General features: G+C 53.8%; 3 protein-coding genes and 2 non-coding genes across 8 annotated transcripts; 1 reads left to right on the top strand and 4 right to left on the bottom strand.

The window, feature by feature from the left end:
- Positions 1-3,520: 3,520 nt before the first annotated feature.
- On the bottom strand, positions 3,521-22,717 carry ATP13A2 (ATPase cation transporting 13A2). Of its 3 annotated transcripts, none has more exons than XM_047082798.1 (29): positions 22,506-22,717; positions 15,930-16,024; positions 15,647-15,829; positions 15,256-15,314; positions 14,973-15,087; positions 14,632-14,711; positions 13,379-13,456; positions 13,129-13,198; positions 12,228-12,362; positions 12,072-12,138; positions 11,859-11,990; positions 10,858-11,013; positions 10,273-10,383; positions 10,140-10,186; positions 9,867-10,055; positions 8,769-8,975; positions 8,221-8,316; positions 7,978-8,134; positions 7,748-7,868; positions 7,479-7,603; positions 6,649-6,809; positions 6,408-6,524; positions 6,203-6,282; positions 5,734-5,886; positions 5,549-5,645; positions 4,511-4,734; positions 4,277-4,428; positions 4,025-4,194; positions 3,521-3,932 (listed from the first exon to the last, which is right to left on the bottom strand). In XM_047082798.1, exons 1-29 carry the CDS (start codon positions 22,513-22,515, stop codon positions 3,798-3,800), a joined length of 3,522 nt encoding a protein of 1,173 aa, XP_046938754.1. In that variant the 5' UTR covers positions 22,516-22,717; the 3' UTR covers positions 3,521-3,797. The 3 variants fall into 3 exon arrangements, with proteins under 3 accessions (XP_046938754.1, XP_046938755.1, XP_046938756.1); XM_047082799.1 differs by having other exon boundaries at positions 5,755-5,886; XM_047082800.1 differs by lacking the exons at positions 14,632-14,711; positions 14,973-15,087; positions 15,256-15,314; ... (1 more) ...; positions 15,930-16,024; positions 22,506-22,717 and adding an exon at positions 13,873-14,562.
- LOC124516817 (small nucleolar RNA SNORA16B/SNORA16A family) lies at positions 16,117-16,250 on the top strand. The gene has a single exon (XR_006963206.1). It is a non-coding gene; the product is annotated as a small nucleolar RNA SNORA16B/SNORA16A family (small nucleolar RNA).
- Positions 22,718-28,680: 5,963 nt separating the features above from the next.
- SDHB (succinate dehydrogenase complex iron sulfur subunit B) lies at positions 28,681-59,281 on the bottom strand. The gene is made up of 8 exons (XM_047082813.1): positions 59,157-59,281; positions 48,667-48,794; positions 38,349-38,434; positions 35,735-35,871; positions 35,000-35,116; positions 33,792-33,893; positions 32,433-32,555; positions 28,681-28,902 (listed from the first exon to the last, which is right to left on the bottom strand). The coding sequence occupies exons 1-8, from the start codon at positions 59,229-59,231 to the stop codon at positions 28,825-28,827; spliced, it is 846 nt and encodes a 281-aa protein (XP_046938769.1). The 5' UTR covers positions 59,232-59,281; the 3' UTR covers positions 28,681-28,824.
- Positions 59,282-69,846: 10,565 nt separating this feature from the next.
- On the bottom strand, positions 69,847-113,627 carry PADI2 (peptidyl arginine deiminase 2). 2 transcript variants are annotated; one of them, XM_047082804.1, is made up of 16 exons: positions 113,456-113,627; positions 100,200-100,383; positions 99,192-99,264; positions 93,693-93,754; positions 91,449-91,566; positions 90,862-90,987; positions 85,139-85,317; positions 83,466-83,569; positions 82,644-82,755; positions 82,038-82,145; positions 79,161-79,312; positions 77,119-77,263; positions 76,331-76,424; positions 74,332-74,417; positions 73,517-73,645; positions 69,847-72,870 (listed from the first exon to the last, which is right to left on the bottom strand). In XM_047082804.1, exons 1-16 carry the CDS (start codon positions 113,545-113,547, stop codon positions 72,637-72,639), a joined length of 1,998 nt encoding a protein of 665 aa, XP_046938760.1. In that variant the 5' UTR covers positions 113,548-113,627; the 3' UTR covers positions 69,847-72,636. The 2 variants fall into 2 exon arrangements, with proteins under 2 accessions (XP_046938760.1, XP_046938761.1); XM_047082805.1 differs by lacking the exon at positions 113,456-113,627 and adding an exon at positions 100,541-100,616.
- Positions 105,539-105,672, bottom strand: LOC124516806 (small nucleolar RNA SNORA72). Its single transcript, XR_006963195.1, has one exon. It is a non-coding gene; the product is annotated as a small nucleolar RNA SNORA72 (small nucleolar RNA).
- Positions 113,628-120,626: the final 6,999 nt, after the last annotated feature.

The raw sequence follows: 120,626 nt of genomic DNA, 5'->3' as shown, positions 1-120,626 counted from the left end.
GCCTGCCTCTCTGGCTCTGCCTTCTGGGTATTCTTAGCCAGTTCCAGGCTGGGGGCTGGCTTCCATAACCTGCATTGCAGACCGCGGGCCACAGGCTACCAGGCCTGGCCCCATGCATGTCTCCGAGGATCCAAGTCCAAATTCATGACCCCTGACCCTCCCCCAGACCTGGCTGGCCTAGAGGTTCCCGTCTAGGGAGCAGTCCCAGCACGCTTCCATTACTCAGGCTGCCTCTCTTGCTCTCAGCCCCTGCGTCCAATCCAGCACCCGGCCTCTAATCCTGCTTCACAAGTATTTTTCACATGGGGCCGCTCTCTCCGCTGTGCTGTAAGCCACCATTAGCTCTTGCCTGGACTCTGCAATAAGCTCTAATCTAGGCTTTCCCAAGTGGGGCCTGCCCTTCCAGACCCACCTCTGACACTGGCCCCCTTGTACTTAAAGCTTCTGCTGGTTTCCATGGTACCTGGGATCAAGGCTGAATTCCCCTGTGGCCCCCAAGGACCCTACCCTTCCCCTCCGTCTGGCTCTGCCTCCTGGTTCCGTGCAGCCACAATGGCCTTTTGGTAATCTCTCACTAACCCCCTTCCTCTGTCTGCTCCAGGACCTTTGCTCAAGCTGTTTCTTCCTCTTGGAACCCTGGTGAGGTCTGCCTCCTCCCGGTTATAGAGCAAACCCTCCCTTCTTCAGGGGAGCCTTCCCTTTCTCCCCGTTCCGCCCCTGAGCACTTTCTGCTCTACTGCTCACAGCTGTCGTGCTGCCCTATGTCTGTGACCATGTGAATCCTGCTCCTCTCCCGGATGAGCTCATGAGCTTGTGCGCCACACGAAGACAGCAAGACGGCGACAAAGTCTGTTTTCGCTCATCCCTGTTGATGCTCATTAGGCACAGCGCCAGGCTCAGAGCAGCTGTTCGGTAAACATTAACGGAATGAATGAACGTGCACCCAATTCTCCCGGGGGAGCCTGCGTGGGGGTGGGGTGGGTTCCTGCCTCTGGGGCAGTCCTCAGCCCTGCCTGAACCTGGGGCAGGGGCTCAGGCTGGGAGGACGTGGGGGTCTCCTTGCCCCCAGTCAGGCACCCCACAACCGCCTAGCCCTTGGACTCTGAATCCTATTAGGCAGGACCTCGATATGTCTCGTGTATCATTTGCTCCCCGGTGCTGGTTTGGCAAATGAATGAATATCTGCCACCCCCTCTCCAGGGTCTATCACCGAATAGCAGGGGCTTCTGCTACCTGGAGCCCTGTGGGCCCTGGGGGGCCAGCACAGCCCTCCCTGCCCTCCCTTAGCCCTTGCCTGCTCCAGGCACAGTCCCACTAGGGTAGGAGAGGCAGAAACACCTGGCAGAAATGCTGTTCCCTACACTTGACAAAAAGGGGAAACAGAGGCCCCAGAGCTTGCCACTCTCGTGTCCTGGTCCCCAGATTCTCTGTGCTGCTTCTACCCACTCCCCTGGCCCTAAGGACCCAAGCAGAGGCGGCAGATACTTGGGGAGCGGGTAGTGGGTGTGGGTGCTCTTCTCTCATGACCTTGGAGATTCGCTCCGTCTGTTCACCTCTCACACCAGGTTACAAGGTACATGTGCAGAGGCCAAGTTCTTTTTTTTTTTAATTATTTATTTATTTATTTATTTATTATTATTTTTTTTCTTTTGAGAGAGAGAGAGAGAGAGAAAGCACAGGAGGGGCAGAGAGAGAGAGAGAGAGAGAGACACAGAATCGAAAGCAGGCTCCAGGCTCTGAGCTGTCAGCACAGAGCCCGACACGGGGCTAGAACCCATGAACTGCGAGATCATGACCTGAGCCGAAGTCGGACACTTAAGTGACGCAGCCGAAGTCGGACACTTAAGTGACGCAGCCACCCAGGCGCCCCTAGGCCAAGTTCTTTTGTACACTGTGGTAGCACCTGTGCCTGGCACATGACTGTCCAATAAATGCATGAACCAATCGGTTGAGGGATTCGAACCCAGCCTCTCCCCGGGTCCTCCAGCCTCCACCACCCTGAACTGTTGCTGGTCGACGACTCCATGCCCGGTACAGGAGGTCTGTGGATGTGCCTCATGTTAGAAATTGCTTTTTCGGGGCGTCTGGGTGGCTCAGTCGGTTAAGCGGCTGACTTTGGCTCAGGTCATGATCTCGCGGTCCGTGAGTTCGAGCCCCACATCGGGCTCTGTGCCGACAGCTCAGAGCCTGGAGCCTGTTTCAGATTCTGTGTCTCCCTCTCTCTGACCCTCCCCCGTTCATGCTCGGTCTCTCTCTCTGTCTCAAAAATAAACGTTAAAAAAAAAATTGCTTTTTCATGCTAACTCGGATGTAAATTAAAAAAAAAAATAAATAGGGGCTCCTGGGTGGCTCAGTCGGTTAAGCATCCGACTTCAGCTCAGGTCATGATCTCACAGTTTGTGGGTTCCAGCCCCGCGTCGGGCTCTGTGCTGACAGCTGGGAGCCTGGAGCCTGCTTCGGATTCTGTGTCTCCCTCTCTCTCTGTTCCTCCCCTGCTCTCACTCTGCCTCTCACTCTCTCAAAAATAAAGATTAAAATAATAAAAAAACAAAAACAAAAACAAATTTCTACTCCAAAAAAAAAGAAAATTGCTTTTTCACACCCCACATCCTTTCTGCTCAGTTTGATTCAACATTTACTCGGTTCCTGTAAGGGCAGGCCAGGGATGGCGCCAGGACTCCCAGGAATGAGGTCGGCGGGGGGCTTCTGGAGGGCAGGAAGCAGTCTTTCTTTCCCGCTCTCTTCTGCCCAGCACTCGGATGACCGAGTTACATCTCCAGAGTGGGGCTTGGCCAGGGTCCCACTGATGGGATGAGGTCAGAAGCACCCACCCTTCCCCGGGGGACAGTGCACGTGGTTTGGGCTGGGAGACGTGGGCTCAGAGCCTGGACCACAAACACGGCCCAGGATGCGGGGGGAGGGGGGCGGATAGGAGGGAACTGCCTCAGTCAAATGCCCCCTCGGCGCTGGCACAGGAGCGTGGCAAGCGGGTACTGGAGTCAAGGCGATCTGGCCCCACCTCCGGCAACTTGTGCGACCTCTGAACCTTAGTCTCCATATCTGCAAAAGGGGAATCAGACGCCGCAGTCGTAAGGATTAAAAGACGATGCGCACGAAATGCTTGTCGGAGGGGCGCCTGGGTGGCACAGTCGGTTAAGCCTCGGAGCTTCCGATTCTGGATCTCGGCTCGGGTCACGGTCTCACGGTTCCTGAGTTCCTGCATCGGGCTCCGCGTTGATGGTGCGGAGACCGCTTGGGATTCTGTCTCTCCCCCTCTCTGCCCCTTCCCCACTCGTTATTATAAATAAATAAATTAAAAAAAAAGAGAAAAACAAAACCCCAGATGCTTAACGGAGGACCGGGCACTGCTCGACCTGAAAACATTACTGTCCCACGAGGAGACGGAGGCCCGGAGAGGGGAGTCGCCCAACGTGACCTGAGGTGCTCAGAGCGGACACGTGCCAGGGGCTCCCAGCCGGGGACCCGGTCAGCGGTACCACGTAGGAGACAGCCACGGCCGTGCCAGGAAAATATCATGACTTTATTTGCTCCACTGACAGAGGCTCTGGGGGCATTGGTAGCTGTCATGTGTACACGGGAGGTCTGAAGTTGGGGACGACAGCATTTCCCCGGCCGAGGGCAGGGAAGGCTGGGCCGGGCAGACCCGGGGCAGGAGCAGGACACCTGCCAGCCTCCGGGCTGCACGAGCGGCGGCGGTGGTGGCGTCTCCGGAGACGGGTCCCAGTCGGTGGCTCAGAGGCAGGGAGATCGGCGTCCGGTGTGCGGACGGGCCCGCGCTACCTCGCGGGCCCGGCGGGCGGCGGCCAGGGCTGCTCGGCCAGCTCCCGCTCCAGCTGCTTGAAACGCTTCTTCGAGACCTTTTTGGGTCGGAGCCGCCGCAGGCAGGCCGGGAGGCACTGGTCCAGCACGCTCTGCGGAGGACAGGGAGAGGGTGGGAGGGCCAGCCGCGGCCGAGCCCACCCTGAAAGCCCCCCCTCCAGCCCCAACCCAGGGTGCGCCCCACCTCCAGCATGAAGGCCCCCACGAAGTTGCAGGCCACCAGGCCCAGCAGCAGCAGCTTGAAGCAGGTGTCAGCGATGTTCCTCAGCCCCAGCGGGCCTTGCAGGAGGCCAGGGACCAGGAGGAGGCCCACCAGGACGGAGCCCAGGAGCGCCAGGGCCATCAGGAAGGGCACTGGAGGGGGAGGGAGTCCGTCAGGCCGGTGGGCCCCTCTCCACTCCACCCACGCCAGCCCCGCCCCGCCCCGCGGCCGCACCGTTGGTGTAGAGCGGCCGGCGGAAGGGCGCCCCCTTGGACACAGCGGCGGCCAGGATGAGGTACTGGAAGCTGGACAGCGAGAAGACCACCGTGTTCTCGTAGTTGGGCAGGTTGTCTGGCGCGGGCACGGTCTTGTTCAGGGGCACGAACCTGGGGGCGCGAGGCCCGGGGTCAGGGAACGAGCGTGGAGGAGGGGGCAGGGCTGGGATTGGGGGGCGGACTCGCTACTCACCAGGGTTGGGCCACGGTCAGGAAGTAGCCCCCCAGCTGCACGCCGGCCACCAGGGCCACCTGCAGCAGGAGGCTGCTCAGCACGGGCGCACTGAGCAGGGCCCCCGGCGGCCGCGCCCGCCCCAGCGCCAGCGCCGGCCCCGTGCGGCTCATGAGCACCGCCACCGTGGTGGTGATGACCAGGTCGATGGCCAGGAACTGCAGGTCGCCCAGGTTGGTGTTGATCTGCCAGCAGGGGAGGGAGGGCAGAGGGGCAGGTAGCAGCGGGGGCACCAGACCTGCACCCAACGAGTCCGATGGGAAGGGAATCGTTCCGCCCAAAACCTGATGGGGAGGCAGCGCCTTCCTGCCTCCGGGAAGCGCCTAGTCTGATGGAGAAGACACTGCACCGCCTTCGGGGAGCCCCTCTCCCGGTCTGAGAAGGCGGGGGGGGGGGCCTAAATCTGAGAGGGCAGGTTCCTCCTACCCACGGGGAGCTCCCTCCCAGGCTGAAGGGGGTGCTGCGGCTCTGCCCGTAGAGGACGCAGGTCCTGGTGGACACAGGGACAGAGGCTCGTACGAGACCTGCATTGCCCGGTGGGGTCACCTCCTTTCCATGGGGGTGAGCTGCGTGTGCTCAGAGCAGAGCAGGGAGATACCCCTCCGGGCAGGGTGTGACGGGTACAGCCAAGGTCTCGGCCAGGGCAAGCAGGGAAACAGGTGGATCCGTGGCACAGCGACCCTGGCTCTCCGTCCCACGCCTGCCTCGGTCCCTGCCTGGACTCTGCCTCAGTCTCCCTCGGGCATGGCAGCTCCCAGACGGCAGGCGTGAAACGCCAGCACGGGACAGCCACCCTCATTCTGTGGACCTACTGTGTGCCGGGCGCTGAGCTCGGCGTTGTGCGACCCAGGGCTCAGGAGTCGTCCAAGCCACACAGCCAGAACGCGGCAGGGCAGGATGGGAGGCCGCGGCGTCCATTCCAGAACCCGCTGGGCTCCCAGCCACGCTGCCGAGCGTCCTGGCCGTGGGCCTGCTCTGGGCGGCAAGATCACTACTCACCGTGTAGAGGATCAGGACGGAGATGAACTGGGTCAGGCTGTACAGAGCCATGTACTTGAAGACGCTGAACGACGTGTCGAGGGAACACCGGCCTTCCCTGGGTAGCAGGGTATGGGCATTAGGGGGCCCGGGCTGGGCCGACGGGCCCTGATGAGCCCTGGCCCACCGGCCCCTGCCCGCCTCACCTGATGACCATGGGCACACACTCGATGCTGGCCATGCTCGAGGTGAAGGGCGAGACCACAGAGGCCTCGGCCTGGGAGAGCGAGATGCCCACGTCGGCCGCCTTCAGGGCCCCACAGTCATTGGCGCCGTCCCCACACATGCCCACGCAGTACCTGATGCAGAGAGGTGTGCAGGAATGGCCGGACCCGGTGAGGAGCCTCCGTGTCTGTGAAGTGACCCCTCTCCCCTCCCATGGGCTTGCTGGCAGAAGGTGGGGTTGGCCGGGTCCCTGCTGCCTGCATGGCACCCGGCACATGCTGAGCAGGGGCTCAACAAATAGGGGCAGTTACTGCTTCCGGCATCACGGACCCAGGAGAGCCTGCTTGGGTTTTCCCGGAGGGTGAGGATCATTCTTAATGCCTGAGGTGTTCATGCACCACCACGACCACCACGGACCAGCTGCCCCCTGCAGGTCCCACATGTACTCACTGAAGCTTCTGGAGCTCACAAACCAGCTCTGTCTTCTGCTCAGGAGCCATGCGGGCAAAGACAGTGCCCTGGACCAGGACCTGAGAGCACAGGGAGACAGGGGAGGCTGGGGCAGCTGTAGGGTGGGGGCGGGAGAGCCACGAGGAGGGAGGAGAACATGGGGAGGCGTAGAGCGACCAGGGGTGAGGCTTGGGGGCAGCCCTACCTTGGGCAGCAGCTTGGGGAAGTGCTTCATAAGGACACCAAAGGTGGACCCGCTGAGGGCCAGGTGGCTGGGTCGGGGGTCTGGCTCCATGGTGCAGCTTGCGGCCTGGCCAAGATCCTGGGGGCCCAGGAAGCTCCGCTCAGCTTCCCCTGCCCACCCCGGAGAGCTGGGGCCTGGGTCAGGTGACGCAGGGGCGGGGTCATCGGTGGGGTGTGCAGCCGGAACCCCGGCTCAGCCTCACCTTAGCCCCGTTCGTAGCCGTGGAGGATTCTAGTGGCAGGAGCTCGAGGGAGGCAGGCTGGCCTCGCTCGGGGGGGGTGGCGTGGACGAGGACCAGACGCTCCTGGGGGCCCACCATGCCGCAACCCTGGGCCACGGTGACGGCCGTCTGCAGGTTGTCCCCTAGGAGTGTGGGGACAAGGTCAGGGTCCAGGTGCTATCTGGGGGGCCGTCCTCACCCTGACACTTACAGATGGGAAAACTGAGGCCAGACACAGTGTGTCTATCACGGCTGGCTGGGAGAGCTCAGGCAGGTACATTAACGTCTCTGAACCCCACTTTCCTCTTCTAGAAAACCAGGTATCGAAGGGCTTAGGGGAAACTGGGCACCCGGGTTTCAAGTTCCACATACACTACTTGGTGCTGCCGGACCTTGCTGGCAGGTGTGCGTGCGTGCGAGTGTGTGCGTGCGAGGGTGGGGAGGACCAGGACGAGGACGCAGACCTGTTGGGCTCCTCCATGTTGCCCTGGCTACAGTCTTTCCTTCCTTGCTCCATGAAATCGTCACCACTTTCGAGGCTGACATAACTTCCCCCATTTCCCACAGGTGGAGCTGGAACTCGGGACTTGGAGCCGGGCTGGAACCCAGGCTGATCAGAGTTTCGCCTGCCTCATCCATCGAATGGAGGGACAGTTACCCCCTGGGAGGGACGTTGTGAAGATCCACGAAACGTCTGAAAAAGCCCCGGCCTGAAGCGGGGGTCCGAAAAGAAGGGACGCGGCGCGCCCTTCCCTCTGCCCGTGACGGGGTAGATTCTGCCCTCCTGACCCAGGCCCTGCCGCCCGGGGTACCTGTCACCATGACAGTGCGGATGCGGGTCCTCCGCAGAGCCCGGATGACCGGTGTGGTCTGCGGCTTCAGCAGGTTCCTCATGACGAGCAGCCCCAGGAGGCTCAGGTCCTGCTCCACGGTGTCCCTGGAGGGCGCCAGAGCTGGGTCAGGGGTCAGGCGGTGGCCAAGGCCCCTCTGCCAGCCACCGGGCAAGGACACCTTCCCAGGGCGCTGCCTACGCCTGGGCCTGGTGCGCAGTCCCCAAGGGGCGGGACAGGGGACGGTCCACCTGGTCAGTCGCTGAGCGGCCTCCAGGCTGGGCGCGATGGGCAGCGGCTTGCTGGCGAGGGCCACGACGCGGTAGCCGGCGGCCGTGTAGCTCTGCAGCATCTGGGCGAAGTCCGTGGGCACTGCCAGGGACAGGCAGGTGTCACCAGGCCGGGGGGGCGGGGGGTGGACGGGGCCAGGGGCAGAGGCCGGGTGCCCACCCCATTCCGGTCGGTGGCCCGCCCCCTGCACCTGTCTTGGGGTCGCAGAGGCCTGCCACCAGCTCAGGGGCGCCCTTGACATAGGCCTCCGGCTGTGCGGCCCCCGGCCACGCCACCACCACGTCCATGCGCTGCAGGGCTGACGAGAACGGGAAGCGGCTGAGGACGCTGACGGGTGCCGGGGGCTCCTGCAGAGTCGGAGGGGCGGCTGAAGGGCCGGCCTGTGGGGCCCACCCCGGCCGCCCCACGCCCCGCAGGCACACCTGAGACTCACCACGCCCTGCAGCTGGGGCTCCTGAAGCGGGGGTTTCATCACCGCCAGGACCTGGGCCCCGAATGCCGAGTCTGCGGCCGGCCCCTCCTCCAGGACCTGCGAGGCGGGCAGAGAAGGTTGGCATCTGACGGGCTGGGCACCGGCTTGGCCCCGGGGCGGGCCAATCCTTGGCCCACGGAGGGAGGCGGCGCGGGATTCAGATCGGATTCAAGGAAGACTCCCTCCACGGGAGACTGGATGGAACGGGAAGTCACGAGCACGGGCTTTGGAGTCGGATGGACCCAAGTTCAAACTCTGGCTTTGCCACTTACAAGCTGCAGGGTGACCTTGGACAAGTTATTCCAAATCTCCCTCAGCCCGGTCCTTCCTCCCTGTGAGGCAGGTTTGAAGCTTCCTTCCTGGGCTACAGGAGGAGCCCGAGACAAGGCCTGTGCAGCGGAGCGCTGGCACACAGTGGGTGCTCGTGTGTGGCCTTGGCCACATTGTCATTAATGACGGTGGCGCACTGGACGCCACCTGAAGTCCTGGAACGGAGACCTGCTCCTCACCCAGCCAGTAGATTCCACCATCTTGAGGTCCATGGGGTCGCCCACCGGGGTGTCCTGGAGCCGGGTGAGGGCGTGGCAGGTGGCCAGCGCTCGGAGCAGGGGCCCCACGGGCAGGCGGCGGGGCTCCGGGACCAGAGGCAGGAACGCCTGCCCTTTTAGGGGCACCACGCCCATCACATCCAAGCCGTCCTCCGTGAGGGTGCCCGTCTGCAGGGGGCAAGGGGCAGGCCAGTGGTGAGTCCTCGGGTTGAGCCGTGTGCGGCTGTGCTGGGCGTCCACGCCCCAGAGTCGCCCTCCCCAGCCCCCACTTCCTCTGTCTGGCACCACTGCCTCCGGGTCCCCACCCGAGGCCCCTTTGCGACCCTATCACCCATCCGATGCGGTGCCAGGAAGGGGCCCTGCCACACGCAGTGCTCGGTGTACCTGCTGAACGGACGAGCGAGGCAGGCGCCAGCCTGCACGCCCCAGGCTGTGTTCCCGCGGCCCAGGGACAGCCGGGGAGCTCTGTGAACACGATCGGCTTAAAACCTCTGCGGCCCCCGGTGCCCTCAGAATAATTAATGTCCAAACTCCTCCACGGGGCTCACCAGCCTCTGACAACCAGGGCACCCCCCGATCTCGCCCTGCCCCCTTCCCCCCTGCTCCTCTTGCCTCAGGCACGTGGTCTGCTCAGCTCCTCCGGCCCTGCCCCAGTGGCCCAGCCTCCCAGAGAAGACTTCCTCACTGCCATCTCCCTGAGGGAGTGACCTCAAGTAGCACCCGTCCCATTACCCCGTTCGCTTCCTTCCCCAAGCCCATCACATCATCTGCAGCTTTCTGTGCTTTCTGGTGGGGGGACATCGCCGTGGGGTCTCTGCTGGGTCTCGGCGCTGAGAGCAATAAGGGGGAAAAGCCTGAATGATCTCGGACAGCTCATCCGCCAGGCCGTGAGCTTGACGCGGCTGGGACCTGGGTGGGGGGTGGGGGGTGGTATCTCTAAGGGTCTCCTCCCCAGGACAGGATCTGGCACCAAGCAGGCCCTTGGTCAGCGCTGCCGAATGAAACACGGGTGCGGAGGCCTGGCCGTGGCGCCCGGGCCCCCTGCCCTGCGGCCCCCACCTTGTCGAAACACACCAGCTGGAGCTTGCCCCCCAGGTTGATGCGCAGCGGGTGGATACAGAAGATACCCTGACTCCGGAGCCGGCTCTGGGCGTAAAGCGTGCACACGGTCATGGCGGCTGGCAGGGCGGGGGGCACCACGACCGTCACCAGGTCCAGAGCGCGGATCACGATCTCATTCAGAGGCACCTGGCGGGAGGCACCGTGAACGCCAAGGGCCAGGCCGGCCCCGGGTCCCCGCTGCCAGGCCCCACCCGGCCCCCCGAGACTCACCCGGTTGCGGTGAAGGACGAAGATGCTGTAGATAGTGCCGAGGAGAGCTGGGGAGACAGCAAGGGACTCAGCGGGATTTGGGACGGGATGTGGGATGTCCCACCAGCAGAGGGGAATGCAGGGGGACGCTCACCCAGGACAGAGAGGGCGGCCACAAACTTCATGCTGTGCCTGTAGAACTTGAAGCTGATGGGCCGGGGATGCAAGATGGAGCTCACCAGGCCCCCTTTGGCTGTGCAGAACCCTGGGGGGAGCCAGGGAGGCCGAGGGTCAGGACGGGTCCTCTCGGCCCCTCCCCTCCACCACCGCGCCTGGGGGCTGTGAGATGTGGTGCTCCCAGGATTAGGAATCATCCAGTTTGGGGTTCCTCGTGATGGCCCGGCGCTCACAGGGCTCAGTTAAACCGGAATGAATGGACAGTTATCTATAAAGTGGGTGGTTTCACTTAAAATTCAGATATGTGGCTCGTGCTGAAACACTCAGATCTGGTGACACCAGGTCCCATTCCCACACGACAAGAACCTGCGGTGTCGTACGGGGCTGCTCCCTTCCGGAGGGGTGGGCTCCTCCTTGCTGGCCACATCCCTGCCCACATCAGCCAACCCCAAGTTGGCAGTGGGACTTGTCTCAGGTCCCATGGTAGGACAGCAGCAGAGATGGTCCCTGCCCTGCCCGGTGTCACGAGCCCAGCATCCCTCCCCGCGTCCCGGACTCCCACCTGTTCGAGTCACCACCGCCAGGACGTGGGGTCCAACAAAGGCCCGGGCCTGCAGGACGAGGGTCCCACAGAAGAGCGTGTGCCGCCGGTGGGTCTCGGGGCAGTAGGGCACCGGTCCTTCCGGCAGGGCCGTCTTCAGCACTGGAACGCTCTCCCCTGGAAGGGACGCGGTACGAAGCTGGTGAGGGGGTCCCATGCCACTCCTTCCCGCCGACCAGAGTGAAGCACAGAATTGTTTCCTAAAGCCCTAGGTCTCATTTAACTCTGGGAACCATGTGTGCAGAAACCACTGCCCTCATTTTACACAGAGGGACACTGAGGCTGAGAGAGGGCAAAAGACCTAACAGACACAGCCAGGCGACCCTGGAAGGCCGTGTGCCAGCCAGGTACCGGGACCCCTCCCGCGGGGAACACGGGAAAGCGGGTGTGCACTCGTGTCCACATAGTGGGGGGGCAGGGGGTGGGGAGGATGTTCTCATTCTGCTGGAATTATTTTATAACAAGCTGTACTCCTTTTATTACTCAAGCCAATAAACCACAGGGTGGGGCGTGGGGACTAAACCTCTACAAAGCCCCGAGAATGTTGTCCGGCAGAGTAGTAATCTTTTTTTTTTTTTTTTTTTAACGTCCATTTATTTTTGAGAGAGAGAGAGAGCGCAAGCAGGGGAGGGGCAGAGAGAGAGAGAGAGGGAGACACAGAATCCGAAGCAGGCTCCAGGCTCTGAGCCGTCAGCACAGAGCCCCACGCGGGACTCGAACCCACCGACATGTGAGATCGTGACCTGAGCCGAAGTCGGAGGCTCAACCGACTGAGCCACCCAGGCGTGCCCCGAGGGTCAATCTCTTACTGAGTGCCTGAGCGTGTAGGATTAGCAAGTGCCGACCCGACCCCCGGGGTTGTGACTTGAGCACAAAAGAAAAACCTCAATGTCCCCGATGCGAGCAGAGGGGCCTGCTGGCCGGGGAGGAAGACCCGGAGGCCGCGGGGCCGGGGGGCTGACCTGTCAGAGAGCTCTCGTTGACCATGCACTCCCCAGCCACCAGGGCAGCGTCGCAGGGCACCAGGCCGCCTTCCTGGGGCAGCACCAGGCAGTCTCCAGGCACCAGCTCGCTGGAGTCCACCCACTCCTCCTCTGCGGGCAAGCGGAGGGGGTCTCAGCACGGCCCAGGGCGCCCCCCCCCCCGCCCCGCCCCCTCCCTTCCCCAGCGCTCACCTCCCCCGGGCCGGCACACGCACACCCGTGTGGACAGCTGCACCATGTCCCTCAGAGTCTGGCTTTGCTGCGGGCAGGGGGACACGCGGGGAGTGGGTGGGCGGTGGCCCCCTTGGGGACCCGCCTGCCCCGCCCCGGCCCCCTCACACCACTCACCTTTCTGGTCTTGTAGAGCGACAGACAGATGGAGGCGGTGGAGATGAGCAGTATGCAAAGGGCATATGAGTAGTAGCGGTCCGCCAGCCACAGCCCAATGCTGAAGGCCTGGAACCCATAGTAGGGGTTCAGTGCCTGGGGGAGGGGCGGGGAGGCAGCATCAGGGCCCGTGACCCCGGGCCAGCGCAGCCCCGGGCCGGGCCGTTTCCCTGCTCAGCCCCATCCGGACAGCTCTCGAGCCCCCGGCTTCTCTGCTCTAGGGAGGACGCGGGCATTTCCATGCCAGGCCCCTGCTAAGCACCACAACTCAGTACCATCCGATGGTGATGATAATTCCACGGGGTGGATGCTACCCTCACTCCATTTTGCAGACAAGGAAACTGAAGCACAGTAGGGTCAAGTCACTTGCCCCAAACCACACAGCTCCCGAGTGGCCGCCCGGGGCTTACATCGGGCCAGACTCCTGAAGTCTGTCCCCCTTCAGGGGCGTCTGCCTCTGGCTCAGAGGGCTCAGATCCCTCAGAGGGATCCCTTTGTCCCCTATGCCGTGTCACCCCTCTGAAGCCTGGGTTCTTTGCATATGAACCGAGTGTCCCTACTCCACGGCTGCCAGACGGTTAAAGCGGCTTAAGCACAGAGAGTCACGACTCTCACCCACAGGAGAAGCCCAGCCCCTGTGGCTTTGCCTCTGGGCCTCTCTTCCCAGCCTCAGCCTGGATCAGAGCCTCCAATTCCTGGCCCTGAGCTGATGGGGCTGGGTCTGAGATGACTCTCCCCTGTGGAGAAGGGGACGGCTGCTCTGGTCTGCCACTGGAAAGTGGCCCAGAGAGGCCAAGCCCCCGGCCAGGGTCACATAGCCCATCCAGGCCAGAGCTGGGGCGAGGCCCAGGGACAGCCCTACCTCGTCCACCAGCAGCTGGGGATAGGACTTGACCGGCACGCTGATCACGTTGGGGCCATAGATGGTCTTCCTGCGAGAGAAGTGACGAGGCCAAAAGATGGAGGGGGGGAGTGGCGGCCGGATCCTCCAAGGGCGACAGAGGTCCTCATCTCACAGCCAGGGAAACCGAGGCCCAGAGAAGGCCACACTCAGGGGAGCAAGACAGGGGTCCCCAGAGCGCAGGGAACCTCTGGTCCGGGGCAGCACCCACCTCACGGCTTGCTCCTGGAGGCTGAGGCCGGAGCAGGAGCGGCGGACGTCGTCACAGGTGCGGCCGTGGTCCAGCAGGCTGCGGGGGGCGGGGGGGAGGGTGACTCGGATGGGTGATGGGACCCGGGCGCCCTGCAGGCCAGGGACTTGGGGCTCCAGGTCCCTTCTGGCCCACTGAGCTCCTAGGAGGAGGCAGGTCCCTCACAAACTCTGGGCTTAACTTTCTCCTTCCATCCCTCTGACTGGCCCCAAACTACCTCGCCGAGGAAGAACAAAGAGAGATGATTGATAATATTTAATAGCGACAAGAACCACTCTTATTTAGTGACAGGAGTATCATTTGCAATGATGACGCCTTCGTCAAGCGACTCAACCTCTCTGTGACTCAGTTTCCTCCCCTGTGGAATGGGGATGGTGACAGCACCCACCTCACAGGGCTACAGGTGGAATAAAATAGAAGCCACACAAAGCGCGTGGCTAGTCCCTGGCACCTACGTCGTGACGAACACGTCAGCCATTTGTGCTATTCTCCTCCTGTGGCAGAGGCTGGCCCCGTCCCCCCATCCGCGGGGTGCCCACTTCTGCAGACGCAGCTGGCACTGCAAACACCTGTCTTCGCTGGCGGGTTGTTCCTGGCTGCAGGAGGGTGCTCCACCGCGAGCCGGGAAGCACCAAGGAATTCACATCCGTGGCCGGGAGCCAGCCGCCAACACGGGTGGGGCGGGGGTGGGGGGGATGATGGGAAGTACCCCCCGCCTCCTCGCTCCTCGGGTGAGGGCACCCCGGGCTCCACACTGGCTCGAGAAGATCCCCAAGGGGACCAAGCTCCCAATGATACCTCCTGCACCCCCCATGCCCCCCAGTGTTCCCCGGGATCACCTTCCACACAAGCTCCCTGCACTTGAAGATGTGTTGTGAGCTCCCATTTCTCAAGTAGGTGGCAGAGCAGGGACGAGACCCCAAATGGAGGGTCCCAGTCCAGAGCCTCAGGTCTGATTTGGTGTCACCCCCTTGGCCCGAGGCTGAGCCAGACTTTACGTGAAGCTTACAGATTTCCCCCTCAAGATAACCCTAGGAGGCATGGATTCTCTTCACGTCCTGGTTACAGGGACTCTGAGGCCTGGAGAGGCTCAGGGACTCGCTCACGCTGCGGGGGACCAAGGCATAGAGCTTCGGGGAGCCCGCCGGGCCACCTCATGCCACCCCTCCCGCCCAGCCCAGCATCAGCGTGTGCGCGCCGGCCCTGACCCCTACCTGACTTGGCAGAAGGCCTGTTGGCTCTCGATCCAGACGTAGCGCTGGCCCCGGAAGAGGTAATATCGCAGCTTCCGCTGCTGCATGGGAGAGAGAAGAGGCTGGAAAGCAGCCCCAAGAGGAGCTGGGGGGTGGGGAGGGCAGGGGTAGAGAGGCCAGAGTCACAGGAAAGAGGGAGGGAGGCCTGGATGTGTTAAGGTGCTCAGCCGGCATCCGGGGCATTTGGGACAATGGAACCGGAGGTGCCTGGGGAGCGTGGAGTCCAATCCATCGCTGTATAGAGCGTGAAAGTGAGGCCCAGGGACGGGTAAGGACTTGTCCGGACCCAGCTGTCCACTCACTGCCTCTTCGTTCCTGCAGAACTGGGTGGTGTCCTTCCATGCACCCTCTGGCACTGCCCCCACAGCCGCCTGGCTCCGGCCGTCCTCCGCCTGGACCTGGGCAGGCAGCTCCAGGCTGGGAGGGGTGTGGGGGTTACTGCGGCACTCTGGAACGTTCCAGCACCACCCCATCCCCACGGAGCCATGGTCCCTCCCTGGGGTGCACGGCACCAGGGTCAGAGCCTTTGTGGGAGGAGGCCGGTGGGGAGCAGGGGCTTCTGGGAAGGGTGATGGGCTGCCTCACCTGCTCTCACTGATGGCCTCAGTCTGCACCTGCACAGTATACAGCTGCCACGAATTATCCTGGAACACAGAGGCGTGGACTTGGTCCCAGAGGAGACTCCTCCCTTCCCAGGCCCCACCCTGCCCACCCTGTGGCCCCTGCTGGAGAAGGCAGGGATCGAGGACGTAGATGATCCTCCTCTCAGGAGCCACCTAACCTGTCCCTTCTACCCACTGCTCAGACGGGAAAGCTGAGGTCCAGAAAGGACAACCTGTGTAAGGTCCCACAGAGATTCCGGGCTGAGAACCCGAGCAGGATCCATCGCCTTCCTCCCCCTGCATCGGACCCTCTCCAGCGCCAGACCCGCCCCACCCTCTCCTCTGCCCCTGCCGGCCGGCCGGCCGGGACTCACCTCTTTGTCTCTTATTTCGATGACGAGTGTTTCGGCGCGGGCCAGGTTGCAGGGCCGGAGCCGCAGCCGCACCCGCCACACCGGCTTCCAGCGGAACAGCAGCAAAGGGACCCCTGCCATCATCCAGACCACGATGTGATAGCCTATGACCCTCCATGGACTGCCACAGTAACCGCTGAGCCTCTGCGGAGACCCGAAAGAGAAGGCCGAGGTGGGGGCGGGGCGGGCTAGAGGAGGAGCCGGGGGGTCAGGGGGGCCCACCTGCCCACACCCGCCCACGTACCACGGATGAAACTGAGGAGCTGAGGGGATCTACAGATGTCTCTATCGTCAGGGTCCCATAACCGGCGGGCGTGCTGCCCACGAGAGGGCTGCTGTCTGTGGGCACAAAGGAGAGAGGTCATGGCGGGGGGGGGGGGGGGGGGCTCCTCCTGCTCCTGTTTCTTTAAACATAACAAGCATTGTCATTTTGTGGCCCCTACAGAAGCCGCGGCTGTTTCCATGCAGCCGCTGTGGTCAAAAAGGAGCCGGCGTGGCTGTTCTCCCTGACGGTCACGGTTCTGTTTGCCGTGACTGACCTGCAACATTTTGGGAAAAGAGTCCCCGCTGTCCCTGCCAACTCTTGGGTACAGAGTCCTTTGCTAAAACTGGCACGTTTCCAGAGGTCAGGAGAAACGTTCCATGGGTGGGGTCTCGCATATAGTTGTTACCAGAAGGAGGCTTTCGAGAACTCGCCTGCTGAAACCAAGGGCCCGTCCGGAGGGGCGGATGGGAGCGGGCTGGACACGTGTACTGGAAAAGACCTGTGTGGTGCTTTGGGTCCTTGCCCTGAAAGGCTTAAGGTGTCAGTAGCAGCACCAAAGGCAGTCACACCTTCGATGCTGAGGAGCACAAGAAGGGGACCATAAGCTTATTCAAGACAACTGTAGTCACAGCTGTGCGAGACGAAGGTTCTGGCGTGAGTGAAGTGGCGCTTTCCGTGAGTGGGGATCCTGGGGTCAGGACCGCGACGGAGCACAACCCCCTCGGGACCTGGCTGCCCCCAGGTTTCCTGGCAGCGTCTGATTCTGAAGACGCTGAAGACGCCAGCTTGTTGCTGATGCTGTGTTCAGAGTGAGGTCTGCTGGGGCGCCTGGGCGGCTCGGTCGGTTAAGCCTCCGACTTCGGCTCAGCTTATGACGTCACGGTTCGTGGGTTCGAGCCCCGCGTCGGGCTCGGTGCTGACAGCTCGGAGCCTGGAGCCTGCTTCCGATTCTGTGTCTCCCTCTCTCTCTGCCCCTCTCCCGCTTACTCTCAAAAATAAACATTAAAAAAATAATAATAATAAAGTGAGGTCTGCTGCTCACAAAGCCGTGTCTGTGATTAAGCTCCCCTCATTCCCCTAGTGTTTCTCTCCCAACTGTGAACCCATAACCACCTGGCCTGACCAATAAAAGACTGAAGTAAAAAGCATCGCTGTTTTATAAACTGGTCTGACGGATCTAATAGCAGTGATCTGGCTGTTATACTGGTTCTCACTCACCATGTCGAGCTCCTTTGTGCGTCTGGCTCTCTCTGGCTGGGTGTCGGCTCAGAATGGGGTGGGGGACAGGCCCTGGGGGGAGGCACCCTGAGCTCACACCGCCCTCACACATCTAGCTGGTAGCTTCCTGGGAGCTATGTGCCCCTCTTTTCCGTCTGGTCCCCACCCTGAGGGCAGGGATCAGGGCTGCTCCTCCTTGGTCAACTCCCGTGCCCGGCAGAGTCCTGGCAGCGAGGAGATGCTGAGAAGCCAAGACGTCAGGCCCGCCTCTGATGGCAGCCAGGAAAGGGGCCTCCACTGCAAAGGGGAACTGGGGAGGGGTGAGGGGAGGGAGGAGCCCAGCCAGTGGGGGGGGTGGGGTGGGCAGAGAGGAGGGTTCAGCTGCAAAGAGAAGATGCTGTGTCCCAGCTGAGCAGTTACCAGGGTTCCTTACTTAACCTCTGCAAAGGGAGGGCTATCACCCCCATTTTACAGATGGGAGAACTGAGGCTCAGAGAACAGCACTAGGTGGCTCTATTGCAGAAATTCTGTTTACTTCTGTGTCCCCAGCTGTAGAGCTGTGGTCCTGGCAGGGCGGGCAGGCAGTGAATGTTCCAGGGCTGCAGACGGGGTGGGCTCATGGCTCCCACTGTCAGGCAGCCTTTGTGGGGTTCAGACATGCAGGTGCCTGGGCCCCTCCCCAGACCTGCCGGAGCAATGGCAGGAGCCTCTGGAAAAGCTCGCTTAGAGGGATGGGAGGGCCGGGCAGGTGGGGGCGGGCTGCAGGTTTCCCAAGCTCCCGTCCTTTCCCCTCCCCAGAGGAGCCCTGCACAGCCCTGGCCTAGAAGTTTCCACCAACGAGCCCAGAGTGTCCCAGGCCGCTGCCACTGTCATCAACATCCCCAGCCCCTCAGCTGCTCTCTCCCCACACACTTGGGCTTCTGAAGCTTTCCAAACAGCCAACGCCTCCGAAGGCCCATTGTACACACACACATACCCTCTGCTCCTGGCCCTTTTTACACGGTTGACACAATAACCCTGCCATGGGAGCTCAATTATTAGCCCCTTTCAATAGAAGAAAAGGAGGCTCAGAGAGGTTAAGTCACTTGGCCAAATCACACAGCAAGTACACGGGAGCGTCGGGATGCAAGTGCAGGCAGGCTGACTCCAGGGTTTTCTCCCTCTGCTGGACCACCCGAGGACACCCTGAGGATTGGGGCCACGGGTCCCCATCAGGCCATGCAGCTCTCCTACCCCAGCCCCCATATCGCCACGTAACGACGGGGATAATAATTACTATGGTAATGACCATAAAAAGAGCAGCCAACAGCCAATAAGCACTTCCCGGGTGACAAGACCCACTGGGAGCATCCCTATGAATTAGCTCCTTTACCCTCCAGCAACGCGAGGAGGCCGACTCATTTTTCTCATTTTACAAATGAGGGAACTGAGGCTCGGAGGGACAGAGAGCCCCAGGTAGATGATGGAGCCAGGCAGCTGGAGCCAGATCCTGTGTTTCTGGGGCCCATGTGGGCACTTTCAGAGACCAGGGCTCATGGCCTGCACCTCCCTAGGCCTCTCTGAACCTGATGAGTCAACAACCAATTAAGCCCCACAAGCCCCACCTCCAGCCAGTCCCTCCCCTGCCCTGTCCACTTGGCTGACTCACAACACAAATGGAGCCTCAGCTCAGGGACAGGGAGGGACACACACACACACACACACACACACACACAGCCTGGGTGTCTGGCCGGCAACAGAGTCTCAAAGCCGGAAGGGCAGGAGGCCAGGTCAGCCTTCTTCCCTGGGGTTCACACAGGTCCCAGACCGGGTCTCCTGAGATGGTGCCTTTCACTCTCTGCTCCCAGCCCAGTCCAGCTTGTGAGTGAGGCTTAGCAGAGCATCACTTCCTTCCCTTCCCGACAGCAGCCTGCAGACGACACCCAGCGGAGGGCCCTCTGCTATCTGGTGTGGCCTGGGGGTGGTGATCACTAGGGTTCCGGGCCTGGAGGAGGGGGGGCAGAGAAGCAGGCATTTGGGGCAAGTGACACAGCCTGGCAAGCTGGGTTCGCAGGTCCTTGGCCACCCAAAAAGCCACAGTCTTCTCTCGCCCCACTTCAAAAGGGGACAGTCCCAGTTGCTACCAGAACCCCAGCCATCTCTTCTGCCAGACAACTGCTCCCCGAGTGGGGCAGGGTGGGGAGTTTCTCCTTTAAGGTTGATCTCGGCTGGTCCGAGTTGTAAGGGAAAGAGAGGGCATCTTGGGGTGATAAGGGGTTGACACAGGCCGGGCATCGTTCCGTGGGCTTTATACACATTAACTCACTCAATTCCTCACCACAACTCTATGAAGAGGGGACTCCTTTTATCCCTATTTTACAGATTGGGAAACTGAGGCCGGGAGGGGTGAAGTAAGTTGCCCAGACGCCACAGAGCCGGTGAGTGGCGGGATCCGGATCCAGGCGGTCTCGCGCAGGGGTCCGTGGTTTTTTTTTTTTTTTAATTTTTAAGCTTATTCATTTATTTTGAGAGAGACAGAGACAGTGTGGGTAGGGGAAGGGCAGAGAGAGGGAGCAAATCCCAAGCAGGCTCCGCACTGTCACCACAGAGCCCAATGCGGGGCTCAAACGCATGGAAACGATGCATTTGAACTGATCATGACCCGAGCCGAAACCGGAGAGTCGGACGCTCACCCGCCTGAGCCACCCAGGCGCCCCTAGGGTCCGCGCCCTTAACCACTGCCCAACCGTCCTCACAGCTGTCTTCGTCCGAGCCCCTGGCTCCCTTACAGGCAAGCTGTGTTTTGTGAGGCAAGTACCTTAACCTCTCTGGGCTTCCATTGCCCCTCTCTGGGAGCATAACCCTGAGCAGCTGGCACATGAGGAAGCGAGAGTAGCCGCCACCCAGGGGTGTCTAAAGTTCCTGAAGCGTGGCCAGTACACGTGGCAGAGGCTGGCTTCCCTGCCACGGAAGGGCTCTGCCCTCTTTCTCAGGCTCCCCTCTGCTTTCCCATCACCCCGTCTGAAACCCACAGTGTCCCCTGCTCCCCGGTGCACACTCAACAGCCTCTCCGGGCTAACTGCTCGGCTGGGGATGGGGAAGAAGCCTGCGGCACGCCGGGCCACCCAGAGCGGGTCGCTTCGCTGATCTGGTTTCATCCTGCAACCATCCTGCCATTTACCCCGCTTAACAGGTGCGAAGGCTGAGTCCTGGGGAGGCAGTTTGCCCACCGACTTGTCGCAGCTGGAAAGGGATCTGTCTCGCTCCCCCGTCCTCTCTGTCCGCCTCAGCCACACCCACTGGGAGCCATCACAGCATCAGGCCTGCGCGGGCGTCCCCCTCCGGCTCACGGTGCCTGGCACGAGGCTGGGACTCTGGAACCGTTTACTGAATGAACGAACGGCCGAGGCACGCCTGCACGTCTCGCTGACATGACAGCACCGGCCCCTGCCTCCGGGCCAGTCAGCTGCCAGGTGCAGAAGTACGGGCCTCGTCTTGAAAGGCCCTGCCAGAGATCACCCTGTGCCACCCTCGTTTGCTCGCTTCCCCCAGGCCCCAAACACCGTTCCCTCTGGGCAGTTCTTCCTGGTGCCATCACACACCCCTCCTTTCAGGACGGGATGCTCTCCCAGTCAACCTCGGGAGGAAGGAAGGAAAGAAAGAGGGGCTTGGAGGAGGAAGTCAGATCTACGGAAAAGTCTAGCCTAGAAAACTCTGGTCTTCCAGCAAGATCAAGGCTAGGGCACTCTCTCCCTCCAGCAGGACACTTGTCAAGACACTGGCAAGTGCCTGTTGATCTCCTGTCACATCTCAGCTCCCCAGGAATGGCACAGGAGGATCAGGGCAGTATCTGATCTCTTTCAGCATCACCAGCTCAGTCTGGCCCAGAGCGGTCTGTGCGGTGCGGGATGAGAATACTTTTCAGGATGATTCGGTTGCTCTTCTGAATAACAGTGACTGAGGGGCAATTATCATCTCATTTTACAGTAGGGAAAACTTCGGAACAAAGCTTCAAGATGCCTCACCCAGAGACCTACAGCTCGAAAGGGCAGAAGCTAGAAACGAGTGGGTCTGCAGGAACACATTCCTCTTAGCTCATCCTCACAGCCGCACCGTGAAAGCAACGGATTTGGATCCCATTTAAAATGAGGCACAGAGAGGTTGATTAATATGTCCACAGTCACACAGATATGGGTGGTCAAGACCAGACTTGAACCCAGCCTGATTCTGCAGCCCTGGGGCAATGCCACCAGCACTCCAGAGTGAAGGGGCTGCAAAGCCATCTGAGAACCTCTCGTTTCCTGCGGAAGCCCCAGCTTCCTGCTGGTGACCTGGCAGTGGCCCAGGGCAGCAGCACTGCCTCCTCCTGCACTGTGCTTCCCCCGTGGCCAGAAGCTCCTCTCCTCTGCCAGGCTAGGGGGGAGAGGAACAGCCTGCTAGTAGCAATCCGATCTTCGGGTCTGGTGTTCGGAGGGTATCTTTCCTCAGCTTTCCCCCTTCCTCACCCCCCCCGCCCCGTGCACTCCCAGCTTCTGGTGGGGTGGCGGCGGTGGTTGGGGAGAGAGGTGGGAGGTGGGGAGGGAGAGCCCAGAACTGAGCCTTCTGCGGCTGTACAGGATGCTCAACCTTTGGTGGGCCCTCTGCTGAGGCCTGAGTGACTCACATGGAGATGAGACCTCCCCCCTCCCGGAGAAGAGCGGGCCCCTTCTCAGCAGGTGGGATTTAATTTATACTCAGAAAAGGGTGGGCTTGGGGCACGCGGTCTGGGAAGGGTCACAGGCAGGGTGTGGTCCTCGGACCCGGGGTGTTGACAGGCTTCCTCTGGAGGCCTGAGGCAGGAGTGGCATTTTGTGTCCAGGGCACTCTGACCCAGGGACTCGGGAGCCTGGCGTCTCCAACCCCATCCATTCATTCATTCTTCATTCATCCAAGAGGAGTAAGCACCCAGAGGCCCCGGATGCGGCGGCGTCCACGCATCTTCCCCATACATGCGGCCTTTTCCCCCGCCCTGGACATCCGTCACTGCGGGAGGGAGTCCAGTGGGAGTGGGGCATCTCCCCGCGCCCCTTCCCCGCGGGCCGCCAATCACCCTCGTGCACAGCGCCCAGGGCTGCTGGAAAGCAGGGAGGCGACGGTTCCGCGCGGCGCCATCCCCGGGCTCCTGGCCTCTCTGGGAAGGGTCCCCGCGCCGACTCCCCCAGGAGGGGGCCGGGATGGGCGCGGGCATGCCTCCGGAGGTCGTTCCCCTGGCCTGCGAGCCTGCGGTGGGGGTGTCGCGCCACGGCAAGCGCGACGACAGGAGGCCCAGGAGGCCCGGGGACCGCGCCCTGTTCGGGGAGGCCCCAGCCGCGGACTCACCTGCGCTCATGCCGGCTCCTCGCGCTCATCGCCGGCCCCGGCGCTGCGGCCCGTGGCCCGGGCCCGGGCGTCGCGATGCCCCGCGGCGGGGGCGCGAGGCAGGAGGCGGGAGGCGGCGGGGGGTGGGGTGCGGGGCAGAAGTCCGGTGGCGCGAGGTGGTCCGAGGCACCTGCACGGGAGCCGGCTGCCGGCGCGGCTGGGACGGTGCCGCAGTCGGGGTGTGCGCGCAGCCAAGCCCCGCCCGGCCCACTGCGGCCCCACGTCCGCCCCGCGCGCGGGCTGCCGGGACTTGTAGTCCGAGCCGCCTCCGCCGCCCGCGTAGAGGCGGATCCACCGCCCGAGATACACAGACCCGGAGGAGGGCGCCGGTGGGCCGGGGGGGGGGGGGGGGGTTCCGACAGGTACCGTCAGGAACTCCGACGGCCAGTCCTCAGACACGTGAACACACGGACACACACTCAGAGACGGTAACCTTCAGACAACACAAACACCAGTGCACAACACCCCTCCCACGCCACCCAGATTCACACACAGAGGTGTGACATTTAGAGAGAGGACAGCAGCCCTCAGGCGCACCCACACAGACGCACACACAGAGGCAGGGCTCTGTTTCAGGGAAACAGGACAGCTCTGGCCCAACAACACACAGGTACACAACCACCTCAGATACACGCATACAGAGTCACACACAGAGGTGACACGTAGAGACAACACGCACATACGCAACGGTGATGTGATGCTCAGAAACACAGCTATGACAACCCCCTACCAACGCACGGCATGCACAGAGTGGGCCCCAGATACTGGTCAAGGGCTATGCAGCCTGGGTCAAGCTGGCCTCCATCTTTTCCAGGCTGGGTGACCTTGGGCAAGTCACTTGACTCTCTGGGCCTCCCTTTTTAACCTACGGGATGGCAATGACATTAGCGATGCCTGCTTTCACAGCGTTGTGAGGCTCACATGAGGAAAGACATCAAGCACTTGGGACAGTAGCTGGCACGGCTCACTAAATGTCAAAAAAGGAAGACACACCTGCCCAGAGACTCACACGGTCAGATACGCCCCTCAGAGATAGGCGTGGGCACGGGGAGACTGCAGTGATGCACGAGAAGCCTCTAAAATGCTGGAGAAATAGCGGAGGTATAACCCAGGCCTCAGAAGCCTCACCTCATGACTGCGGATACACCTGCACAAGTGGGACGCACGGAGGCCTCATACCTGTATGCAGCTTGTGACACTGCCAACATGGCGTCCCCTGACCCTGGGGTCGGTGGCTTCTGGACCAAGGACCTCCAAAGGCAGAGGGTGAGTCAGAGACCCCCAGGGTCTGGAGTAAATCAGGGAACGACCATATCGGGGCCAAGGATGGGACTGGCCCGATCCATTGTTATCTACCCAATATGATCTGTGGCATGCCAAGCAGTTCTAGAAGCTGGGAACACGATGGTGAATAAAGCAGACACGGGGAACAGCCAAAGGCAGGCAGAGGAAAACTTCCAACAATTGCCTGTCATGGAAAGGGCTGGAAGAAGCCAGAGCTCTGATGGGGGTTTATGGTGTAGGATGGACTCCAGAAGGGAAAGAAGGGAAGGCCTTGACAGTGTCTGAAACAGCAAGAGCTCGATACGTCCATTTGCTAAAGGGACAGATGTTGGCAGGACCCTCTCGTGGGTGGGACGAGAACGTGCAGGAGTATGGAATCAGCTATGCTCCAGGGTTCAGTTCTGAGCAGATGGGGGACAGTGGAGCCACTTACCGAGCTGGGAGGCTGCTGGCCTAGCAGCTTGACCGCGTAGGGGATGCGGCTGGCTTCACTCAGTTCAGATAAGTCATGTGTCATCTGCCGATGACATTTCCAGTGCGGGCAGGCTAACTTCTCACAGTCCCCAGTTCCTCCCCCAGGGCTTAGCTCAATATGCCTGACGGACATCCTCCCCGGGGAGCCCAGACCCCGACAGCAGGCACAGTGGCTGGGTGTGGAGAACCAGCCTGCCAGGATGACCTTGCCAAGAGGCAGTGTGGTCCTGGGGCTGGGGCTGGGCTGTGACACCTCTCCTGGGTTGGGATGTGCATCAGGCACTTTCTAGCTGTATGAGCTTACAAAAGTCACTTTCCCTCTCTGAGCCTCTTTCGTGGCTCAGAGGGTGACGTGAGATAGCAGGTGCTTGGCAGAAGCCAGTTGCTTTCTTTAGCTCCTGGCGCTGGGCTAGAAGCTTCATAAGAGCAGGGGGCTCAGGTACCGCACTGCTCAGTTGGTTCCCTCGCCCACCCCCGCCCCGTTCCTACTGCTTGGCTTTGAAGAGGCTCCACCCTCTACGGCCATCTAGGGAGGAGCCACACCTGCCGCTCTGCCCATCGCCTTCATGGGGCAGGAAGCCAGAGGACGCTTCTTCCCAAACCACAGAGGATGTGGAAGTCTCTGCCATCTGCTGGGGTTACCTCTGGGGAAGTGGCTCTCCCTGTGTGGTCCTCTGAGTGGTTTGTGGGTTGGGCTCCAGGCACCTGTGGGTCAGGACCCATCAAGGAACTTTCCTCGCAGGGCTGCTGCTCCCTTGGGGACTGACGAGAAAGACATAAAATATGTGCGGTCCACGTGGCCAAAGGATTGAGAAGTCACTAGTTTGGGGCAGTTGATTCTAGAGCGTTGCCTTACTTCTCAATTTCTCCAGCTTCACTAGATTTTTGCCATGAAAACGGATTTTCTCACCTAGTGACAGAACCCATGACAAGATGATGGCTGTCCAGACACATGAAGTGGGGTTTCAGCAATTTGGTTTATAGTCTCCTGGGCAAAAAGGAGAAGGGCCAGAGAGAATTTGGGTGTTGGGGTCTGTTGGTGGCATTCTGTCCCTGCACCGAGTGGTCAGTGGGACATGAGAAATGAGCACTGTTGGTTCCGCCCAGAAAAACCATCCTCTGAGTGGGAGGGAGGTCCCTCACTCTGGTCAGGCGTGTCAGAAACGTCCCGGGTCGTCAAGTCCAAGGGGCCAGGAATAGAAGGCCTGTGTGGTCCCTGTGGCACTGAGTGGGCCTTGCATGTCGTGGGTAGTTGAAACCAATCAGTTGAATTGTGTTTCTGGAGCATTTGCTCTACCGCAGGGTAGATGCTTTCTCATTTACCTTTTTTTTTTTTTTAACGTTTATTTATTTTTGAGACAGAGAGAGACAGAGCATGAACGGGGGAGGGTCAGAGAGAAGGGGAGACACAGAATCCGAAACAGGCTCCAGGCTCCGAGCGGTCAGCACAGAGCCCGACGCGGGGCTCGAACTCACGGACCGCGAGATCATGACCTGAGCTGAAGTCAGATACTCAACCGACTGAGCCACCCAGGTGCCCCATCTTTTTGAAAACTAATGTTAAGTATTTATTTAAAAATTTTTCAGCTTTTTTGAGGTATAAAGGATTCCCTTCATTGAGTTAACACGTCTATCACCTCACATACTTACTTATTTTTTAAGAACTTAACATTTATTCTCATTGAGACTTGAACCACAATTCTAGTAGGCGAATGCTGTTAATGCCCATTTTATAGATAGGAAAAGAGAGGCACAGAAGTTAAAGTTGCCCAACGACCAGGTAAGAAGACGTGGCTGGGTTCAGTCTTAGAGAAACTGGACGAATTCCACAGTATTACTTTTGCAGATGAAGGCACATCGTCCGGACACAATCGGGGCACAGAAGTAGCACAAAGGACAGGTTACCGTCTCTCTGCTCAGATCTGCAGTTTTTATTAGAACGAGCCTTTGTGACTGTTAAAAATAGAGCAGTTGCCTGCGTGCAATCCAGGGAAAGATGAAATAAGCAGTCAATACAACTCTCGGTTGGTACCGTGTTCCCATTTGGCCCCGGTGGAGACGGGGTGCCCTGAAGCCACAAATCTGACGTGCCCTGAGGCAGATTTGCAGTGACAACTCCCAGGACACTGCCTCGTACCAGCAGCTGGGGGGGCAGAGCTCGTCTTTCTGAGCCATCATGTTATTCGTGGGAAAAACTTATGTTTCTCTGCAGACCTAGATATTAGAAGCAAAGTCAAATTATCCATGAATCCAAGGAATGTGACCTCCCCGAGGCTGAACCGGGTGTCAACGGTATGGAAGGTATGGGGGCTGCCCCGGGGGTTTTTCAGTTCTCACTTCCGGGTTTAGGCTTCAACACCAGAGGATGGGTTACCCGTGTGGTCTCACTGGGGTGGTCGAGCATCTGAGATGCTATACTTTAGGGCGAGGACCCTGTTCTGAATTTCTAATAATACAATGTTTGTGTTTTTTTTTTTTTTTTTTTTTGGGTGTGTGTGTGTGTGTGTGTGTGTGTGTGTGTTTTAATTTGGCGACCTTGGCAGGGATGGCAGGGAACATATCTCGCTCATCTTTACCCCCCAGCACCTCGCCTCTCGTAATGAGTAATGCTGGAGACAAGACTAGTGCTTTTGAACTGTCCCTTTTCAAAGCCACCAATGCTCATTAAAGGTTCATCCTGGGTGAGTCAGACATTTTTCTTGGCTGCCTGCCTCACGATGCAAGAGGCCTTTGTTTCCTGGATGATCTCACTGCTGGGAGTTAAAAAGCAGCCTTGGAGTGTTCCTGAATGTAAGGAGGGCTTGCCCGAATGGGCAGCAGTAGAGAATCACTGTGCACCTGCCCCACCAAACACTTAACCAGTGGTTCCAAAGGCTAAGGTGGACAATAAATCACACACACACACACACACACACACACACACACACACACACTGAGGCAGATCATTATTAGCACCAAAGAGGCCCTTATATATTGTGGGGTGAGAATAGAAAGCTGCTATATTATTGATGATAGCCAAAACGTGGAAGCAACCAAGTATCCGCCGAGGGATGGATGGATCCAGCAAACTGTGGCATCTACACACAATGGAGTATTATTCAGCCTTAGAAAGAAAAGTAATTCTCGGGGCGCCTGGCTGGCTCAGTCCGTGGATCTTGGGGTTGTCGGTTTGCGCCCCATGATGGGTGAAGAAATTACTTAAAAAATAAAATCTTAAAAAAATAAAATCTTTTATGAAGAATGTTTATTTTTGACAGAGAGCATGGGCGCACGTGTGGGGGAGGGGCAGAGAGGGCCAGAGAGAATCCCAAGCAGGCTCTGTGCTGACAGCACGGACGTGGAGCCTGAACCCACGAACCGGGAGATCATGACCTGAGCTGAAGTTGGACACTCAATGACTGAGCCACCTGGGCGACCCATATTGTACTGTATGTCTGTGTGTGTGTGTGTGTGTGTGTGTGTGTGTGTATACTTTTTAAAATTTCTTTTAATCTTTATTTTTGAGAGAGACAGAGTGCGAGTGGGGGAGGAACAGAGAGAGAGACACAAATCCGAAGCAGGTTCCAGGCTCTGAGCTGTCAGCACAGAGCCCGACGCGGGGCTCGAACCCACGAACTGTGAGATCATGACCTGAGCTGAAGTCTGACGCTTAACTGACTGAGCCACCCAGGGGCCCCTGCACTCTATTTTTGAAGGGAAAGCTTTCTGTATGCCCATTTGTCATGGCAGAAAGGTCTGGAAGGAAGTGCCTCAGCTGTCAGTGGGGGAGGCGGTGCGGGACTCGGGGTGTTTGCGGGGCTTTCCGTTTCCGGCCTGCCGCACTTTTGGCACCGTCTGTCTTTTCAGTGAGTGTTGCTGCCTTCGTGGTAGAGCGTTACAGCCAAGGTGGCAGTGTTGGGAATTCGTGCTTGCCTGGAGAGGTCTCCTGAGGTCAGCCGTGGAACTCAAGGTCACAGCTGATCCCGGTCATTGCTCTGTGCTGGAGGCGTCTAACTGACTTAGCAAGACGCGGCTGGAAGTAATTCTGATACTGAAAGCTGCAGGACCCGGGAGGCTGTAGGACAAGAGCTCCCATCAGTGAACGGGCACATTCCCTCCTGCAGGCAGCAGGGGTGAGGTGGGCAGGGTCACAACCCCCCCGCCCCCCACATGGGCAGACCAAGAGGCCAGGAGGAGGAGGAGGAGGAGGAGGAAGCTGCCCGAGGGCGTCCCACGGGGGAAGGGCAAAGGGAACAAGTCCCAGGCCCAGCAGGCCTGTCCACCGGGACCCTGCCCTACCCCCAGGGGCTCAGTTCCAGGGTCGGGCCCTCTTCCAGGATAAGGGCCCTTCCTTCTGGCACCCGCATCCCTCTTCAGCAAGTAAAAGGAACAGGCGTGCTTTTTTGTTAATAAAGTAGAATAACATTTATTTATTTCTTAGAATCTTTATTATACACGCTGTATTCATGGAAAATCAAGACCTCAAATTGGATATAGAGTATGTCCAGCTGGGCCGGTTAAGTCGCGGTTAGCGTGGGAACAGTTACACTGACGCTTTCTTCCCCTTATAGGTGGCCATCATTTTCTTGATTTCAGCAATAGCTTTGCCTGGATTCAGCCCCTTGAGAGAAGAAAAGAGAATCAGTACCAAAGGGTACGTGAGACTGAATGAAGAACCCAGGGCCTGGGGCGAAACCCCCTCAAGCGGGGCTGGGGTCAAAGCAAGGCGATGTGAATCTCATCCTTTCAAAGCCAGGGGCTGGGGCTCAGGGCTCTCCGGTGTCCACCTGCAGACACCTCACAGCGGCCGGACGGCTCCGGTGACCCCTCCCGCCCCCCTGCGCAGACCCACGGGGGCCGTGTGCTTGAGACGCACGCACGTCCAGGAGAGGGCAGCTCTTCCACGGCCACGGCCGGTGCCCCAACCAGCCGGCAGCGCTCGGTCTCTTACACGTTCCCGTGGACACACAAGAGCCCTCACGGGTGCCGGGAAGGAAGGGCCCTCCCTGGGGACCCTTCCCAAGCTCCCGTGGCAGCCTGACTGGCCAGTAACCCTGATCCCGCAGGAGGCACCATGACGAGCCCAGTGAGCGCCGGCCGCCTCAGCAGGGACACAAGGACGCAGCCGAGGTGAGAAGAGAGCCCCGTCTTTCTAGAAGCACAACTCTACCCTTGAAATGACAGTGTGGGTCGCACGGGCCCTGAGCAGGAAGTGGAAGTTTGCCACCTCTAACACCCTGGGCGGGGCGGGGCGGGGGGGGGGGGGGAGTGGCGCTGCCCTCTCAGGGGCCTGAATCCGTACGCACACGCAGCTCCAACAAGCGTGCAGAGGAAACTGAGGGAGTGAAGAAGGAGGTGGCACTTTTTAAAAAGTTTACTTATGTATTTTGAGGGGGGAGAGAAGCAGAGAGAAAGGGAGAGAGGGAGGAAGGGGGAAGGAGAGGGAGGGTGAGGGACAGAGAGAGGGGGAGAGATGAGTAGAGAGGGGGAGAGAATCCCAAGCAGACTCTGTGACATGGGGCTCGAACTCACGAGCCATGAGATTGTGACCTGAGTCTGGTGGATGCTTAACCCAGGCTCCCAGGAGGTGTCGCTTTTTTTTTTTTAATTTATTTTTTTAATTTTATTTTTTACTTTTTAAAATTTACATCCAAATTAGTTAGCACATAGTGCAACAATGATTTCAGGAGTAGCTTCCTTAGTGCCCCTTCCCCATTTAGCCCATCCCCCCCTCCTATAAGCCCTCCAGTAACCCTGTTTGTTCTCCATATTTAAGAGTCTCTTATGTTTTGTCCCCCTTCCTGTTTTTTATTTTTGTTTCCCTTTCCTTATGTTTATCTGTTTTGTCTCTTAAAGTCCTCATGTGAGTGAAGTCATATGATTTTTGTCTTTCTCTGACTAATTTCACTTAACATAATAGCCTCCAGTTCCATCCACGTAGTTGCAAATGGCAAGATTCCATTCTTTTTGATTGCCGAGTAATACTCCATTGTATATATATACACCACATTTTCTTTATCCATTCATCCATCGATGGACATTTGGGGTCCTTCCATGCTTTGGCTATCGTTGATAGTGCTGCTATAAACATGGGGGGTGCATGTGTCCCTTCGAAACAGCACACCTGTATCCCGTGGATCAATGCCTAGTAGTGCCATTGCTGGGTCGTAGGGTAGTTCTATTTTTAGTTTTTTGAGGAACCTCCATGCTGTTTTCCAGAGTGGCTGCACCAGCTTGCGTTCCCACCAACAATGCAAAAGAGATCCTCTTTCCAGGAGGTGGCACCTTTTAACAACTTTCTCACTGATGCCAAGCACCCAGCTCTGCCTGAGATCAAGCCCATCCGGCCAGCTGGCCCTGCCCAGATGCTCCGCCCTGGCCTGACCCCGGCACTCCCCTCTCCATACTGGACTCCGCGGGGCCTGATGCCCCCGATCTTGGGCTATGGAGCCGGTGCTGTCCGCCCTGCAGTCCCCACTCTGGTGGGGCCGAGTAACTATGACGCCTCCCGAGGCCAAGGAGGCTGTCCTGGGAAGCCCTGGAACAGGATGGTCGGAGGAGACCCACGGGCTGCTGTGGAGTGCTGTGATCCGGACGCTCCAGATGATGGGATTTCTTTTAAGCCATCTCCCTCTCCTCACTCATGGTGTCATCTATCCTCGTGACTGCCTGGTCCCATCCGCTGAGAACCTTTTGTATGTTCGACCCTACTGCCGATAAAGCACTTCCATAGTGTGGGGGGGTGGCGGTGGGGGAGGGTGGGAAATGTGTGGAAAGAAAGAAAAGAGAAAAAGAGAAAGAAAAAAAGAGATCTTCAGAAGGAAAGAAAAGGAGAGAGAACACTCTTCCAAGGCTGCTATGGAATGATCTCGAAAATAAATTAAGGGGTAAAGGCAGTGACTGGGACTGAACAGGCCCTGTATGCATTTGGTACAGCGTGCAATCTCTGGAAAGGCACACGAGAGGCGGGGATCATAGACTGCGTTGGGGAGGTGGAGGGGGTGATGGGGTGAGGGATGAGCGTCCACGGCGCCCCTGCCCGCCTCCGCTTACCACAGGACTAGTGGGTCAGCACACACGAGCCCACCTGATCTGGGGCAGCAGGAAGAGACTAGTCTGGGAGGCAGGGGGCCTGCTTTTCTGGCCTTGCCCTGCCCCGACAGTGACGTTGGCAAGTCGCTGCCCTCCCTACTCCTGCCCGGGCTCGGCTTCCCCGTCTGTAAAAGGGTCCCTTCCAGTTCAAACAATCTGGGCCTGTGTGTCCTCCCAGGGGTCCCAGACAGCCTCCGTTCTTGTCTGCTCCCAGGTGTCATGCAAAGACGCCCGCCAGGGAATGCACCCAGAAGCCAAGTGCCCCCCGGAGCTGCTGTCTCTGAGTCTGGAACAGGCCGGGCACCCGTCTGCGGGCCCATTTCCTGAGCGCTCACTGTGCCAGGAGCTGTTCTGAGCACGTCAGTGGTCTAACTTGCCCCACAAATTAGAGGTCCCGGGGGCAGAGCCTCGCCCCCGTCTGGGGGCCCCTACCAGGCCCCACTGCTGATGGACCACGAGAAGCGCCGTGGCAGAGATGGGCACCTGGAAACACGGGTGTCAGGCAAAAAAAGAAGGGAATTACTCACCTGGATGTCCTGTTTAAGCTCGGCTGCCTCCCCCCACCCTTTCTTGAAAGCTGCCGGCTGGTTACCCCAGTTTCCATCTTGCTGCCTGCTCACCCACTCACCCCACTGTCTACAGTCTCTGCTCGAGGGGCAGCCACGCTTTGAGCCGCGTGGCCCGGGCTGCTCCCTGCCCACCGCCTGGACCGAAGGGCAGCAGCCCACAGCGGGCCATGCGCCTCGGACGTGGCACGGAAACGCAGAGAAGACAGGCGGATGGCCAAAGCTGAAATCAGGGCGAGTCCAGGAAGCAGGAGGACGAGCAGGAAGGGGAGGGAAGGCTAGGTGAGCTCGAGCTGAGACCGAGAAAAGAGCTGAGACCGAGAAAAGCTTTATGAGAACGAACGGGCTGGCTGCGAGAGCACAGCAGACTGTCTGTGCGACGCTGCGAGACGGAGGCACAGGGACACAGAGGGAACCGCACACGCCGCTTCGGACGCTTCGGACACGTCGGCCCGGAGGCAGGGCAGGGCGGAGGGCCGCCGGCGCCTCGTACCTTGGGGCAGGTCCTCGTGCAGTTCATGATGGTGTGGCAGCGGTACAGGGAGAACGGGTCCTGCAGCTTGGCCAGGCGCTCCTCCGTGAAGTCGTCTCTGGAGTCGATCATCCAGCGATAGGCCTGGGGAACCGGGGGCCGAGGCGCTGAGCTGGCAGCTTAACCCGTCACAGCTCAAAGCCCCAGGCAGGGGTGCAGAAGGGAGGGAGTCTCCCAGTTTAGGGGCCTCGTCTCTGCTCCTTAAGTCCTGCCATCTTTCAAGGCAAGGCCCCCCCACCCACTCCTCGGTAACCCCCTTGATTAACAACCCCCCAACTTCTGAGCCACACTGCACCTGGTACCCTGGTGCTTAATTACATGCGAGCAGGCACCGCCCCCTCATCACTTCAAGGCGCTCATTGGCTTCCTGGATGGCCAGCTTCTGAGTCAGGGAACCGCCTTCACAGCACCTACCCACCGTCTCCCGTAGACTGATGACTTAAGATCTCTGTCCAGAGAGGATATTTAATATTTGTTCCACCGACAGACTCCCGTGATTGGTCAGCCCATCTGGGAGCCTGGCATGGGCCGGCTGAAGGCGGTCAACCGCCCGAGCACGGGCTGCTGGCGCAGGGAGGCGGAGGGGGCTCCGTTCCCCAGCACCTCACAGCGATGGTGCGGGTGCCAATGGTGAACGAACGGGCCTCGTCGTTCGATCTTTTATGTGGATGGGAATCAATGCTGCTAAGCGGTCACACCGCACGGAGCTTCCCTTTTCGTGGGAAGATCAGAAATGAGAACTGGTGTTTTTGAGCTGCTCGAGAATCTGAGAAAAGCACTGGCCAGAAACTTAAAAAGCACAGCTTTATGGGAAGGAACAAAGGCAGTTTCCCTGCAGTGAGTACACATGCAGCGATGTGCCCAGCAAGGCCGTGCTGCCTCCTCTCCAAGCAACCCCTAAAGCCAGGACTCCAGGTTTTCATCAGCCTGGAAACAAGTTCCAAACTTACAGCTGGGAGGCTGCCCCTCAGTCAAATTTCTCTCTCCGGCCTGCACGTCCAAACTCCCCGGGGAGGGAGATGGGGGGCTGCCTGACAGATGCGGTCTGGGGAAAGTGGGCACGTGGGGAAGCAAGAGACAGCTGCACAGGGAATGCGTTTTAACATCTGCAGGGCGTGCGTTGCCTCAGGGTGACCCTCACCACACAGAAACGAGGTATCCTGCAGAAGATGTACTGAAACCACGCGAAGTCCAGGCACCCCATTGCCCTGCCTGTGACGGACGCCCGTTGGCATCCTGGTTGCCAACGAGCCACCGTCCTCTTGGACTTCTGGATGCCTCAGTTTTAACTTCTCTTAGAGCAACGAAGGAGCACCTTACCTGCATAAGGACTGCAGGTCCCAGGTATTTGTCTCCGTTCCACCAGTAGCTGGGGCAGCTGGTGCTGCAGCAGGCACAGAGAATACACTCATACAGCCCATCCTGTGCGGAGGGAAAGGGCGGTCAGGGGCCCAAGGCCGAAGAGACTCGGGTTTCTAGCCGACTGAATGTGATGTCGGCGGTCGGCACGTGAACAAAGCGACTATTTGCGTGTGAGTTTTCTTGGCAAAATCCTAGGGGTGGCTTGTACGGATGTGTCAGATTTGTAAAAAGAGATCTTGGAACCAAAATGTAAACATTTGCTGGATTAGAACCCAGAGTTCTGAAGGCCAAGTACAATGTACTTATCCTTTAATACACCACCTCTGTTACCTAAAAGCAAACAAACCCCCCAAAAAAGCAAAACAAAGAAAAGCAACCAGGGAAACCTGGGTGGCTCAGTTGGTTAAATGTCCGACTTCGGCTCAGGTCATGATCTCAAGGTTCATGAGTTCGAGCCCCGCGTCGGGCTCTGTGCTGACCAGCTCTGAGCCTGCTTGGGATTCTGTCTCCCTCCCTCTCTCCCTCCATGTCCCTCCCCAGCTCGTGCTTTCTCTCTCAAAAATAAATAAATAAACATTAAAAACAAAACAAAACAAAAACACTTCACAGCCTGGATACTGGAACTCAGAGTGACAGGGCTGTCCCCCACCCTGCCCAGCAATCCCTGGACTCTCGGTGTCAGCAAAGAACAGCAAGGTTCTAGTCCCAGTTTTGCCATGACCTCCTTTGCTCCTGTCTGCAAAACAGGTGGTGGAAGCAGGACCACCAACGGCCAGGACGTGTCTGATTTGCCCCCGAGTGTCAAAGAGCCTCTGATGGGGGTGTCAGCTTGGAAAAACCTGGTAATCTGCACACAGGTTTCTTTTGAAAAAGACAAACATCCTGCAACACGGTAATGACGTGCCCTTCTAGGCAGTGTGGGCCTGCTCCAGACCCCTGGTCCACTGTGGGCCCTTGTGGGTTCACACTGCCCACGTGGTCCCGAGAGGATGGCAGTCCAGCCCTTGGACAGATGCTCTTGCAGTTTCCATCCAGAACACACTAAATAAAGGGTCTGCACGATCCCATGCTGCCACTCCCCACCCCATCCTCCCAAGCCACACTTCCTGGCAAGCATCTTGGCAACAAGATTCCTCAAAGCAAGACAATAAATGGGGACTAATGACCAGTTTCTCACGATCTTCTATGGACTGCAGGTACTGCTGCTTGCCTTCCTGGGATTCATCCTTCTTCTTCAAATAAGGCTCAATGGATTTGTACTGAGCATAGAAGTTGCTCAAGTCCTGAGGTTAAGAGGCAGAAGGAAAAAAGGGTCAGATTTCACCACCACTCCTTAACTTTCTTATTCACCCCATTTCGTGGACAATCCCTACTTCCCCCCGATCCTACAGAAGTCTGACTCACTTTGGCGTGGATCTGTGCAAAGACTACAGAAGGAGAAATGGTCAGCATTAATCGTGGCTCGGAAATCTCTCCTTCACCCACTCAGGAAGCCTTCCAATCCCATAGCCCCTCCAGTGAAGGTGGTCAAACACAGGGAGGCAGAAATTAAAGTCCAACGCGTAACCAGTGTTGCCTTCCCCACTGGGATTTTCCACATGAATTCTTTGTAGTTATGGCCAAATTCTTGATTCTGGGACTGTTCCAACTCTACAATCTTGTGCCCAGTTATTCCCAAACAATCCTCACCAAATGAGCTGCTGGAGAATCTTCCAGGTGTGTTTATCTTCCACCATTCAAATTCCTTAACTCAGGGAAAAAGCCTGCCCTAAAGAACTGATAACGTATCTTTCTCTCTCTCTCACACACACCTCTTCCCCTCTCCCCTGAAGATAAAAAAGGGGGAGGGATGGGGGGGGATAGGAGACAGAAGGGGGGATGGGAGGGAGGCAGAAACTCACGGGAACAAGATCCTTTATCACATACATATGTGGCAGAGGGTAGATTTTGGAGACTTTGCTGAGGTTGGTGTCAATCCTGCGGGTGCAAGCCAGAGTGTTGCCTCCGTTGATGTTCATCGCGCAAGAGCCACAGATGCCTGATAGAGAGAATGCATTTAACACCTCCTCCCCCCGGCTCAGGCAGTCCAGCTTCAAACTCTCTTTTCTGGAATGTTGTTCCTCTACCATCAGGGGCAGCACTGACACAGAATCCACCCGGGGCAGAAGGTGATGCTGTTTTCCCTCTCGAGACTCCATCTTTCTGCCTGGAACGCAGATCTAACGGCCGCAGTTCCGAAAGCCATTTTGGGACCACGAGGCAACCTTGAGGCTGGAATCGACACGCCACAGATGGCGCTGGAAGACAGAAGGGGCCTGGGGCACTGGTGGCATCGCAGAGTGCCCACATCAGTCCCAGCTCCATGATTCATGTATTTTCGGGGGGGGAAAAACAGTTTTTTTTTAAAAGTCCCTGTTATTTGAACTCAAACTCTAACAGACAGAAACCAAAAGCAAAATATCATCTTCCGGTTTAGGCCTGGGTGTGGATCACCCACGTAGAACTCTTACTCTGTTTTCACCAAAACTAGCAGCATAGCGGCTCTGGGGATATGAAACCCACGTAAACTGGCTGAGCACTGACCTTCCAAGGAGAAGAATGAACTAACTGAAACCAAAGCACGGCAAAAATAAGGTGCTGACGCAGGACCCTGAAAATGAGACTTCTCTTTGCCTGGACTCACGTCCCGTGTATGGAAATTTCCTGGGTATTTCAGAGTTTAAAGATGACTATGCAATATGGATCCACTTCTCTGAAGCTGTCTTTTGAAGATCAGGCCAGAGAAATGTGATTACTTGTGAGACACGCACTGGGTTATCACTTTAGTGAGACCACTCCCTTCTGTGAATCTTAATAAGCGTGTCTTAAGCAAATACTCCTATAGTTCCCCAGGGGACTGAATGTCGTCAATATATTTATGTAAGCCTGGCATCCCAGCAGAGAAATATGCTTTTGTAAGCGATGGCATGCAATTTAAAAAATAAATCTGGGGTGCCTGGGTGGCTCAGACGGTTAGGTATCCAACTTTCGGCTCAGGTCATGATCTCACAGCTTGTGAGTTCAAGCCCCGCGTTGGGTTCTGTGCTGACAGCTCAGAGCCTGGAGCCACTTATGCTCTCTCTCAAAAATAAACAAATTTTCTTCTTCTCTGAAAAAGGCTCCCCTAGAAATTCTCTTACCAACAAGGGAAGAGAAAGGAGTGGTAATTAATATCATTCTGCTTCGTAGTTTTTAGTCCAGATGGGCCACAGCTTATATTCTTGGCTCTGAAAAAGTCTTACGGGGAAAGGTTACTGAAAAGCATCTATATTTCCTGTGTTGCCAGGACTTACATGGGGAAGGTTGGTGTTTAATTACAGCAGAATGTTCCCTGAACAGCAGGACTCAGCCAAACTATGGTAATATCTGTCAGCATTTGGTACACTAAATCCCATCCTGTAAGATTAGATGAATCAAAGCAGATGTCTTAGAAGCAGGACTGAATGACCTGAAATGTACAGCAGAACGAAGATTAAAAAGTGATGGGCCAACATCTATAGTGACTTTTCCTTTTAGGAAAGGTTATTTTGGGAAGAAGATTCAATCATTTGTTTTGGCCCACACCACCCTCTGTTTCGTTTTGTCAGGTTTTCCAAGCCTGGCCAGCAGAGTGTACCGCCTGAGTGCAGTTCTGGAATCTGACAAATCTGGCGGACTCCTGGCTCCCCAACTATCTGTGTGTTTTTCTGGAAGTCCCTTAACCTCCCCGGACCTCAGCGTAAACACTAACAGGGCTGGTCTATTCCGCGTAAAGGGAACAGAACAGAGCCGGGCACACAGACCGTGCTCCACGGCCATCGGGACCAGTCAGCCCTCGTAGCATCCCTCTGTGACTTTTGTGATTGGTACTCAAAATGTACCACTAGAAGATTATTTAGGGGTTTTCTTAAAATCAACTCATGTTTACTTAGATTTATATTAAAAAACTTTACCACTGTTACACTGTCATCAGTAATTATATTTTTCTAACGTATCACATAAACACATGGCTATTAAAGTAAAACACGCGGGTCTGAATACTGCTGGAAATCAGCTCCTGCGACACCGGCTGCACACTGTGGGAAACTCTGTTCCCACCCAGAATGTTCCTACTGAGCAGCTGCTCTGAGCACGCGTAATGCTGGGAGCTGGGAGTGGGGGCACACCCGTACCCCCCTGCCCCCCGGCCAAGCAGCTTGGCAGGGGTGCGGAAGTGGCCGGCTAGCAGACCCAAGCTGGTCCCTGAGGGTGTGACAGCTCACGGGGACCGCCGGATGCAGTGACCACGTGACATAAAGCTCCTGACGGGAAGAAAATTCAGAAACCAGAGCTTGTACTACAGTTCGAATTTTTGACACATTTACCCAAGAAAAGGAAGTGCGACGCACAGCAAGGTCACCCGGCAGATGGCCAGCTGTTCGGGTAGCTGTCTCAGTCGTGGCCGGCCCGGGCGCCAAGCATAAGGGTCTAAAGCCTAATAAGGAAGGAGATGCTTACCTTCTCTGCATGATCGTCGGAAAGTCAAAGTCGAATCGATTTCATTCTTAATCTTGATTAAAGCATCCAACACCATAGGACCACATCTGACCAAAAACAACAAGACACCCCAGTCGTACTGATGCGAAGTCCAATGTACCTACACTTCATTATTATAGTATGATCTGACACGTCTGTGTATGTTAGCTGCTCTTACCCTTTTGGCTTTCTGAGGTCACACTCAGGAATTTTTCCATCGTTCTATTTTTGTGTATTCTTACACATTGTAAGTCCTGCAGAGTCACGCTGCGTATACATTTCTAGGGAAAGGAAAGCTGAAGGAGCAGAGAGAGAGCCCCCTTACTCCAGAGCACTGCGAGTGCCCATGCGTGAGGGGGCAGTGGGGTGAGAGGAAGGGCAGTAGCACAGGGCTTGGAACTTGGGGCGCAGGCCTGGCGTCTGAGAACCTGGTCAGAACCCTGGCTTGGCCACTCGCTAGGTTCTTGGCAAACCGCTTCATCAGCTTCCCACCTACGAAGCAGAGGCAGCCCCTACATCTCACGGGACCGCTGCAGGTGAATTAACACACAGGACAGTCAAACAGAGCGCCTGCCACATTCGCTCAGTGTAACTGTGACCATCGTCGTGCAGAGGCTGCAGTTGTATGAACGGTTCACTCTCCCTGAGCCTGTTTCCCTATCTGTCAAATGGAACCAAAACTTAAATCGCAGGATTATTACAAAGATGAAATAAAAGCATGCGACTTTCATAGTATCTGGCACAGTCACGTGCTCAACAAACCTATTTCCTGGTTGTCACGCCCATGCTTCCCAGTCCTGCTCTATGCATGGGATTTTTAAAAATATGCCCCCGCCCCAATATCCTTTAGCATTATCCAGATTTCTTTTTTTTCTACCTTATTGAGATATAATTGCCATATGACATGCAAATTTAAGGTGCACAGCATGATAGCGTAGCACATAATTTAATATACGTATATACTGGGGCGTGCGGGTGGCTCAGGCAGTTAAGCGTCGGACTCTTGATTTCAGCTCGGGTCATGATCTCATGGTTTGTGAGTTTGAGCCCTGCGTCGGGCTCTGTGCCGACAGCGCAGAGCCTGCTCGAGATTCTCTCTACCTGCCCCCCCTCAAAATAAATAAACTTAAAAAAAAAAAAAAGCCCCTATGTACAGATGGTGAAATGATCACCACCACAAGATTAGTTAACAGGGCTGCATTATCTGTATTTCTATCAGCAATATGCAAGTACCCTTTTCACCCTATCTTTGTTAACACTGGGAACTACCCTTTAAAAACCTCTGCTATTTTGAGAATGGAGAAGTATTATTGTTTTAATCTGAGATCTTTGAGTATTTCAGTGGTTGAGTATCTGTCATAAAGCCATTGATTTTTCTTCACGCTCCAGCTGCTTATTGGAAGTGTGCTGTGCCAGGTTCCATGCTGGCTGCTGGACATACACCAGAGAACAGATGAAAACTCCTGCCCGCGCGGCACCTTCATTCTAGTCGACTATGCTACAGACTCGGTCCACCCTTGTTCTTTGCCTCTTTGTTTAAGAGATCTTAGGAATTGTTTTTAAAGGAAAAAATCTTTTTTAAAGCTCCAAAACTCATCATTCCCAGTACTTCACTTCTGACACTCCTGGTCACCAGGCGTGTGGTTTCCGGAACCGAGCAATCCTGCAACCCCAGCCGTGTGTCCCCACAGTGTAACTCAATCTGGCCCCACCACCACTGGCCGGTGACAGCATCCGATCCCACAGTTGAAGGGCTTGGTCCCAGCCCCCACCCCCACCGTCCTCGGACACCCGCTGCCCGCTGCAAGCTCAGGCTGTCCCCTGGAAGACTGGCTGCGGATCAGAGATTCTCATGATCCCCTCCCTTGGGTTTGACAGTTGCTAGAGCAGCTTACAGAACTTAGATAAACAGGTAATTCACTAGGTTCTGATTAGTAGAATGGCCAAGTGGAAGAGGTGCACAGGGCAAGGTACCCAGGAAGGGGAGCAGAGCTTCCGTGCCCTCTCCCTGCACCTGCACGAGTTCACGCACCCAGACTCTCTGAACCCCACAATCCGGGTCCTTTCATGGAGGCTTCAGTGCACAGGCATGATTGATTACATGGCGCTGCCGGTCGGTGGTGTGACCTCTAACCTCTCTTCCCTCTCAGGTCAAGGGGTAGGGCAGAGGGTTCCAACAGTCTAAACACAGGGTTGGTTCCCTAGTAATCAGCCCCCACCCCAACCTGTGGTTATCTAGACTTCTAGAAACCACCTCATTAGAGTAAACTCAGGCGGCTGAAAGGGGCTTGTCATGAATAAAAAATACAAGCCCATTTCACCTTCAGTATTTATCCGGAGCTATTTCAGGAACTGGGAACAAAACCAAAACTATTATAACAAAAGATGACCTTATAGCTCTTATCACTTTGGATCACAAGGGTTTTAGGAGCCAGAAACCCTGGAAAAGACCAAATTTATACCAATCTATTCTATCAGTGGCGAATCCTGCCCCTCCCTCACCTCCAGCCCATAACCAGCAATTGGCTATTTGACTTCTAATTTTGGTAATGGAACTTTTAAACCACACAGATTTAAATGCTTGCATGTTACAGTTGACCACCCTTTCCCCTTATGATACTATCACTATTTTTAATGTATGTATGTATTTATAAAATTTTATTTTTTAATAATCTCTATACCCAATATGGGGCTTGAACTCATAATCCCAAGATCAAGAGTCACACACTCCTCTGCCTGAGCCAGCCAGGGCCCCAGTACTATCAATTTTAAATCTAAAAAGATTAAACCCCTTCCTGACGTTTCAAGACTAGAATTTTCCTCTAGATTTTACATTAAAAAAAAAAAATGTGTATTTATTTTTGAGAGAGAGAGAGAGAGAGAGCGTGCACGCGAGCAGGGGAGGGGCTCGAATTTATGAACTGTGAGATCATGACCTGAGCTGAGGTTGGAGCTTAACCGAGCCACCCAGGCACCCTATGCATTTTAAAATTATTCCCCCCCAAATTACAAAAACTGCTAATCAATTGCCCCAAATCACTGACTGACTAAACCTTCTTTTGCTTCTGATTTGTGGTACCGCCTTCTGGTATTCTGTAACAGAATTTCACTGAAGTAGAGTTTATTTTGCAACTTAAAAAAATTCAAATGATCTGTCTATTCTTGTCCTGGCATGTTTTAAATGGCAGCAATCCTCTTTATTTTTACAAAAATTTCAAATATCAAGTTAAAAAGCCAAAGCCCTCCCTTCAAGTGATCTCTCCTGCTAAATTTCATAATAGCTAGGGACTGTTAAAGAGTCTGGTATATTTTTCTCACACCTAAAAAAAGCAATATATATAATAACACCTTGCTTTTTTCATTCAACATCTCCAATAAAGGACAGTAATCACCTGTTTTCCTATGGAAGGACCCTTAGCTTGCTTAAATCCTTCTCTATTATATACAATGATGCAAATAACATTTTCACATAGAAATCAAGATTTTTTTTTGGCTATTCTGTGTCCCTTACATTTCCATATACATTTTAGGATCTGCTTGTCAATTTCTACAAAAATGACTGGTGGGCTTTTGACAGTAATTGTGTTGAATCTGTAAATCAATTTAGGGGCGCAGCGCCACCTTAAAAAGATTGTTTTCCAGGGGCGCCTGGTTGGCTCAGTTGGAGGAGTGTGTGACTCAGTCTTGTGAGTTTGAGCCCCACGTTGGGCGTAGACTACTTAAAAAAATTGTTTTCCAGCCCTTAAGCTTGGGATGTCTTTCCATTTATCTAAGTCTTTCATTTCTTTCCTTTTTTTCTTCCCCCCCATTTGAGAGTGAACAGGGCAGAGGGAGAGAGTGAATCTTAAGCAGGCTCCACACTCAGTGTGTTGCCCAATGTGGGGCTTGATCCCTTGACCTGGGGATCATGACTGGAGCCATAATCAAGCACTGGGACACTTGGGGCACCCAGGGTGGCTCAGTCGGTTAAGCATCTGACCCTTGATTTTTAGTTCAGGTCATGATCTCACAGCCTGAGTTGGAGCCCTGCAATGGGCTCTGCACTGACATTGAGGAGCCTGCTTGGGATTCTTGCTCTTTCTGCCCCTCCCCCACTTGCATTCTCTTTCTCTAATAAGGGTAAAAAAAAAAAAAAAAAAAAGGAATGTATAATACCATCTTAAAAAAAAAAAAAAGGGGGTCAGATGCTCAACAGACTGTACCAGCCAGTTGCCCCTAGGTTTTTAATTTCTTGTCACCGATGTTTTATAGTTCTCAGCGTACAAGTCTTGCATTTCTTTTGCTAAAGTTGGATCCTCAGTATTTTATTCTTTTTCATGTTATGGTAAATGGAACCATTTTCTTATTTAAGGACTGTTCACGACTAGTTTATAGAAATACAACTGATTTTTATATACTGATCTTATATCCTCGCTGAACTAGTTTATTAGATCTAATAGTTTCTTGGTGTGGATTTGTTAAGATTTTCTATATACAAGGTCATGTCATCTATGAAGAGTTTCCTTCTTCCTTGTCAATTTGCTCTATTTTCTCTTGCCTAATTTCCTTGGTTAGAACCTCCAATAAAATTCTATAATGGCTGATGCTAGTAAAACAAACAAACAAAAAAACCCTTTTTGCATGACCTTGTACCATGCAACCTTGCTAAATTTACTTATGTCCTTGTAGTTTTGTAGATTCCCTGGAATTTTCTTTTTTTTTTTTTTTGGTAGATTCCCTAAAATTTTCTATGTAAGCAATGATGTTATTTGTGACTGGTGACAGTTTTATTTCCTTCTTTCCAAATTTCATGCCCTTTATTTTTAACTTGCCCTTAATGCACTTGTTCAAATGTCATGTAGAACACTCAACAGAAGTGGAGTGGACACCCTTGCTATGTTCCTTATGGGCAGAGCACTAACTATTTCATAGCGAGCTGTCGATTTTCCATAGATGCTCTTTATCTAGTCGAGGAATCTCCCCCTCTTTTTTCAAGCGTGCAGACTTCTGGTTTTTCTCCTTTATCTTGTTACTATGGTGAATGACACGGACTGATTTTCCAATTTTCTTAAATGTTTACTTATTTTGATAGAGAGGTGGGGGTGGGAGTGGGAACTGTGAGCCGGGAGGGGCAGAGAGGAGAGAATCTCAAACAGGCTCCACACCCAGCCCGGACCCTGAAGGCTGGTGTGGACTCCATTTCACAAACAGTGAGATCATGACCTGAGCTGAAATCAAGAGTTGGATACTTAACCAACTGAGCCACCCAGGCACCCATGATTTTCCAATGTTAAAACTACTCTGCACCCCTGGGACAAGCCCAAACTTGGTTATTAAGGCATTATCCTTTTCTTATAGATGGTTAGATTTGATCTGCTGAAATCTTGAGAATTTTTGTGTCTATGTTCATGGAAGATACCAATCTATATCCTTCCTTTTTGTAATGAGACGTCTCCACTAGATTTTGGAATCAGGTTTTGATGGCCTCCTAAAATGAACTGGGAAGTGATTATTCCTTGTTTATTTTCTGAAAGGATGTAACAGGCATTAGGAGTTTTCTTAAATGTTTCATGATTCATCAGTGAAGCCACCTGGGCCTGGAGTTTTCTTCATGAAAAGGTCTTTGACAACGCATCTCATATCTATAGTGAATATAGAACTATTCATATTTTCTTTTTATTTGAGAGAGAGAGAGAGAGAGACAGAGAGAGAGTGTGCGCATGAGAAGGGGAGAGGGACAGAAGGAGAGAGAATCTTAAGCACACTCCACACTCAGCATGGAGCCCAACATGGGGCTTGATCCCAGGACACTGGGATCATGACCTGAGTCAAAATCAAGAGTCAGATGCTCAACCGAGCTATCCAGGTGCCCCCTGTTACTGTGTTCTATTTGAATTCCATTGTGGTCAGAGAATACACTCTAGAAGATCCTAATTTTTTGGAATTTACTGAGATTTGTTTTATGGCCCAGCATCACAGTGAATGTTCCCTGCACACTTGATAAGAACATTTTACAACTGTTTGGTGTGGTGTCTCAAAAATATTAATTAGATCAAGATGATTGATAATGTTCAGATGATCTGTCTTTAGTTAAAAAAAATTTATTTTTAAATTATGCAAAAATTTTTAAGGTTTATTTATTTTGAGAGAGAGAGAGAGAGAGAGAGAGCGTGTGCGCTCAAGAGAGAGCATGTGTGCGAGCAGGGGAGAGGCAAAGAGACAGGGAGCAAGAATCCCAAGCAGCCTGTGCACCATCAGCACGGAGCCCGATGTGGGCTCAAACTCACAAACTGAGATCTTAACCTGAGCCGAAACCAAGAAATTAAGAGTTGGGCACTTAATCGACTGAGCCACCCAGACATCCCTTTCCTTTTTTTTTTTTTTTTTTTTTAAAGAGACAGCATGAGCGTGTGAGCAGGGGAGGGGCAGACTGAGAGGGAGAATCTTAAGCAGGCTCCATGCTCAGCGTGGAGCCTGACTCAGGGCTCGATCTCAGGGCCCTGGGATCATGACCTGAGCCAAAAATCAAGGGTTGGACGCTTAACCGAATGAGCCACCCAGGTCCCCCATGCCAGTAAGATCTTTAAATTTTACTTAGTTGAGTTTTGTTTTTAACAATATTTAAAGTGTATTTCTTATAAGTACCATGAAATTGGGTTTTGCTTTTTATCTATTCTGACAGTCTTTGCCTTTTAATTGGAGTGTTTAATGCCTTTAATGACATAATTATTGATGAGGTTGGATTTGGCTCTCTCATTTTACTATTTGTCCCAACATTTTTGCCCCTGTTCTTTCTTTCCTGCTTTAAGTAGTATTTTTAGATGGAGTAAGCAGTTTTGGAATTCCATTTAATTTATATATTGGCTTTTAGCTATCTCACTCTGCATTTTAATAAATGGTTATTCTAGAATTGTAATGTGTCCTTAACTTTTCAACCTATTTCGAGTTAATACTGTACCATTTCATGTACTGTAAGAACCCTCCAACCTTATAGGTCAACCCACTCCCAGCCCTTATGCTGGTCATCACACACATTACATCTGTGTAAGCGGTCTGTTACACAACACAGTATTAGATTTTTAACAGTCATATGTATACTTTAATGGAATTAAGAGGAAAAATGGTTTCCTATTTACCATAGCTAGTGCTTTTCATTCCTTCTCCTTTCTTCCTTCTCAACAGGCAAGATAACTTCTCACACTGCACTTAGTACAGGTCTCCTGGCTGTGAATTCTTGGATTTTTTATTACCTGAAAATGTCTTCATTCCATCCTCACCATTTTACGGAGTACAGGATTCTGGCTGACGGTGTTTTTCTTTTAGTAATTAAGCGATGGCATTTCATGGTCCTCTGGCATCTACAATTATTGAGTAAACAATCATTTGTATCGTTTCCCAGGCTGTAATGTGTTTTACCGTTCCTGCTTTCAAGATTTCCTCTTTCATTCTGATCTTCAGCAACTGGAGTATGATGTTCCTGGGTGTAGTTTTCCTTGTATTTACCTTGTCTGAAGTTCATGCTTCCTGAATGTGTCAATTATGTCTTTCACCAGCCTGGGGAATTCTTGGTCATTAGTTCTTCAAGTATTTTTTTTTGCCCTTTCTCTTTCTCCACTCCTTCTGGGACTCCAATGACATATGTTAAACCTTCTGATATCAATCCAATCTTTTTAGTCTCAAGAACACGTGATTCTTGTTAATGTATTTTCAGGGTCACTGAATCTTCCTGCTGTCTTCAATCTGCTATCCAGTAAATTTTCTATTTCAGATATTGCTGTTTTCAGTTCCACATTTTCCATTTGGTTCTTTTTAAAAGTTTCTATTTCCCTGCTGAGATTTTCTAGCTCGTGAGCATCTTTTCCTTTATCTACGAGCATAGGGATAACTCCTTAAAATCCACATCTAGTTCCAACACCTGGACTGCTTCAGGGCTGGGTGGCCTCCATTGCTGGTCTTTCCATTTGAGGATGGGTCAGGTTTCACTGTTTCTTCATATGATTAGTAATTCTGGACTATGTGCTGGACTTTGTGAATAAATGACGTGGCAACTCTGGATTTTATTGTGTTTCTCTATAGAGTATCGATTTAAAAAAAAATCCTTTTAAAATAGTTTTTTATTTTAAGGACACTCCATGCCCAATGTGGGGCTTAAACTCACGACCCTGGGATCAAGAGTTGCATGCTCTACCGACTGAGCCAGCCAAGGGCCCCTGAGTTGTTGTTTTTTTTTTTTAAAGCAATAATTAATATGGGCTGAACTTCAGACTTGGGCAGTTCACAAACAGACTTTGGGGCTCCCCCTCTATGTTTCTTTCCAGGACTGCCCCCTCGTTTACTGGTTACTGTGGTAGCTATACAACATCAAGCTAGTAAGACTGTGGTTTTATCGTGTTTTTGGCCTTGTACCTCTGCTTCCACTGGGGCTTGCCCTCAGGTCACAGAGTGTAAAACCCAGTAACATTCTGTTCTTCCAAGTGTCAACTCATTCCCAGTGTCTCTGGTCACTCTGCTGTGCCTGTAGGTCATTACTACTTGTCTTCTGTCCAGAGTTTATAGCTGTTACTTGAGGGTTAGTACGATGAAAGCTACTCTGCCGTAACCGGAGAAGAATGCAATTACTCTTTACGTTTTTTAGCGTCAAAAAATAGTTATGGGGGCACCTGGGTGGCTCAGTCGGTTAAGTGTCCGACTCTTGATTTCGGCTCAGGTCACGATCTCAGGGTTCACGGGATTGAGCCCTGCATCAGGCTCTGTGCTGATAACACGGAGCCTGCTTGGGAGTCTCTCTCTCTCTCTGCCCCTCCCCTGCTTGTGCTCTCTCTCTCTCAAAATAAATAAACATTAAAAAGTTAGTTATGAATTTAACTCTTCTGAAGTTTCAGCCACATTCTGTAGGTTTTGATTTGCATTGTTTTTATTCTCCAAGTATCCAACAATATTTGAAATGATTCCTTAATAAAAGTAGTTGTTTAAAAGAGTGCTTTTTAACTTCCAAGTAGTTAGAGTTTTTTGTTTTTAACACGCATTTTACTAATCACTTTTGGTTGTTGGGTATTTGGTAAGTGTCTGACAAGGTTATATATCAACTAACTCTAGTGCTTAATAGAACTTACATGTTGGTAAAGTCAAAGAAAGCATTTAGAATAGTTTTCAAATATTTTTTTTTTTTTTTTGTGCCACGGAAGCTTTTGTTCAAAACACATAAAGTCCTTATTCATTTACAAATAAAACAGATTATGAAATAGGACAGTTCTGATTACACTGGAGAGGGGAGAGGTGGTGCAGTGGGGAGCTGGGGAGCCCAGCTCATCAGATTTTCTTCCGTTTGGCTGCCTGTGGAGGTCCTCCGGGGTGGAGGATGATGAGAGTGGTTCAGAAAGAGGTGAGGACTCACCCCGCTGTCGCTGGCTTTGAAGACGGGGAGTATGAGCTGTGGGGTGCATGGCCTCTAAAACCTGGGGGCGGCCCTTAGCTTACAGCCAACAAGAAACCAGGGACCTCAGTGTTGCAACCATAAGGAACTGAATTCTGCCAACAGCCCAAGGGAACAGAAAGCGGATTTCCCCGGTCTCCAGAAAGAAACAGGGCCTGCTGACACGTCGATCCATGGTCTGATGACACCTTCACCAGACTTCTAACCTGCAGAACTGAAAAGTAATAAATCCAGGCGTTTTAAGTCGCTAGGTCTGTGGCACTTTGATATGACAGAAAGACAAATAATACAGAGGTATGGATCTCTGCTACTATTTTAACTGCATCGCTATCTTGTCATATTACCATTCCAGAGACATTTACGGTGTCCTTCCGGCTCTACCAGTAATCCTAGAGACTTGTCATCCTCTGGGGGGGCCTGGGTGGCTCATTCGGTTAAGTGTCCACCTCTCGATTTCGGCTCAGGCCACGATCTCATGGTTCGGGAGTTCGAGCCCTACGTCGGGCTCTGCGATGACTGTGGGGGGCCTGCTTGTGATTCTCTTTCCATCGCTCTCTGCCCCTCCCCCACTCATGTGCACGTGCTCTCTCTCTCTCTCTCTCTCTCTCTATCTCAGAGAGAAATAAACTTTATTAAAAAAAAAAAAAGAAATTTGTCATCCTCTGATTTGGGGAAAGGAAAGGAATTTTACAAAAGTTATTCTTCCTGGTATTAATTATCTTTTCGAATCAGGTGCCTACCTCATTCATTTGAAAAAGAGACGGTAAATTCCAGGGCCACTGGATGATCCGTTTTTAAACCTTCCGCGGATGTGAAAAGCAGGTCCCTGACTCGGATCAACAGCTCACCTTCACTTAGCAAACATCTAGCTCTCACAGAGATACTCACTTATTCAAATCAATTTCATAAGTTTGCATACGAGGCTTATCTCCCGTCTTGTCTGGGTCCCATCGGTAGATGGCAAACTTCTTGATTCGGGGAGCTGTGGCTGCCGCTGTCTGTGCCCCCCGGCAGGCCTGGAATAGAAAAGGTTCACAAGAAGGGGGGGAGAAAAACTGTTAAAAATGCAAGACAAATCCTACTGTTTAGCTGGTGCTATCAACTACAGCACTGGCTACAAACCCACACATTACTGTCTTCTTGCAAAAGGCATTCAATATCCATCAAATATTAAGCACCTAGCACGTCACGTACCAGACATGGTGCTGGGGGCTAGTGAAATAGCACTTAACGAAACAGTCTTTGCCCTCACGGAATCTACTTTAAGCAAGAGAGAAATTAAATATTTATAATAAAGTATAAAGAGGGAAGAATACAAAAAAGACTTACACTAGTACAAGAGATCAGGGAAGGCCCCATAAATGATAATGAAGCTGAGACTTGGTGAGTAGGGATTAGAGAGTGTTATAAACTGAGGGAACAACACGTGTAGAGGCCTGGATGGGGGAGAGCACAGCACATCTGGGAGAAAAGTCCAATATGAGTCAGGGGGGCTTGAGTAAGGTCGGAGGAGTGGGAAATGTGAGGAAGTCAAGATTCTGATGTTACCCTAAGAGCAATGAGAAGCCAGAACGAATTATCAGGTGGATGACATAATCATTTTTATTTTTGAGAACGGTATCACTGGCTACAAAGGAAGAATTGTCAGGCAACATGTGGAGAAACCAGTAGAAAGCTACTGCGGTTGTCAAAACGAGATGCCGGTGTTTCTAGATTAGGTGTCTCCATCAGTCTGGGCTGTCGTAACAAGACATCAAAGACCGGGTGGCTTAAACACGACAAATTTCTCATGGTTCTGGAGGCTGGGAAGTCCAAGATCAAGGTCTTAGGCAGACTTGGTGTCTGATGAAGACCCTCTTCTTGGTTGACAGATGGCCACCTTCTTGCTGTCTCATGTGGCAGAGAGAGAGATCTCACATCTTTTCCCCTTTGTGTAAGGGCACTAATCCCATCGTAAGAGCTCTACCCTCATGACCTCATCTAACCCTGATTCCCTCTCATAGGTTCCATCTTTAAATACCATCATAATGGGGATTAGAGTTTCGACGTTTGAACTTGGGGGAACACGAACGTTCAGCTCACAGCACTGCAGCAGGAAAGACGGTGAAGAATACTGTAAAACAGAACCCATATAGGGAACTAACCAACACCTGAGTCCTGTTCTCCATGATGATTCTATCCCATCTCCTGGACACTTAAGTCTCTGCCAGCAGGTCTCACATGGTGAGCCCAGCAACTCCAGAGTGCTACCACCTTAGAGGCTGCTATGAGAGGGTCAGGTTAAGAGGGCTGGTCTCTGGTTAATTCCGTCCTTCACCAGAACAGCTTCCCCATAACATATTTACAAAAAGGGTGCCGTTGCTCAAAAGTTTTATATTTAAATTCACACTCATTTTTAAGGCCACGATTTATTATTGCCAGGAACTGTAGTAAATGCTTTATACTAATTACTCCACTGAGTCTCTGTATGAGAAAAATGAGGCTCAGCGACCGAGCGATGGGCCCATGATAACACAGCTGACAAGAGGAGTTATGACTGGAACCCAAGTCTGTCTGACCCCAGAGCCGATGCTCCTGAACACTGTACTAGTCCATTTATTTGTGAATATTTGGAGGTTTCTTCTTGGCTCTGTCTCCTTTTTATGTCTCAATGCCTTGAGGGCATGTGTATCAGAGTTCTCCAGAGAAACAGAACCAATAGTGTGTCTATCCATATAAATACATGATACATATGAAAGGTATATATACACATATACATATACATAAAAAGAGATTTTTTTTTTATGAGAAATTGGCTCACATGATTATAGAGGACAGAAAGTCCCAAGAGCTGTAGTTAGCAAGTGGAGAGTGAGGAGAGCCAATGATGTAAATCTAGTCAAAGCCTGAAGGTCCATGAACCAGGAGAGCCGATGATGGGGTTCTAGGCCAAAGGCCAGCAGGCTTGAGACCCAAGAAGAGTCGATGTTTCAGTTCGAAAGCAGTCAGGCAGGAAGAATTCCTTCTTATTTGGAGGAAGGGGAGCTTTTTGGTCTATTCATGCCTTCAACTGATTGGATAAGGCCCACCTACATCAGGAAGGTCAATCTGCATTACTGGGTCTATTGATTTATTTATTTATTAAAAAAAATTTTTTTTTTAACGTTTATTTATTTTTGAGACAGAGACAGAGCATGAACGGGGGAGGGTCACAGAGAGAGGGAGACACAGAATCCGAAACAGGCTCCAGGCTCTGAGCTGTCAGCACAGAGTTGGACACGGGGCTCGAACCCACGGACTGCGAGATCATGACCTGAGCCGAAGTCGGACGCTTAACCGACCGAGCCACCCAGGCGCCCCTGGGTCTATTGATTTAAATGTTAACCTCCTCTAAAAACACCCTCACAGAAACACCCAAAATGTTTGACCAGCTATCTGGCACCCTGTGGCCCAGCTGACACATAAAACTAATCATTCACAGCATGGAACAGGTTCTATTTTGCATCTTCTAGCATACCTGGTCCAGGCCTTTGTGTATAGCATTTCAATTTGTGGTTAGGAAAAATTGAAGACAAACGCAAGAAATTATACTGGAATAAAATTAAATTAAAAAAAAAAAGTACAAAGCAAAAATTGAGCATTAGGCAAATGCAAACATGCTGTCCCCATTCCACAGTCCTTGAAGACCTTTCCCTCGAGGTGAACACACAAGGCGGCTACCGCTGGCTCTACCCTGGGAGCAGAGCAGGGATCCTGTCAGTCCAACGGCAGTTAGAAGCTGAGCCCCTGGTCTGTATGCACAAACACACAGACTATATCCCAGGCCAGCTGACTCTCTTACAAACTGGTAAAAACAGACAAAACTGGGGAGGTTAATGGTGTAATTACAAGAGGTGTGACGGTGTTTCTTACTTGCCGGCAAAAAACGTCCCAAATTAAGTGAGGCTGAAAATATAAACATCAGCTACCAGGAGGAAAAAAGGAAATATGGGAAGATGAAAGTGAAGGTGAAGAGAAAAGCAGATTTTTCCTTTATCACCAGGCTGGCTAACGTCAGCAATAAAAGGAGAGTCATTTCTACAAAAGAACATCTTCCAGGGGCGCCTGGGTGGCGCAGTCGGTTGGGCGTCCGACTTCAGCCAGGTCACGATCTCGCGGTCTGTGAGTTCGAGCCCCGCGTCGGGCTCTGGGCTGATGGCTCAGAGCCTGGAGCCTGTTTCCGATTCTGTGTCTCCCTCTCTCTCTGCCCCTCCCCGTTCATGCTCTGTCTCTCTCTGTCCCAAAAATAAATAAACGTTAAAAAAAAAAAAAATTAAAAAAAAAAAAAAAGAACATCTTCCATTAGGGACTTCCATTTTTTTTTTTTCCTTTAGCAGATTCTATTCCATGCTATTGTATTTTACTTATTCTTAAAAAGCTCTCTGCAGGGCCTGAACTCATGACTCCAAGATTAAGAGTCGCTCCCTTCACCAACTGAGCCAGCCAGGCGTCCCTAGGGACTCCATTTTGTAAAACAGGAACATTTGGCTAACGCCACCTTGTGGCACTTAAGACAAAGTGAAGGAAGTGAAAAGAAAAGATCACTGAAGATACTCCAGCAGGCTTCTGCTTGCTTAGTGCTTCACCTTGTTTTGGTTAGATTACAAAGTCTACTTCATTACGATAAAACTCACCAATTTTAAGTGTACAGTTTGAAGAGTTTTAATAAAGTGGTATAACTGCTACCATAATTATGACGGCACACTTCCACCTAGAAAGTTCTCTAGTGTTCCTTTACAATCAGTGCCCACTCCCTCCCCCTTGCAACTGATCTGCTTTCTATCACTACAGATTTTTTTACAGAATTTCGTTTTTTAAAATATTTATTAATTTTTGAGAGAGAAGAACGAGCAGGGGAAGGGCAAAGACAGGGGACAGAAGATCCAAAGTGGGCCCTGCGCTAACAGCAGAGAGTCTGATGTGGGGCTCAAACTCATGATCCGCGAGATCCTGACCTGAGCTGAAGTCATACAATTAACCCACTGAGCCACCCAGGCACCCCTGCCCCCTTTTACAGAATTTCATATAAATGCAATCAGACAGTGCATCCTGGGTCTAGCTTTTACCACCTAATATAATGCTTCTGGATTTCCCTCATGCTGTCGCACATATCCAGTCTGTTGCTTTGTTAAAAAATTAAACTTTCCATTCTGAGATAACTGTAGAATCACATGCATTTTTAAGAATTAATAATGAGACCCCTCATACCCTTTACTCAATTTCCCCCAATGAAAACAGTCCCGATCTATGGCACAATCTCAAAACATCAGCACTGATAACGGTCAAGACACAGAGCATTCCCACCCCTGAAAAGACCCCTGGGATTGCTTTATCAAAGCCCCTCCTCTCATACCTCCCCCCCTTAGTCCTTCACTCCTGTAATTTTGTTATTTCAACAATGTTATATAAATGGAATCATCTAGTATGGAACCTTTTGATTGGTTTTTCTCCATTCAGCAGAATTCTCTGGAGATTCATCCAAGTCGTGTGCACCTCAACAGTAGTTTCTTTTTACTACCGAGTAGTGCTGCATGATATGATGGACCCTAGTTTGTTCAGCCATTCTCCCACTAGAGGACCTCGGGGCTGTTTCCAGTTTTTGGCTATTATGAATGATTTTATAACGAGTATGTGTGAACATATCTCCACTTCTCTGGGATAAATAAATGCCCAGAAAGATAACTCCTGGATTCTAGGACAGTTGCATATCTCGTTTTTTTTTTTTTTTACAAAATCACCAAATTATTTCCCAGAGTGGGTGGCTGCCTTGCCTGTGGTAGGTGGTAGAGAGAGGGAGAAAAATAAAATGCATTAAAAAAAATACCTAACTCCTTAAAAAAAAAACTTTTTTTTTTTTTTTACACTAAAATATTGGTAAAGCTTGGACTTTCAAAAAAACTTGGGACTTTGAGGTTGTCAATTACAGCTTCATGGCCACGAAGCCTGATTTAAAAGTACTGTCTGAGGGCAACAGGCATCCAGCCCTATCAAGCTTGGTCTCATTCCCACAAAGCCTGCCAAAGGTGACCGTGGATTCCTGCAACGGGTCCTCACCTTAACAACTCTTTCTAATACTTATGTCTGCTTCATATCCACTCTACAAAACTACAAAGGTCTAGACTTGATCATGCAGATCTTCTCAAAAGTGATTAGGTTTTTTAGACATCATTTACAAAGTCTTATCTTGTGAACGATGTGAGCAAGAAACCACAAGGGTGCATCACAACAGAGCACCATGAGGAACCCCAAACGTAAGTTTTGGGGTGCCCCAAAACATAACTAATTCTTTAAAAAACACCTAATTTAAGTTTATTTTGAGTTAAAAACATGTTTTACACAACACTTGGAGGGATAATGGGGGGGAGGGCGGCAAACAGGAATGAGGAGAGAAGATGCAAAAAATATAAATTACCAGAGGTGGTTGTGGTTCTAAACTGAAGGAGTTTGCTTGTCTTGAGCTGCACTAAGAGTTAATCCACAGGATTATGGCAGCTGTGATAAGAACAAATACATTTATGCAATAGAGAAACGTGAAAATTTGTTATGTCGGTGTTCTAGTAGAAGTAAAAAAAAATAATAATAATAATGGCTCTCATTCACTGAGCCCCTACCGTGTAAGAAATGTTGTACTAAATTGTCTCTAATCTTTATAACATCTCTACAAAGGGAAGTTTTATTATTCTCATTAAAAAATTAAAATGGGGCGCCTGGGTGGCTCAGTTGGTTAAATGTCCAACTCTTGATTTTGGCTCAGGTCATGACCTCAGGGTTGTGGGACTGAGCCCCACGTCTGGCTCCGTGCTGAGTGTGGAGCCTGCTTGGGATTCTTTCTCTCTCCCTCTGCCCCTCTCCCTGCTCATTCTCTCTCTAAAATAAAAATAAAAAATAGGGGCTCCTGGGTGGCTCAGTTGGTTAAGTGTCCGACTTCGGCTCAGGTCATTATCTCAAGGTCATGATCTCAGGTCATGATCTCAACTCAAGGTGTTGGAGTTTGAGCCCTGTGTTGGGCTCTGTGCCAACAGCTCAGAGCCTGGAGCCTGTTTCGGATTCTGTGTCTCCCTCTCTCTCTGCTCCCTCCCCGCTCATGCTCTGTCTCTATCTCTCAAAAATAAATAAACGTAAAAAATAAAAATAAAAATAAAAAATAAAATAAAAATCATAGACCAAAAGAGCCAGGATTCAAATACAGGTTTCTTTGTTTTTGTTTTTGTTTTTAATCTCCAAAGCCCGATCTTTTACCCATTATACATGTGGTGAAAATGCAAATCCAATGCTGAAGAGCACAAAGATAATTCCTTTTCTCAAACAAATCCAAGGGACACTGAATTCATACAATTAGTAAGATCTTGCGCAGTAGCTGGCCCAGACACACTCATTTATTTGTTCAATAAATAATTACAGAGTGGCTAATATGTTCCAGGGGCTGTTCTAAGCCCTGGGGATCAGGGCAAAACACACACACACTCTGATCCTTATGGAGCTTATGGTGACTGGAGACACACACAAATAACATCTATAGTAATGTCAGGGGGTGATAAGTACAATGGAGAGGGTGGCCAGGGAACTCTTCACTGAAAAGGTGACAGACAGCTAAGCAAAGACCTGAAAGAGGTGAGTAAGTAAGCCATACCCAACTCAGGGGAAGAGCAAACTGGGCAGAGGGGACACTGAGCCCAAATCTTGAGGTGAAAATGTGTTTGAGGAGCAACAAGGCAGTCAGTGTAGTTGAGAATGGAGTGAGCTACAGGGGCAGGAATGGGGGAGGAGATTGGGAAGTTAATGGGACAGCCAGATCACATAGGATCCTGTAAGGTTCTTTTTTTTTTTTTTTTTTTTAAACATTTATTTATTTTTGAGAGACAGAGAGAGGCGGAGCATGAGCAGGGGAGGGGCAGAGAGAGAAGGAGACACAGAATCTGGAAGCAGGTTCCAGGCTCCGAGCTGTCAGCACCGAGCCCGATGCAGGGCTCGAACCTATGAATCACGAGATCATAACCTGAGCTGAAGTTGGAAGCTTAACGGGCCAAACCACCCAGGCGCGCCCCCCCCCCCTTTTTTTTTTTTAAGTAATCTCTGTGCTGGAACTCATGACCCGGAGATCAATAGTCTCATGCTCTACCGACTGAGCCAGCCAGGTACCCCCTAGCAAATTTCTTTAAATGCACTCAATGAGTTGTATATTTGAGATTCCAACTTTGGAGAATATTCTATCTCTCTCTTTTTAAATTAAGTACACTCTATGCCCAACATGGGCCCTGAACTCATGACCTCAAGATCAAGAGTCGCGTGCAGCACTGAATGAGCCAGCCAGGTGCCCCGACCTTGTAATGGTTTTTGCTTTTATCGTAAGATGAGAAAATACTGGTTTTGGGCAGAGGAGTGACAGAGTCAGATTTAAGCTTTGAAAGGATTATTTTGGTTTGTGTTGAGAATCAAAGATGAAAGTGAGAAAACCACACAAGAATTACAGTATACGGTAATTAGCTAAGGGATGTTGGCAGCTTGAACCAGGCTGGTGGCTGTGGATGGTAAGAAGCGGTAAGTTTTGTTTTGTTTTTGCCTTTTTTTAGAAGTGGTAAGTTTCTGAATACATTTTAAGAAGGAACTGACAGGATTTCCACGCAGACTGGATGTGACAGTGGGGCAAAGAGCAAGGATGACTGCAGTTTTTGGCCCAAGCCCCATGGAAGATGGAGGTGCCATCACCTGAGAAGGAAGGACAAAGCGGGGCTGTGTGTGCTGAGGGGTAGGTACTAGGAGCTGGGTTTTGGGCCAACAAAGTTTGTGATGTATTATCAGATATCCAGGTGGATATTAAAAAAAAAAAGTTTTTTAAATGTTTATTTAATTTGAGAGAGAGAGAGAGCAATAGGGGTGGGGCAGAGAGAGAGAGCAAGAGAGAGAATCCCAAGCAGGGTCCATGCTGGCAGCACAGAGCCGTCTTTTGTTTTTTTTTTTTAAATTTTTTTTTTAACGTTTATTTATTTTTGAGACAGAGAGAGACACAGCATGAACGGGGGAGGGTCAGACAGAGAGGGAGACACAGAATCCAAAACAGGCTCCAGGCTCTGAGCTGTCAGCACAGAGCCCGACGCGGGGCTCGAACTCACGGACCGCGAGATGCTGACCTGAGCCGAAGTCGGCCGCTTAACCGACTGAGCCACCCAGGCGCCCCACAGAGCCGTCTTTCGTATAGGGGTAGTGAGTATTAATATCTACCTTATAAACTGGAGGGTCAACCTTCTAGCATAGCCCAGAAAATAATTTCTGCTTTTCAATGTTGGCAATATCATCAGTTTCTGATTGGCAGATGGGCATCCTAAGACCTGCCAGTGCTAAGAACAATGAGATACACAAATGAAAGCGGGCAGTACTTGCCCTAACGGAATTCACGATCTAGATGAAGAAATAAGGCAATACAATTGCAGGTAATACATTACAGCTAAACACTTATAGGCAGAACTATGGTTCAGTGCAGACTAATGCATGAAAGGAATTCAGAGGAGCCATTCTACTGTGTCTTAGAGTCCGAGGCACCTGAACATCACTCAGATAATACACCAAGCTCATTTCGGGATTCTTTTGAGGTGACTTTCGTGGGTATGAATGCACATTCTTACGAGGGGGAGTGGACAGGAGGCAGCTCTCTAGTTCTCTAGCCTCAGGAGGCCCTGCAACGGCCTCACCTGGAATTATGAAACTGACCTATGAAACCAACCTTCTGCTCAACTCATTCATGGAAGAGGGACCTGAGCTTTGGAACTCGCTCTCACTGGTGGGGTTCTCACAACTTGACTGCTTGCTCAGCAACTATGAAAGGAACTGGTAAACAAGGTCATTACTACTCATTAATGCTCAGCGGATACAAACTTCAAGCTCTGATAGGCAGTCCTCCTTCCCTATCTCCCCTTTTTAGAAAGACTATAAAATGACTCATTCAAGTTCATATACAGCACATTGGAAAGACCTAGCATTTGAAGGCAGGCCGTATGCACTGTGTTATGCAGCCAGGGCTGTATTTAAAATGAGAGAGATTCTCGTGTCAGTGCAAGAGTATTTCTGGTTCACCTGTGCCCAGATCTGGGCTAAGAGTTTTTCCCATATTATGTAACAAACAGACAAACAAGCTGGATTTTGGTCTTAGATCACCACTTTTCAGCTGTGATATTTTGAGCAAGTAAAAAATTTTCTCTCTGGGGCCTCAGTGTTGAAACTTCTAAAAAGGAGGTAAGAACTACTATTCGCCCACGTTGCAGGGGTTGTTGAGGAGCTGAGAGGAGGAGACAGACTTCAGAGGGATTTGTAGGGGCACCCGGGGGGGCTTGGTGGGTTAAGTGTTCAACTTTGGCTCAGGTCATGATCTCACGCTCTGTGAGTTCGAGTCCCGCGTCAGGCTCTGTGCTGACAGCTCGGAGCCTGGAGCCTGCTTCAGAATCTGTGACTCCCTCTCTCTCTGCCCCTGCCCCTCTCATGCTCCATCTTTCTCTGTCTCTCGAAAAATAAATAAACGTAAAAAAAAAAAAGGGATTTGTAAATTCTTAGTTCCTTATGTGTGCAATGCCAATTTCCCTTCCCCTTCCAAATAAATCTTCCATTTGGAATGGAGATAAGTGTGTAGAGTCCTAATACAAGGGGTGTGGGGAAATTTATCACCGCAAACTGGGTAGTAAATAAGGGCAGCACCAGGCTCAGTTCCCATGGGATCCATGCCAAAACTCTGCGCTTGGTACCGTCGTAAACCCTTTACAGACAGGGACACTGAGTCAGTGTCATCCGACACTGCTTTAAAGCACCTTTCCCGCAGCCCCCCACCCCCACCGGGAAGGGCCCAGATCCTTCAGGGATCTGATTTGCCTCCATTTTCCCTTTCCTCTGCCCTTTATCAATTCCGGTCCAGTCTCTGTTTACTGAGCCCCCAACCCTGCACCCTGGAGGAGAGACCTCGATTCCCAGCTCCCATTCCTCCCACTCCCGCAGGCCTGTGTCTTCCACAGAGGCTAGTTTGAGGACAGAGAACGGGCTTAGAGCCCAAACGTTTGGATTCGAATTCGGCTACAACAGTCACTCGCTTGCCACATGACCTTGGGCACCTCAAGACCCCCCCCCCCCCGAATACTTTCCCCTTAACTTAAAAAAAAAATCGTCTCCGCCCTGATAAACTCCCAGGCTGCGGCGAGGCGCAGAAGGATAACGGACTGGGATGCTCCAGGACCAAACCCGCACGCGACACAGCGGGAGCGGGTCCTTCCACTCCCTGTGGCCTTGTCCTGTGCTCCCTCGCCCTCCTCCACGGGCCCCTCAGCGCCAGGCTGCCTCCATGACTCTCATGCCTGCCCTCTTCCTCCGGCCCCGCAGCTCACCTGCAGGCAGGCTCCGCCAAGGGCCGTGGCCGGGAACCGGCGCCTCAAGGAGACTCCGACCGCCGCCGCCGCCATCTTGGCTCCTGACGTCAAGCCCCACCCCTTAACCCTGAGGTCGCTCTCCGCCGTCGTCCCGCCGAGCACCGCGGCGCCCAGCCGGCATCCACCGAGGACCCGCTAGCCGGGCAGGAGCCGCCGAGTGGGAGGCGGTTCCAGTTTCCCCGGTGGGAGGAGGGAAGGCGGAGAAAGCCAACGCGAGCGTGCGCAGTTGCGGTGTGCGCGGCGCATGCTAATGGCCCTCCCGCCTTCCTAAGGTGACCTTCCCAGAAGGGAGCGGAGTCGGAGAGGGGGAGTGTTGGGACGGCTGGGGCTGAGAGGACGGCGGGGAGGAGCCATCCGATCGGGAGTTCAGTCCGTATTTAGCCCCCTTTTCTTCCTGAAAATTTGTCAGTAGTATCACTCATCTCTTAGTGATGAGCTTTGTGGCTTTGGTCAGACATTTGTCAGACACGGTGTTGTTTGCCCGAGACTGTCCTGGTTTCAGCACGGCTTACTTAGCCATTTAGCAGTAGAATCCATTGCTTGAACACCTGCTATACGCCTAGCGTTAGGATCCATCATCTCACTTAAGACCCAAAACAGTCTTACGGGAGAGGTCTGTGCATGAAGTCTCCACTTTGGGCATCTCAGCTGCTTTCCCCAACCTCTCCGTGGCTCATCCCAGGACCAGCCTCCCTCTGGGGGCTTGATGACCTCAGTCTTCTGAGTCACCTGGGGCGTTTATGCAGGTAGTTAGCTTTCCAGGTACTTGTGTTTGTCAGGAGTGATGTTTCCCTTCTCTGCCTGCTTGTTTGTGACATACGAAGGGCATCTTTTCATAGTCTTTGGTTTCCTCACAGCTCATGTACATGCGGCTGGGGAAATTAAGATGGCCAGGCAAATTGGTTTGTTGGGGCTAAGTTTCTGGAGCCCTGGGCTGGAACCAGCCAGCTACACTGCTGTCTGATCTCATTAAAGGAGGTGTGTAGTGAGGTCACAAGAAACAGCCTGGACCCCTGCGTCTAACCTTGAATCTTCTCAAGGCTGTGTGACCTTGAACAAGTCCCTCCCCATCTCTGTCCTATAGTTTCCTTGCCTGTAGCATCAGGGTGTTGGGCCAGCTGATTTAGGGTTCTGGGATTCATGTGACTGTCTTGGGGCGCTGTCTTGGCGGTGACTATGGACAAGGCTGAGGTCACCTTGGCTTTCCACTGGGGCTGACCGAGCACTGGAATAGGGCTTCTCCAAGTCTGCCCCAGGGCCTCTTGGGCCACCCAACCTGGATGGAATCATGGGAAGATTATCACCCTCTCTCTAACTCCTCCTGGCTGAATCGTCTTCTGAGATGAAGGGAGAGCATCCTCTCCCTCCAAGGAACGTGTTCCTAAAGAATGGGGCCCGTTGGCATTTTCACGACTCTTTCGTCTCCAAGGCCGATGCTACTCCTAGATAAGTGATAACTCTTTTACTGTACCCAGGTCACCTTGGAAAGAGCCATCTGAGGCCAGCACAAGTGAGACCTTGATTTATGGAGGAGCTCCTGGTGCCAATGGGCCCACGCGCCCTGCAGTCACATCGTTCCTGGGCTTCATGGGGATTTGGGGAGCTCAGAGTTATGGAGGAACAAATTCCTGGGCGGCTGCACCTCCGCCCTGAACTTTGGGATTCCAGAAAGGCACAGCTGCACGGCTTAGAGGTTTTCATGGCCAGCTCCTGACAGATCTTCCCAAGGTGTCCTCATGGTGAGAACCAAGGTTTTTTTCTTTGTCGGTTTCCATTTGTCTAGAGAGTGAAGTATGGCTTTTCAACAGTTGGCTAGTCACTTTAAGTTTATGTGGAACCTCATCGCTTATAAATGTGTTTACATAAACAGTCTGCTTCGTCCTCATAACAACCTTTCCAGTTGGAATAACTCCTCCCCCTCCCCCCCCGCCCCCATTTTACAGACTTTCTTAGTCTTTGGGTAATGAGAAAGGTGAGCAATCTGGGGTGAGAATCTTGCTTCAGGAGTGCTTTCTTTCCCAAGGGCCGGAAATCCACTCGAGAGTTAAAAATTAAACCCCGAGAGCATTGTGTTGTATCCACTGTCATTTGTACAATCAACTCTATTTCTAGTGTCTTGTGATTTAGGGCAACCTGCACTGATTCCCCTCCCCCACCCCCAACCAGAGGGCCAAGGATTTAAGAGAGATTTATTTTATTTTATATACATATATATATATATTTATTAAATATGAAATTTATTGTCAAATCGGTTTCATACAACACCCAGTGCTCATCCCAACAGGTGCCCTCCTCAACACCCATCACCCACCCTCCCCGCCCTCCCACCCCCTAAAAGAGATTTATCAGGTAAGATTTAGGGGAGAAATATCAGATAATTTTATTGCCTAGGAGAGTTATCTGTCTCCAAGAAAAACCCACCTCACCCCAATTCATCTCTGTGGTGGGACTTAGGATCCGTGCCATCCAAAATTTGGGATTTCATGCGCCTTCGACCAGTGGGCTGTCACTCTCTTCCGTCTCTCTGGCTGACCCCCTCCCTCCCTTTGTCCAGCTGTCTCCTGAGCCTCTGTCTGGGTGTCCCAGTGGCCTCTGAAACTCAACCTGTCCCCAATCATACATACCACCTGAGGCGCTCACATCTCTCTTTTCAGCACCATCTACCCAGTCTCTAAGCCAGAAACCTAGTGTGCACCTGACTCTTCCCCCTGCCACATCCAGTCAACCACCAACCCCCAGCATGGCCTCCAAGGTCTCCAGGTCAGCTGCCACCTCGAGAGGTGCACAGCTGCTCCTGTGTACCAGGCCCTCTGCAGGGCACTCTGGGGACGTTTTCTCTGTCTAATCATTACAGCAACCCCACGAGGTAGGGATTTGTGTCCTTCATTTCAAGTTGAGGCAGCTGAGGAGGGTCAACGCCTCACCTAAGTCACACAGCCGGGAGGTCAGGTCAGTATCCTCTGTTAGAGAGACGGCTGGGCTCTGGGCCCACCACCCAAGGAACACAGTGGTTCGCGGGCTCTTGGGAACGTAGTGGCAGCTACTGTGTCTGGTCCACCTGCAGAGGGGGCCCCTGCCTCACGGAACTGCCCAAGGCTCCCTAATAGCCCTTTTCAACCTGCCCTTAGAAAGGGCTTATCTAGCCCCTCTTCCCTCCAAACCCCACCATATAATTAGACTTCTCAAAATATTCTCTCCGAGTGGGATGGGGACAATCATATGCTACAGACTTCTCCAATTTCATGAGCAGCCTCTGTGGAACTCCCGGAGCAAAAGTCACGAGCCACTCCCAGTCCAGATGGGGCTGCGTTTCGCACAGCTGAAGTCAGCTCAGCTGCTGGGACTTAGCGAGTGGCCCAGGGCCTTCTGGGGACTGTCACGTTGCTGGGCCCTATAGCATCACACCACAGCACACGCCACACATGCACACACACAAAGAGCTCACCCACCCTGCTTAACCTCTGTCCCCCTCCTGTCTGCCTGCCCCATCACCAGCGTAGTCTCCAATTAGCAGTTAATTTGGTCCTCGGGGCGTGTGTGGGTGTGTGCTTTGTAAACGCAGTACATGATGCAACTCCCTTTCCAGCCGAATCTGAAGTTTGAGCACTTCTTTCTATCAGAGACAGAGCCGTGTAAATGAAATGCAAAAAAAGGAATCAGTGGTAAATATTCATTGGTAGTGACTATTTATTGGCTTACTGCAAACAGCTCAAGTCAGAGGGATGAAGAAGCTTAAAAGCAATTTTGACCTTCTAGAGAGCAAGGAGGGGGAGTGTTTAAGTCTGCTGGCCTTTGAGGGTTCAAATCCTGTTTTATCAGTCATTTGCTGTGTGACATCGAGCAAGTTACTTAGTGTCTCGGTGCATTACTTTCCTATGGCGTAAAATGGGGGGAAAGAATCATGGTCGCCTCATGGGCAGGAGTAAATGAATCAGTATCTGGAAGGAAGTGTAAGTCTTTTTTTTTTTTTTTAATTTTTTTTTTAACATTTATTTATTTTTGAGACAGAGAGAGACAGAGCATGAACGGGGGAGGGTCAGAGAGAGAGGGAGACACAGAATCTGAAACAGGCTCCAGGCTCTGAGCTGCCAGCACAGAGCCTGACGCGGGGCTCGAACTCACGGACCTCGAGATCATGACCTGAGCCGAAGTCGGACGCTTAACCAACTGAGCCACCCAGGTGCCCCGGAAGTGTAAGTCTTAAACTGGCAGTAGGAAGCCCAGCTGGGGGAATAAAAGAGGCCGAAGAGAGCTGTGAATTATTAGGGAGAAGAGATTATGCTAATCAGGATGGGAAGACTGCAGCATAAATAAGATGCCAAGGGTTTCAGGCGGCTTTAAAAAATTATTTAAAAATACACACGTAATTAAATTCTCACTATGTAAAAATTTCAAGCAACATAGGTAACGTGTAAATCCCCTCGTCACGCTACCTTTCCCAGAGGTGATTAGTACTGTCAATTTCAGGGATTGCTTCCCTATCTTTTTCTTTGCATGTATATACATATGTATGTTTCTATAGAAATCCATGGCTTTGCTTGGCGTTCTTTTTTTTTTTTTTTCTTTTAAATGCCAACATCACATGCTCTGCCTCGGAGCTCTTCCCGCATCAGTGTCCAAAATCTATTTCGTCTCCACGCTGCCAACTGTTTAAATGTAGGGATGTGCCACAGTTTGATCATTCCTCAGGTGGTTTCTTAAAAAATGATTTTCCTAAAAAAAAAAAAAATGATTTTCCTATCAGCTTTTAATTTTTAATTTTTATTTTTTGAGAGAGAGAGAGAGAGCAAGCAAGTGCACGTGTGTGTGGTTGCATGCTTGAGCAGCCAAGGGGCAGAGGGAGAGAATCTTAGGCCCCATACTCAGCAAGGAGCCCATTGTGGGGCTCCGTCTCATGACCATGAGATCATGACCTGAACTGAAATCAAGAGTCAGATGCTTAACCAGCTGAGTCAGCCAGGCGCCCCATCATCGCCATTTCTTAAATGTGTCATACATTTACATCCGGTTGTGTCTCTGCTCAGTTTGCCAGCCGTCCCTTCTCTGACCAGTCTTCCATTCCTACATTCATTCAAGACTCATCTTAGCCTAAATGAACACCAGGGCCACCCTTGGTCTTTCCCCAGCTGGAAATAAGTGTGTGTGTGTGTGTGTGTGTGTGTGTGTGTGTGTGTGTGTGTGTGAGATTCCACAGATTTTTGTACCTTTAAAAAAAAATTTTTTTAACATTTTTTTATTTTTGAGACAGAGAGAGACAGAGCATGAACAGGGGAGGGGCAGAGAGAGAGGGAGACACAGAATCTGAAACAGGCTCCAGGCTCTGAGCTGTCAGCACAGAGCCCGACGCGGGACTCAAACCCATGGACCGTGAGATCGTGAACTGAGCCGAAGTCGGACACTTAACCGACCAAGCCACCCAGGCGCCCCCACAGCTTTTTGTACCTTATTCATTCCTCCATTCAGCAAATATTTGTCAGGTGCCTACTCTATCAATGTGCCTCCTTGCTCTCCTGTCTCCCTGACTTGGCAGTCAGTTCCTGGGGAAGGGGGTGAGCTCATGTCTCACACATAGGGGTTTCCAGGGAGAACAAGTATCCTGGTTTACCCAGCATGGCTCCAGTTTTCATCAGTTATCTGGGTGGAATTATTGGTAGTGCCCCCTTTTCACTCTGGCTTAGATGAAAAGATCACGCGATCACTTGAGTTTTACGCACGATAGACGCTTACCGTAACTGTTCATTGGAAACAAGAACGGATGGTGGATGAATGAATGTAATTTGCCGCTCACGATTTGAGATGCCGCCTTACTCTGGGCTGAAGACTGGAGAGAACGCGCTCCATCATGGAGAGGTCATTTCAACCTGGGCTCTCTTGCCTTTGAGGGGTTTGGTTTACGGAATCCTATAATCCCCAGACAGCTTGCTTATAGGTAGTGGGGCATTCTTGTTGTAAGATTCTAACGGGACATGCTAAGAAGTAACTGGCACAAAGGCAGCATTTAGGAATGAAAGACGATGACCCATTGAAGTGGGGTTAGGAAGCTGTTTCTAAGACGCGGTAGTGCAGAGCAGAGGTTCAGCAGGTGGGCTCTGGGGTTAGATCACCGGGGTGTGAGTCCCGGTTTTGCTACTTGCGGCTGCGGAAACTCGAGCCAAGTCACTTCCTCTCGGAGCCTCAGTTTCTTCATGTCTAAAGTGGGGATGGTAAAATATCAGGCTGAACTATACGAAATTATCCCTATTTGATCATTTTGGCCTTCAAAACGGCCGGTCATATAGTACCAGCTGGCAGCTGGCATGTAGTTGCTGCATAAGAAAGGGTAGCTGTTTGCACCTCACACCTGGTTGGGCTGATCTTTCTGCTTTCATTGGGTAGCTGAACAGTTGCTTCATTGTTTCATTCAGAACATATTTGCCGGGGCGCCCGGCTGGCTCAGTCAATAGAGCGGTTGACTGTCAATCTCGGGGTCGTAAGTTCGAGCCTCACGCTGGGCATAGAGATTACTCAAAAAAATAAAACTCTTAAAAAAAAACCACAAAAAAACCGCAAACGTATTTGCTGAGCACTAGGTGCCAGGAACCGCAGGAGGGAAGTAGAACAGTCTTTCAACATTTTCAGCAACGGGGTAGCAGGGAAGGAGGGCTCCAGAATGCAGGTCAGAGACTGCTCTGTAAGACTGCCTGGCCGGGGCGCGCCTGGGTGGCTCAGTCGGTTGAGCGTCCGACCTCGGCTCAGGTCACGATCTCGAGGTTCGTGAGTTCGAGTCCCACATCGGGCTCGCTGCTGTCAGCCTGTCAGCGCAGAGCCCGCTTCGGATCCTCTCTCCCCCTCTCTCCGCTCCTACCCCGTCTGCGCTCTCTCAAAAATAAATATTCAAGTCATCTGGCGGTATGCCCCATGACTGACAAAACGGGCCTTAGCTGACAGAGCATGAAGGGCTGAGGCAGAAACAGGCTTGACCTGAACCTGGCACTTTGCTTCGAGACTGGCAAGAGGAGCCCAGACCTTCGCTTTCTCAAAGGGAGCCTGGGCTGCCCAGAGGTGAAGCACAGGGGAAGAGGCTCATTTCTCACATCAGCCAGGCTCGAGACAAGGCTGTTGAGCTGAGCTTTCTGCCTGGGCATGTCCTTTTTGTGGTTGTCCGGCTGGAGACGAGATTCCACACACTGTCACTTGATGTCAGTCGCTATATTTAGTTACCAATAATATCGCCGTTAGGCCCCCTGGACCTGATGCCACTTGGGTCAGGATCCTGGCTGTTCTTTTTTTGGGGGTGGGGTGGGGGTGGAGGAGGGATCCTGCTTCTACACCTTTTGGCCATGCCGAGGTGTGGATTGGATCCCGTCTGGAATGAAGGGTTTGAGCTAATGAGGACCTCAACTCGGCTCACCCGGGACCTGCCGCCCACATCCTAGAGTAACATACGGAAGCAAGTCGTATCCCAGGCAATGGTGAGGGCAAGGAGGCTAGAAGTGAGGGAGTTATATTTTCCCTTTCCACGGGCATGGGGCCAGTGGGGGTTCTCATCGTGACAGGGGGCAGAGGCGACCTGGCCAAAGGCACTCCCCTGGCTGAGAGAGAGGCCCGTTCGGGCAACACAGCAGCAGCCACAGGCAAGAGGACCTTCTGGAGGGACAAGGCTCTGCACACCAGGTCTATGGAGGGCTGACGTCTATTGTATACTTCTCTTTTCGGTGTTATAATAATAAATTTTTGTTAGCCATTGCAGTCAGGCTAGCCGGACTCTGGGGATTTAAGGAATGTGCCTACTCTTATAATTGGGGCTCAGCCTGGCAGAGAAGATTCTAGAACTATGCTTTCAAACCTGGTAGCCACTTGTGGCTATCGAACACCTAAAATACGGCTGGTCTGGGGGCACCTGGGTGGCTCAGTCAGTTGAGCATCTGACTTCAGCTCAGGTTATGATCTTGTGGTTCGTGAGTTTGAGCTCTACACTGGGGTCGCTGCTCTCAGCCTGTCAGCACACAGCCCGCTTTGGATCCTCTGTCACCCTCTTTCTGCCCCTCCCCCGCTTGTGCTCTCCCCAAAATAAATAAATATTTTAAAAGTATGGCTAGCGTGAATGAAGATATAAGTACAAAATATACATCAGTGTTCAAGGACTTACTATAGAAGAATGTGAAATGATGTGGTTTTGGAGGTGGTCTGGAGTTGACAGCCAAGAAAGAATTCTTGAGATGTCTTTGGTGCAAAAAGGTGTTTTATTTTAATTAAAAAAATTTTTTTTTAATGTTTATTTATTTTTGAGACAGAGAGAGACAGAGCATGAATGGGGGAGGGTCAGAGAGAGAGAGGGAGACACGGAATCCGAAACAGGCCCCAGGCTCTGACCAGTCAGCACAGAGCCCGACGCGGGGCTCGAACTCACGGACCGCGAGATCATGACCTGAGCCGAAGTCGGCCGCTCAACCGACTGAGCCACCCAGGTGCCCCCAAAAAGGTGGTTTTATTAAAGCACGGGGGGACAGGACCCGTGGGCAGAAAGAGCTGTCCGGGGATTGTGAGGAGTGACTGACTGTATACTCCTTGGGAGTTGGGGGAGGTAAAGGCAAGGGGAGGTCTCCAAAAGGACTTTCATAGGCTACAGAGGACTCACAGGGTCCTGGAGGCCTAGCTATTGTCAAGCTAAGGTTGTTTTTCCCTGGAGGAATGGCCTACTCTGCCTGCCTCAAATATTTGTCCATGTGCTGCAGACTATAAGGAAATTTAAATTCCTCTACCATTTCCTTCTTGCCTTTGTTCCCCACATCACTGTGGAGGGGAGGGTGATGTTGGGGCTCCAAGAAACTGAGTCTACAGGATTCTGGAGATGAGGCTATTGATAAGATTGCCTTTTTCTTGTAATTCACTAAGACATCTGTAAAGTGATGGAGACTCAGGTCCCACATGACTGTGATCTCTTATCAATTAACCATTGGTTTTTCCCTTTCCTTTGTTCTTGGGCAGCCAGGAGTGCCTGAGGAATGTCACACAAGTCCCACCTGGGGAGGACAGGGGGTTTGCCGGGGTCAGCTTGCCTTATGCTCCCTCATCATGAAATATTTCGCTGATATTTAAAAATTTTTTAAATGTTCATTTATTTTTGAGGGAGAGAGAAAGAGACAGAACGTGAGTGGGGAAGGGGCAGAGAGAGAGGGAGACACAGAATCTGAAGCAGGTTCCAGGCTCTGAGCTGTCAGCACAGAACACGACATGGGGCTTGAACTCACAAGCTGTGAGATCATGACCTGAGCCGAAGTTGGACGCTTAACCGACTGAGCCACCCAGGCACCCCGATATTTTTAAATATTGATTACACGTTGAGATGGTGATAATTTGGATATATTGGGTTAAAGGAAACATACTAACTTCACCTTTTTTTCTTTTACTTTTTAAAACATGGCTACTAGAAACTTTTAAAATTGCATGTGTAGCTTGCATATTTCTATTGGAAAGTGCTGTTCTAGAAGTCTCAGGGTGACTTCCAGCAATCCTGAGGTAGGTGAGTAGCCAAGATATGAAAGTGTCACTAGACTGGATTTAACTCACCAGCATCCTCTGGGGAGTGTCAGAAATGGGTGGGTCAGGAAACCACAGTGAAGATTGCCTTTGCTATGGCTTGGGCCACATTAGTTGGGTATAAAACGGAGGACTGACCTCAGAGGGCTGGACCCATGGGTTAAGTCTGGGAGTATAACTAGTGACTTTCATTTTGCAGTGGCTCCTTAAAATGGCATCACCAAAATATCAGTCCAGAATTCCAGGGTGGGGCTGAGGGGTAAGACCTCCTGAGGTATACCCCCAAAGAATTGGGAGTGGCTTCTAGGCCCAGCAAGCAACTAGGTGGCTTTATTTTAGGGCTTCAGAGAGTTTCACGAAGTGTCACGAAGACCGTGTTAGACCATGGCTATGTAGTACGGATTTTTCTACCATGGGTCAAATCACAAATATCTACATGTAACAATTCCATATAAGAATATGATATTATCTACAGCAGTGGATACTGTTGGTGCCCTGCCAGATCGTCTTCTGGTTATGAGCCCATTCCCCAGATCCTGTGACTTTGCTGCTCACTGCAGCTGTGATCCCCTTTAGATGATTGCTCATGGACTACTGGTGTCCCCTTGCCCATTCGGAGAGCCAAAGTCCCCATCGCCAGTGACTGCCTGGTGCAGGTGTACAAAACTCTGCCCCCAGTTGGGACGACTCTGAGCTGCCATGTATGTTCCAGAGCTCTTCCTTCAGTGAGCAGGCTGAGGCTACACCTCAGGTCACATTCCTGTTTGGCTTCTTCCCTTTCCTCATCCTGCTTCCTCCACCCCCTTCCTGGTTTCTCTTGGACGGACTTAGTAAATAATAAATCATTTGTCCCCAAATGCTCATTTCAGGGTCTGCTTCTGGGGATCACCACCAGAAAAACATAGCCAGACTTTACTATGGGTATTGGTCTTGACCTTGGGTGCTGGCCATGTAATACATATGCATTGAATGTGTAGGGGGTTCTAAACTCTTGAGATTTCCTTGCTGAACCCTGACCTTGAGCCCAGAAGAGCAGGGGCTGAGCCCACCAGGACAGGGCCCATGTGTGGACTGCTTCACTCCAGGCTGTGTCCGTGAAACAACAATGAACATCACACCAACACGTGACTTCCCCTCTGATGGTTTATTTTATTGCTATTTATTCAGGCTTTTCCCCAAACATCTTTCGATCTCCGTCATGGCCTCTTGTCCAGAAAGTTGAAACCGTGCCCTGCTTCTTGCCCTCGTCACAACACCCCCCCCCCTTCCCTCTTACACAGAATATTTCAAAATAAAGATCGAAACAGGAACTTAGCTGAATTTTGCAACACAGAAGTGTATCCTAGGCCTACATTTAGAGAAAGTGGGGGGCGGGGAAGAGCAGTGAGTCCATGGGGTGGGGGAGGCGTGCACGCGGAAGGCAGTCACACGGGGTGGGAGGCAAACAAGATAATAGGTATCTGAGTCCTGGGGGCTCCAGAATCATCAGAAATTACCGACTTCCCGATGGGAAGTTTTAGAAAAATCTATAACACACACTGTCTCCACATGGGAGGCGTTCACTTCCCCTTAAGGTAGACTAGAAAAAAATGAAAGAAACCCCAAACCCCACATTAACCGAACACACACACGCAAACACACACACGACAAACTCTAAGTCTCCAGATAAACTCCTTCAAATAGGCACTCTGGGGTTGCAGATATCTGGGGCTTTGGCCCCAAAAGGCAGGGGGGCACGATAGCTTCTGAAAGCTCTGAGGTCTGATCTGTCGGGTGGTACCGGCCCAGCTGGATGGGAAAGGAAGCTGGTTTGAAAAAGAACCTTCTACCTTCATCTAAAATAGTGACTTACAGGAAGTTCTGTGCCCTGTGCATTTCCTGAATGTAGCAGGTTGGCATTGCTAAAGAGCGCATCACTGAGATGGCAAAAGCTGGCCATTTAGATGTGGGCATTGCATCTGGAGACCTGACTGGCTCCACGAAGCAAGGACAAGGTGCAATCTGCTGCTAACCACCGTATCCTCAGAGCCCAGCACTGTGCCGGGCACTTAGTAGGCCTGCAACAAATGCCTGCTGATAGAATGAATGACATAAGCCAAGAAGAAAAATCCTGTTCTCTCAAGAAGACGGATGTATAACCTTTTCATTGGTTATAAATTGGCTCTTTTTAAACTCTCAAAGTGGAATTATACTTTACTTATTCTCCTGACATCAGCTGGCCCTACACTTTTTTTTTTTTTTTTTTAGTTGAAACTGAGTCTTTTTGGTTGGAGCCAGGGAATTAATCTAGTTGTGTCCAAATTAGTGGTTGCTCAGCAAATGCACTGGTGAACTTCCATGGGACAGACGGTCCGTCTGAGGCCAGCTGCTGGCCCAGAACTGGCTGTTCGGCTGGAGGCCGGGCCAGGTCCTTACACGTTGAGTCTAAGATCTGGGGAGGACAGGTGGGTCCTTCACTGTACCCTGGGGGGCAGGGCTGAGCTTGGCTGGTGGTGAAAAAGTCCTTGTCTAGCTGCCTGGAGGGATGGCGTCAGGAATAGGAAGTAGAGGCAGGAGAGGAGGGAGGTCAGGGGTTGCCCAGAGACTGGAGAGCCAGGCAGCAGAAGGCTATGGTGGAGCCCAGGTGTCTTCACGCAGTGCACTCTTGGGCACAAGGATGCTGGTGTGGGGGGATCAAGCACTTGGGGGAGCCTGTGTCCATCAGAAAGACGAGGTATAAGGAGCATCTTGAAAATGGAGAAGGCTGTTCTGATAAAATCCGCTTCCAGGGAAGGTTCTAAGGTAAACGATTGGACCCTCAGGGAATAGGGAAGCTAGTCAATGGCGTCTACACTGCAGAGAGAAAGCCAAGGGGATCGCAGCGAGGCAGGGAAGGAATGACTAATTGGAGGCAGCCACCTGGACACCCCAAGAGAGCTGAATTTGAAATGATGTCAGCAGTTCAAGGTATGTCTGGTGGGGGGGCCAGGGTCCCTTTCCATAGGATCTAACTTGACCTTCAGGGCATGGCTACCAGAACTGGTGATCCCAGAGCCTCCAGAACCTCCTTCCCTTCTCCCCTCTTTCAATTTTGGACAAGAGACTAAGGACTCTTTGGGGGAATGATTTGGGTACAGGGTTTTGGTTTTCTTTTTTGTTTTTCGTATCAGGGTTATACAGACACTGGCCAAGCGCGCGGCTGTTTTCAGGAAGGACAGAGTTGAGGCTCACCAGGGTGGTTTGGGCGGATGCTAGGGCCCTTCTGAGAGATGACAAGGTACAGATATCCCAGATTCCTCACCTCTTGCTGCCAGTGGGACAGAATCCTTGTCAAGTCCCTGCCGGGCAAGGGGAAGCTCTGGGGGGTTCAAGGAGTCTGGAGAAGGAAGGGAGGAGGGAATTGTCAAGGCACCTGTAGTGTAAGCCCTGACAGTTGGGTTTTCTCTTCGGTGGCTCAAGTGCCTGACTTAAGCTTTGATTGCTGAGGTAGCCACTTTAGAGAAGGCTATCTGCAATAGGCATATTGCCAGCCACAGGACTAGATAAAAAGCCAGGCTTCTTCCTCCCCCAGGCTCCTTTGTTTTAGATTTGGTTGGTTTCTATAGCTGACCATCTGGGCCCCTGGATTTCCCTCTTCCTGTGCTTTAAATTCCAGCTCTTATGTTTTAAGCTCACCAATAGGAGCGAGCCGGCAAAACCCTAGGCCCCCACCCTCGACCCCCCCCCCCAAGAAAAGCAGAACCCCAGGCCTGTGTGGTCTCTCTCTCCCTGTGACCTCGCTATGTGGCCCCAAGTGTGCCGTCCCGCAGGTAATAATCCTAAAGTTTCCTGACAGTTACTGCCGAAGGATATCTTGCGATCGTAAAGAACCACGAGGGCGGGCCCAGCCACGATACGGGTTATGGGTGAGCTGAGACCCGCACACGGCAGCCCCCTGAGATCAGGGTACCATGTGCCACCACTTGAAGGCGAAGGGCTTCCTGCGGACGTTGGTGCCGCAGTGGACTTCGCCCAGAAACTTGTGGTAGGCCGAAATGTCATCCACGAAGGTGCAGCAGAGGCCCAGGGGCTCCAGCAGGGAGCGCACGTGTGTCTCCAGGCAGCATACCTCCTCCACCTGGGGCCCGAACGGCTTAGGGATGCCCAGGTCCTTGTCCAGCACAATCATGTTCACCTGCCACGGGGGTGAGGCACCAGCTCCGTTTAGTGAGCGCCTACTACTTGCCTGGGCCCCGTGCGAAGCTCACTGAACCTTCCCAGCTACCCTACGATGCGAGTGTGGTGATTATCCCCACTTTACGGATGAGGAAACCGAGGCACCGATGGGGCCAAGCAACCTCCTACGTGGCAGAGCTGAAGTGGAAAAACCAGGCAACCTGCCTCTGCACACACGCGTGGGAATATGCACACGCACACGCATGTGGTCAAATGTGTACATATGGGCGCGTGAGTATTTGCGTGTGCATCGATAGGTATCTGTGTGTGTGTTCTAACCTCCCTCCTTCTCATAGAAGACTCTCCTGTATGACGACAAGGATCCCTCCTGTCCATAAAGGTCTTTTTAACTCGGAAAGCCCTTTCTGATCTGTTAAAGGATTTCCGGGACCCCCGTGAGGCAGCTGTAGGATGGGCATTCTCACCGCTACGAGGGAACGCGGCCCCGAGAGGACAGGTGCCTGGGGTGGATGGGCGAGGCCACGCAGCAGCTCATCCAGGGCGGGGACCTGGACTTCCCGACCCACAGACTTAGCCGAGGGGACCTTCTGGCTCTGGCTGCCCCTGGTTGGCCCTGACGAGGTTTGGGGCCCCGCGTGCCTCACCATATTTGGGAAGTAGGCTCTGGCCTGGCGTTTCTCATCCATCTTGAACAGAGCGGGCAGATCGATGATGTCCTGCTCTGTCAGCCCCAGCTCCTTCTTGAGGATGTCACGGTTCCAGTCCAGGCAGCGCTGGGGGGGGGGGGAAGGGAGGTAGGCAAGTCTGGGGACACTCCTGCCATCTGCGTCGACCCTGCTCCTGTCTGCAGCATCACACTTAGGGCCCCAGCACTCCAGGGAGACTTCCAGCACCTACCTAGCACCCTGCCACCTCTCCAGTGCCCCTCCCACCAGGGTTCAGTAACGGTGGGAATAAAGAGAACAAGACAGAAGAAGGTCACAGAATGACGCTTGGTAGAAATGAGACAGGGACTCAGAAGGGGGGATGCATTCATAGCAAACTTCAGGGAGCACTGATCCCCTAAAAAAAAATTAAAATCCAGGGCATATATTTACACACGCATTTCCCAGAAAGCAAGTCTGAGGCTTGCATCATATTTGAAAGGCGTGCGCCTCCCCCAATGTCATGGGCCTTACAGAACCCTTGGCTCTTTAGCACTGCCCGATGCACCTTCCTTCCCAGGTCTCCTGTCTGCTCCTGGCCTCCGCGGGCCGCCACAGCCTGCCTTTGTCCCTCCATTTAGCTCCCAGCTTTAGCACAGCAGCAAAGCAGGGAGGCTGGACCGGAGGCTCATCGAGGCCCTTCCCTCCGTCTTGGACCCTGAACCCTCGGTCGTTCCCTGTGGAAGCCCTGAGGACGTGAGAGGCGTCACTGGGCACAACCCCATCCCTCCCAGGGCCCCCTGCTCCGGCCTCACCTGGAAGTACTGGTTCTCTTGCACGAGACTCTCGCTGGACAGAATCTTGTTGATAGTGATTCGCTTGCTGCTCATTCCGCCCAAGCCTGTGGAGGTCAGAGGTCCCAGGGGACAGTCGAGCCTCAGGTTCCCAGCCTGGGTGCTCCCCTCTGTCAGCCCCTCCCTGCTCCCAGCTATTGGGCTAACTGCTGGGAGGGAAGAGATGGGGCCGGGGACAGGCAGGGACCCAGGCAGGTAACCCCAGGGCAGGGGAGGGCAGCACACACACTTCCTTCTCCAGGATGGGCCATGTTGCTTGGGCCAAGGAAGGGGTGGCTTGCTTTCTCTCTGGCCAGAGGGTGGAGTGGTACAGGTTGGTACCTGGGTCTCCCCCCACTGGAGCCTGCTTCTAAGGCCCAGCAGCTGCCCAGGGTGTGGCGAAAGCAGGAGGCCCAGAGGTCGCCCTTGCTGTTTTCTAGAGCTGCCTCACGCTTGGCCCCTGCCCTGGTGTGTGCCTGCACCTGCCTCCTTTTCGACGCACGGCTTTTGGTCTGATTAGTCCTGCCTAATGCTCGCTGAGCACTCTTCTAGCTGTTTTACATGGATCAACTCAGGAATCTTTCCTATATTCCTAGGAGGTAGCTGTTGGCATGAAAGATGAAGAAACTGAGGCACCGAGGAGCTAAATGACTTGTCCAAGGTTTTTTAGCTTTGGCAGACCCTGTATGCAGACCAGGCAGTCTGATTCTAGAACCTAAGCTATTAATTCTTCTTCTTTTTTTTTTTGGGCCTGATCTGGGAAGAGTTGGCTGGTCCATCGCACTTCCCAACCTTGCAGCCTGTCACTGGCAAAGAGATTGGGGCTGTCACACGCTGCACCTGTGCTGCCTCCACAGTGCCGCTTGGACCTTGGCTCCTATATCCTATGGGTAGCTTTGGGGGTGTTTTTACTATATAAAGAAGCCTCCAGGAAATCCAGACTCATGCTGGCCAATCCAAGAAAAACAATTCCCCATCGGTTGGGAATAAAAACAGGACAGTGGTCTTAAATTGGCTTTGGTCTATTCTGGCCCCTAGTCACTATCAAGAACACTGCCTTTGGATACGGAGGGCAGTGATGTATGTAAGTATCAATGAGCCTTAGGAACGCAGACTTTTGGGAGTAGGCAGACTGGGGATACCAACCTGAAAAGTGACAAAAAGTAATTTAAGAAAAACGTGTAAGAAATTGTTACGCCCTCTGTAACCTGGCTCGCCGTCTCCAGCCGATCAGCTTTCCCTCTTTCCATAATTAATTCAAGAGCACACCTAGTCTCCTTCTGCATCTGTCCCAGTTAAGTGCATGCCTAAATTAAGCAGATAATTTCTCACTCTGGGACTGATAGTAACGACATCTGGCTATAGATCATGTCAGGCTGTTCCCACTTTTCTTCCTGTCCCCCAACTGCATTACGTATATTTTTCTCTATCTCCCTTTCAAGCTCCTCAAATCCAGATCACAGGTCAGTTAGCTCTTTTTGGGGTCTGGTGCCACTTAAAGTGTCCACTTTAAAATTTTTTTTTTTCAACGTTTATTTATTTTTGGGACAGAGAGAGACAGAGTATGAACGGGGGAGGGGCAGAGAGAGAGGGAGACACAGAATCGGAAACAGGCTCCAGGCTCCGAGCCATCAGCCCAGAGCCTGACGCGGGGCTCGAACTCCTGGACCGCGAGATCGTGACCTGGCTGAAGTCGGACGCTTAACCGACTGCGCCACCCAGGCGCCCCTAAAGCGTCCACTTTAAATGTGTATGCTGATAATAGGGAGCAGCGGGCGGCTCGACGGTCCAGCTGACCACGGCGAAGGTCACAAGAGGCCGGGGCTGGTTCCCACCATGGTGACCTCACAGCCCGGAGCCGTCCGGACCCCCAGAAACTGGAGCCGGATGCTCAGGGGCAAAGTGCTCTGCCCCCTCCTCCTGGGCGTCTCTCCGGGGGGCTCAGCTCCCCACTCCCCGCCAAGGGCCCGTGGGCACTCACCTTTGAACATGATGGCCTCCCCGTGGCCCTCCCTCTGCTTCTCTCGGAAGAGCTTGTAGCAGGCAGAGGTACTGGCCATGAGCAGCCGGAATTGCTGTGAGAGAACATCCAGAGGGATGGTGTCCACAGAAGGGAAGTGGCCGAGGAGCACGAGGGAGCCCCCCCCCCCAGGGACTCGGAGCCCTGTCTGCCTCTTGTCTCAAGCTTCCCCGTGCCAAGTGGCACAGACGGCCTGGCAGGGTTTTCTCCGCAATGCCATGGAGTCCAAGCTCAGAGTCCAAAGTGGCTTCGGGCAGAATGGAAGAGCTTCTCCACGTCGCCAAGAGGCCGGGCCATTTGTATAACATTCCCAGGGTATGCCGCTGCAGCCATTCCTTTCCCTTCAGAAAACAAAAGAGCCCCAGGCCCACGCCCCACAGCTCTCCAGAGCATTACAGTAGCCCCTAGCCCTGTGATTATTGGACACTTGAACTGTGTGGCTAGTCTGAATTGAGACGTGCTGTTCCGGGTAAAGTACACACCAGATTCCGAAGACTTGGTATGAATAAAAAAATGTAAAACCTCTCATTAATAATTTTTAGATTGATGGCACGTTGAAATGCTAATATTTTGGTATATCGGGTTAAAAATTGACCCTGCCACAGCGACAACGTGCAAACCAACTTGAGCCTACTTCCTTCTTCCTCCCTGCGGTCCACTACCTCTAGATCCTGCCCTCTGCTGACGAGAGCTGGTAGCACATGAATTCTCCTCTATCCTATTCACTCAGGCCTCAGCGGCCAGCTCACCTTTGTGCCTGGGATGGGGACGAAGGTCATGAACTCATCGACGTGGCCCACGGTCAGCCAGTCTGAGTAGAGCTCCACGGGTGCCTGCACCTGCTGGGCTTGTAGGAAGTCCCGCACCACCTTGGTCATCCTCCGACCACCGGACCTGGGGTAGGGGTGGGGACGAGGCAGCTCTTCAGGGGCTTTCCCGCTGTGCCTGCCTCACCAGAGGGCCTGCAGGAGTTCAGCCTCTGGGACCTAGCCTGTATCGAGGGCGGCATCAGCCAAAGTCACGGGAAGGAGCCTGAGGCTCAGGGCTGAGAGATCCTGGTGCAGGCACAGGAAGGCCCCCTGCTCCCCAAAGGCAAAGAAGGAGGCCGTGGCTGCAGCCGTGGCCTGTATGAATGGATGGCACGGAGCCCAGCCTTCAGCCCCTTCAGTTCCTGAGGGTGTCACGGGGTAGAAAGAGGCCAGCTTCTGTGCTCAGGGGTCCTGCCTGGACTGCTGGAGGGGGCTAGGGCACAGGCACAGTTCGAAAACCTGCCCTAGCCCACGTGCCTCTTTGTTACATTAACTTCTACTGATCTTCGATCTTTAATCAGTTTAAGCAACACCTCCTCCAGGAAGCGCTTCCTGTTAGACTCTCTGAGGGCTTCGATGTCCCCAGTACCCTGAGACTAGGACTCCAGGCCTTTGCAGTGGCCAAAATTCCTCTCTGATCTGGCCGCTGCCCGGGTCTGCTACCTCCGTTCCCTCCCTTTCTCCTTGCTCTACTCGCTCTGCTCGCTATCCCCCAAGGCTTTGCTTTTGCTGTTCCTTCTATTTGAAATGCTCTTTCTCTCCGATCTTCCCATGGCTGTTCCCTTCTCCTTCAAGCCTCAATTCCCAAGTCATTTCCTTAAACCCACGGAAGCTAACTTTACTCTTCACCACGTAGCCCTATCCTATCTCCTTCATTGCACTTATTAGCCTCCAGAAGGATCTCATTTATTTGCCGGTTTCTGTGCTGATTTTCTGTACTCCTCCTACCCTAGCTGAAAATTTCCCAAGGGCTGGGCTTTGTCTATTTGGCTCACTGTTGTATCCCTACAGCCCAGAACAGTGCCCGGAAGAGGAGGCCCTCAAGAAGTATTTGTCTCTAAGGAGCCCTCCCTGAACTCCCCGAGGGGGACCTATCTTTGGGTTCCCCTGGCTCCCTGTGCTTCTGTCTATCACTGTATATGTCCCTCCTCTGCTCCTGCTGTTTCGTGTCTGTGATCTCCACTGTCTCCCTGAAGGCGGGGCTGGGCTTCATGTTTAGAACGCCATGACTGGCACAGGGCTTGGCACTTGGTTGCTACTTGGAAAATACCTGCTGAATGGATGAGTGACTATGGAGTGGAGGGTGGCAAGAAGCTAGACCAATGGTCACTTCCTGGCCAGTGGCCTCCTCCCAGAAGGTAGAGCATCCTGTGTGGCTCAGAGGGACTTGGTGGCCAAATCCTGGCTGGTCCCATATAGGCAGGTTCCTGGCAGCCCTTTTGTGAAATGAGGACCAATAATTCTTCATTGTGAAATGAAGACCAATCGCTCTTCCCACTGACTGTCCTGATCAAGAAAGAATCTGCCTTTTCACTGGGAAGTGGGTCACCCGGGGAGGGAGTGATGGTGTTACGGACAGGCCAGGGAGCCAGGACTGGTGCTTTGGGGTAGGGCCACGTCTTCGCAGCCCTCTTTTATCCGTGGGCGCCCCCAAGGACTTATTGGTACTCTCCCGCTCATTCTCTGTCAATTACCTTCTACGGACTCCTTTGTCCCTTCCCTACCTGGTTTATAGTCTCACTACACACCCTCCCATTTGGGGACGAGCTCTGTATTTAGTTTTATATTAGATCCTAAGTCATGCTAAGATACAAAGGCCAACTTGGTTTCATTTCCAAGCGTGTCTGCATCTTTTCAGAGTTGTGGAAGGGGTTCATTCTCCCAGCCCATCACTCCACGCGTGAGCAGCCCAGGCCACTCCTAAAGAGAAAGAATGACTCCTCCACCCCTGCTCCCCCCAGCCCCGCCCTGGCTTCTCTTACAGAGGAAAGCTGCTTCCGATGAGGATCCGGCCCAGGGGGTATGTCTTGCCGTTGACAGTCACTGGTGGACTGACCTCCAGGTTCCCAAAGGAATCGAGGCTGGTAACAGGCTCATAGAGGGGCTCCCGGGTCACGTAGCCGAAATCTGGGCCCTGGGCACGGGGCACACACCCATCATTAGTCTCCTGGAGCCCGAGGTCCTCAGCCCCCTCTCAGCCACCATCTGATGACTACTCTTACACCACCTTTAATCTGCCACTTAGCGTCTAGAGCCTTGCCCACGGTCTTCTTATTCCCGCCAAAGAGCGGGGGCTGGGCACGGGGAGGCTGAGTTCGTGAGCGCGCTGGTGTAAGGGTGGGCATGCCTGACGGTATACAAGTGTGTTTTAGTGTGTGTGTGCCCTGGGTCTCTGCGTGTGCCTCTTTTTCTCAGACACAGAGACATATCGGTGACTTCAGAGTTAGTTCTCATTTTGTGCTGTTGAAATCCCCGCTCATTGCTTCATTTATCTGACCCTCGGTTTCCCAAGCTATAAAAAAGAGGCATCCGATTAGACACCGGAGAGAGAGGGTGGTAGATTGTACCGTTGTTCCCAGCAACTTGCTACCCTTTTCCCAGTGAGAAGACTTTGCATCCTGAGCCGTGGCTGGTATGTGGGTATCTCCCCGTGGAAGGAATAGAATTCCCTGCCTAGTGTTGGACTTGGTCATGTGACTTGCTTTGGCCACTGGCACGTGAGCAGAAGTATGCGTGCCAGGGCAGAGCAGAAGCCGTGAGATCCACCGCGTGTGCCGGCCAACTCTTTCTCTTCTCCTTGTGCTAGGAGAATGGCATTTCCCAGGCTGGGGGCTGCTCCTGCAGCCGGGGCTCTAGAAGGCGGAAGGTGTGCGGAAGCCGGACTGCAGGTGACCAGCCAACAGTCACTGCCGAGTTCAAGCAATACATGGACCGTTAGTCGTTAGCCATTAAGATTTGGGAGTTGTTTGTTACTGCAGCCTTACTGAGAAAAGCTGACCGATACATGCGGGAACGACGGGCACGCAACATATAGACCATACCACCCATTCCCAGCCCACTGTATTTGTTCACTGAGCCCAGAGGCAGCCTCTGAATCCTTCTTAGCACAGAGCTCCAACAAACTGGAGTTGACACATAATATAGCCCTCTAGTGACTCCTGAATTTTAAGGTCCCTGCCCTGACTTTTTGGTGAAAAAGTAGGGGCCTTGCTTGGAGACTTGCCTTGGGGCCGGGACGAAGCTTGCCTGACAAAAATTCTTGTTTGAAAAGAAAACAATACCGTGGGGTGGGAAGATGTGGCTTACCCCGGCCCAGCCGAGGGCTCAAGGGACAGCCGTGCCCAGTGGGGTGGATGGCTGCAGCTTAGCGCTTTCTCGCCTGGGAGCCCCAGATGGCAAGGTGTGATTTGCCGGGAGCTGGAGCAGCTGGGTTTTATGGCAGCACAAAGCCGGGCTTGGCCCAGGCCTCCGGGAACAATGCAGCCCGGGGCCTTGGAACCAGGCCAGCCTGGAACAAAGAAGGCAGGTGGTGACCCGGGAAGAGTGTGGGAGCGGGAGCTGGGAGGCCTCGGTTCTCATCCCTGCGGCGACCGTTGCTGGCGGCCAGTTTGATTCTACCCCTCACAGTGTGGGAAGAAGTGGGCAGTCCTCACCGAGGACGATGTCTAGGACTGTGGACTGATAGCCATAATGATGGCTAACGATGACCATCGTATTAGGTGCGGCAGGATGCCCCAGATGTGCCTTCAGTCCTCACAACAATACGGTTTCTATCCCCATTTGCAGATGCGCAAACTGAGGCTTGAGGAGGGTAAGGTGCGAGGCCAGGCTCTACCATCTCACCGTGGCGAGGGCCCCAGGTTAGGGAAGGTGTGACCCTGTGGCCCTCTCGGGACTCCAGGAGAGGTTGCCACGCATGTGACCTTGGGAAAGCCCCCTGACCTCTCCCCGTCTCTGCCTCTTGCTCCATCCAAGCATCCCCTGCCTGTTCAGGGTGGAAGGTGAGGACAAAGGAGACAGGTTTCGGTTCTGCCCTTATTGTGCCAGTGGTTCAGGGCATAAGTGGGGTGGTAATGGCCTCTAGAATCAGGGGGTCGGATTGCTTTAAAGAAACACATACACTGGGGCACCTGGATGGCTCAGTTGGTTGATTTCAGCTCAGGTCATGATCCCAGGATTGTAGGATTGAGCCCTGTGTTGGGATCTGCATTGGGTGTGGAGCCTGCTTGAGATTCTCTCTGTCTCTCTCTCTCCGCCCCCTCTCTCTCTCTGCCCCTCCCCTGCTCTCTCTCTCGAAACAAAAACAAAACAACAACAAAAAAACACACATAAGCTAAAAAACCACAGCTTCAATGAGCTTTGAAGTTGGAACCACGATTTTCGACAATGGCTTCACTATAATTTTCCTCTTTGGAACTTATTTTTCTGCAAGTGGGGGGTGGGGCAGGGGCAGGAGTTAGGGTTCTTGCCCCGCCTCTTTCCCATAGCTCCCATTTCCTGTGAGATAACTCTCCTACGAGAAAACTTTTTAGCCAGGGGATCAAAAAAGTCACGTCAGGGTGCTTTTCACTCCTGCCTTCCCAAGTGGGTGCAAGTGATAACAATAGAACATTTATCGAGCACTTGGGGTGTGTCAGGCCCTGGGGTAGTGTCGCACTTTCCTATGAGAAAATTCTCCAAGGAAAGGACCTTGGAGGTCACTATCCCAACTGACCCATTCCGCAGGGGAGAAGATGGAGGTGCTGGGCCACAGTCTAATTTGTCAAGGATGCCCAAGGTCTCCTGACCTTTCTGTGCTGTAAGAGTCCTCAGGATTGTTTCCCCTGCCCCTCACCCCAAGGTGGCCCTCAGCATCTCACCAGAAGCTGCTTCATTGGGAAGTCCTTCAGGTATCCATCTCGGGGGGAGTCTAGTACCACGGGGAAGCCTTTATGGGGGGCCTCTATGTAGCCAAACTCAACTTCATCCTGTGGGGACACCAAGGAGAGCTGTCAGACAAACCAGCCTCCCCAGTTCTTTTCACTAGCAAACGACGGCAGTGGTTTCTTACATATCCTTCTTCAAATAGTCTCTGCATGCTCCCAGCACGTTTGTACTCATATCAACCCCGCTTCTTAAAACATAATCACTAACATCCTATGTACATTTTCTTGCAAGTAACATCTTTGTTTGAAGTGCATTCTGTATATATAGGTTGGCTTCTTTTTAGCTGCTGTATAGTACTCCACAGTAAGGCTAGCCCATCATGCCATATTCCAGTCGCCTGTGGATAAACATTTAGGTTGTTTTATAATCTTTTGCTGCTATAAGGAGCAATGCTGCAGTGAATTGCCTTATGCATTTATATCTCTGTGCACATGTGCACGTATGAGTTGACAGCAGAATTCGCATACATGGAGCTGCTGGGTGCCAGGGCCCTGACATGAAGCCAACTCTCCCTGCGTAGCCATGGCCCACGTCCTCACCTGGATCCAGCGGTCGCCTCGATTCACATACTGGAAGCAGACCTTTAGTTCACAGTTGGTTTTCTCAACCAGGTTCTTCACCTCTTTCAGGAACAAGTAATTGTCCTTCATGCTGAGAAGTTTGGGGAAGAGAGGGAGGCCAGGAGGAAGGGTGAGGAGGGACAAGGGCCAGTCCAACCGAGGTGGCAACAAGCAGCTGGCACCTCCGGGCTGTGCTGGGCAGATGAGGCCACAAATGCGTTCATAGTGACCTTTGCAAAGGTGGAGCCAAGGCCAAGCGAATTGCTCTAGTCGCGGCGTTTGCCAAGGTCACAAACCAATAAAACGAGAAAGGGGACTCTTGCCCCCACCTTCCCAGATTTCCAAAGAAAAGCTGTGTCTAGCTTAGAGGCAGGGGATGGGCCCGGGGCCTCAGGGTCCCATTGGGCTTGACCGGCACCCATGCAGGCCCTGCTTTTCCTTGCCTCTCCTTTTGCTGCAGGTGCCTAGCACATAATAGATGCTCAAAAAAAAAAAAATGCTGCCTAAGATGAGCTGAACACCCATGGGAGGTTCCCAACCAGATGACACGGGCGAGAGTGAGAAAAGAAATGATGGCTATCGTATTTGAAGCACAAACTGTACCAAGACCTTGGATTAATACTTTGCCTGCTTCTTTTAATGCCCACGGTGACTGTGTGATGTCAGCATTTCAGAGAAACGGAGGCACAGAGAGGCCCCGCGGGTCGCCCAAGGTCACACGGGCGGTAAATGACAGAGCCAGGATCTGAACTCGGATCTGTCTGCCCCCAAAGCCCCAGCGTTAGCCGCTTGCTTGCTTACCAGCACACGAACACTGACAAGGGAGGCAGGATGTTGGGGGTCATGATCCACGGAGCAATCCGGAACACCACAGTGTCCGTGAAGATAGGTGTCAGGGGAATCTCCTGGGCACGGGACAAAGGAGGGGATCACAGAGTCTGGTCAGGGTGCGTTTCAGGCCTGCCTCGTAGAGCGGGTGGAATCGACAACCAGCCTACATTTGTTGAACACGCACCGCGTGCCGGGCCCTGGGGTAGCGTCACATGTGCCATCTCCCTTCTGCCCCACGGCAACCCCAGGGGGTAGATACTATCATAACCCCTTGCTTTGCAGGTGGGGAAACTGAGTCACAGACCTCTAGTCACAGGCTTGTTATGCAGCTGCCCACGGGCACGTGATCAGCAAGGGGTAAAGCCTGGATTTGAACCCAGGCGGTCAGGCTGCCACAGCCATACACAACCACTATCAGATCTTGCCCCATCGAAGTCCACTTCCTGAAATTGGCCCACGGGACGGCCGAGCCAGCCCCCCGCCTTCTGCTTCTGCTCTGGGCACCTTGCCCTTTTCTACAGGTGAACGTTTCAAATGTTTGGGGGGAATTTTGCAATGTCCAGGTTGTTCTTTAAGGAAATGTTCAGAAGGCTTGCCTGGAACCTGAGGGAAAACAAGCGAACTCCAGGGTTCCTTTGTGTACTTGGCTTTGAACACCTACAGGAAACGGCGCCTGCCCTTGGCAGAGAAGGCGGGAGCGGACGGGACTATGGGCCTCGCTGGCCTTTCCTGCCTGGGTCTACAAGTTTGGATGCTCGCAACGGCTCCAGAAGGAGAAACTTTTGCCGTTTGTTTCATAGACGGGGAAACGAAGGCCCGGGGGCAAATTCACCCGCCCCGTGTCTCAAGGGCTCGAAGCCGGGCAGTCTGACTCGGGAGCCTGTTCTGAGAAGTCTGAGCTAGACCCAGCCTCATCTTCTACAGAGCCCATTGTGTCCTGGCCCGAAGTGGTCTGGACCTGACAGTGGGCACGAGAGCCAGGTCCCTCCCTGTATCTGAGTAAAGCGGGCTGGGCCCGAGAGGTGGGAGTCTGGGCCTAAGACCCTTGTCAGCAGGATACATCTAAGTGAGGGTCGCTTCTCCTCCAGAGGGGCAGGTGCCCTCCTTCTCGTCTGGTTTCCCAAAACCAAGAACAAAGATGGGTGACATATGTGGCCATAGGGTGGGGGTGTGACCTGGGGCTGGGATTTGGGGTTCAGCCTGTGGGTCAGAGTTGGTGTAACCCACAGTCAGGTGAGGGGAGAGAAAAGCGGGGCATACGAGTAGTCGATAAACCTCACGTGTGTGGCCCAGTTTGCTCCCTGCGCTAACCAGGAGGGATCTGTGCCTCGGAACCAGGCCCACGCTACTGCAGGGGGGCGGGCAGACCAGGGGACAGACGTGGGGGATGTCAGAAATGTCACGCACAGGGAATCCTGGGGAGTCGGTGCGGCAAGCCGGAGGGTCCCCAGCGCACGGCTCCGAGGACCCTCGCAGACACGTGTGGCTGGCGGGGGGGGGGGGGGGCATCTAGGTCTCCAAGCTTGGGGTGGTCCAGGCTTGGAGGGCAGTGGAACGAGTGGGGGCCCCGAGACGGACCCTCTGGAAGGACTCCACCTGGTCCCCGGAGGCAGCCCTTCATGCTGGAGGCCTGGAGCCCTCACCTCGGCCATGTACTCCAGCAGGCTGACGTGGATGGACACCAGGCCCGGGAAGCCCTCGTCGGGAAAACGCAGGCCTTCCACAAAGAACAGCAGCTCTGCAGAGCCGCCCGTGTACTTGACCACGTGGTAGAGCTTCCGTCGGCCCAGGATGTGGATGTAACGCTGGCCGAAGAAAGGGTCTGGAGGGAGAAGGGCCGATGTCAGGTCCCCGCCCCCACCAGGGGGCAGTGTCAGTGGGGCAGGGGGCGAGATGGGAGAGTAACTAGTCCTCTAGACTTAGGGAGAAAAGCACAAGCAGAAAACGCCACCACAAGGGCCATGGCCCGCTCGATGTCCCAGCACTGTGGCCCGCTCGCCATGTGGCATGGAACCAGACGACCTCTCTGGCTTCCGGCTTCCTCGCCTATGAAATGAGCTAGCCCTCCCCGCCATGGTATACACAAAATGGCAGCAGATGATGGCTGAGCAGGTAGCGGCGTGGAGGAAGGACATTACGTCCCTGAGTTACAGATAAGGAACCCGAGTCTCAGGATAGGGAAATGGCTTCTCCGAGGCCACACAGCCAGCAAGTGGCCAAGCTGGGACACAAATTCATGGGTAATTCTGAACCCCAATCTCCCTTCCCCCTTAATAAACAAAACGTCGCTGTGCCCATTTGCACCCCAGATTCCTGTCTGCGGAACAGAAGTCACGTTGGCATGAAGAACCACACGTGGTCTCCGGCTGTACCTTCTCGTGGCTCTTCCCTCCGCTGGGAATGGTTGTTCCTTTCCTTCCAGGCCCGGATGTGTGTCCCTTCTGGGAATTATGCCCAGATCCCCCAGAGACCAAGGCAGGGGCTCTGTGTGGAGCGTCTGCAGCCCCCCCTCCTTGCCCATCACAGACTCTCTGAGGGAGTATGATCTTGGGGGTTAGTTGTCGGCCCTGAGAGACTGCCACCTGGGGGGCAGAGACAGGCCTGGCTGGGCACAAAGCCAATGTGGCACATGTTCATGTTGAATAAATATCTACCGAATGAACCAATGGCTTCCGCGCCATGCCCTATAGATTTTTCAGGCCAGAGCACACGTATTGAATTACAACTGTGTCGCCAGCATGGGCAAGGACCTCTGGGGAAGGATAGAAATGGTCGGGATGTAGCATCTCTCTCGGTCTACGCACGGTGCTCAGCCAACGAGAAGGTAACGCGGGCGTGGGAAGCGTCGTAAGTGAGCCACAGGAGAGAGATCCCGGCAGTTACTGGGGTAGGGAGGGTAGGTGAAGGGAGGCAGGGCAGGAGGCATGCGAGCAGAGGAAGGGAGACTTTGAGAGGCCCTTGAGGGTGGCAGAGGTGGGGTGTGGCGAGGAGAGGAGATACTTGCATTGCCAAAGGCATGGAGGTAGGACCCTATGCAGAGCTTCCAGAAGGAGTTTCTTTATGCCCTGCAGAGCTGGAAGGGCAGAATCAGGCTCAGCTTAATACTCATCGTCAATAACAATGGTCATGATTAATGACCAGTCACCCATGGGTTAGAACATGTCACCGGGACAGTCCTGGTACAAATAGGGTGCTTGATTAAAACGTGTAAATTAAGGGGCACCTGGGTGGCTCAGTTGGTTGAGCATCTGACTTCGGCTCAGGTCATGATCTCAGGGTTCGTGAGTTCGAGCCCCGCGTCGGGCTCTGTGCTGACAGCTCGGAGCCTGGAGCCTGCTTCTGATTCTGTGTCTCCCTCTCTCTCTCTCTCTCTCTGACTCTCCCCTGCTCACACTCTGTCTCTCTCTCACAAATCAATAAACATTAAAAAAAAAAACCCTTGTAAATTAAATGGAGGAATCTCTGAAGCCCGGGTTCAGGACAGTTCCTCACATTAGGACAATATGCTCAACTAGACCCTGGTATAGGTCTGGTTAGCCTATTCATCTCGCTGAGGGCAGGTTACCCTAGTGGTTATGACCTCCAGAGTCAGAGAGACCTGGGTTCAAATACTGCTCTAACTTCACAAGCAAAACCTTAACCTCCGTGAGCCTCAGTTCACCCATTTGTTAAATGGGGATGATAACACTGACGCCACAAAGTCGTTGCAAGATAAAAGGACGCAGCATCAGTAACTTAGGGAAACCCAGTAACCCCGGGTAACCATCAGTAACCCAGCTGGGGCCTGTTGGCATTAGTATTACAAGAGCCCGTCAGTGAGCTGGCACCGACCTTCCTGCGAACCTCAGGGCCTTCTCATTGAACGGCTTATGAACAGAAGGTGAAGAAATAATACCTCACCTCACCTTGCCTTGGGTGGGCCCAAGAAATGAGGCAGATAGACTCAGACACCGGATGTGCCAAGGAGCTCGTCATGGCCCGACCCGGAAACGACGGCGTGCACCCTGAGTACCTCCCGATCACCAAGTAGATCCAGATGGGTGTGCGTAATTGAGAAAGTTCTCTTCCAGGCACTCAGGCCCACCCGTATGTCCCAGGTTGCACTTGCACTGATGCTCAGGGGAGAGGGCTCAGGCCTAGAAGCGGACCTGTCTTCGCAGGAAGCTCCAAAACTTCCCCAGGACTCTGGGCACTTGGGCATTCGGCCTGGGCCTGGGCCGGGAAGGGGTCTGGTCAGGTAGCTGGGTCAGGTGCCAGGACACCTTCTTGCCCATCTGCAGGTTGTATTCCCCCTCGAGGCCTGCAATTTATGTTTCTCTCTTTCTGGTGACTTCGGTCAGCGCCGGGCGGATCGATTCCTTGGTGGGAACAATCCAGCCACTGTCCCAAGGAGCCTCCTTCCCCCCCTGTCCCCAGCTTGGTGCGGGCCGCCTGGGCATGGCCGGCTCTCCCTGCGGGACGCCACAATGCCCTTCTGTTGAGCAGCCCACATGCCTCGGGCTGGGCCTGCCAGCCACCCTGACCTCTCCTTGGCCCCAGGCATTGGCCCTACCGGCCGGCGCGTGGTATGGGTTGGCATAACCCTTCTGGTCACTTTGGAGCCACTCCACCTCCCAAGGAGGCTCCTTGATAGTGCGACCAACTGTCCTGGTTTGCCGGGGACTGAGCGGTTTCCAGGAGGAGGGATTTTCTGTGTTAAAGCCAGGAAAGTCCTGGGCAGACTGGGGCACGCTGGTCACTGTATCCTTAGAGGACGAGGTCAGGCCCCAACGTTGGGGTCCTGGGGCAGAATCTGAGGCTGGAACACAGATACATGTGTCTGCCTGACAGCACTGGGGACCTCTGTCTATGGCAATGATTGTAATGAATAATCGTCAGAATAATCCCAACAGAAGCAACAAGTGCCACCTTTAGAAGCATTCCACGGGCCGGCTGCTGCACTGGGCACCTGACACCTGTTACTTGTTTAATCCCCACCGTGAGCAGGGACACGGTCAGGCCTCTCATCATCCCTACGTCCCAGATGAACTCACAAGGCGTGGGCTTGTGAGCAGACTTGCCCAGATGCAGGGTTTGAACCTCCCAGGCTCTGGAGTTCCCTCCTGGGGTCCCTTGGCCTCCAGCCCGGCCCCCAGCCCTTGGGGGACACAGGTGACACACCGCATTCATGTAACACAACACGCTCTCACCCATCGCCGTACTCAGATTTTCACCAAGCCCGAAAACCTTTGCCCAGAAGGAAAGAAAACCATCACAGATGGATTATTCCTTTCCCCCCACCTGTTCTTTCCAAGATTCCACATTTTGTGGGGAACTATTCTGGAATCGTCGCCGTGTCAGGAACGGGCCCCCCCTCGCCCCTCGGGACAGCAGCCCAGATAAGACAGACGGGGCGACGGAGCCTCAAGGTGCTTGTCTACTCAGAGCCATCTCGGATGGCAAGTGAGGGGCCGCGATGTGATCGCGGGGCCAGACGGCGACCCCCTCCCACTACCAAACAGGGCCCTCTGGATAACGTGCAGGTGTCACCGCCAGCAAATCATCCCGCGTTACAATTCAATGTCACGGTCGAGAGGCACAGGTGGAGGCCCGGTCCCGCCGGCAGCCCCTGTCGCTGTGGCAACCCTGGACTGGACGGGGTAAACATCAACCTCTCCGGCCCCCTGGGGGCAGCAGAGCCGGCCTGTCTCTGGGGACGTTCCAACCTGTGTGAGGTCACTGTCCGGGCCCAGGGTGGATCAGAGGGAGGACTGGCTTTGGGTGGCCGCTGTCCACTGCTGTCCTGGTTAAATCACCCCCTGCGGTGAGGGTCCAGGGCCCCCGTGACCAGCTCCTCGTGGTTCTAGCAAGCCTGTCCAGAGGTGGGCCCCAGAGGTAGGCCGGAGATCCGGGGCCCCCCAGACAGCTGGGCACACAGGGGAAGCCCCGCCCCACATCATGGCAAATTGCAAAGCAAACTATTTTGCTGAGAGAGGCTTTTAATACATAAATCAGATCTTGACAGCCCCTTGCTTAAAACCCTCTAATGGCTTTCCACTGCACTCAGAATAAAATCCAAGGCCTCTCTCTGCATGCCCTGGCCTCTGCCCAGATCGCTGACCTTGACTCCAACACAGCCACCACTTCTGGTCTCCCTGTTGCTCCTCCAACGCCCCAAGCTGGTCCGCTCCTCTGGGCTTTGTATGTGCTGTTCCCTCTGCTTGGAACACTCTTCCCTCAGCTCATGAATGGCTATTTCCTCCCCATTGTTGATTTGGGTCTCAGCTCAAATGTCACCTGCTCAGAGAAGCCTTCCCAGACCTTCCCAGGCTAGCGAGGCCTCCCCTCTGTCTCTGATGTTCCCTATTACTTGGTGGGTATCGTTCCCTCCAGTTGTGCTCCTTATCAGGTCTCCCTCACTAGGCCATCGCCTCCCCCACGGCAGGCCGGGACTGCAGAGTTCACTGCCAGGACCCCGGCACTGAGAATGGCACTTGGCACTGAGGGGGCTCAACGTGTATTTCTAGAAAGAATGAGACAGAGCGGGCAGCTGTGAGGGCTAGTTCTGTGGCGGAAGCAAGCTCCCTGCACAGCGGGGACCCAGGGTGCCCTGTCACCATCAAGAGGAGCAAGGGGTCAGCTCTGCAAAGGTGCCCAGAACCTCATTGGAGACGCTTTAAAAGTTAGAAGGCAGTCGGGGCACCCAGGTGGCTCAGTCAGTTGAGCGTCTCACTTTGGCTCAGGTCGCGACCTCACGGTTTGTGAGTTTGAGCCCCATGGGGGGTTCTGTGCTGTCAGCACAGAGCCCGCTTCGGATCCTCTGTCCCCGCTCTCTCTCTCTGTCTGCCCCTGCCCTGCTTGTGTATGCGCATGCTCTCTCTCTTGAAAATAAATAAACATTAAAAAAAAAAAAGAGAAGTCGTTCTCGGCTCCAGAAAGTCCGAGATGGGCAGAAAACACCCAGGGAAGTGATGGGTGCATATCATGAAGGTGATGTGGCTCTAGAAAAAATGGACCTCAAAAGCCCTTCCTCCTTTGGTTCATGGGGAAGGGGGGACTCTAGGTTATACATAAACCTGCATCACTACCAACTCCTTTGAGGCGGGAGAGGCCCATCCCTGGGGCCTCGTGACTTCACAGGACAAGAGTGCTCCCAGTGGCTATTTCTAAGAGGCCAATCCTGGCCCTCTCCAGTCACCTGCACCTGCAGGGGCCATAACTGCTAAGGGGTGGGAGGACAGGAGACTCCACAGAGGCGTCTGGGGAAGGCCTGGGGCAGAGCTGGGGATAACTTTGGGGAAGGTGGAGGGCAGAGCTGGGCCCCGGTGAGGTTAGCTCAGTGAGCGCTCAAGGGACGGAAACGTTCAGAAGGGCAGGGGTCACTCACTCTCCACGTAGAACACGCCCACTTTGTCCGAGTCTGTCATGGAAATGTAGAGAACGATCTCATATCCCACGGGGAGGCGGTCTGGGCCTTTGGTCCGCAGGATCATCTGGGACATGTCCTTGAGGTCTGTGGCGAGTGCGGGGGGCGGGGCAGGGGGATGCACGAGGAGGTTAGAATTAAGAGACATGCGGCTGGACTGTTGGCTCGCAAATAACCCTCACTTTTCCCATCAAGACAGAACCCGCACCCCACCCCCCCACATGTGTATTGTGGAAACTGCAGAAAAGCATAAAACCCGGTTATCACCTCCAATACCATGATCTCCTGTGACCTCTTGAGAATTTCCTTCCAGTCCGTTCCCTAGGTGTATGGGTACGTGTAACTCCTAAAAAATGTGGTTCCAATTGAACCACATTCGTAGATTTGTCTTTTTTTTTTTTTTTTTAGCAAGAGTGGATACTTCAGTCGACCACCCCCTGGAGACTGAAGGTCGCTCCTGCCTCTGCCTTGGCCCGGCCCAGGACTGAGCAGGAGTGTTTCCATTGCTTCTCCCTGCCCCCACCCCCGAGCGTGGGTCCCGCTGGTACCTTCCTTGCTGTAGACCTTCTCGTCGTTCAAATCCTCCTTGGGCAACCAGGGCGTGTCTCGATCACAGTTCACCAGCAGGATGGCCCCCTGGCCCTCAGGGCCCCAGGTCCAGGATGCCTGCGTTGGCAGGGAGACAGGTCAGTGCCTTCTTGTCTACCCTCTGGCTGATTCCCGGCGCCACTGCAGATCCCACGGGACACCAAAGAGACAGCCCCAGGATGACAGAAAGAGCAGTCACCGCTCATCAGGGGCAGGGGGCACTTGGCAAACGCGAATCCCCCATCTGATGCCCGGAGAGGGGCAGTGTAAGCACTGGAGGTAAGCTCAGGAGGGGGACGGTGGCAGAGGGAGACCCAGAGATAGGAAAACTGACCGGGGCTTTTATGAGCCTTGTGTCTGGTGTGCCTGTGCCTGGAGGAGGTGGAGGCAGGGAGACGGAGGGAGGCCAGAGAAATGAGCCCGCCGACATTCTATGACAGGCTCTGAAGTCCACAGGGGATCACGGGGAGATGCCTGGACGGACAGACACCCAGCTGTTTGCAGACATGCTGAGTGGTCCAAATGGGACCTGCAAGGCGATCCATTCTCTACGCTGCAGCCAGGGCCGAATTGGAACGAGCTCCAACCAGATCATGTTGCTTTCCTGCTTTAAGCCCTGCCGGGGGCTCCCTGTTGACTTAGGATAAAGTCCCCATCCCTCACCGCAGGCTGCAAGGTCCGGCGAGACCTGCTGGCCCTCCTTCAGCACCCCCCCACCTTCCCCCTCGCTCGCTCTGCTCCCCCAGCTCTCAGGCCTGTGCCCTTACACGTCGCTGTGCTCACTGCGTGGTCCGGTGTCCCCCTAACCTGGCCAACCCCACTCCTCCTTCTGGTTGTGGCACGGCCATCCGTTCTTCCTGGAGGCCCTTCTGATTCTCCAGCCCTGAGCATCCGCCCTGGGTCTACACTGAGGGCATCGTACACGTCCTCTCTGGGGATGAACTGGCATATGAAAGTAACATATGCCCCTGGCAAAAATATCGGTGACGTAGAAGGCCAGGAAATGGAAAATAGGTAGGAGCAAACCGCCTGGATATACGCAGGGCGAAACCAGTGGAGCTGAACAACTGGCTTGAGGGCAAAGGAGAAAGCAGCATGAAATGGACAGCAGAAGGCTCTCGACACGAGTTAAAATACACACGCGCGCGAACCACACTGTGCGTTCTACGAGAATCATGAGAACACAGGGGTGCCTGGGTGGCTCCGTCGGTTAAGCGTCAAACTCTTGGTGTCAGCTCGGGTCATGATCTCGTGGTTTGTGGGTTCGAGGCCCCACATCAGGCTCTGCACTGACAGTGTGGAGCCTCTCTCTCCCTCGGTCTGCGCCTCCCCCACTTGTGCTGTCTCTGTCTCTCTCAAAATAAATAAAGACAATTTAAAAAGGAAAAAAAGAATCATGAGAACAGAAAGAAACACCTTGAGCCCGTTAAAATGGCCCTTTGCCAGGAAGCAGAATGGGAGTGTGGAATGCAGGATAAAAGGAATAAATGAATGATGAATGAATGAATGAGTAGAACAAGAGAGGCGTTGTGTGTGCACCATGAAAAATAACATGCACGGGCGCCTGGATGGCTCAGTTGGTCGAGCATCCCACTCTTGATTTCAGCTTAGGTCATGATCCCAGGGTCTTGGGATCAAGCCCTTGTGTTGGGCTCTGGGCTAAGAGTGGAGCCTGCTTGGGATTCTCTCTCTCTCTCTCTCTCTCTCTCTCTCTCTCTCTCTTTCCCTCTGCCTCCCTCCCCCCACTTGCTCTCTCCTCTAAAGTGAGAAAAAATATATGACTGGAACTGAGAACAATTAATGCAATCTTTCCTCCTGACAGTCCCCCTCGTTCAGTTTTAAAATTAAAAAAAAAAAAAAAAAGGGAAAATAATGAGAGCAAATGCTTTGGCAGCACTTTCTCTGTGGCAGGACGTCATTATTTCCACAAACTAGTGTCCCATCCTGTGTGTGTGTGGGGGGGGGGGACTGAGACTCAGGAAAGGGCCCTGTAGCTATTGCTTTAAGGAGCCCGGCTCCCCCGTGAGCTCTGCCACGGGTGTGCCATGTGTGGGAGCCTGCGCTGGGCCTCAGTCTCCTCCTCTGTAAAAGGGGAGCTGTCTGTGTCTGCTGGGAGAACTACGGGATCCATCCTGGGGCTCTGCCCCCAGGCACTTCCCCCCCCCCACCCCATGCCAGCCCCGTTTGCCCTGGTAACTAGGTACCTTTCTTGGGTTGTTTTTCTCCACCACGCCATCCCGGTCTGCGTCCACATCCAGGGAGATCTCTGGGGACAGACACATGGGTGAATTGTTGAGCCTGCCGGACAGGGTGAGGTAGGCCAGGGATCTCCCAATACTTCACTGTTCCGCAGGCAGTTCTGGGGGGTAGGCGGGATGAACCTCACTCTACAGGTTTAGGAGCCTTGGCTCAGAGGGGCCAAATTGTGTGCCCTGTGTGAACAGGTAGCATTAGCAGAACTGGGACACACACTGTGTTTGGTCAGATCTGAAGCTCACATTTTAAAAACTTTCACAGGCAGGGCGCCTGAGTGGCTCAGTCGGTTGAGCGTCAGACTTCGGCTCAGGTCGTGATCTCACGGTCTGTGAGTTCGAGCCCCGCGTCCGGCTCCGTGCTGACAGCTCAGAGCCTGGAGCCTGCTTCGGATTCTGTGTCTCCCTCTCTCTCTCTCTCTGCCCCTCCCCTGCCCATGCTCTGTCTCTCTCTGTCTCAAAAATAAATAAACATTAAAAAAAAGTTGAAAAACTTTCATAGGGGTTCCTGACTGCCTTTCCCAGTCTTCTGTCCTGATGGTGCACACACAGGTGGTACATTTGTATGTGATCTCTTCTAGAACGCCCACCTCCCACCAGGGTTTTACTGTGGGTGGGAAACTAGGTCTCCAACCCCTCTGGATCTCAGGGTGCCCGAGAAGCCAGGCTGTCAGCTAGAAGATCCAGGGTGAGGTCCCTGTTTATTCTTTCTTTTGGGGAAGGGGCGTTTGGTGACCTTAGGCCTGTCCCGGGGACAGGTGTCACAGAAACTGTGTGGGGCAGTGAAATGAGCTCAAGATTTAGTGTCAAGAGAGTGCTAGGTTTGAACCCTGCTTTTCTGCTTACAAGCTGTGTGACTTTGGGCAGTTTAGACAGCCTCTCTGAGCCTTAGGTTCTTTACCTGCAAAATGGGGCCCTTCCTAGTCGGAGGAGGTGTACTAATTGGAACAGTAGGCACTGCTGACATTTCGAGCTGGATGCTTTGTTGTGGGGACTGTCCTGTACACTGGAGGATGTTTAACAGCATCTCTGGCCTCTACCTGCTGGATGCCAGTAACACCCCCCAATTTCAGCAATGAAAGTGTCCCCAGATATTGCCAAATGGCCCCTGAGTTAGAGACTAACAGGGAGGGGCAGGGGAGCTTGTCCCAAGGTGATGGGGATGTCACACAATGGAACAAGCTAGTCCAGGTCCCAGAACTGCCCCGTGGGCTTGGCCTCACGCTGAGCATGACTTGGACAGAGGGCAGGAGTTGGGTGGGAATGAATGCATTCCTGGTCTGTCCTCTTGGCAGGCAGGCTCTCTCCCTGGCTCGGGTGGGAAGGAGGGTCCTGGCACAGGAAGGGCACTGATGTCACCATTCCGGAGATGGCTCACCCTAGGGATTACACTCAAGTCTTCCCTTTGCCCATAGCCCGATTCCCTGAATGTGGCTTTTCTGGGTCTAGGAGGAGGCAGGGCAGGGGAAGCTTTTAGGGTACTCTTTCGTTGGGAGAGGCAGCACCCCAGGGTCCCAACCTCTGCCTCCCTAGGGATGCCAGGTGCCATAGGGCATGATTAGGTAAGCTTCTCCCATCGACCATCTGCTCAGCCAATCACTGTTGGTCATCTACTATTTCCAGGCACTATACCAGGCATGGGGACCCAGCAGTGGGCATTCAGGGCATAGCGTCTGCCCTGGAATCGCCGGTCCTATGGGATAAATATTATTGTTGCCGTTGCACAGGTGAGCAAACCCAACCTCAGAGATGTCACCTGTCAGCAGACGGGGCTGGTAACCTGGAGGCTGGTGCAGGGTAAGGATGCTGGGGACAAAGTGGTGAAGGGGGGTGCCCCCAGCTGCTGTTAAGCGACCGAAGTCTCAGATGGAAAAGCAGTATTGATTTTGGCTCCCGGACCTTCATGAATGTTCCAGCTGGACACTCCCCAGTCAATGCGGCCTCTCCGCGAGGTTGGCTTCCCGAAGCTCCGCCCCCGAGAACCAGCCACGGACCCGGGCTCCTTAAGGAATCCCTTTCTTTGCTTTTCAAGGTAACAATCTCTCCTGTGTGCGCAGTTCCCCTTGCCAGAGGCAGAGAACTTGCCATGCAGGGAGGAGTTATCACTCGCCCTGCCACCCTCGCCACACAGACGAGGAAACCGAGGCACCCAGCAGGGAAGTGACCATGATGTCCCCAGAGAGTGCAGAGCCAGGCATCCCGGGTGGGCCTCTGACTCCAGGCCCCTGGCCTTGTAAGGCCATTCCCAGAGGGGCTGGCCACATCCCCACCCTGGCGCACCCCTGTGGCTTTTGTCTCTGGGGCAAGGTGGCGCCCGCCATGGCAGTGGCGGGTCCACGAGAGCAGCGGATCACAGGAGAGAAATTACGAAGCACTTAATTGTGTTCTACCTCATGATGAGTTCCTTAAGTTAAAACATTTTATCGATATAATATTTGCACATAATGCAAAAAAAAAAAAAAAATCAAATAGCACCAAACAGCTTCTAAAGAAAAATAAGTTTCCTGTCCATCCCATCGCCTCACCTGCCCGAGGCAATCTCTGTTGCTTTTCCTTGATTTGTTAACTTCAGACACGTTTCATTGACTTCCTGTTAGGATATTCAGGCATTACCTAATTGGGCCCTCTTATCACCCGCGCCCAACCGAGGACTTCTCCCCCTTCAAAGCTTCCTCCAAAGTTCAATTTAACTAGATTCTGACGGGATGATCCTTGTAGGGACAGAGAATAGGGCTCTCATGACCCTCCCAGAGCTCTGCCCTCTTGGGATAGCTCTGTCTTCCCCGGGAGGGGGGGGGGAGGGAGGAGAGGAGAGGACATCTGTTTCGGGGCATCTAGGCTCCAGACGACATTTCCCAGAGGCTCTGAGTCCTACCTCAGCTCCCCAGAATAGCCCTAAGGTGTCAGGTGGCCTCTGGGGTGTGGGGCAGATTTATGGGAAATGTCACTGGGATTGGGTTCAAGGTAGTCTGCCCCGAGAATCAAGACACGGAGGCTTGACACAGAGGCCTGAGCATCCTGGGAGAGGCCGCCGGCCCCCATGGACAGTGGCAGGGTGCCTGGCCTTCTTACGTAACTGGGCAGCTTGGGGTGTGGTGGGGAAGAAGGACTTTTTCCCCCACAGCCAACTAGGGCAATCATCCTAGACTCTGGGGAAGGGGTACAAGGAGTGAGATCCTTAGGTTGATGCTAAAAATTCTCAGGGCTCGCGTCGTGCTCCTGTTGCCAGGATAGCAACAAAGAGGAGCCCGTCCCCCACCCTCATTCCCCTCAACGGGGTTGGGGGAGTGGCGGGGGGGGCTTTGCAAATCAGCTGTACCTGGAGTCTCGAAGGCCCTCGGGGACCGCGGGGCCCAAAGGCTTCATTTCACAGCTGGGGAAAAGTGAGGTCTAGAGGGGTGGGCTCCTTGGTAAGTCACACGGCAAGTCCTTGGCGGGACTGGGAACTGAGACCCGGTTTGGCCGAGGGCACCATGGGTTTATTTCCAAATCCCAGGAGGAAGACTGAGGGGCAATAAAGATCTTCCAACTTGCTCAGGCAGAGGGGAAATGTGGCTACCCCCAAGCAGAAGGGAGAAAAGAAAAAGTCCTGACTGAGCATCTTCTTTGCACACAGCACCCCATCGGGTCCCCATGAGCACAGCGCAAGCATGCGCCGTGAAGAGGAGGGCCCTGGGGCTCAGAGGGGTGACGGTCCCTAGGTGGCTGAAGGGGCAGGGCCAGAACTTAGACTTATCCGCAGCCAGGGCTCTCTCTGCTCAGCGTGGGCTCAGAACAGAACTAGGGTTCAATGGGGGCGCCCGGGTGGCTCGGTCGGCTAAGCATCTGACTTTGACTCAGGTCATGATCTCATGGTTCATGAGTTCGAGCCCCGCCTCGGGGCCCTGTGCTGACAGCTCGGAGCCTGGAGCCCGCTTCGGATTCTGTGTCTCCCTCTGTCTCTGACCCTTCCCTGCTCATGCTCTGTCACTCTCTCTCAAATAAATAAACATTAAACAACAATTTTAATGGGCAGGCTTATTACTGGAGTAAACCACAATTTTACTGACCCGTGGAATCTAAACTATCTGGACGCGTAGTTAGTATGTTCTGGGGTCTCGGCCCTGCTGCTCCCTCTGCAAACAAGCTTCAGGGTCTTTTCGTGGAGAGGGGGGTCCAGTCCTGCCTCCTCACGGGGCATTGCCATCTGTTCTGTGTGCCTCGCTTTGGCAGAAGTCTCGCTAATGGCATGCTCAGCCCTCTGGGACCACCCCCGTTGGACAGGCCTCTGGCCGCTGCCCTTCCTGCTTTGTCACCAGTGTCCCTGTCTCTGTGGGATTCGGTTTCCTCAGGGCCGGTCATCTGAGACATCCTCACGTGCATACACCTGCTGGCTCCCGCCTGCAACGGGGGAGGCGTTGGCGCCTGTCTCCCAAGGCCCCGCGGAGGGCGTCCTGAGGACCCCACCCCAAGGCTGGGCTCTCCCTCGTGAGGTGCAGAAAGAGGGTCAGGGTAACCAGCAAAAGAACCCACTGGGGAAAAGGTGAGAAGCAGGGGAGCGTTGCTGTTGAGCCCATTTTGGTGGCTAACGGCACACGGCTGGAGGAGGCAGCCCTGACGTGGGAATTAATTGCTTTCTGGGGGCAGTTCTGAGACCCCCCCCCGTCGATCCTTGGGACAGCTAGGAGAGTAGATGGCAATCGTGACAGTAAAACGTCTAGGATTGGAGCCTGGCACGCTGTAGGTGCTCAATAAAGCTCAGGAGTTTCTCCTTCTCCTCCTCAAAGCACCCAGCACAGGCCGGGACACAGAGTGGGTGTTGAAGAAATGGAAGCCATTATTACTGTTTTTAAAGCGCTCAGCACAGAGTTGACTCTCAGTAGCTGGTGGTTCTCTCCCCCTGCCATGTGGCAACTCTATCAATGCTACATTAAGGCTGGACAGACAGAATGACCCCCTGAAATATCCTCCCGGAAAAAGCATATACACATGTACATGGAACACCTCGACTGCAGAAGAAGCCGACCTGAAGGTCTGGAGAAGACCCCACCCCATGTGCCCTGGCACCCGAGCAGGGGAGTGCTGTGCAGATGGGAAGGCCCTGGGAGGGGAATAATCCTGAGCTCCGGACTCAACCTGCTGTGGAGTTGCTGTGTGACTTTGAACAAGTTCCCTAACCTCTCTGGGCCTTGCTGTGCCAAATGCCAAATGAAGGGCTTGGACTAGGCGAGTTAAGGGCCCAGGCATCTCTGTTTCCACGGCTGGGTCCAGGGTGAGTTGCTGGCGGGCCAGGGCCTGCCTCCTCCTGCAGGACACCCCCCAACCCAGTACGGAAGGGACTGGGTACCTGTGCATCCCTTCTCGGGCCCGCATTATTCAGAGGAAGCTCCGAGTGCCAGGTCCGCGGCACTGAAAACAGGCCAGGTGCCCCTGGGGAGCAAAGGCACGCGGGCCACAGCCCCACCAACTTACCGATGGCCGTGAGGAAGAGCCCAGCCTGGTCAATGGGCATGCTCCCCTCCTCCTCGTAGTAGTTGACGGTGACCTTGGCAGGGAGGGGCACACCGGGAGGGAGAGAAGAGCAGAGATCACAGATCACAGGCAGCAAGGTCTGCAGGGACCCCCCTCCCTGACTCATACCTCACGGCCTCTCAAGCCAGTTCTCCCCTAACATGCAAACCGTCTCCTCCAGGAAGCATTCCTGGGTTGCGGGGCTGCTTCTGTCCAATTATCCAACCGGACAGGGGCCTCCCCTCCTCTCAGAGGGCATCCGGGGTGCTGACTGCTTACCTGTGTGCCCCGGTGCATTCTGCTGGGTCTACCATGGCGTATGACTAGCTTCTGCTAAGCAACCAGGGCACGGGACTGAGGTTGTTTGCTTTGAATAACGCCCAGAGCCATCACTGCCGTGGGGCACATGGCAAAGCTCGTAATCAAAGGACCCAGCGAGGAGACATCTGGTCTCAGCTCCGGGCAAATCACCCAGGGGCACTCAGTGCCCCATTTAGACCCCGCTGAGACCGAGGACGTTGCGGGGTGTACCTTCCAGCGATTCTAATAGATCACTCGGCAGCCGACAGCCTTAACCTTCCACGAAATCACCACTCGGCCGTCTGGCACGGAGCTTCCAAAACAGTAGCCACCAGCCACACGTGGGTACCGAGCACATAAACGTGGCAAATCTGATTTCACACGCGCCGTGCGATACGGACTTGGTACGACAAAGAACGTGAGCCAGCTCCTTAGTCTTTCTTTTATGCTGGTATCACGTCAAACTCGTAAGACTGTCCTCTATGGTGTTAAGGGCCACGCACTGCGAAAATTAGGCCCACCTCTTTCTTTTCGCCCTTTCACTGTGGCAACTAGACAACGGGCAAAAGGGGGGGGGGTGTGGTTCCCACTCGCTTTGCGCTGGGACGGCGCGGTCTAGCTGGGCCCCTGGTCCCCGCCGCCCTCGGAGCACCTCCCCGGCCGCGGTACCTTGTCGCTGCTGGCCTCGGTGCTGGCCTGGCTCATAGTGACCCGCAGCGTGGTGCTGGGCGACAGAAGCCAGCGCTGTTTGCCGTTGGCGGCCACCTCCTCGGCCTGCCCGTCACGCACCACCTCTACCCGCACGCGCTCTGAGTGCTTCAGGCTGAAGGTCTGGGCCTCGGCAGGGGCCGCACTGGAGGGAGAGAGGAGAGCGGGTCGGAGGAGGCGATCCCCAGACAGGTGGGACAAGGGGCTCCAAGAAAAAACTTCTGGGGGGCCAGGTGGCAAGGGCCCTTCTGGGGGATCGGGTCTGGGGGCCCCCGCAAAGGACCCCGCTGCACTACAATCACCTGGTTGTGAGGAGGGCCCTCAGTTAAAATACAGATTCCTTGGGGGGCGCCTGGGTGGCGCAGTTGGTTAAGCGTCCGACTTCAGCCAGGTCACGATCTCGCGGTCCGTGAGTTCGAGCCCCGCGTCGGGCTCTGGGCTGATGGCTCAGAGCCTGGAGCCTGTTTCCGATTCTGTGTCTCCCTCTCTCTCTGCCCCTCCCCCGTTCATGCTCTGTCTCTCTCTGTCCCAAAAATAAATAAACGTTGAAAAAAAAAATTAAAAAAAAAATACAGATTCCTTGGGCCCGTCTCGTACCCACTGAGTCAGAACGTTCGAGGGTGGGGCCTGCGGCTCTGAATTCTTAATGGCTTCCTCATGGCTTCCGACGGGTACCCGTGTGGTACCTTACGGGTCCAGGCCCAGAGGCCTGGACCAAGGAATGAACTTGCTCCAAAGGCAGGGCCCGCCCCCCCTTCCCGTGTCTGAGCTACAGGCAGAACTTGGTGGAAAGGCCTCAAAGCGGCAGGCGCCCAAGTGCGGGGTCTGCCCAGGGAAGGAGCCTGGAACTTGGGTCCTCAAAGGGCAGGGGTGAGTTGGCTCTGTCACAAAGGCCCCTCCCGCCGTGACTTTCTTTCCCACCTTGGAACTTCCCCTCTCACAGTCATTCCTAGGGGTTCTGGGGCGGCCTTCTATGAAACGGTGGTACATTTGGAATTCTTGAAAAGCCATTAAGATTTCAGGGCAGGAAGCGGACTGGTTTGATCTGGTTTGATCTAGGCACATTTGTGTCCCCCCACAGATACACATGTTGGAGCCCGGCTCCCCAACATGACTGCATCTGAAGACAGGGCTTTTAGAAGATAATTAAAGTGACATGAGGTCATGCGCACGAGGTCCTGTCTGATAGGGCTGGCCGCCTTACGAGAAGGGGAAGAGAGATCTTTCTCCCACGCACCGAGGAAGGCCACAGCCAGAGAGCGGCTACCCGCCCGCCAGGAAGCATTCCCACCCCAACCCGACCACGCTGGCCCCTGATCTCAGACTTCCGGCCTCCAGGGCTGGGAGAGAGAATTGGCTCTTTTCAAGCCCGCCAACCCGCGGTATTTTGTTACTGCCTGAGACACTGGTTTAAGGGGAGGCCACAGGAAGGACAGGGAGACTGGGGGAGGAAGGTGTCCGGGGAGGACAGTTTTGCTAAAGCCAGTGCCCAGTCTGAAGAGGGCTCAGAGGGATTTAGGTGGGATTCCCCTGGGCTTTGGGACTAAGACATAGAGGTAAGTGTCAGCTTTGAAGGCACATCTGCCGTCCCGAGGGCCCGGCACTCCCGGTTCCTGAGCTGTTCTCCACTACAGTTGGGCATCAGAATCACCAGAGGGTGCGGTCTAAATCCTCAGGGTTTTTCTTTTAAGGCTGGAGATTTGCGGATCCTCTCCCCGGAGCGTCTGGCTGGCAGAGCGGAGGTCCGGCCGGGGCAGCTGCAGAGGTGAGCAGCGGCCAGAGGCTGGGTGAGAGGTTAGCAGCATCACCTGGAACACTTGTCTAAATGACGATCGCCGGGCCCTCCTCAGAGTTTCAGATTCAGACGCTCTGGAGTGGGGCCTGAGACTTTGCATTTCTACCATTTCCTTCCTTTCTTTTCTTTTCTTTCTTTCTGAGAGAGGGAGGGCACAAGTGAGCAAGGGGCAGAGAGAGAATCCCAGGAGGTGCAGAGAGAGAGAGGGAGAGAGAGAGAGAAGCAGGGCTTACCCGAAGCGGGGCTCGAACTCACGAACCGTGAGATCACGACCTGAGCCCAAGTCAGATGCTTCACGACTGAGCCACCTGCGTGTCTACTGTTTCGGGGACCTGTTGGTGATGCTGCTTCAGAGCTACACGGGTCTAGGGAGCCACTGGTTTAGACGCCCGGCAGTGCAGTCTGGTGGTTAGAGCTCTGGGGTGACCAAGGTTGTGAGTGAGTCTGTGGAGGCCGCCAGGCAGGGTGTCTCTGAGCCAGGCCACGGACTGCAGGGGCCGCTGGCCAAGACCACTGGTCCGGGGCACTGCAGGAGAGCGTGGGTCAGGGTCTGGCCGTCCATGCCCGGGGCTGGGAAAGGAGCCTGAAAAAGCTCCAGGGCCACCCTGTTTCTTGTCCAACTGCCCCCTTCTGAACTCCTGAGCCCATCTCGGGGTCACTGAGCTGATCTGAGGCTGGACGCTTGTTGGCGGTGGGCTGCTGTCCTCCGTCCACACTCATGGTTGGGAGAAGCAGAGTCACAGCAAAAACCCGGGTTGGGGGTCCACTTGCTTGACACGTGGGCTTGAGCCCAATTTTGCCACTGAGTTGCCGAGGGAGGCTTGGGCGTGCTCCTTGCACCTTCTGCGTGTCCATCTGCCCACCCAGAAGACACCCACCCACCCCTCCTGTCCCATGGGCTTTGTCCGTCATCCGTCACAGGGCAGGGACTGAGTTTTGTCTCAGGGTGTTGCCACGGGGTACCTGTTCTCTGGATGGCAAGCCCCCGACGGCTTCAGGGGCTCCCCGCCCCGCCTCCTGCAGAGACCAGCGTGGGGCTGGGCACATCACACACACCCCAGCAAAGAGGGTGGAGCTGAGCAGGACAGAGGTGAGCCTTCTAGAAGTGCCAGGCGGCATCGCCCAAAGGGCACACGTGTAAGACGCTGTGAGGTGGCACATGGATGCACAATTGAAAAGATTTATGTATTTATTAAAAGTGTTATCTTTTCGGGGCGCCCGGGTGGCTCAGTCCGTTGAGCGTCCGACTTCGGCTCAGGGCATGATCTCGCGGTGTGTGAGTTCGAGCCCCGCGTCGGACTCTGTGCTGACAGCTCAGGACCTGGAGCCTGCTTCCGATTCTGTGTCTCCTCCCCTCTCTGCCCCTCCCCTGCTCATGCTCTGTCTCTCTCTGTCTCTCAATAATAAATAAATGTTAAGAAAAAAAATTTAAAAAAAGCGTTATCTTTTCATGGCAATTGACAAAGGATTGCCATTTATGGTAATAACATAAGTTCCCCATTTATTTATTTTTATTAAAATTTTTTAAGTTTATTTATTTTGAGAGAGAGAGAGAGAGAGAGAGAGAGACAGCGTAAGTGGGGGAGGGGCAGGGAGAGAGAGAATCTCAAGCAGACCCTGAGCTGTCAGCACAGAGCTCAACTTGGGGTTCGGACTCCCGTGAGATCATGACCTGAGCCAAAACCAAGAGTCAGACACGTAACTGACTGAGCCACCCAGGAGCCCCTATTTACTTATTTTTTATTAAAATAGGCTCCAAGACCTCGTGATGGAGAGTCACATGCCCTACCCACTGAGCCAGCCAGATGCCCTGCAAGATCGCCACTTAAAGTTAGGGGCGCCTGGGTGGCTCAGTCAGTTGAACATCCGACTTTTGATCTCAGCTCAGGTCATGATCTCATAATTTGTGAGTTCGAGCCCCGCATCAGGTTCATCCCCTCTCTCTCTCTGCCCCTTCCCTGCTCAAGCTCTCTCTCTCTCTCTCTCTCTCAAAATAAAGAAATAAACTTAAAAAAAGTAAAATAAGATAAAGTTATAAAATGTGAGTTGATGTAAAGAAAAATGTTAACAGTACTACAGGTAGAATACAGTGTGGGGGAAAAATCACAAGCCTGGGCAATTGTGGTCTCAGGTCAGGAAAATATTCCTCTAGCCCAAGTCCCAGCTTTAACCATCAACTTGCCGGATGGCTTTGGGCAACGCACTTTTCCTCTGTTTCACCAAATGGAAAATGGGAGCATGACACCAGCGGGAGGCGGCTGGCACCGGGGGAGCGCAGGCCCTGCACCCAGGGGTGAGGAGGGAGGCACTGAAAAGCTGGGGATCTCTCGTCTGGGTCCCCACTTCCCTTTACGCACAGCCACTATGATTTCATCTGGTTTTATACGTTGGGTTTCTGCATACAGTTTAGAAAACAATGCTTTACAAACTCACAGGGCAGGATGAGTTTTAGGACCCGACTTTGACAACTGCTGCTCTAAGTGATGCTTCCTGCCACCTTCGTTCCTCGGGGCCAGTGAGAAACTGGAGGAGGCCCCAGAGGCTCAGGGGGTTAACGCCTGGCCCTGGCTGGCATTGGAGCTCCAGGGCCCCATTCCCTCCTACCCCAGCACCAGCCCTGCTCTGAGCTGAGCAAACAGCTATTCTTGGAGCGGCTCTGGCAGAAGCAACAAAGGCACCCATTGTCCCCTGGAGATCCTGTTGGCTGCCTCCCTCCCCAGAAAGAACCAACCTCTCAGAGCTCATCCCCCAGAAACCCGAGAACCAGGGGCTGTGGGCACCTTGATTGTCCCTGGAGAAGGCAGGGAGGGGCCCAGGATAGTATCGAGGGACCGAGTGGGGAAATTGGTGGCGGCCACGATCAGGTCACGATCTCACGGTTCATGAGCTCGAGCCCCACGTTGGGCTCCGCACTGACAGCATGCAGCCTGCTTGGAATCTTCTCTCTCTCTCTGCCCACCCTCCGCCCTGCTTGTGCTCTCTCTCGCGCTCTCAAAATAAATAAATAAACTTAAAAAAACACTGCATTTCTTCCCCCCCCCCCCAATTTATGGAGGAACAACTGACAAATATAATTGTGCATCCAACATGATGATGTGCTACACATACACGTTGTGGAATGAAACTGCATGTCTTTCTTTTCTTTTTAAAAAAATCTGCTTAATGTTTATTCATTTTTGAGAGAGAGGGAGAACGTGAGCAGGGGAGGGGCAGAGAGAGAGAGACACAGAATCTGAAACAGGCTCCAGGCTCTAAGCTGCCCTCAGAGAGCTGGATGTGGGGCTTGAACTCATAGACTGTGAGACCATGACCTGAGCCGAAGTCCAACGCTCAACCGACTGAGCCGCTCGGGTGCCCCGTGTCTTTTCTTCGTTTCGTTATTCATTTAGTGGCAAACTAACAACGGTTATCTTCAAAAGTTATTACAGCAAAGGTGCTATCATTTCTCGAGGTGAACGGGAGACCTAGGATCACGGACCCTTCCCGCCTAAGAGGCATCCCTGGGGTATGTCACCAGCATTTGCAAAACCAGGACTAGGGGAAGGGACAGGGGTCTGGGGACACGCGCGTGGTCTTAATACGGCGAACGTGTAGCCTGGAGACTGCCTTACTAACAAGCTCCCACAGTTTGAGAAGCAACGAATTGGACACAGAGAGGAGGAGGACGAGCAGAGGATTCCCGGCAGCACGGGCAGCCTGGGTGGCCGTTGAAGCGACGTTAGCCGAGCGCGTTGGAGAAACGAGGGAGAGCAGCGTGGCCGCGGTTTGTGAGCAAAGGGGAGGGGGGTGGCGGGAGGAGAGGACCTAGCTCATGGCGAGGAGCTGGCCTTCCCCCTGCGCCCCCCCCACCCCCCGAGGGCACTGATGGCTTCTAGGCTTCGGTGACATGACCGTTTTTGCGCTGTAGACAGATGGCCCAGGGTGCGGGGTGGGGAATGCGTTTCAGGAGAGCAACAGCGCAAGGGGGGGGGGGTTCAGTGAAGTGACTGCCGCTGTCCTGGTGAGTCAGGATGGCGGTGTGGGACAAGGTGATGGCCGTGGGAATGGAGAGTCATGGCTGGTGTCACACAAAGGAGCTTTGAGCAAGACTGGAATGCGGTGTCAGATGTGCAAGAGGGAGGTTGGCTGAGCCCGGCCCGAGGGAATGGACTGCGGAGACCTAACAAGTGCCCGGCCCCGCGAAGGTTTTAGGGCGTCCGAGGAACCAGTCGGTTTCTCCGATCTTCGCTCAGTCAGAGGGAAGGGTCACCAGCTTGGCCTCGTGGGGCTGGGGTGCCCACTCGGCCCCAGGCGTGAGGGCACGGCGTGCCCGCTCCTAGCTGGCATCTGGAACTCTCGGCTTATCCACCTGTCCCGGGCCTCGTTAACACCAGGCGGGGATCACCCCCACAGGGAGCCCAGCTCCTGGCGGTCTGACTGCGACATCCTGCCCTCGGGTCTCTGCAGGATGTGAGGGGGTTCGTGGGTGCCAGCTTGGCAGGCAACGCCACGGCGAGCACCCTCCAGACGGGAGGAAGGCAAAGCCTCTAGCTGGCGTGATGGGGGCTGGGGACGGGGATGGGTCTCTCTCTGCCTGGTGACCTCAGCAGCCTCTCTCAGGAGGCACTGGTGCTTCCAGCCGCCCCTCTCCTTAGGGCACAAACAGTCTCCTCTGTGGCCACTCCCTCCCCAGACGCCTTCAGTGGCTCCCCACTGCCTACGTCACAAAGTCTAACGTCTGAGCCTGGCAGTCAAAGCCCTGGCTTGAGCTCACTGACTCTCTAGCCTTACGCTCTAGGCTACGGAGTCGATGCCCTTTCTGCCCCTGTGGGTCCCTACTGTCTTGCCAGGTACCTTTGCTCCTGCATGGCGTGTCCTGTGCACCCCATGACACTGTGCACCCTGTCCATCCTTCAGCTTGGCTGCCTCCTCCTCCAGCAAGTCTTCCCTGATGCCATCCGCCAGGATTCCTCCCTCCCCCCACTTTGTTGGTGCCTCAAACGGCACTTAAAACAAATGCTCAACATTTCTTTCCCATGAGTCTCATGGATGTTTTGAGGCCATAGCTCGTTATCGTTTTACTAATATTACAATAAGCCCAACGGTACTTCACGATAATGACTTACTGAGTATTTACTACGTGCCAGGCGCTGTTGGAAGCCCTTGACTCACGGGATCTCGGTCCATCCTCCCGACACCCCATGAGGTCTGTCTCAATATCGTCCCATTTTACAGGGGAGCATGTTGAGACTGGCAGAGGGTGAGCACTTGCTCCGAGTCTCAGGGACGGTGTTGGCAGAGCGTGGGGGTAAATTCAAGCTCTCTGAGCTCTGGGTCTGGTGGCTCCCTTCCTGGGGGAGGATCCACAGGTTACAGTCTTCCCTAAAGGTCCTCTGGTGGAAGGCGAGGGGAGAATGTCAGGCCTGGCTCAGGACAAGAGCAAATGAGAGGCCCTTAGGGACCCCTAGAGCTCCCTGCTGATTTTGTAGGTGGGGTCAGAGGCCCAGAGAAGGGACACCGAAGGCTCGGGTGAGTGGCCTAGATAGTCAAAGCCCCTGGCCATGGAGTCTGGCGTGGCTGGACAGGCAGAGCTGCCTCTGAAAACTGCCCCCCCCCCCGCCCCATCTAACAGGTGTCTGTCCAGCCGGGGGAGGGGGGAGAGGAGAGGTCAATGGTGGTGAGCCCCTGTCACCATGCTCCCAACCTGATGCAGGGCCCTGAGGGCAAGGAGGGAAGGCTCTCGGGGACCCCAGCTATGCAAGCTGGGCCGGACACACAGGGTACAAGGTCCTCCTTAGAACGCGGCCCCCCTCCCCCCAACCCCTCCCAGGAGCTAGCCTGAAACCAGAGCCCCCGAACCGCTCCTGGCAAGGCCTCCTCTTTAGGGTTGAGAGCGCTGGGTGCTGTTCTAATTTATGAGGCCTCCTGACTTGGCCTGATTCCCCCTATCATCATTCTCTTAGGAGCAAGCGCCGCTCTGGCCAAGCTCGGCTACATGCCCTTGACCTTCCACTGGCCGGTCCAACGGTGCTCATCCCTTGAGGCTGGGGGTGGGGAGCTCAGCCCAGTGACAGGCCAGTCTACATGCATCACTGGCCACATCCATCCATTCATTTACTCAATGAAGGAGCCCTTCATTGACTCGAGGGCTGGAGGTGTATGGGAGTGAGGAAGGCAGCCGGTGTGGAGAATGCTGCTCAGAGGAGGTGATATCTGAGCTAAGCCTTGGTGGATGAAATGTCAGGCTTGCAGAGGTCTGGGGGATGGTCCTCCAGGCAGAGGGAACAGCATGTGCAAAGGCCCCGTGGTGTGAATGAGCTTGGTGTGGTCGAGAGCTAGTAGGATCCACAAAACCAGTGCGGCCAGAGTGGAGTGTGTGCAGGGTCGTTGGCAGGAGATGGGATCGGTGAGGCAGGGCTTGGCACTCTAAGGGAAGGGGAGATCATGGCACACCAAGTCTCCATTGCTTCTAACTGGATCGCAGACCCTCCCTGGCCTTTGTCCTAAGGATACTTTCTAAAACACTCATACCAACCGAGGAACAGGGAGGGAGGGAGTCTGAGAAGAGTCGAGGGAGTGAGGTGGTGAATTTTGAGGCTCTGGGCTCTTCCCCAAAGTGGGGTACAAATCTGTACCCCTCCCTATTTTCCCAACATTTTACTGTGCCTGCTTCTCCCGCCCTGGTACCCTCCTTCCTATCTTCTGCCCGAAAGTGATGGTCAAGATCCTGCCAAGAGACATGGCTGGTCAGCCTCTGCCCTGGGTTATGCCAGGGGAGGGCGCGGGGATCATTCCCACCTCCCTTCTCATCCTGAGGTCAAGTGTAATTTAGGAGGCCACCCTGCAGAGGCAAGAGACAACTGTTCACATCACCCGTGCCCTGAAGTTCCTGTGGACTTCAGGATACGGATCCTGAACTTTCTCCAGCAGAGTGAGGGGGCCGCCTCTCACCCCCCAGGACTGTGTAAACAAAGGGAGGGGTAGGAGAATCTGCCTTCACAACTTGGTCTGTGGGTCAGCGGGAGAGTCAGGCAGAGTGTGATCACCCCACTACTTGACCCCGCGGCTGCCCTTTCTCCAACGCCTCCCAGCTCTGGGGGTGTCCCCGCTGGGAAACCAAAGGTGAGTGGGGAGGAGGGTGAAACCAACATGGGAATGTCACTGCTCTGTGCCCTCACTAGCTTCAAGCCAGGATCAGGCGGGGGCCCCGGCAGCCCCAGTGAGGAAGCAGCTGCCAGCTAAAGGGAACATCGGGGGAGATGGTGCGGGCAAGGCGTACCTGTGCCAGACCTAAGATAAGATGCTTGGGCGTGAGAGAAGGAAACAGAAAGTGCCTTCAATAACTATGGCAAAGCAAATCTCTAGATAAAAATCCCCACTTCCCCTTTTCTGTGTGTTTAGTCACAGCTCGCTAGAACCAGCACCCAGAATGTGCCTGGGTCAGGGCGTCCACCCCCAAAGGGTCAGTGTGGCTGGGGAGAGGGGGGGGTCAACCATAGGGTCTGCTGAATAACGGGGCAGGTAGGTCCCCACCGTGTGTCTGGGAGGGGAGCCGCGTGTGCGTCTTAGGAAAGGGGGTGTGGGTGTGGAGACTTGTTCATTCTCTTTTGTCACTCAGGAGTGAGAAGTCAAAAATAGTCCCTTACTAACTGGGCCCAGGGTCCACCAGGCCTTGTCCCTTGATGCCTCCACAGAGACCCTGGCGGGGGCGTGGGGGAGGGGGGCTCATGTGGGGTCTGGCGTCAGTACCTGTGTCTGGGTCCAGAAGGACTCATTGGGAAGTGCAGGGTTGAAAGGGGGCGAGTGAAGTGTCTGGGGGCAGCGGAGGGTAGAAGGGACACAGGCTGAGAGGGTCGCCCAGTTCAACCTGCTAGTTTGAAGGTCACACAGGATAGAGTGGAAGTTAAGTCAGACAGACCTGGCCCGGAGTCCTATGTGACACCTCTCTGGGCCTCACTTTCTTCATCTACAACATGGGATGATCTCAGCATGACCCCCAAGGTCTGCGATGAGGAAGATACAAGATAATGCATTTGGTTTCTCAGTGCTCCCTAAAATCTCTGCCATTATTAATACTGACAGTAGCTCGTAACGCTACCGATATTAGGCGTGACAACAGCAGTAACAGCTCCAGCTGCTTTGTTCTAGAAAGGGCTTCCTTCCACTAGACCGGTGGTTCTCAAACCTGGGGGTGACTCTGTCCTCCCACCAGGGGACCCCTGGCGTTACCTGAAGACATTTTGGCTTGTCACTTTTGCAGGGGCATTGCTACTGGGGTTAGAAGCCAGGGATGCAGCTAAATATTCTACGAGGCACGGAACAGCCCCCTCCCCGCCCAGCAAAGAGTTATCTGGCCCCAAGTGCAACGGCGTTGAGGTTCAGGACCTCTGCTCCAGACTTGTGCTGTTCAGTACAATGACAACCGCCTACCTGGGGCTCTGGGCACTGGATGCTTGGTGAAAACTGAACTGAGATGTGCCATAAGTATAAAACTTACACACTGGATTTCAAAGACTTAGTATGAAAAAGACAATGTAAACTATCTCACTAACAAGTTTCATACTGATTACATACTGGAATGCTAGTATTTAGGATATATTGGGTTAAATAAAATATATTATGAAAATTGGGATGCCTGGGTGGCTCAGTTGGTCGAGTGTCCAACTCTTGGTCTCAGCTCAGTTCACGATCTCACAGATTTGTGAAACAGAGCCCCGATCTGGGCTCTGTAGAGACTCATAGAGCCTGGCTGGCTAAGATTTAAGAAAGAAATGTTTGCAGCCTGGGAAACAGCCGGTTGAAAAGCAGCAAAGCAGACCAGGGAAACCAGGTGTCCTTTGAAATGTCAAGCCTGGAAACAGCCAGACCTTGCCACTGTGTAAATGCTTAATCTAAGGTAGAAAAACAACCCCCTTCCTGTGATGTATACACTGCCCCCATCACGTTCCGCTCGCCTGCCTGCACGTCACTACCCTGATTGTACTCATCAGCCAAAAACTTAGGAATAAGCTTTGATCCTGCTTTTGAAACTACATATTTCTTTCCCCTGCAGCCTTTGAGATGCACTGATAAGATTCTCAATAAAAACCAGGCAAGAGCTTTGCTCCGGGCCATCACCACTCGAGTTCTTGGCCCCCTCGCTCTCTCCTTTCTCTGATTCAGAAGCCTGGAGTAATCTGTCATTTGCTGCCCCAGGGTTTGCTGATCAAACCCGGCAGGGCTCTGTGCTGACGGCCCTGCTTGGGATTCTCTCTCTCCCTCTCTCTTTGCCCCTCCCCAACTCGTGCATGCGCACACTCTCTCTCTCTCTCAAAATAAACATTTAAAAATATATTTTATGAAAATTAGTTTCACCTCTTTATTTAGTGTTTTACTTATTTTTGAGAGAGAGAAAGAGAGAGAGAGAGGGAATGAGCGGGGGAGGGGCAGAGAGAGAGGGAGACACAGAATCTGAAGCCGGCTCCAGGCTCCGAGCTGTCAGCACAGGGCCCGACCCGGGGCTTGAACTCAGGAACCACAAGATCGTGACCTGAGCTGAAGTCGGATGCTTAACCCACGGAGCCACCCAGGTGCCCCACACCTCTTTCTTTTAATCCTAAAAAATGGGGCCACAAGAAAATTAAAAATTTACACTTGTGGCTCAGTTTGTAGCTGGCATTCTGTCTCTGCTGGACGGTGCTGGTCTAGACTGCACCTCTTCTCTCGGGGGTGGGGGAGTCTTAAGGGAAGTGCAGTTGCGGGGTGTGGGTTGTGGTGGCAGTGGCCGCTTTCTTGAGAAAGGACAAAGCGGATCATCACAGCTCTGCCCCCTGGCAGAGGGAGGGTGAGTCCACACCTCCCCGACTCAATGCCCGCCCCACCCCACCCCGCCCCGGGGCTGGGCCTCTCTCTGCCAGGACAAGGTAGGGCAGGAGGCCTGAGCATGGCCCCTCTCTTTTCTCCCCATCCCCCCTCCGGAGGCACCATGCCAGTCTTTCAGGCTGCGGCAAAAGGGCCCCAGTGCACAAACAGGCGGGTATGGGGACAGCTGAGGCTTAGAGACCTAAGTGCCCTGGCTACCTGCCCACCCCCTGGCAGTGCTCAGTTTAGGACTGGGGGTGGGGAAGGGAGGGGAGCTCTCCCAAATACTGAGGCCTGGACCACACTTCACTGCTGCGTTATGACCCTCAGAAACCACCCCTGGAGTTTCCATGTGGACAACCGAGGCCAGGGGCAGATGCCTGGGGAGGGTCCCTCATCTGCGTGGTGACCAGGACCTTCGCCTTCATGGAAGGAGGCTGGGGCTTAACGGTATCGGGGTGGCCAGTGCCTGCCCAAGAGGTGGCAGGCGAGTGGGTGGGCAGGGCTGCTGGGGCCACCGGAGACGACAGAGGATGGGCTGGGGAGGGTGTGTGGGAAGACACAGGGATGGGATTGGTAAGGGTCTGGGGAGGCGGGTGGTCCAGATGACAGGGCAATTTGGGAGCAACACGTCACACTGGCACCTCCAGCTCAGCTCAAGGCACAGGGAGGTTAGGGGACCTGCCTAAGGTTATCAGCATGGGGTCCCGCCTTAGAGTCCGGCATGCTCTCTCCTGTTGGCACTGGCCCCTCCAAACTCTAGCAACGAGGAACATTTCACATGCTTGGAATAGAGGGCTGCTATGGCAGAATGGTCACAGAATGATCCTACCTGGACCCCGTCCACCTTTTCACTCACACCAGCCACACCTTCGCAAGGATGCCCCACAGAATTACAGGAGATGGACCGCTGGCCTTGCCTGCTTCCTGGGGGCTGGGGGCTTTGGGGGGCATGGCCTCAATCCCCCCACCCGATGTCCTGCTGTCTCAGAAATCCTGCACCCTGCCAACATTTGTGGGCAAGTGAAGACGGGGAGGGGACAGGGTCTAGAATCAGGGACGCTCTTCGGACAAAGACCCCCACCTCTGCACCCTCCAGCCTGGCAGAATAAAGTCCTTCTCAACCCCAGGGTGAAGTCAGGGGAAGGCATTTGGGGACAGGAGCTCACAGCCAGTGCCTGGGGACAGGCAACCACGGGCAGCCCCCACAGGGCGAAATTGGAGCCCGAGCAACCCCCAGGGCCAGATTCCGCCCCAGGGCAGCTCCCCTCTGGCCTGGCCCCAGCCCCCCCCCCCCTCCCCCAGCAAATCCTGGAGAAAGCTCAGCTGATTCGAGGTGAGTGGGGAGTCGGGAGGGTCTGAGAGGAAGGGGAGGGCCTGGGCGGAGAAGGGAGGTGCTGAGGGGAGAGGATGGCGGGAGGACTAGGGGTGTCTCTGGGGTTGTCCTGAAAGGGGCTGGACGGGGTCAGACCGTGGGAAGATTGGAGGACAGGGGAGGGGCCCTGGGAAAGGGGTGGTGAGGTTGCTGGGTCTGTGTGAGGGTCTCGGGATTTGGGGGGGCGAGAGGCGGGGGGTCTCGGGCCGTCGCGGTGGCCCTGCTCACCTGTAGACATCGGTCCAGAGGTGCGTGCCCAGCACGTACACCGCCTCCACGCGGCTCCCGTACTGCAGCCGCACGGTCCGCTCCTGCTGCATCGTCCCCCAGTGGCCGGCCCTGCGCCCGTCCTCGCTCGTCCAGGTCAGGTCCGCCCCGGTCACCTGCAGCAGGTGAGTCCCCTCGAACCGCCTGAGCCGCTGCGGCCCCGGGCGGCTTTATCTACGGCCGGTGGGCGGGGCGGCCGGCCGGCCTCCTCTCGCAGTGGGCCGCGGGCCCGTCCGTCAAGCGTGGCCACGCCCCCACCCTTCCCGCGCGCGCGGCCCCGCCCCCTCGCCCCCGGAGCCTGTAATCCGGGTGAGGTCAGCGGTTGCCAATTTCCTCCTTTCCACGCTTGCTTTGCTGGCTCGATACACTTGCAGTGGGCTCCCAGCTACCGGCGCCAGGACGCCGGGGCCAGTCTGCCCTCCGGGCGCCCCCAGTTTTTCAGGGCAGATAGTGCAACTGTGCAGCTGTCAGAGGTCAGAGGGGAGAGGACAGGAAGCGGCGGGAGCCCAGAGGGAGTGGGCGCCCAAACCCAGCCTGGGGGCCGGACCGAGCCTTCTTAAAGGAGGCATTTGCAAACTCGGGGGAAGGGAGGCGGGGGAGTCGCCAGGAAGCCAGATACAAGCTGACATCCCTCCGCCCACCGGACAATCAGGGAAAATGGGGAGGGGGTGGCAGGGGAACCCAGCAGCCTACAGGGTCAGGATGCCAAGTCAAGGCATTGGTGAATGGGTGGGCGGTGGGAGCCTTGGCGAAGTGAAAAGGGCCATTCTGGCTGTGGAAGATGGAGGTGCCCTGGGGCAACGGGGGTGGGGGGGTGGTGGTGATGAAGACCCCAGCTGGGGCTGTGTGAGCGGGGGCCGGAGAGGAGGGGATCGACGTGAGCAGCGGTTGTGGGGTGTTGATGTTCTGGGGGAAGGGCAGTGAGGGGTCGCGTGCTGGTCTGGGCTGCGGGGCCAAGGAGGGTGGCACCGCAGGGGTCAGTTCGTGTCTTGTGGAGGCTGAGGTGTGGGACGACATCCAGTGGGAGCCCACACCGGTCTCAGACCCTCCCCGCTCCGAATCTGAGCCAGGGCCTATGCCTATTCAGATAATTCAGCCAGCTATGAGTAAGTGTTCCTTGGTAGAGTGGACAGGAGCTGGGGGAGGGGGTGGCGGGGGGAGTGAACAGAGGTTACAAGAAAGAGGGGGCAGGCTGGAGGGGGTGTGTGTTTGAGGAGGGGGCAGGACTGCTGGGGCAGGGGAGCCCTGGGAGGGGGTGCACTTGAGTGAGAGGGTTGAGGCTTAGAAGTGCCCAGAGCTGAGGCACACCCAGCCCCTGACCCCATCAACTTTCTCGAGGTGGCCCAAACTAGGAGATAGTAGAGCCCAGCTGCTCGTGGGCAGAGCAGGATCTGGGAGGAATGTGGGCGGCGAAAGGGGAAGGCCTGAGTTGGGCTAGGGGGGCATGTGCCCCAAAGGGCTCACAGACCCAGGGAGACGCTGGTAACTTTAATAGGCTCCTGGCAGTGCTGAGGGAGTGCACCATCCAGTCAGGAGACAGCTCGAGGGGAGCTACCTTGTGCACCTTGGCGCTGACTTTGAGGGTCCCCCCAGGTGGGACCTTGTCTGGGCATCCCTCTACTGGAGTCACTTTTGCAGCCCCTACCCTGTGGCAGATACGGGGCATATGCTGGGGACCCCGCCTTCCTGGGGATCGTAGAGCATGGTACCCTTATCTCACCCACCAGGGAACTAGGGCCCAGAGTGTGTGTGTGTGTGGGGGGGTGGAGGGACATTGCACCCCCACCTAGGCCCCGGCAGGTCACGACAGCAGCCGCGTAGTGATAACGTCAGGCAAGAGGTGGTGATTGCCAGCAGACAGAAAATAACAGCGGGCCCTTCATGCGTTCTTTCTGGAGTGTGCCAGGCACAGCTCCAGCGGCACTTTTCATGTATTAGAATTAGATCATCGTACCGTCCCAATTAACCCTGCCACTTTACAGATGAAGAAAGCGAGCGGCACAAAGGTTAAAGAATTTGCCCTCAGTCCCCTAGCTCCCAAGAGTGGCGGAGCCAGGGTAGGACTTGTGTGGCCCCGGGGGTGGGGGTGGGGTGGGGTGGGGGACAGGGGAAGGGCAGGCGGGAGCAGAGAAGGAACGTCGGCTCTTAATTGGTAGATGAGGAAACCCAAGTTCTAGTCCCCTTGTGGAGCCCGGGGCAATGCGCCCTGCCATTTGGAGCCCTCGGTTTTATCATCTGTGAACGGCTGCTCTCCCACGGGAGGGTGGCATCACATGAGACAATGTATGGAAAGCACTAGCACGAGGTCCCTGGCGCGAGGCAAAGCAAGAGATGAGACTCCCTCTCCTTGAAAAATTCCAACCGGGACCCGGTGGACCCACACTCAGGGTTCCTGTCCTTGGCTCAGGGCCTGGTTGGTGTTAAGATTGGGGGGGGGGGTCCCGGTGCCCAAGGGTTTAAAATAGCTGAAGTGGTCACAGCTGTTGGTGGATTCAGGGCCGGAGGTCTCACGCATCCCTGCTGCTCCCACCGCTCCCCTGGGGGCCGGAAGAGCCGCAAGGCATCTCATTGTGCCTTTTGGGGAATGCCAACAAAGGACAGGCTTAGCGTGGGCCAGTTCCTGGCACTGACCCGCACCCCACACCCCTGACTCCGGCTCCTGCCAAGCATTTGGCTGGAGAGTCTAGGCTGGAAGGGCTCCTCTGCGCTGCTCTGTGCTACGATCCTTTCCTGGGGGTCTCTGTGCCCCCCTGTGCCAGGCCTTGGGGAGGTGACGCAGACATCTCATGGGCCTGCTTTGAGCTCACTGAGGGCATCATTCACGCTAGAGTTTAAAAAGAAAGAAATAGGGGCGCCTGGGTGGCTCAGTCGGTTAGGCGTCCGACTTCGGCTCAGGTCACGATCTCACAGTCCGTGAGTTCGAGCCCCGCGTCGGGCTCTGGGCTGATGGCTCAGAGCCTGGAGCCTGTTTCCGATTCTGTGTCTCCCTCTCTCTCTGCCCCTCCCCCATTCATGCTCTGTCTCTTTCTGTCTCAAAAATAAATAAATGTTAAAAAAAAAATTAAAAAAAAAATAAAAAGAAAGAAATATATAAGCAATACCTGATGAGCATAGAAAAAGAAAACAAGTATGATCACCCATGACCTCAGGCCCGGAGACATCACCGTGAACTTTTTTTGAGGAAGGTCTTGCAGGGCCCGCCCAGAGGCGGTCCGGTGCTGTTGTGGGTGACCGCACTGGCTGAGCCCTCAGGCTCTGCCAGGAGCCGCTCTGAGGGCTTTGCACCTCTTAGCTCATTTAATCCTCCAACAACCCTGTGAGGCGGGAGCTATTATTATTCCCAATTTGCACAGAGGCACCAACTGGTCTGGCGGTGAAAAGCACGCATGGCCTTCGGACTTGGCAAACCTGGGGTCAAGTCCAGTTCTGCCCCTCGCTAGCTAGGAGACCTCTCTGAACCGTAGCTTCTTGTTCCTTATAGGGGAAACTGGGGGTCCCCTGCCCACAAGGTTGTAAGGAATAGTGAGGTGATACACACGGGAAAATGTTTAGCGTATCAGAGCCCAGCTCAGACTAAGTCCGATAGATGGAGTTATATATTAACTCCAACCTAGATCCAGTGGACCCACACACTTGGGGTTCCTGCTCCTGGCTCAGGGCTCGTCATTTAAAATATATGAATAGGGGCGCCTGGGTGGCGCAGTCGGTTAAAGCGTCCGACTTCAGCCAGGTCACGATCTCGCGGTCCGTGAGTTCGAGCCCCGCGTCGGGCTCTGGGCTGATGGCTCAGAGCCTGGAGCCTGTTTCCGATTCTGTGTCTCCCTCTCTCTCTGCCCCTCCCCTGTTCATGCTCTGTCTCTCTCTGTCCCAAAAAAAAAAAAAAAAAAAAAAAAAACAAAAAACAAAAAAAAAAACGTTGAATAAAATATATGAATAGATTTTAAGTTTTTGTGAAAACAGGCTTCTGAGTGTACATGCTGTTCTATAACACACTTGAAAAATCTCTGTGGTTTGTCAAGAGCATGCGTTCCTGGGGTGCGATCGTCGCTCCCCCTTCCTATTGTCCAGAACTTCAGAGTTTGCGGATTAAAGCAAGGTTCTGATTCCCCAAGGAGGCCCGGAGAGGGGAAGGGATTGGAGCGAGGTCACCCAGCCAGCCAGCAAATGGAAGAACGCAGGGTGGGGAGTGGATGGTATTTAGCATCACTGTGTGCCTGGCTGTACCAGGTACCAGGTGGTTGGAGATGTAAAAACAGACAGCTGTGGCCATTCTTAGGAAGGAGAGGACAGGAGCAGGGGAGTGTTCCTGATCACTGCTGGGGTGGAGAGACTTTTCTCTACCTTTCAAGGTTCTTGTAGCTGGTCTACGAATCCAACTGCATGAGGCCGATTAACGAGAGAAAATCAAACAAAGTCTAATAGTACGTATACCTTCTGTTTACATGGGGGAGACTCAGGAAAACGGAGTAACTCCTGAAATGGCCGAAGCCGTCACCTTAAATACCATCTTCGGCTAAAGACAAAGGAAGAGGGACGCCTGGCTGGCTCAGTCAGTGGGGCATGCAACTCGATCCTGGGATCGTGCGTTCAAGCCCAACATTGAGGGTAGAGAAGACTTAAAAAAAATGAAAGAAAGAAAATGGGAGTCAGTTGTGGGAGGTGACCGGGAAAAGCACAGTCAATAAGGGGCAGGTTGTTATGCAGATTTAAGTCGTGCCTTCTCCGTGGATAGAGTGTCTAGAGATTTAGAGTCCTCCCCCTTTTCCTGGCACGGTGAGGGAGACACCCTTACACATAAAGATTTCCCGTATACATATTAAATGTCTCTTATGAAATGGTAACTTCTACTGCTTTTGGGAGCCTCTTTTGTGCCTGTGGTTTCTTAAAAATAACCAGTTTAAGGTAACCAATATGCCAAAGAGGCATATTTTGGGGTGGCCCCCTAAAGCCTCGCAAGCAGATGTCTGAATCTAAAGCTCTTCTACACAGAAGTTCTTTTCTTTAAAATACATTTTCTTCTTCTTCTTTTTTAAAGTTTATTAATTTTGAGAGAAAGCGAGAGGGAGAGAGAGAGAGAATCCCGAGCAGGCTCTGAGCCGTCAGCACAGACCCTGATGCAGGGCTCGATCTCACGAACCATGAGATCATGACCCGAGCCGAATCAAGAGTCAGATGCTTAACCAACTGAGCCACCCAGGCGCCCCTATACAGAAATTCTGGAGGGGCCACTGAGCCAGGGCCTTGGGGACCCAGAGGAGGGGAACAGGACCGCCTTGTAGAATGAGGTGAAAGTTGGAGGATGGTCTGGAGATGAGAAAAGTGTTTCAGACAGAGGCAAGTGCACGTGTGAGGGTCTAGTGAGTTCCATCTGGCCAAGGTTTGGGTAGGGCAGGGGCTGGCCTGGCCAGGACTAGGTCACACAGTGCCTGTAAATCACAGGAAGGACTTTTGGCTTTACCTTAAGGTCACAGGAAAGCCTCACAAGGACTGATAGATGATATGACGGAAGCTTTAGGAAAATCACTGCGGAGCCAAATTTGGCAGGAATTTTGATAGGAGGCCAGAGCGGGGAGGTGATGGGCCGTCCATCCTCAAAGCAGCTCCTTTATGCCCAGGGATTGCCCTCCACCCCAACTCTGCCCCCAAGAGCAGCTCCCCACACTCTGGGTCTTTCCTTGCTTCCTCACATCCCTTTTCCCCCAGCAAAGCCCACCCTGCGATCCCACTTTCTTGGAAGGGGGTCTCTGGCCAGCCAGTGAAGGAGGGGCTCTGGGATGGCACATGAATTCCACTTCTGCCTCAGCCGTGGGTCCTGCAAGCCGTTTCACTCAGGGGAAGGGAAGGGCTGAGATGTTACATTTATACGTTGTTACATTTATACAGTGGCTTGAACAATAACAATGTAGTCATTCTACCTTTAATATCATAGGTATTCAGAGCGAGACTCACACTTGAACGCTTTCCAGGGCCACTGTCACCTATGGAAGTGTGTGTGTGTGTGTGTGTGTGTGTGTGTGTGTGTATGTACAGAGAGAGAGAGATCTGGCTATTCTGAAGTTTGTGGAGCAGGACCGCAGGCTGGCTGAAAATTCAGGAAGAATTTCTGTTGCTGTCTTGAGTGTGAAATCGGCAGGATGGAAACCCAGGCAGAGTTTCTATGTTGCAATCTTCAAGCAGATTTGCTGCCTGGAGAAACCTCAGTCTTTGTTCTGAAGGTGTTCAACTGATTGAATGAGGCCCACCCACAGTGTGGAGGTGCTCTGCTTTTCTCAGAGTCTACTGGTTTATTATTATTGTTGTTATTATTATTAAGTTTATTTATTTTGAGAGAGAGAAAGTGCATGTGAGCAGGGGAGGGGCAGAGAGAGAGAGAGAGAGAGAGAGAGAGAGAAAATCCCAAGTTGGCTCTATGCACAGAGCCCAGGAACTGCAAGATCATGACCTGAGCCAAAATCAAGAGTCGGACGCTCAACCGACTGAGCCCCCCTCAGTCTACTGATTTAAATGTTAATCACATCTAAAAAAATATATACCTTGACAGCGACATCTATTCTGGTGTTTGCCTAAACAACTGGGTGCCACAGCCCAGCCACCCTGACCCATAAAATTAACCATCACGGCGCCACAAAGGGGGCTAAGCCTTGGATTCATGAGGTCACCATCTCTGGAGCATCGACTGCCTGCCAGCGATCCCCGCTACAACCTCAGAGGTAAGTTTCTTTATTGCCTTCGTTTTACCTTGCAAAGGGTAAAATGACTTGCACAGCATCCCGTCCCTAATCGTTAAGATTCAAGCCCAGCTCAATGGGAGGACGAAACTTGGATAAACCCCTCGACACCCCTAAAACAGAGGTGCGAAGGTAAATCCTCGAGAAGATGTGTGTAACGGGCCAAATCTCTGAAAAGCTGCCAAGGCTCCAGAGTAAGCCGCCCCGGTCTCTTTGCCGAGCTGTTCAACGTGGCAGGCGGCCACCGGCCCACAGAGCTACTGAGCGTTTGAAATGTGGCTCCTCTGAATTGAGATGTGCGGTAAGGGTCAAAGAAAAGACACAGATGTTCGGAGACTTAGTGTGCAGCAAAAGGTAATCTGAAACATCGACTCCACGTGGAAGCGATGATATTTTGTACCTAT

The sequence above is a fragment of the Lynx rufus genome, unplaced genomic scaffold, assembly GCF_022079265.1.
Source record: "Lynx rufus isolate CCGP_SWC_20201006 ecotype Redwood Valley unplaced genomic scaffold, mLynRuf1.p SCAF_2, whole genome shotgun sequence".
NCBI classification, from domain to species: domain Eukaryota; kingdom Metazoa; phylum Chordata; class Mammalia; order Carnivora; family Felidae; genus Lynx; species Lynx rufus.
This window is presented reverse-complemented; position numbering and strand designations above follow the sequence as displayed.

What these genes read in the sequence shown, in the direction of transcription:
- ATP13A2 (XM_047082798.1), bottom strand. An exon ending in CGCTCTACAAGACCAGAAAG is followed by an intron (nt 12,139 to 12,227) that starts GTGAGTGGTGTG and finishes CCCTGCCCGCAG; the next exon opens with CAAAGCCAGACTCTGAGGGA. An exon ending in CAACGAGAGCTCTCTGACAG is followed by an intron (nt 11,014 to 11,858) that starts GTCAGCCCCCCG and finishes CGTCCCTTCCAG; the next exon opens with GGGAGAGCGTTCCAGTGCTG.
- SDHB (XM_047082813.1), bottom strand. Translation starts at nt 59,231, where the DNA reads ATGGCGGCGGCGGCGGTCGGAGTCTCCTTGAGGCGCCGGTTCCCGGCC. An exon ending in TTGGCGGAGCCTGCCTGCAG is followed by an intron (nt 48,795 to 59,156) that starts GTGAGCTGCGGG and finishes TTTCTATTCCAG; the next exon opens with GCCTGCCGGGGGGCACAGAC. An exon ending in TATGAAATTGATTTGAATAA is followed by an intron (nt 38,435 to 48,666) that starts GTGAGTATCTCT and finishes GTTTTTGGTCAG; the next exon opens with ATGTGGTCCTATGGTGTTGG.
- PADI2 (XM_047082804.1), bottom strand. Translation starts at nt 113,547, where the DNA reads ATGCAGCAGGAGCGGACCGTGCGGCTGCAGTACGGGAGCCGCGTGGAG. An exon ending in GCTCTTCCTCACGGCCATCG is followed by an intron (nt 93,755 to 99,191) that starts GTAAGTTGGTGG and finishes GTCTGTCCCCAG; the next exon opens with AGATCTCCCTGGATGTGGAC. An exon ending in TTGTCAGTGTTCGTGTGCTG is followed by an intron (nt 82,756 to 83,465) that starts GTAAGCAAGCAA and finishes CAAACTTCTCAG; the next exon opens with CATGAAGGACAATTACTTGT.